This window comes from Bubalus bubalis, chromosome 15, assembly GCF_019923935.1.
Source record: "Bubalus bubalis isolate 160015118507 breed Murrah chromosome 15, NDDB_SH_1, whole genome shotgun sequence".
Taxonomy (NCBI): Eukaryota; Metazoa; Chordata; class Mammalia; order Artiodactyla; family Bovidae; genus Bubalus; species Bubalus bubalis.
This window is the reverse complement of record NC_059171.1, coordinates 46,436,399-46,573,497: the sequence shown is the minus strand read 5'-3', so window position 1 is coordinate 46,573,497 and position 137,099 is coordinate 46,436,399. Positions and strand designations below refer to the sequence as shown.

At 40.6% G+C, this 137,099-nt stretch overlaps 1 protein-coding gene and 1 pseudogene across 1 annotated transcript; one reads left to right on the top strand and one right to left on the bottom strand.

Moving 5' to 3' along the window:
- Positions 1–21,167: 21,167 nt before the first annotated feature.
- TRPA1 (transient receptor potential cation channel subfamily A member 1) lies at positions 21,168–77,712 on the bottom strand. The gene is made up of 27 exons (XM_006047233.4): positions 77,392–77,712; positions 71,840–71,999; positions 69,019–69,194; positions 57,603–57,710; positions 53,741–53,849; positions 53,407–53,552; positions 52,813–52,949; positions 50,078–50,126; positions 46,960–47,059; positions 46,221–46,321; positions 44,511–44,680; positions 44,260–44,424; positions 41,718–41,832; positions 40,274–40,440; positions 37,380–37,473; positions 35,400–35,459; positions 34,776–34,874; positions 33,020–33,090; positions 32,268–32,430; positions 31,024–31,113; positions 29,098–29,267; positions 28,412–28,541; positions 27,585–27,767; positions 25,359–25,427; positions 24,907–25,020; positions 22,868–22,968; positions 21,168–22,037 (listed from the first exon to the last, which is right to left on the bottom strand). Exons 1-27 carry the CDS (start codon positions 77,497–77,499, stop codon positions 21,833–21,835), a joined length of 3,360 nt encoding a protein of 1,119 aa, XP_006047295.2. The 5' UTR covers positions 77,500–77,712; the 3' UTR covers positions 21,168–21,832.
- LOC102396718 lies at positions 60,195–61,052 on the top strand (annotated as a pseudogene).
- Positions 77,713–137,099: the final 59,387 nt, after the last annotated feature.

Below are 137,099 nucleotides of genomic sequence, written 5' to 3'. Positions count from 1 at the left end.
AGGGCAAGTGCCGTGTCACTCACACCTGACGCTGATGGAACACGCGTTTGAATCTGAAAGCTCACAACTTGAAGGTTCGTATACAGGAGACTTGTTGTTTAGTTGTCAAGTCGTGTCTGACCCTTTGTGACCCCATGGGCTATAGCCTGCCAGGCTCCTCTGTCCATGGGATTCTCCAGGCAAGAATACTGGAGTGGGTTGCCATGCCCTCCTCCAGGGGATCTTCCAGACCCAGGAATCAAACCCACATCTCCTGCCTTGGCAGGCAGATTCTTTGCCACTGAGCCACCAAAGAAACCCTGTAATTAGAATGCATGTGTGCTCAGTCGTGTCTGACTTTTTTGAGGCCTCATGGACTGTAGCCTGCTAGGCTCCTTTGTCCATGGGATTGTCCCAGCAAGTATATTGGAGTGGGTTACTGTTTCCTCCTCCAGGGAATCTTTCTGACCTAGGGATCGAACCCAGGCCTCCTGCCTTGCAGGCAGAATCTTTACAGTCTGAGCTACCAGGGAACCCCAATAAGTGAGACTGTAGGCAAAGGAAGACAACCAAGATGTGGATTGGTCTAGATGGAATATTTCATTAAAAAATATTGGGGGAAGTGAGCTTGTTTATACAGAGAAGGGAAAGAATGGAAAAATAGAACCCATGCTATTAATTTTTCAGTTTATAAAATTACAAAGGAAAAGTTATATGCTCACCAAGAAGGCTAGCTAGGGCAGGGGATAGAGGAAGCAAGTATAAAGTAAAACATGGACCGTCTGAGATTTTGCCTGTGCTGGTGATTGATGGCAGGAAAACACTTGAAGAGATCTTGAATTGGATAAAGTAATTATTTTAAGGACTGCATGAAATCATCATTATTGCAGCCAATTCATTTAGCGGTGGTATTTGGGGTTCCAGTGGATACTGGGTCTGGTCTGGGGCTCCCTTGGGGGGTCCCTGTTTATTAAACCATCTTCACTGCCAGTTTCTTCTCTCTGGCTCTGAGGAAGGCTGAGTGTGTTTTGTCTTCAGACTAGCCCCTACCCCGTGACCCACCCTTGAGCTGCACAGGAAGGCAGGGCTGGACCTCAGAGTGTAGATGATGAATAACCTCTGCCTGCCCAGTGAGTCTGGAGAAGGCAATGGCACCCCACTCCAGTACTCTTGCCTGGAAAATCCCATGGACGGAGGAGCCTGGTGGGCTGTAGTCCATGGGGTTGCTAAGAGTCGGGCACGACTGAGCGACTTCACTTTCACTTTTCACTTTCATGCATTGGAGAAGGAAATGGCAACCCACTCCAGTGTTCTTGCCTGGAGAATCCCAGGGACAGTGGAGCCTGGTGGGCTGCCGTCTATGGGGTCACACAGAGTCGGACATGACTGAAGCGACTGAGCAGCAGCAGCAGCAGCAGCCCAGTGAGTCACTGGCAGATTCTGCCTTTCCTCTGTGCTATCAGATATGGGACAAGAAAAAAGTGGGCTTCTTTTCTTTTCCTAGCCTTACTGAAATATAATTGACACATTACATTGTACAGGTTTAAGGTATATAATGTTTTTATTTATTTATTTTTAATTGATTTTTTTAATATGAGTATAATTACTTTGCTGGAGAAGGAAATGGCAACCCACTCCAATATTCTTGCATGGAAAATTCCATGGACAGAGGAGCCTGGTGGGCTCTACAGTCTGTGAGGTCATAAAGAGTTGGTCATGACTGAACAACGGAGCACACACAGTTGCTTTACAATGCTGTGTTAGTTTCTGCTGTACAGCAAAATGAATCAGCCGTGCATATACATATATCCCCTCTTTTTTGGATTTCCTTCTCATTTGGGTTGATTTGATACATTTATAAAATGCCACATGATTATCACCACAGTATTAGCCACCACCTCCATCCTGTCCCATAGTTACCATGTTTTTTTGTGTTGAGAACATTTAAGATCTACTCTCTTACTTAGATTGATAGATGAGGGAAAGAGACAGAGGGAGAACTTTTCACTAGGTACATTTTTAGGTCTTTTGGTTTTTGAAACGTGAATGTATTAGCTATTCAAAAATTTAAATTAAATTAAATTTAAAATAAAACTGCCCAACGATACACACACACACACACACACACACACACACACAATCTAGTCTTTAGCAGCATTCAAATATATGATACAGGATTATGATCTATAATCACCACACAGCTCTTCTTTTTTCTTAATCTTTTTATCTTTTCCTTTTGGAAGTCTAGTCTCTCAAGCATGAACTTCAGATTCTACCCTCCTTCTGCTCTTAAGCAAACTCTTTCACATGACTGATGATATTATTCACCGTGTCCACATTCTGGGAGAAACAATGTCTTCAGGACCTCGGGTTGGCCCATCAGCAAGAGAAGTTCATCCTCTGTATCCACGTGTTGGCCTGTGTAATAGGCATTCAATAAATATCTGTTGAATGAATGAATAGTCAGTCAAGAAAGCTTAATTTTATTTTTATTTCTGGGGAAATTTTTGTCATATTCATAACAGTAATAGGATAATAAGATGAAGATGTGTTTTAAAGTCATATCTATCAGTTAAATAGAAGGATTTATGTGCTCATTAGAAGATAATTATCACAATAGTAAGTTGTGTTTGCATTCAGGCTCTGTAGAACTAAAGTCAGTTGAGGCATGAGTAGAAAAGACCAAAGTATTGAGTTAACCACAGAATTCCTTCGGGTTTTCCCATAAGATGGTATGGAAAACTTGAGTGAAAATTTGGGCCAGCCCAATAGTATGGCCACAGAACTGGCACAAGCTGAACAAAGAAAAACTCCATTAACATCCAATTACTATAGAAAATCAGTAGTTAGAACGGTGGCTGGCACTTGTGAAGTGCTCAGTAAAGGTCAGGATGCTGATGATGGCATCATGATAACAAGATGGTTAAATGGTATTTGGCTACGACATTAAATAGTGTCCAATCACACTGATAAAGTTATTTCCTTTTAATGTGATTTCAATTATACTGATGATCTCTAGAAATGTTGCCAAGTGGTACTAACATATCTTGTACACCTATTGAGGTTCACTCTGAGCTGAGCTCAAGTTCAGAGCTTAAATTTAATACCATTATTCTGTTTTCATTGCATTTATCTTTATGATCACTTTCTATTTATTACAAACAATATTGATTTTATTAATAGTGTTTGAAGTTTCCTTTAATATTTCTTTACAGAGATAAAGCAAAGTGAGTTTAAAGAAAATATGAAGTTAGGAATTGAACAGAAGGTAGGTAGATCAGGCAAAATCCTGATGGTGGAAGGCTTAGGTATGTCTAAAATTTGCAAAAGGGACTTTCCTGGTGGTCCAGTGGCTAGGACTCTGGTACTCCCAGTGCAGGGGACCCAGGTTCGATCCCTGATCAGAGAACTAGACCCCCACATGCTTCAGCTAAAGATCCCGCCTGCTGTGACTAAGACCTAGCACAGCCAAATAAATAATGTAAAAGAAAAACAAGCCCCCCAAAACTAAAAATAAGTTTGGGAGAGCACTTTGGGGCAGTAACTTGGACCCAATGAACCTCCATAATCCAAATGTTTCTACTCAAAACTGATGCTGTACCACCTGTGGGTGCCCCATCACCACTGCCTGGCCACCTTATTGACACAGGTGGCCCTGGAAATACTCCTCCCTGAGTTGGATTACTAATGGAAAGGAGGAAACACCACACACCAGTGGCGACAGCACCCTTGTCAAATACATTGGCCCCCTTTCCAGCTCTCCCTGCCCAGCTGGTAATTGGATACACTCACAGAATCCTGTTCAGCAGCAGGTAGGTATCCTCCCCAAGAGACATAACCCTTCTCTCCAATGATGTGCAGGTAAAGGTTAACAGCAGTGTGTCTCGGGGGAGGGCTGCCTTGCGACAGTTGCTGATCTCAGTGGTCTGAGTACTTCACCTTAGTAGATTGCAAGCATGGCTGACAGCCCTGTGATTAACACAGGGCTGACAAAATTCCTGAAGATTTGACAATTGCCTGCGGTGGGTATGGGAGCCAGTACCAGAGGTTTCAGCACACCAGTGTAAGCCATTGCCCTCGGAAGCATTCGATCATGGAACTGTTCCCCCCACCCCCACCGCCCCCCCCACAAGTCTGTCTTTTCTTCTAAACTTCTAAACTCCAGGAAAGAAGAAAACACGTATGTTTTATTCACCATCCTAGCCTCCACGCCTAGCACAGACCTGAGGACTAGCAGATGCCCTACAAATACTCATGGGCTAATGTTATTGGTGAAGGATGTGAGGGTAAAAGAAGTTCCCACAAAGGCCCCAGTTCCTTAAATACTGCAGATTTCTTTTTTTTATTTTAAACCATATTTAACTGTAGAGTTCGGTGGCACTAAATGCATTCACATTGTCGTACAGCTCTCACCATCATCTATCTCCCCAAGTTTTCACCCTCCTAAACTGAAACTCTGTCCCCATTAAGCACTAACTCCCCATTCTGCTCCTCCCCCATCTACCAATGTACCTTCTGACACTGTGATTTTGACTCTTCTAGGAATCTCATGTAAGTGGAATCAAACAGTATTTGTCTGCACTTACTGTATACTGGAAAAGTCTTGCAGATTGCTTAAGTTCAGAAAAGTTTTGTTTTTTAACATTTTTAAAAATTATTTTTCTTTGAGCAACAGAGCATTGTGGTTCCCAGTTTCAGAGAGGGAGTGTATCTTCTTGTAAGCCCAAGATGAACTGGGGCTGGAAGGAAATAATTGTGGAAGTAGAACAGGTCAGGTCTCTCTGGGTTCAAGGGCTCCCTAAGCCCAGTGCTCTCTCCCATAAGGGCAGTCGCCCTGCGACCCACAGGCCCTCTGGCTTAGAGTCCTACAACTCTGCTCCTATGAGCTGTCTCCTAGAATCAGGGGAGTCGGACTGGCGGTCCTGCCCCGCTGACAGTGGGGGCATTCCTGCCTGTGCCACCCTGGGGTGGGGGCAGCTGGGATGAGCCAGGTGCGGCAGGGCACCCATCCCCACCCTGAGGTAGCACGCCCAGTGGGACCGGAGGTGGCACACGACCAGGGCACAGCACTGGTGGGTGGAGGGCGTGGGCACAGGACACTTGTCCCCTCTGCGCTGTCTCCCAGGCCACCCAAGAGGCCACCTACGCAGCCATTGTTGCCCCTGGATGTGGGTGGCGACAGGCTGGGGTGTGTGAAGCTTCAAATTTCTCTTCTCCTTTAAGTTTAGGATGGGGGACACCTCTTTCCTCCCAGAAGCAGGGGCCTGCACTCAACCTTTGGAGATTGCTTCAGTGGCTTAAAGAAAAGTTGTCCTTGTATCCTACCCGTCTGCCCATTCTGCAGAGCCTGCGTGAGACTTGGTGCCATCTCCCTGGGCTTCAAAACCTCAGAAGCTGGCGGAAACTGGCTGAAACCAGAGGCAGGACATTTCCCCCAAACCCGGCCCCCAGCCTGGAGAGAACCTACTTTTCCCACTCAGCACCTCTGGCCTGGGAGCTTATAAAGGGCTAACGAAGAAGCTCTATAGGCCAACATACCTTGGTTCTGTTTCCAACGCCCTCGCTAAAGGGCTGCTTGGTGACCTCAGGCAAGTTACTTACCTACTGTGATCCTTAGTTGCTTCCTCTAAAAACGGATGGAATTGGACCAAGTGACTATTAATACTAAGGTCTTTTTCAGCTCTGATGGTCAAAGATGCTAATATTCTAGTTCCTGAGGATATAAAAATATAACACAATTTCGTCCCTTAGGGAAATTATATACTTAGAGGGAAGAAGACTAACAAGTAGAAAACATGCCTCAGGCTTGTTTCTCATATGGCAAAACAAAGCCTAATACAGAGTGTATTTAAGAGATGCAGTGCTTATTAAGAGTTCTCCAAGTGCAAGGCATTTAAAGCACTTGACTAGGAATGGATAACAATAGTCAAATAAAAGAATGAACAGTCCGCTGTTTCTAAAGACTTTATACATAAACACTCTTTTGAAAGAAAAAAGAGTATATTTACAGTAAGGGATATAAATGTAAAAGATTACAACACACGACAGCACCGAAATGAAGAATGGAGAAACTGAGTGTTGTAAAGAAGATTGAGACAGAACTATAGCTGCCATTGGAGAAGGAAAAAATAATGTCTTTCATACATCATTTGCATTATAGCTAGAACAGGAAACAAGGCGAGAGTGATCAAGTGATTTTTGTTGTTGTTATTGTTCTAGGTCAAGACTGAAGACAGTCCAAATGTGTTCATAGTGTCATTAATGACCCCCAAATCCTATTAAGTGCTATCATTCACTGCCATCTAGTGTTGAGCAGATGAATTTTTTTTAATACTATATTTCCTAAATTCCTTTCCCAGCCATAAGTATCAGGTTAAAGTGAGCATGCAAATTCTCTCTCCTGAACATCTAGTCTTGTGCTGTGATGTCTGTGTGTGAAAACTCCTGTGTTTTTCCCCTGCTCCCAGCCGGGCAAGCCCTGCTGCTCAGAGGCTCTGTTTATTTTCTGTTCATCTTCCCTGGACCTCCATCATTGGCTCCAGCCTCTGTCCATGGACTTTTCCTTCAGATGCCATAATCTCATAGGACCAGATGCATTAATTGCTGGGCAGAACATTCTTAGCAGAAAGAGAAAGTCTATAACTCACAAATAAATTGGAAAGATGCCTAAGAAAAGTGCTCCATTTTTGAAAAAAAACTCCAAATCAAGAGAAGCCTTTTAACTTTATGTTAAATACTTGAGTTACAAACGCTCTGAAATATTTTTTTTAACTGACTAAAAGTTACTTAAGTAAACATCAATTTGCTTTCACATTTGTCTTATGACCTTAGTAAACATGTATCTGGGCATAAACAGAAATGGCCTTTACTTCCAATATCTTCAGTTACATTTGTCAACTAAAGTCACAACCTGAAAGTGGAGAGTTGCTTTATTTGGTGGGACCGTTTCGGGTATGGAGACTGTATCTCACTAGCTCTGAGAAAACTGCTCCAAGGAGGCGGCGGTGGGGATGGGGCAGGGTTGGGTGCCGGGGTGGAGAGTCAGGCTGTATACAAGTTTGCAACAAAGGTAGCAGGCAGTCTGGACCTCAGAGGTAAGGTATCAAGGAATTTAGCTTTCTGTGTAGGAGGAAGATGCGAGCCTCTGGGCTCGCTGAATTCATTCCTTTCATACGCACCTCAGCTCTCTGGGGCCAAGCCCGTTTCCTTGTCCACCTTAAGAGTGGTAGATAAGGCAGCTTCTTGCATCTCCCAGCTCCCCACCCCCCACCCCCCACCCCAGCTCCTCAGTAATCACCGTGGGGATTGGTGGCATCTTCTGGATTGTACATTTGGGAGCCCTCATTCTCATTTGGAGGCCAGAAATGGCTGATGGCCATGACATTTCTTATTTATTGATATGGAGGAGATATTTTCATTTCACAGTTTGTTTGAATTCCCCCATTTTATTTCAAACTATCTCCAGTCGCTCAGTAAAATTCCTACTATAGTTGTTTTAGTGAAATCGTTTAAACAACAAAATCGACAAAATATAAAAATTTGATTAGTTAGAAATAGAGTAAAAAGAGAATAATTCACTCACAGTATACAAATTTAAATCATCTGTATTCATAAAACACTATCTTAAGAATCAGAATTCTATCAACCTTCCTTTTGAGTAATTTGTATAATCCCTAAATAGAAATCAAACTGAAGTAGATTCAAAATCACATTTTTAAGAGATAAAAATGATTGTTGTGTTCCTGAATCTTCAGAAGTAAGGTTATCTGAAGGTTGAATTAATTTCTGTGCTGAGGATATAGGGCTAGGAAGAGAAACAGTGTTAGTGGAAACATTTTATTAATATATTGTGAACAGAAGATGTGTTAGAACAGGAAAATCCCTTGTTCTAGTCACTTAGTTCATTCACTCTCTCCTTCCCCCTTTCCTTTTAGTAAAGCAGATTTATTATTTCTGAAGATGGAGATTTTCATCAGAAGCCTCTTTTTGTTGCTGTTCAGTCTCTAAGTCGTGTCTGACTTTTTGCGACCCCATGGACTGCAGCATGCCAGGCTTCCCCTTCACTATCTCCTGGAGTTTGCTCAGACTCATGTCCATTGAGTCAGTGATGTTATCTAACCATCTCATCCTCTGTCGCCCCTTCTCCTCCAGCCCTCAGTCTTTCCCAGCATCAGAGTCTTTTCCAATGAATTGGATCTTCACATCAGGTGGTCAAAGTATTAGAGCTTCAGCTTCAGCATTAGTCCTTCTAGTGAATATTCAGGGTTGATTTCCTTTAGGATTGACTGGTTTGATCTTCTTGCTGTTGAAGGGACTCTCAAGATTCTTCTCCAGCACCACAGTTGGAAAGCATCAATTCTTTGACGCTCAGCCTTCTTTGTCCAACTCTCACATCTGTAAATGACTACTGGAAAACGTCTTTTATGGCTCTGTTAAGCTAGTCTTCATTCTTCTGACATATTCAAAAGGCTGTTTTGGCTGTAGCCACTTGAGACTAACTGATTTTGATACAGCTTCTCAAATCCGGAGTAACTCTTTTCTGTAATGTCCATCCATTAGTTCAAGAGTTAGTAACTTATTGTGCTCACTGTGCTCAGTCACTAGTTGTGATTAGACCTTTCTATACCAGCATGAGAGACCAGGGTCAAATTTTCAGGAATTTTGTAAATCTCTCTCTCTCTCTTTTTTTCCCTTGCTGTTGATTCCTGAGCTTATGAGAGCAGGAAGACAGTTACTAACTAGTTCTTTTTTGGCTCATCATATTGGTGGCCATGGACCAGCAGGTACTGAACTTGGGAGATGAGCAGAGAATCGGTGGTCTAAGTCCTGCCACATTAGCTTAGAGGAGAAAAGGAGAGAGAGAACTCTGGGAGTGGATGCACTAGGCTGTAATTAACTCAGAGTGAGAAAAAGTAGCCTTTATTTGTGTTTTTCATTTTTTGGCCACAAAGCATGTGGGATCTTAATCCCCCAACCAGGGATTGAACCTATACCCTCTGCATTGGAAGCATAGAGTCTTAACCACTGGATTACCAGGGGGAGTCCCAAGCCTTCTTTATTAAAACATGCACTCCAAACTTCCCAAGTTCTTTCTAAAGAAAGTTCTACTGGTAGGAAAGGACGTGGTGATGGGCCACGCCATATCACACCTGCAGTCAGAAAAACTGCCGCTACCTTTACCATAGGGCAGGAGAAGGCAATGGCACCCCACTCCAGTACTTTTGCCTAGAAAATCCCATGGATGGAGGAGCCTGGTAGGCTGCAGTCCATGGGGTCACACAGAGTCGGACACAACTGAGCAACTTCCCTTTCACTTTTCACTTTCATGCATTGGAGAAAGAAATGGCAACCCACTCCTGTGTTCTTGCCTGGAGAATCCCAGGGACAGGAAGCCTGGTGGGCTGCCGTCTATGGGGTCACACAGAGTCGGACATGACTGAAGCGACGCAGCAGTTACCATAGGGCCCTAGGTAGGCTTCTCTCCATCATTTAGACAGTCTGACCTAATGTGAGCAAAATCCCTTGACTCAATAACTGGCTCACAGTTGAAACAGAAATAGAATGATTGAAAATAAACCATAGTAAATTCTTGAGTAAAAAGAGTAATAAACACATAGAATTTAAAGCTAAATAAATTTGGTTTCCAGAAAATTGTGCTGCTCACCATGGGCTTTCAGCTATTATCCCATTCCCCCATAGACATCCAGGAAGAAAAAGAAGGCCTTTCCTGGGATATGATATTAACTAGTTTCTAATGTATTTTCTCAAGACTGCTTTTCTGTTTAACATCTAATCTCTTGCACAGCGTTGTACCATTTCAAAAACCTGATTAGGCCAAGTTGTCTCTGCCTTTTAACTAAGACAGCCTCCCAGTGGCTCAGTGGTAAAGAATCCACCTGTAATGCAGGAGACAAGAATTTGATCTCTGGGTTGTGAAGATCCCCTGGAGAAGGAAATGGCAACCCACTCCTGTATTCTTGCCTGGAAAATCCCATGTACATAGTCCATGGGGTTACAAAAGAGTCAGTGACTAAACAACAATAGCCTCCTGGGGAATGTTCTGTTCTAACTTTCATATCTTCCCCAGGTGAGGTACCTAGCATTAGAAATGGCTCAACACTTTAAGGAGCTGCCTTCTTCAAACAGGTGTTAGGATTTTGTGATTTTCCTCTTCTAATTTGTGGTAGAGATTGCTGGTTGACTGCTGACATCCATTAATCCATTCTTTCAAAGAATAGCACACAGCTGCATGGAGTAAGAACTGTATTTCTCAACTTCTCTCAAAGCAAAATGTAGTCATTTTGCTAAATCCAAATATAATAGTATATATGTGGTATAATACATATAGATCCTAGCAATCTTCTTTAAGAGACCATTGCTGCAGTCCTTTTTCCTGTTCCTTCCTGCAATCCACAGTCTAGAACCTTACATGCCAACATTTTGGACCTTGAAGACAGGGCACATGCTTGGATGGTGTGCAAAGGAATCTATGGAGCAAGGTGGCTATATTAGCCCTGTACTCCTTACCTCTAGCCTTTATGATGACACAGAGAAATCAACCATTGGTTTATATCATTTTAACTTTAAACTTTTCATTTATAGGTATGTTATTTTGAGTTTTGCTTTTGTAAGCAGATCTGTTACGAGGTGAATTGTATCCCCTGTGAAATCCATATGTTGAAGTTCTAACCCCCCAGTGCCTCAGAATGTGACCTTATTTGGAAACAGAGTCATTCAGATGTAATTACGATGAGGTCATAATGTGGTCTTTAATCCAAAATGACTGATGTTCTTACAAAAAGGAGAAATTTGGACACAGACATGTACAGAGGGAGAATCCCATGTGAAAATGAAGACACAGATCTGGGTGATGCTTTTACAAGCCAAAGAATGCCAGTCATCAGAAACTAGGTGAAATGCATGGAGAAGATCCTCTCTCATAGCCCTGAGAGAACTAACTCTGCTGATACCTTGATCTTGGACTTCCAGTCTCCAGAATTGTTAGAGAATAATTTTCTCTTGTTGAACCACCAGTTTGTGGTACTTTGTTATGGCAGCCTTAGCAAACTAATACGCTATCCTAACCAAAGTCTGTATAAAATAACCAGGACAATAGCCTTACCATTCAGATAATAGGAACAACATGATCTGCATGCCCACTTGAACGTCTGTCATAATCTCTTAGCAGTTACCAAAGAACAGTTTTGGACAAATCTCAGATTATCTGGCATGCCAAACCAAAGGAATCTGGTGACTGTCTCATGATAGTGCACGTACTCTATCACCAGGAATGTGTTGCTGCTGCTGCTAAGCCGCTTCAGTTGTGTCTGACTCTTCACGACCCCATGGACTGCAGCGTACCAGGCTCCTCCGTCCATGGTATTTTGCAGGCAAGAGTACCGGAGTAGGGTGCCATCGCCTGTGTCAGCCACATCCACATGTTAGTTTATTTTAGTTCCCACATAGAATACTCTCATTTCAGTGGAGCAGCTATCAGCTATCAGCATTTCAGTCAAAGTGTTATATTTCCCATCATTGACTCCTCCTGGTAGAATGAATACATGAATGAATGAGATGGAGTTGACTAACACTAACTGAAGGAATTTTTATACATCAGAACTTTCCACTAAGCACTGGCTATATTGTCCAAAGGTAGGACTTCTAAAGTTATATGTCCCTGGATTCAAATCCCAGCTCTCTTTCACTTGTCACATGATCTTAGAAAACATTTTGTAATCATTCCATACCTCAATTTCCCCATCTGTAAAATGGGGGAAAGATAGTAGTTATTTTCTTCCCAAGTGGTTATGATTTATTTTATGTGAACTACTTAGAATGGTTCATGCCATGATGTGCTGTTTGTACTGGCTCACATCTTTTCTGAATCTACAAATCTTCCCATCCCCATATTCGGTGATGTCATATTAGTAGCTTGCAGTAATTGGCCTTGGGGAGAATATTTACACCATGGAAACTGGCAAATATTGTACATCAGAGGCTGGCTGGCCAGCATGACTTTGATTAAAAACTACCTATTAGTAAGTTCTATATAAATGCTCACATTATTATTATTACTAGCCAGTAGGTACTCCTATTCCCTGTGGGTTTGAGAACGCATTCTGCTAAGTAAATAAATAATTTTGAGTTAAACTAACACTTACAGGATTCCTTTAGAAGTTGATTACCTCAAGGGAATCATTATATATATTTGTGGTCTTTAGATCTTAATTCTTAATTCACTTGAAATTGATTTTTGGCTCCATGGAAGTAGGAACTGCGTCTGCTTCTCTCATTGCTATAGCCCCCACACCTACCAACAGAGAAAGCACTCATAAATATTCTCTAAATGAATAAATAAATGAATTAAATTTTCAAAGGGCTTTCACATCTATTTCATCTTTTTCTTAGCTTCAATAAATCAAGATTTAACCCCAATGCATGGGTAAGGAAACTGAAATCCAAAGAAGTGCCTGATTGCTGCTTTGCTTTCTTTCATCACATTATGTCCATTAGCTCAGCATTTCCCAAAATATGTCCCATAGATTGTGAATTTTGAAGGATATTAATAGTTACCATGTGGCAGGGGATCCATGGGTAGTAAATATCAAACTTATTATGTTATAAAAACAAAATATATTGGTTTGTTCACTACAGGTTTTATCAGAGCCTTTTCTAAGTCAGTATGCATTGTGAAACTGGAGTGGGGGTGGTTAAATATGAGCATTTCCCGTATTTGATTGTAGGTTTTTAAAATCATGTATGCAATAATAGTAGTGTGAAACAATCACCAGAGCAGTGCTTCTCTAGGCCAGAATACTAGAGTGGGTAGCCTTTCCCTTCTCCAGGGGATCTTCCCAACTCAGGGGTCGAACCAAGGTCTCCCGCATTGCAGGCAGATTCTTTACCAGCTGAGCCACAGGGAAGCCCAAGAATACTGGAGTGGGTAGCATATCCCTTCTCCAGCAGATCTTCCTGACCCAGGAATCAAACCGGGGTCTCCTGCATTGCAGGCGGCTTCTTTACCAACTGAGCTATCAGAGAAGCCCCTGAATCACCAGGGACCTTGTTAAAATGCAGATTCTGACTCAGTGGGTCTAGGTTGGGGCCTGAGACTCTGCATTTCTAACAAGCTCCCGGAGGATGCCCACGCTGCTGGTCCAACAGGCCATGCTTTTAACAGCAAGGCGGTAGAACGTTCCAGAATCAAGAGTTGTCTAGCATCTCAGTGAAAGAGTAGATGACACCCCTGGAACATATGCTATTCACCATGAGAACCAACTGTTGAAACAAGTATCCTGTTTGGGGTGGGCAGATGAGGGGATATGGGGGGTTCCCTGGTGGCTCAATTGATAAATAATCCACCTACAATGCAGGAGATGTGGGTTCGATCCCTGAGTTGGAGAAAGGCATGGCAATCCATTCCAGTATTTTTGCCTGGAAAATCCCGTGGACTGAGGAGCCTGACGGGCTACAGTCCGTAGGTTTGCAAGGAGTCGGACGTGACTGAAATGACTAAGCACGCATGCACCAGGGAACATGGGACAAACCCATAGGAAGAGCAAGATCTGGAGGGAGCAGAGGGCAAGACTAAATTTTAGTAGCATGAAAGGGCAGGTCTCATTCAACTAAAGTTTAGATAGCAGATTAATTGGGGAAGGGACACAAGGAGGAATCAGTATCTTCTCAGCTGGCACATGGATTAAAACAGCTTCATTTTTGTCAATAAAAATCAGGTAAGAGGAAGAAAGCCAGACCCAGTAATGGTTCAGATTTAGTTATTATTTTCTCTCTCTACTCACAAACTCAAATTCCAAGGGTTATAAACTCTACTATTTTAAACTTTTAAAACTCTGATTTATTAGGGAAAATGGGATTTTAATGTCAGAAATTGGAAGGGGGAAAAAGTGGGCTGGGATCAAAAGAGGTTAACCTTGGGTCAGATGAGGAAGTAATACTAAAAATATAATCAGGAGTCTAAAGGCTTCCTAAACCCTCCTGTCTCCAAAGACCCATCTTTCTGACCAGGTCCTCTTCTAGTCTGGGAACCCAATTTTGGCACCTGCGTTACCCCAGCAGCTGCTACTCTCTGCCACAGCCTAGCAGACTCTTCTCTGGTGGTTCCTCGGCAACTATGTTTTAATAACCTTTGTGGGTCACACAATTCATAAACGTAGAGCTGGGATTAGGCTAATGGAGGTGTGATAAGATTCTCCCGCAGTATTTCTATCAATGATTCATGACTACCAGGTATAGCTTGACACATTTTGATAACTTACTTGAAACAAAAAGGTTAGTAACTCATGACTTCCTAATAGATCAAAACTTTTATCAGTGTAAAGCAATATATTTTTCTAATTTTAAATTTTCCCATGGAATTCTTTGTGTTAAGTTCATTTTGTCACTCCTGTTGCTTACCTTTTCACATTTACCTTTGCTCATCTTTCTATAATGCTGGTTTAGATTATTCTCTAGTTAATTAAATTTCTTAACACAAATGGAGAGTATTTTTGCTTTTACTAATGTTTATATTTGTTGTCAGAATTGATAAGTTTTATTATTTTTCTGTTGTTTATGACTTTGGATTTTTGTGGGCCTCAATGTTTTCCTTTTTTTTTTTTAATGCTTTGGTTATATTGTTTGTTTTTGCTTATTTTCTTCTCTATTTTAGTGCATTGATATGTATTTATTCTGTTTAAATTATGTTTGTAGTTACTTAAAAATTTTTGAAAAATTATCTAACCTATATTTCTTTAGTTTCAAATGTGACACTTTAGTCACAAAAGACGCACTATCTTTAACTTTGAGTAGAATCAACTCTTTGCTAAAATAATGAGTGATTAGCTGTGAAATGCAAATGATTTGACCTTTTTATAGTTACCAGAGCTGACAGTGATCAATACAGAAGATATTGATATAATCTACAGTTATATTGCACTGGCTTGGTCTTTGAAATCTGTACAATGGAAATTTACAAAGAGGTTCGTCATTTTCCCATAAACATCTGTGTCCTGTGTTGTATGCATACATGTAATGTACATGTTACGCTGTTCTTGATCTCTTGAAACATTTGTTGATAAGTGCGAATTCATAAATGTCCCTTTTTCCAAAGTATGGAACACACTTAGGCACGATCAGTTAAAAATGAGTTTTAAAACATCATAAAACAACTATGTGTGCCCAATAGGACCTCAGAAAGCATTCTTTTCTTTGTGTTTTGACCCTGTGTTTTATTGTTCCTGTCTTATCTAGTGAAATTGTCATACACGTCAAATGTACTCCTCATTATGGTGAAAAATGAAACAAAAGGTGCTTTTTTTCCATTACCTTATATCCTGAAATAGCCAAAATATATACACACGGCACCAGAAGAACAGAAAGTTTGCCTTTTTCTGACTTGTTTTTAAAGCGCAGCAGACAGGCTGCTCCAGCTGGGGCTTCTGTGGGCCACAAGTGTGATTAGCTGTGCAGGCTTGAAGCCCTGTCTGGGGCTGACTCTACAATATTTACATGCTCAGGTTAAGCTGGAAGTGTATTTTTGTTTGTGTTGCCTTAAATCATTTTCTTTGAAGGGTATGATAGCTGCTAAATGACTAAGTAGTTATTTTGTTTTATCAGTGATACTTTCTTTGTTTAATTCAAAAGCATCTGATTCACATCTCAATAAAAAGTTTCAAGTTACACACATGGAATTCTGTATATGAGCACGGGAGCCCCAGTGTGTGGTCGTAGTTTGGTATCTACCCATTTGATCTGTATCATTTGAAATGTGCTGTTTAAATCTGATTTTACATTTCAGAAATTATCTTCAGTAGTAACTCAATATATTCACTTGCCAATAGTTGATAGAATGTCATTTTTCAAAATATGAAGATATGTATATATATCCATGTGAGCTTAAATTCTGCAGCCAATTACTTCTTCTGATACTCTGTGTATGTGTGCATGCCGTCACAATTCAGTTGCGTCTGATTCTTTGAGAATGGACTATAGCCTATGGACTGTAGCCCACCAGGCTCCTCTGTCCATGGGATTCTCCAAGCAAGAATACTGGAGTGGGTTGCCATGCTTTACTGTAGGGGATCTTTTCAACCTAGGGATCAAACCCACATTTCCTGCATTACAGGTGGATTCTTTACTGCCTGAGCCACCAGGGAAGTCTTACTCTGTGTATGTAATCTTTTTCTATGATAATAGTTTCCTTAAATATTTTTAAAAAAAGAAAATATTAACAATAACCAAAAACATTTAAAATTGTCCTTATTTTTGCTAATGCCACTTTTAAATGGATGATTTAATCAAAACACCCATATTGAGTTTCCTCATTCATCCTTTCCCTGCAGGTAAGGAACTGAATCTTAGGAAACATTTTACCCAAGCGGTAGGGCTGCACCCAACCACAGAGGCCTTCCCCGCATTGTTTGCTTTAGTTACTTGCTTTTCAAATTATAAACAACCTTAAAAGCTAAAAAATAATTTCTCAAACAACTTCACACTTTTTTGGCCCTGTTTTATTCTATTTCAAAGTGGATTTCGATAGTTGTGTACCAGTCTTGGGGAAAAACTTCAGCTTTTCACAGATAACTTCTCTTGCTGAATCTCCATGTGCAAAGAACAGCAATGAAGCCCTGGGTATTATATTCATAGCAAGGAACTTGCCACATTTTGATGTTTCTTATCGTAAACCTCTCTCTCTCTCTCTCTCGTGTGCCTCAGTCGTGTCCGATTCTTTGTGACCCCATGGACTGTAGCCTGCCAGGCTCCTCTGTCCATGGAATTTTCCAGGCAAGACTACTGAAGTGAGTTGCCATTTCCTTCTCCAGGGGATCTTCCCAACCCAGGGACCGAACCCTTGTCTCTTTCATTTACTGCTTTGGTAGGCAGATTCTTTACCACTGCACTACCTGGGAAACCCTAGGATTTAAAATGTTAGTATCAAACATACGTCAAAAATATTTTCACAGAATTTAGCTTTTTCTCTCACTGGCTTTTCTTCAGAGTTAAAAAAAAAAATACTGCCTTAAAAACTACTTAAATGGAAACTACTTTAAAAATGTAGCATTTTTTTTTTCAAGACAGTTCCATAGGAAGGAGGTAAATGGAATGTTTGTAATCTACTTTTTTTTTAAATTTTTTTTTATTTTTAAACTTTACATAATTGTATTAGTTTTGCCAAATATCAAAATGAATCCGCCACAGGTATACATGTGTTCCCCATCCTGAACCCTCCTCCCTCCTCCCTCCCTATACTATCCCTCTGGGTCATCCCAGTGCACCAGCCCCAAGCATCCAGTATCGTGCATCGAACCTGGACTGGCAACTCGTTTCATACATGATATTTTACATGTTTCAATGCCATTCTCCCAAATCTTCCCACCCTCTCCCTCTCCCACCGAGTCCATAAGACTGTTCTATACATCAGTGTCTCTTTTGCTGTCTCGTACACAGGGTTATTGTTACCATCTTTCTAAATTCCATATATATGCGTTAATATACTGTATTGGTGTTTTTCTTTCTGGCTTACTTCACTCTGTATAATAGGATTTTGAAAAATTAGACCGGTCACATAGGTGGTACACTTCTACACTTCATATTATGAAATTAACATAGTCCATGTTTCAAGGTTCTGTGGATTGTCCTTCATCAGTTTATGGAAACTTCCAAAATCCCTGATTTTCTCCCATTTTTTGGCAGTGTCCCTTATCAGCTTGGGTCAAATCCATTTCAAGGCAGCACAGCAATTGTAGGAAGGTAAAATGTGCAGACAGGGCTTGTGTGCTGAGTGGTAGGACTACAGTGATTTGAATGAAAAAGGGCCCCTTCATTCCTCAAGACTAAGAAGGAAGGACAGCATTGACCATTAGACTCAAGGCAGCCCTGTACCTGCTGCAGAGCTGGGGTTCCACTCCTCTGAGGAGAGGGACAATTTGGATTAATGCATTTCTCATCTTATTTAAATTTGGAAGATTACATACATTTTGCAGATTTATATTTGGTAAGGTTTTCCAAGTGACACTGCATGGTGGGAATTGCAGGTGTTTTTACAGGCAGTTCAGTGTTGTAGTTCTGGAGACCTCCCTCGTTTCTGTGACATACTCAGCATTTGAGGCAAAACCCTCCAGGCCATCAGGCTGTCTGATGACCGACTGTCTCTGCTGGGGTGGAAGAGACTTTTGAGTCCCTAGCTGAAGACTGCCGTTGGGCTTGCTGGTTTCCTTCCTTCCGAGGACCTAATCTGTATCTCAGTGGCTGAGGACACCACCCCGCATCACAGTAAACTTGGGACTTGCTGGTTTATCTGGTTGTGAACATAAGAGATGTGGGTTTGATCCCTGGGTCGTGAAGATCCCCTGGAGGAGAGCACAGCAACCCACTGCAGTGTTCTTGCCTGAAGAATCCCATGGACAGAGGAGCCTGGCGGGCTGTGGTCCATAAGGTTGCAGAAGAGTTGGACAGGACTGAAGCGACTGAGCACACAGCACAAAAGCTCTTGTGTCTGCCTGAGGTGTTCTGAAAGCAAAGATGTCTGCACTTTTCAACCCCACTTCGGGCTTGTCCCTATTATGGTTTCCTCAGACAACTTTGGCCTCTTCAGAATCAAAGCTTTGTGTCTGTACAGAATGTGGCTCTTGACTGAGCTGGACAGTGCTGGCCTTTACTGAGTCAATTTGTAGCTACTTGATTTGTCTCCCATATGTTCCTTTTTTTGTCGAAGTCCTTAATGGGGATTAAACTGAGGCTCATGCTTTGTCCCTGGATGATGTCTACAGAAGGTCCTGATGAAGAATTCGAGTTTGAGAACAACAGTCTGAGGCTATAACAGAGTTGGTTGTTATTCTCACAGATTCCTGAGCTTCACAATTAGATTCTTGCAGCTTGTATAGAAAGTGCCAGTGAGACCCTCCCTTCAGGTTTTGCTGGTACTGACACACTGTCCTTCCTTTTCAGGAGCCATAATCACCCCTCTCCTCCTTCCCTTCTCTACCAATTTCAAAAACAGCTGAACAACAACTGGAGTTGTAATTTTCTCTTCCTAGAGTTTTCTTCCTCAACATGTGTGCTTAGTCGCTCAGTCATGTCTAACTCCTTGTGACCCCATGGACTGTAGCCCACCAGGCTCCTCTGTCCATGGGGATTCTCCAGGCCAGAATACTGGAGTGGGTTGCCATGCCCTCCTCCAGGGGATCTTCCTAACCCAGGTATCCCACATTGCAGGTGGATTCTTTACCATCTGAGCCACCAGGGAAGCCCAAGAATACTGAAGTGGGTAGCCTATCCTTTCTTCAGGGGATCTCCCTGACCCAGGAATTGAACTGGGGTCTCCTGCATTGCAGGTGGATTCTTTACCAGCTGAGCTACCGGGGAAGTATTAATACAAGATTAATGCAGATTGACACAGTGAAAAAAAGGCAGAAAAGTGGTGTTTCAGTGTTTCTTCCACCAGTTGGAGGAAAATCATTCAACTTCTCTAGGACAAGAGTCAACAGAATAGGGGCACTAAACTGCTTTTCAGAGGCAGGCTGGACCAGTTTTCTTACAGTATCTCTCAGGCTTATAGTGTTTATTATTTTCCCTGATTTTTCATTGAGCATCTGTTATTATCCATTACTCAAGGCCCTGTGCCAGAAACTACACAGGATAAAAAGAAAAAAGAAACAGGATGGAATTCTTTAGATTGCTTGAGACTATTCATGATAGTCAATCACTGACCTCAAGAGTCTACCCCCTAGTGGTCAGTGCAACAGACAGAAGTGGCAAAGGAGACATCAAGTCTCCAGTTCAAAGGAAGCAGGGAGCACCATCTTGGGGCATTAGGAAAGACTTCTAGGTGGAGGAGCCATTTAAACTGAAGTGGAAAAAAGCTGGAGAGAGGAGGCAGAGGACGTTCTGGGTGGAAGAGCGATAGTAAGAGGTATGGAGATGGGAAACCATGAAGTGTTTTTTTTTGTTTGGTTGGTTTTTTTAATTGGAGAATAACTGCTTTACAATGTTATGTTGGTTTCTGGCGTACAACAATGTGAAGCAGTCATAAGTATACATATGTCCCCTCCCTCTTGAACCTCCCTCTCACCCCCCACCCCATCCCATCCCTCTAGGTTGTCACAGAGCACCAGCTTGAGCTCCCTGTATTATACAGCTTCTCCCCATTGTTGTCGTTGTTCAGTCGTATTCAACTCTTTATGACCACGTGGACTGCAGCACACCAGGCTTCCCTGTCCTTCACTATCTCCCTGAGTTTGCTCAAACTCATGTCCATTGAGTCAGTGATGCCATCCAACAATCACACTCTCTGTTGCCCCCTTATCTTCCTGCCCTCAATCTTCCCCATCATCAGGGTCTTTTCCAATGAGTCGGCACATTGCATCAGGTGGACAAAGTATTGGAGCTTTAGCATCAGTCCTTCCAATGAATATTCATGGTTGATTTCCTTTAGGATTGACTAGTTTGATCTCCTTGCTGTCCAAGGGACTCTCAAGAGTCTTCTCCAGCACCAGTTTGAAAGAATCAGTTCTTTGGTGCTCTTCCCATTAGCTATCTGTTTTACATATGGTAATGTATATGCTTCAATTCTACTCTCTCATTTCATCTCAACCTCTCCTTCCCCTGCTGTGTTCACAAGTCTGTTCTCTATGTCTGTTTTTTTCATAATATATATTGTCACTCAGCACTCGACCTGTGTGTATGACATGTCTGGGAATGTGTGTGATGGAGGAAGGGGGAGGACACCACTGTGTCCATCGCTGGAGCAGAGATGAGTCCTCTGCGGGGTGTACACCACGACAGTGAGCAGCTGTCAGGAGTTCTTGCAGGAGTTACGTCCTGCAGACATAATGTCCAATGGAAAGAAGTAAGCAAGAGAACAAGAAGTAAGTAAGAATAACAAGTAAGAAAGAGGGCATAGCAAATCACCTATGTAAGTAAAAACACACCCCAAACTTAACACTGTTCAACACAACACAAAAACGCATACCCGGTCAAAGATGTTCATTAAAGAGGGTGTTTCCTGGGCGGGGAGTACCATGAGACTTGAGGCGAAGAGGAAAATGAAACAAGAGAAGGACTTTGAAAGATCAATGATGAGGCATTGATCACACTTTGTACTGGACATCAAAAGGAAAATGACATAGATGATGGAGGTGTTTTTGCAAATCTCAAAAATAAATATTAATAATAGAAGGCTTACACAATAATCCCTGAGGTGACTATATAGATTTTACATTTATTATCATCAGCAGCAAACAAAATATACAGAAATAACAGATGCTACATATAGTAAAATTCATGTATAACAGAAGGTCTATTAATTGGGGCCTCATCTCAAAGTGACATCAGGTGTGTTAGAAACAGCCTGAAGGTGGGGAATTTATTCTCGTGGGAACACAGCACACAGGGGTCCATGCACAGAGTTTTTCAACACAGCGTTTTCATACCAAGTGGTAGGATCTAATTCAATACTTCATTGTCTAATGCATTTCCCTACTGTAAATTATTAAGTATGGATCCAGTATTGACATTTGTATTCTAGCTTAATAGTTATTACACATATTACTCCTTATCATTACAGTGTGTGTTCTAGTAAATGAGCTTTCTACCCACTCAGATAATTTGAGGTAAAGTCCAACCTGAACTTATTAGCAAGGATAATCCCTGTACATAGTGACTGGCAGGAAATATGAAGAGAAACAGAGAGCCTACCTTTTATATAGAATACAGGAACCATAATTTCACATATAGTGAAATCAGAATCACATTTCTGCTTTTTCTTCACTCTTGTCAAATTGGAATGTAGACCCAGTAGTCACATAACCCCCCATCTGACCATCAGGAACCCGTTCCACAGTTGGACAACTAATACTTAAGGGCTGTGTGTTTTTGCCTTTACTGCCCTCAATACACAATTCCATTTGCTATTCCTTTGTTCTAACTGCTGTTTCTTAAACCTGTCTTGAAAAGAACTGTGGTAATCTTCATCCTCTGTCTCAGAGATGATTTCCATCTTCTGAATGATGAGTTTAATAAGCTCATGCTGTTTTTCCAGAAGAGAACTGAGATCCTTCAGCCTGAAAGGAAACACATTTCATGGGTTAATTTTCAATTATCCTTTCAGTCCTTGAGTACAGAAAACCTTGGTACTGGGTTCTAGATCAGATTAACTGTACCAAGGGCTTTCCTGGTGGCTCAGATGGTTAAGAATCTGCCTGCACTGCAGGAGACCTGGGTTCAATCCCTGGGTTGGGAAGATCCCCTGGAGAAGGAAAATGCACTCCAGTCCAGTATTCTTGCCTGGAAAGAATATGGACAGAAATCCCATGGGAAGAGGAGCCTGGCAGGCTACAGTCCATAAGGTAGAAAAGAGTTGGACTCGACTCAGTGACTATCACTTCACTTTCAGTAGTCATGATCCTCTTAATGAATACATATTTTAAAAGTTTAAGTGGTTCTCCCAAGTTTAATTTTCGTCCCCATTTTAAAGATTAAAACACAGTTGCACAGGAAGGTTAAACGCCTTGCCTAGGGTCGTGCAGTTAGAAAACAGTTGAGTAGGTCTTTGAAAGCAGGTAAATTAGCCCTGAAGCCCTCAGGCTTCACCACTGAACACTGCATAGTTTCTCCAGGGATCCTCAAAGCTTCTAGAGTTTTGATGTAAGAATTCAGACAGCTGATGAAGAATGCAGTTTAGGATACTGTTGAGCAAAATGATCTGTCAGTAGCAACAAATCAGTTGTTGGGTCTAAAAACAAACAGTCTCAAAATTCTCAGTATACTAGCCACATCATCAATTAAAGCATGACAATGTAGATAAACACAATTAGACAACATAGACTTTTACTATTCATCATTATTAAGAGTGTTAAATTTTTCAAATATAGATAAAAGGAAAAATACATACCGGTACTTTTGTTTCATTATTTCTGTTTCTAAAGATGTATCAACATTTGGTATTTCTTGTCTTGTTTCATGGGGGCAAAAGATATAATGAAATACACCACGCTATGGGATAAGAGATTAACAGTTATTCAGGTAGAACTCCATTCAGGAACTAGTTCCTGAACAGGTGCCATCAGTCAGCTACAAGCCGGGCATGCCAACACAAATATTCAGAGACACAATCATGGCCCTCAAGGAGCTCACAGCCTCTTGATAGAAATAGACAAATATACACAGCCATAAAATGAAGTCACACATGTAACTGAGGGATGTATAAGATGTATAGTTAATATAGAAGGTGGAATAAACTGGAATAGGGGATTGTTTAGGAAAAGGTGTGACTGAACCATATTATATTTTCTCATTAAAAACATCCAACACAAATAGCAGAATTCCACACATGATTGGTTGTTATTCCTCTCAAACTGCTCTGCACCATTATCCAACACAACTTAATGTCACATGGGGAAATTTCTGGTTTTTTTTTTTAATTTAGTGTCTTTTTTCTTATTTATTTTTATTGAAATGTAGTTGATTTACAATGTTGTTAATTCCTGCTGTACAGCAAAGTGATTTGATTATACTTACATATACATTTTTTAATATTCTTTTCCATAATGGTTTATCATAGGATTTTTTGCTTTTTATAAATATTTTTTAAATTTATGTATTTTTAATTGGAGGATAATTGCTTTACAATATTGTGTTAGCTTTTTAATGTCTTGTAAACCATCAGTGCACTGCAAAGGGTCAAGGGCAGGTGTGAAATGACCAGGAATGAGGTAACTGTAGCCGTCCAGGCAAGGGGAGATGGCCACTTGCACAGGCCGCATGGGAAGTCAGGTGGACCAAATGTGGGATTGATTGGGTGTGAAGGTGAGAAAGGGAAAGGAGATGGACGACATCTCTCACAGGCAAATGAATGGTGCTGACATCCAATGAAACATGAAGGTCTGGGAAAAGATGGGATGGTTTCACCCTCTGCTGGGAGGAGGTGAAACAAGAGGAGTAGAGATCATAAGTGTGCTTTGCATGAGTTTGTTCTGAACAGCAGTATTTGAGGTACCTTGGAGATACACCAGAGAAGATGTCATATAGACAGTTGGCTACAGGAGCTTGGAACTCAATGAGCTCCAGGCCAGAGAATTAGCTGCTGAGCTTTCTGTGTTTCAGTGGTGATGGCAACCACAGTTATGAGAGAAATCAAACAAAAATAATGTAGTGCAGAATAAAGCCTAAGCCCATACTGAGATTGACCTTATCATTTATAACTACATAATGGAAACTCAACCTATGAAGAACTCAGAAAGAATTAGAATCCAGTACTTCTGACTGTTAGTATAAGTTCCTTTCCCATTATAATGCAATAGCCTTGTTCAGTCTTTGATACTTTGTATATTTTCCGCAATGTACACTCTCCCTGCGGAGAAGGCAATGGCACCCCACTCGAGTACTCTTGCCTGGAAAATCCCATGGATGGAGGAGCCTGGAAGGCTGCAGTCCGTGGGGTCACTAGGAGTCGGACACGACTGAGCGACTTCACTTTCACTTTTCACTTTCATGCATTGGAGAAGGAAATGGCAGCCCACTCCAGTGTTCTTGCCTGGAGAATCCCAGGGACGGAGGAGCCTGGTGGGCTGCCGTCTGTGGGGTCACACAGAGTCGGACACGACTGAAGTGACTTAGCAATAGCAATAGCACACTCTCCCTGTGTGTGTAAGTAGCCGTGTATATATACACATGTATTCTATATATGTACACACATATCTGCACACATATGTAAGTCACATGTGACTAGGAAGAAGAAATGAAGTATACCTACACTGATCCACCCACCCTCTGCTCTCACTGGGGGGATGTGGTACGTATTTAACACGGAGGCTATGGATGAGCCACTTAGAAGGCGGGAACTTTGCCCATAAACGGGCACCCTTAGGGATAACACAATGAATGAATGTCAATATCATGTGATTGATGACAGTATTTGTCACATGTACTTACTAATATCCCTCTGCTGTATCTGGGTCTGTTGGGATACACGATGATGGATTTCTGATCAACTTTGTGTAGGAACCAGAGCGGCAGCTTCTTCTCCAAGCTGGTGTGAAGTTCCACCTAAAGTACGTTTGGGATTTATTGACAAGAATCACTGATGTTCTTGGTCCAGCCTCTAACTACCTGGCTGGCCAAATGCCAACGTAGAAAGAGGCTCGGGCAATTACCCAGTTTCTCTGCTGAGGTTGTTGGGGGAAATCTTTTTCATGATTACTGACTCTCAGACCAGAGCAGGAATGCTCCACTGACACAAAGAACCGGCAGGGTGGGGTGCCTCTCAGGGCTCAGACAAGGCCCGTATTAAATAACTGTGTTCTCAGAAATCAGCAGTGTTTATCCACGAATAATTGGGAAGTCATTAGTGAGTTCAGTAAGTCATAATGAAATAGAACACTTACCTGCATGGCAATTCTCTTCAACAGTGCATGTTTCTGGACCTCAGCAATGTCACCAACTGCCAAACCAATCTGAAGGGCAACAGGGCAGCGAATCACTATTGGTTTAATGACTCATCTAAAAGTGTGTGTGTTGTCACTTTGACTACAGTCAGAGTGGCTTGAAATTTACTAGCAGGGCCTCAAGCACTGTGCTTACACGCCGTACATAAGCCTGCAAAAGCCTGTAGACCTCGGCAGCAGTGGTGGGTCACATCAGTGGGTCTAGTAGTCATACGTGTTCTCATGAAAAGTGAGGGCATACAGATTAACCTGCACTTCATCTTAACTTAAAATGAAAATAAGTTACTTTTGGACAAGACAGGGGTGAAGTGAAAGTCGCTCAGCTGTGTCTGACTCTTTGAGACCCCATGGACTACATATGGTCCATGGAATTCTCCAGGCCAGAATACTGGAGTGGGTAGCCTTTCCCTTCTCCGGGGGATCTTCCCAACCCAGGGATCAAAGCCAGGTTTCTGCATTGCAGGCAGGTTCTTTACCAGCTGAGCCACAAGGGAAGCCTGGGGTTGGTGTAGCCATGCAAAATGGTTGCAAACTCCAGGAGTTGAGCGCTTGAGGGAAACAAGAGTGACCTGACAACATGGAAAAGCTAAAACATTAAACTGAGGGAATGGAAGGAATTTATATCTTCCATATATTTTGAGAGGAAAAGGTACACTTTAAAGGTGAGTGAGGCTCTGATAAAATCTCCCTCTAGAAATCCACAGCTAGGTAGAATTAAGTGAGGTAAGCTGTCAGCTCAGTTCTGCTGCTGCTGCTAAGTCACTTCAGTTGTGTCCAACTCTGTGCGACCCCATAGACGGCAGCCCACCGGGCTCCCCTGTCCCTGGGATTCTCCAGGCAAGAACACTGGAGTGGGTTGCCATTTCCTTCTCCAATGCATGAAAGTGAAAAGTGAAAGTGAAGTCGCTCAGTCGTATCCAACTCCTAGCAACCCCATGGACTGCAGCCCACCAGGCTCCTCCATCCATGGGATTTTCCAGGCAAGAGTACTGGAGTGGGGTGCCATTGCCTTCTACTGAACCTGAATTAAATCAGCTACATTCACTCACTCTCTTATCACTTGTTAGGAACTTCATACCTGTCTATGCCAAATCAGCCTTCTACAGGCAGTAGCCAGAGAGAAAAAACCAGTCCGTGCTCTCAAGGAGCTCAGAGTCAAGTGAACTCCATGAGAGAAGGACTCTGTCTGCCCAGGACACCACCGTATGCCCAGTGCTTAGAACAGTCCATGGGACTGCAAGAGTCAGACACGACTTAGTGACTCAACAACAGAATGAATCAAAACATTAAGTAGTCTGTATTATTATTATTTTTTCCACCAACACAGCCTAGCACAGTCTCTGCTATATAGTCAGATTCAGACAAAATGTACTGAATGTGTGCTTGTCCATTTAATTTATTTATCTATAAATATTTATTTATATGGACAGCCACACATTCAGTAACAATTTTGCCAGTGAAGACTCCCCATGGACCTGGAATTGGGATGTATTTCTGTCTGCATCAACCAAGATGCCCGTGGCTGGAGCAGACTCTCTGTGGAAGGGAACACCTGTGTCTGCTGAGGGCATCCAGGCTCTGACTGGCTCAGACGTGGCAGCTGAATGCTGCCGATGCCCTCTGCATGAGCAACTCTTCCCCGCTTGAATCTCTAGAGGGTCAATGAGAAATTCTAGGGCAGAGATGAGGTCTTAATCTTCCACTCCATGAAGGTCTCTGCCTAACCTCTGACCCTCAGCCCAACTGCAAAGCAGCACTCACCATTCATCATTACTTTATTACTCTGTCGATACTTTGTACTTCTTCATGGCATTTAGGGGTGATGTCAGGCTACATATTTATTTGTTTAGTACTCATCTTCATGACAAGTTTATAATCATGTCAGGGCTGGGTATTGGTCTGTTTTGTTCACCACTGTTGGGCCTGGATCAGTGTCTGGTATTTTGGTAGATTCTTGGTAAATATTTGCCAAATAGATGCATCTTAGCATCCCCTAACCTCACACTGCCTGGCTCACCCCAGGTACTAATGAATGTTGAATGAATGAATTTTATAGTAGTTCCTTTTCTCCCTTTGTGAAAGGAGACAAAAGAGGCTACAAAGCATTATCATTCTTAAATGTTCCAAGTGATCTACTGACAGCAAACAATAGGATAAATTACTTACAAGTAAATTCATGAGGACAATTGGGACGAACATGGTGAATATGATAAGGTGTACAAAGGAGAGAAGTGGATACTCCAATTCATTCTTCAAATATGGCTCTAGGAAGGCATCATGATAATTGATGTCTCCTAGCATCATGCTAAAGGTCTGGATTATAGAAAGGAACGGAGAGCTGAAAGCATCCTGGGAAAAGATAGGGGAAAATGAAATTCAAAATGCATATAATGAAAAAAATGTTCCCTAGAGAGTAAAATGATAGAAATCACATTTAAAATACTTTTTTTAAAAAAAAGTCATAAGAATATGCTACTGAAACACAGTGATAAGAACTATTAATACTAACAAACTGGTGGTAAAGTCATCAAAAGGGCTTCCTTGGTGGCTCAGTGGTAAAGAATCTGCCTGCCAAGCAGGAGACACAGCTTCATTCCCTGGGTTGGGAAGATCCCCTGGAGGAGGAAATGGCAACCCACCCCAGTAATCTTGCCTGGGAAATCCCACAGACAGAGGAGCCTGGTGGGCTACAGTTCATATTGTCACGAAAGAGTCGGATGTGACTAAACAACGACAGCAACAACAAAAGTCATCAGAAAGATCTCTTCTGCACATATAACAAATCATCATGCACTACACATAAACTTTCTGACAATGGAAAAGTCATTTACTTTTCCCTGTGATAAAAATCATGTGAATGCTATTATATCAGATAAAAAATATTCAAATATTGTGAGGTTATTATGAATTTTGTACACCATTAAGATTTAAGTATAAATATGTATTCCCAGTATTCACAGCAACAAAATCAACGACTCATGCAAATATCTCACCTGGATATTCAGGAGCACGTAAAAGCAGAGTCCAAAAGCCACAAGAAGGAAGACAAACACAATTGTCGATTTCAACAGAGTTTTCATGATCACCTCCAACATCACGATAAAAATTCCACACTTTTCAAATCTAGGGACGTTTTGAAAATTACAACATTTATTCACTTTTCTGCTGAAACTGAATTTCATTCAGTGTCAATAGTTATGAGGCACCAGGTACTAAGTTTCATAGATGAGATCATTGAGGCCATCTACTTTCAGAGAGGGACACGAAAATTTGTGAAGAGTCAAGCCTTTTATTTTCAAACTGTCAAACTGCTCTGTTTCTTTTGTTTTCACTTCTTCCTAACGTTTATCTTGAATTGTTTTACCACTTGGCCACTGAAAATTATTCACAGCTTCCCAGTATCAATGCTACCAATTGCTTACGGGCTTCCCAGGTGGTGAAGTGGTAAAGAATTCGCCTGCTAATGCAGGAGATGCAAGAGACGTGGGGTCTATCCCTGAGTCGGGAAGATGCCCTGGAGAAGGAAATGACAGCCCACTCAGTATTCTCGCCTGGGAACTCCTGTGGACAGAGGAGCCTGGTAGGCTACAGGTCATGGGGTTGCAAAGAGTCGGACATGATTTAGTGACTACACACCAACAACAACAAAGGATGTAGAAGTCATTCAAGCTGGTTTTACCTCTGAAGATACAATAAGAAGTTCATCCAATAGAGGAAAATAGCAACTGCTCCACACTGCCACTGCACATATGCTGGTATCCTGATGAACAAGGGTGACACAAATATGATGCTGGTTGTGTAGATGATCCATTCAGCTGCGTTGTCCTTATCCAAAAAGTAATTCCTTTTCTGGGGTTGAAAAGAATAAAGAATTACCACATGTAGAGCCTGAGACCTGGCAACTTACAGATGGTTATATACATGTAACCAGTAACAACATTTTTCTGGCATTACAGCTGGTGAGAAGTTTATGACCAAGGGGCCACCAGCTCTTGCCATCCTGGACTTAACTCAGAGTCTTGGGTAGAGATCAGTATTAGAGGTGCCCCAGCCTCTCCTGCTGACCTGGCGTTTTGGGAGCCTAAGCAATTCTATAAGTTTCGAGGCATTACTCATAAAGTTCACTCCATCTTAAGGAAACTCCTGGGGGGCTGCAAGTTGTTTTAGTAATTCCTTTCTGTCTATATAAGGACATGCATGTGGATTTCTCAGGATAATGAACTAAAGCTGCTTCTAAGGAGGTTTGGAGCCTGTGCTAAGACTTAATTACCATAATGATTTGGTGTCATCTCCTATTCTTAAATATTTCATGTTTTGAGCATCAGATTTCCTATAGGGTAGACAATTTACATATCAATAAGGAACTGTGGAGACCAAAACTATCAGAGAAATCATACAACTTTACAGTTCAATATAAACTATCATTTGTAATTCTCGTCTTTAAAAAATAAAAATAATGACAAGAGATATTAAATAATATGCCCTAAATCATTGAAGGAACAGTGGAACAACACAGTCTTAACTCTCAGAATTGTGACAGTTTAGTGGAAATATGTGTGTGTGTGTGTGTGTACTTGGGATGTATAATATCAAATGCAAAAGCACTGTTATTACTACTAACATTCTTTAATGCAAATATCCTTGTGCGTATATCATGTAACATAGTAAATTCTTTCAGAAAAGGAGGCGTTGTATAAAAGCTATATGACTTATAAAAAACACAAAATCATACCAAAAAATGAATAATGAAAGACTTAAAGCCTCCACCCTGAGAGATAAATGATTGATGTCATTTATCAACTGCATCAAAGACCTACACATAATTTATATAAACCTTGGGTCTGATCTGAATGTGTGTTCACTTATTTAAAAAGACAGCGTTGTTATTGTTGTCCAGTTGCTAAGTCATGTCTGACTCTTTGTGACCCCACAGACTGTAGCAGGTCAGGCTCCTCTGTCCATGGGATTTCTCAGGTAAGGATACTGGAGTGGGTTGCCATTTCCTTCTCCAGGGGATCTTCCCTACCCAGGGATCAAACCTGAGTCTCCTGGATTGGCAGGCGGATTCTTTACCACTGAGACACCTGTAAAAATTATGCAATAAAAAGTTTCCCCAATTTCATTGTAACTTGAAATTTTATCTAATAAAAAGCATTCCTATTAGGAAAGGAATTCAAAGATTCATTTGAAATGGAGTCTTAAGCCAAATAAACAGTTACACCTAAAATTATCTCTGTAAACAGTGACACTTAAAATTATCAAATTGAAAAAATCTGTGTGTTAGCAAAATATGAAATATATCTCAGAGAAAACAGAAAAGTCTTCCAAAAGTTCATCAGAGCTGGGTAGACACATACATACTAATAAAACTGGAACCACTTGCTTCAGATAAATCAAATAGGCACCATCCAATGCAGGAGCCTTATCTGAAATCATGTAATTTCTACATTTTGAAGAGTTTATACTTGGTATTTCTGATTTATACATTCATCCAGCTATGTGATTTTATTCTGACACAAATTGTTTCAATAATAGTTTAGCAATTAATCTATATTTTGCATATTAAAATATTTGCAACTGTAAAGATATAAAACATATCATGTACCTGTTGGAAAATTTGGGCCACTTCTTTGCAGTATCCTAATATACTTGATAGCAAAACTAAAATCATACAGAAATTTATAGCATAGGAATTCTGAAACAAAAAAGACAAACAGTTATAAAGGCTATCAAAGAAAACAACACTTTTCTTCATCATTTTCACTATTAAACATTTGTTTTTATCTGCTTTTATTTCTAGGTACTGTCCATTTTTGCTTTAAACAGAAAACTCCTGTGATGCCAATATAAAGACAACACAGTCATTTCATAATGTCTTTATTAATAGAGGTTGCCAATTGAATTCTAAAGGAAAACAAATCTATAGATCTATATAATATTCTTTAACTGTGGCAAAATACATATAACATAAAATTTACATTTCAAAAATGTTACATTTTACATATAGAGTTACCTTTTAAAACATACAATTCTGTGGCATGAAGTACATTCACAATGTCATACAGCTATTACCTAGTTCCATGCCTGTTTCATCACCTCTAAATGGAAATCCTGTCCCTGCTAAGCATCGCTTCCCCCTCCCCAGTATCCTTAGCAGCTAGAAATCTGCTTCCTTGTATATGCTTAGTTGTTCAGTCATGTCCGACTCTGCGACCCCATGGACTGTACCCTGCCAGGCTCCTCTGTCCATGGGGATTCTCCAAGCCAGAATACTGGAGTGGGTTGCCATGCCCTCCTCCAGGGGATCTTCCCAATCCAGGGATCAAACCCAGGTCTCCCGCATTGAAGGCAGATTCTTTACCATCTGATCCTCCAGGGAAGCCCTTGAATACTGAGGTGGGTAGCCTATCCCTTCTCCAGGAGATTGTCCAAACCCAGAAATCTAACTGGGGTCTCCTGCATTGCAGGCAGATTCTTTACCAGCTGAGCTACCAGGGAAGCCCACTTCCTTGTATATTCTATTTTAAATTTTTATACCTCAGCACCCATCTAAGCTAGGTACATGTCAATGTACTTTATACATGTGAGATGCATTGGCTCTCATACATATCAATTCCTTTTGTTAGTTGATAAGCTCATTTATTGATCTATTTATTTATATTCCCTCTCATTCTACAAAGGGTTTTAGAAGTTGCTACATATATGAATTCTATAAACTCTTTGTATTAAACAAAGTCTTGATAGTTCAGATTTATTATGAGGTTAAAGTATTTTCTAAAGAAAAAATGCCCACAGTTCTGAAAATCCCTTGTTTTAAAAAGTTGGAATATAAAAACCAGTTGAAGATACCTTGGTGTCTAAAATTTCTGAATGGTCACTAGTTTCATTGATGATTCCAGTTGAGTTGAAAGCCATACCTGGTCTGATACTGACAATAAGAAAGGTCATGGGAAACAGACCAAGACAGTAAGATCCTAGGTTCAAAACATGGGCTCTAAACCCATAAGCCAACCTACAAAACATAAGCAAACCACAACTGAGTAGTTTCAACCACAAATATTCAGTTAAGATACCTGCAGAAAGAGGAGTTATAGTCTCTTCTGGAAATGTATTTGATAAGTTCATTGAACTTGAAAGATTTTGGAATTCGCCTTTTTCATTTCCAGAAAAGGAATCACAATTTCCTAGGAAATTATGACTTACTTAAAATCTCTCACCAGTTAATGGAAGGAACTTTAGCTCTGACTCCAAGTTGAATGCTCTTCCCAGGAATACTCTTGTTACTTCATTGTCTGCTAAACTGCAGAACCCAGGAATGCTTCTTTGTGTTTTATATAATGATCCCCCAAATATTTCATTTAATGCCAAAGATAAATTAATATCAACATTTTAAATACCAAAATTTGCCTTTGATGTATTTCTTTTTTAAAGTATAAAACATTAAAAGTAATAAAATATAAAGTATTCTGATACCATTAAAAATTATTTAGAAGGTTTTTTTTATAATCAAATATTACTGGGTCAGTTTATTTTTTGTTTTGCAAGATTTTAAATAAATTTAATGAAAGCAACATTCAAAAGAAACACTACTTAATACCCACCATTTCATAAGTAAGTATTCTTTACACACAGGGTGGTTGAGAAGCTCTATGCGGTTATGTTGCACCATTGCCTGAGAAATAAGGAAAGATCAATAAAAATGCAATCACATTAAACTCTTGAGTATAAACTCAGCTTTTTGTTTGCTGGCTTTATAACTTTATTTTGATTTTATCAAAACAACACTTGCTTATTTTAGAAACTTTGAAAAATCAAAAATTATATCAAGAATATATGTCTTTTAAAAAAAAACACAAGCTAGAGAGAACCATTTTATACAGATGCTAAAATTATTTGCATAGAACAGATGTGAAAGTCAGTTGTCATCACCAGTCTTACGGGCATAAAATCCACATGTCTCTTCTTCCTTCACACTCCAAGTCCTCAGTAAGCCTTTTAAAGATTTTTTTTCTGATGTGGACAATTTTTGAAATCTTTATTGAATTTGTTACAATATTGTTTATTTTTTACTTTTTGCTTTTTTTGGCCATGAGGCATGTGGGATCTTAGCTCCCTGACCAGGGATTGAACCGGTGAACCGGCAACTCCCTGCCTTGGAAGGGGGAGTCTTAACCACTGGACAGCCAGGAATTCCCATCAGCCAGCCTTTTAGATTTCACATTAGGTGATGGCTGGTACCATGGTCTGTATCAAAGCCTTCCACGTAGGGAAATGAACTCATTTAAGGTAAATGAAAGTTCTTAATTGATCTAGAACAGTGCTGTCCAATGGAACTTTCTGCAGTGAAGAAAATTTCTATATCTATGCTGTTGAGCAAAAGAACTACAAACCACATAGGCTTCTGAGGGCTTGAAACATGGCTACTGCAAATGAAGTAATGAATTTTTAACTTGATTTTAATTTTCATTAATTTTCATTTAAGCAGTCACATGTGGCTCAGTTACTATATTAGACAGAACAGGTCTGGATCCTACACCACCATTTGCCATCCAGCCTTCAAATGTTTTCTTTCACATGCACAAAGCTTTTGTGTTGCCAATATTTACACCACAAGTCTGCTGCTCCATGTGGCTAAAATCTGTTGAAACTAGTAGCTGCTGTCCTTTTAGACCAGAAACCCACTCATCTGATACCTGTTTTCCTCTGCAGTTATTTGAGTTTGAAACTCCTGGTTTACCCTGAAGCAGATTGTCTGCATGGCTTTCATGACCTCACTTACAAGAAATGTAAAAGCACTCTTTGGAATAAGAACTGGTTTGGATCCAGTCTCTTGGGAAATTTGGGCCCAAACTGTGTGATTAGCGCCTGCTTTCAGATTGGGTTCACTCTTCCAGAAGGATACAAGAGCTGCTGAGAGGTTTGTGTTTACCCTGGAGGCCAGTGGTTAGCTGAATTTGGAATCAATGACTGTAAACTGTCACCCCCTGCATTTTCCTGGGGTTTTACACTGTTGGAAACTCTTATATATGTATGTCTGCATTGAAGTGGATGAAGGTAGGAGCAGATGCTGATGGTCAGCCTGTTCTGCTTATGGTTTATTGGATTCTGGGTTGGGCAGGTCTAGCATGACCATTAGGACTAAGGTGATCAACAGTGTGGAACTTTAAGGGCACGAATTACAAATCATTTTGTATGATTGCTTTCTTTACTAACAAATAAAGAGTTAGGCTGCATGGCATACACAGAGATCAAACTATAAATCTGGAATTCTCTCCAGACTCCTTCCTGGAACTATCATACCAAAACATTACAGAATTCATGTAGAAACTACCTGAATAAGGAAAATAGTGGACTTACATTGAGAGTTAAAAGAGGCTCATATACGATGTCCTGTACAGGTGTTCCTTTTTTGGTGAATTCTAATGGACACTGAAGATATGTGAAATTATACTCGATCTGTAGAAGATAACAATTTTTTTAAAAATTGCAGTCTAGCATAGGCCCCCAAAGTCCTTCTTAACACATCAAATATGCAACCCTATCATTCTGCTGAAAATTAAGTGATTCAAATAAAGTTGAGCCATTTAACCTGAAGAAAAGTAAATAAGTTATTCTGTATTCATTTCAAAAAATAAATGTCCCAACAGGGTATTTGATTACTTTCTAACTCTCTAGTTGTGGGAAAAAATGTCTTCTAGAAAGACCACTTAGATCTTTTAGAATTTCATTCTTCAGGCAATATTACACAAGAAAATATAAAGATATAAATAATAAGGCTAAATAAAACTATTAGAAACAATTAAATCATGAGAGAAAACTGAAGATCCAAGGGAAAAATTATCTCATAAGTAGATAATATAATAATATGAGAAATGAAGACAATTACCATCTTTTGAGATTCTGGAGTTCTAGTAACATTATTTTTACTATTCCTTAAAGAGTTATAATGCATTTCAAGTTATTATGATAAAATAAACTTACATGGTAGTCTTGGGAGGACTTGTCTTCTGTGGAAGGCATCACACAAAAATCTAAAAGTACCTTTGAGAGAAAAAGATTGGCAAAGCTATTGGACAGGAGACTAGATCCAAGACGGAATTTGGTCCCATTTCTAAAATAATATCCACGATATTACCTTCCCCTTCCTTTGCTTCTTGTACCTCAACGTCTTGTACACTATGATCTAAGTCATTCAGGAACAAAGTCTAAAACATGAAGTATTAACACGTACCACTGCACGCCTCAGCAACACCAAGTGATATAGAAAAATACACACCTGAGAATGAAACTGCATTTACTAAATTTTAGGTAAGAAATATTCCATTTGCTTTGCCTAAAACTTGATGTCTTTCTGGGTTACTAGAAAATATGTGGATGATTGAGGATTCCTTTGCTTAGCATCTTCTAGTGATAATTTAATTGTCTCTAACCGAGACCTTCCAGCTGAGTCCTGAGTTCTTCCCACAGTCTAGGTTGCTTCTTCTGTATCTGATCCTGTACCTGATCCTGGAATATTGTGTTTGCTTCTGTACCTGGCTTACTGAGCAACACTGACAAAGTTCACATCCAAAGTGGTGTGGACAGGATGTTAGGCCACGGATATTATAATGACAAACAGTTGGAGGCCCTCGAGATGCTCAGTTAAGGGAGAAATCACTTAAGAGTTAAGCGTTAGATCCTCCCCTGGGAAGTGTAGGGACAGATATTTTGTGGGGGTTCCTGTCTACTACGTAAACAATTTGAGTAACCTCAAATCTGTGTGCTGGGACCTTTCTGGTTTCTGGTGGCCCCAAATCATGATCCTGAGAAAGAAATTCTGCCCAGTCAGTCTGCCCTCCTGAAACCAGATGTGGACACAAGGCCCCAGGTGACCCCATCAGTGGGTCCCTTGGAGCTCCTGGGACATCTGGTCGACCCCACCGGCAGGACACAATGGTAGAGGGTTAGACAGCACCCTGAAGGGGAGACACAGGAACTCAGGCCCCACTGGGAGGGCATGCCTGTCCTGGCTGGTCTCAAGCACCAAGGCAACTTAAAAATTTTGAGGCAGTCTCTGTTGATCATGACCCAGCAGCAGTACTAGGAGTCATAACAGACATCATGAAAGAGAAAGACAAGTCCAGTCAATTGTGCTGTGCAAGGAAGAACCAGACACAGGCCTGGCTATTACAGTTTGAAAACTTTGTAATAACCAGCACAGGCAAACTGAAGGCTGGGCTACCAGAGGAAGGTCATGGGGGAAGGATTGTGTTTGTTATACAAATATGTGATGTGAGGCTAAACTAAAACACTTTTAATTCCCCCTAGTTAAAAAAAAAATTCATAATATGAAAATAATACCAAGTCATTATAGAAAATGAACTAGAAAATATATAGTAACATGAAGAAGAAAAGAAAAACCAAATCATAATCACAACCATAATTCCTATTAGCATTTTGGAATAATTTCTATGTTTTCCATATGTGAATATTTATAACTTTTTATTATTCATAATGCTGCAGGAAGCATCATTGCACATAAATCTTTCTATACATCTGATTATTCATTAGGACAGATCCAAACAACTGGAATTACTGAGTGACAAAATCTGAAATCATGTTTGCAACTAATAGATGCAAATTTGAAACAATCACATGCATGCCCCCAAACCCCCACATCTAGAGGCTTTATTCAGCTGGCAACCTCCACTAGTGCTCTCTGCTCTAGACTTGGATTGTTTGAATAAAAAAAATATGTTTAACATATTTTCCTACATTGCACATAACCACTAACAGGATTTTTTAATCCAAGGAGGTCCTTCTCAAATTTGTTGGCTCGATTCCCTTGTAGCCTATATAAAACTAGATGCTTAACTGTAAAGATGGAAATTGCTATGTTTAGGTTGTAATTACAACAATAAATCTTCACATTTTATTACATGCCAAGCATATACCCAAAGGATTTTTGTTTTTAGAACTTACTTTCATGCATTCAGGGAGGTATTCTACCAGTTCTATAACTGGACATCTATTGGTAGGAGAACAATGATTAAAAACCTTGAAACATTCTCCCCATCTGTAAAAAAATAATAAACACAATTCTTAAACTTTCTGTTGTGTGCAACAACAGAACTACCAGTTGAAATTCAAGATTATTATGTTTAGGAGAAACTGATTGGTTTCAATGGAATCAATATGTGAACTGAAATCAATCCAATAGAATCCTTGTTCATTCATGCAAATTAGAAATGTTGGCAAATTCAAGGATGGCTGTTATAATCACTGTTCTGACTCTTTATCTAAATGCCTTTTCAAGAAGGTAGGTTTTGACCTTGATTTCCCCCTGAAGTCATGAAGGGGTATTACTTTCAAAGCTGGTCATGCTGTATGGAGATATCCACATTCACAAACATGCAGCAGCAACATAGTACTGGGAGCATAACACTTTACCTTTAACCCAGGTATACAGCATGTATTGAATTAAACTACAAAGTAACATGTGTCAGGGCTTCCCAGGTGGCTCAGTGGTAAAGAATCTGCCTGCCAAGCAGGAGACAGTGGGTTCGGTCCCTGTGTGGGGAAGATCCCCTGGAGAAGGGAATGGCAATCCATTCCAGTGTTGTTGCCTGGGAAATCATGTGGACAGAGGAGCCTGGTGGGCTACAGTTCATGGGGTTGCAAAAGAGCAGGACATGACTGCGCAACTAAACAAGAACAACATGTATTAAGTACATTAATAACCACGGGCTCTGTGAGAACATCGCAGATTTGCATCTTTCTTTACTGCCATCTGGTTGGACAGGATAAGGAGATGTTTATGATACCAAGAATGAAAGAAATCTATAACAGGAAGTAAAAAAGAGCCCATTTATCTCCAAGATCCTATCTTTGTAATAGGAGGCTAGTTCTAAAAGCTACCCAGACATATTTTCTGTTAACCCTATCAGTAAAGTCCATCTAGGATATCTGTACCATCAATAGAAAACTCCAGGTTGCACTGATGAGTGCTTCTAAGGAAATGGGCCAGGGGACCTGGAGACTTCCCATGCTCCAAAACACAGGCTTGGTCTGCTATGAATATGAGATTGCTCATCTCTGAGTCCACTACTGGGGGACACTGGGCCTTGGTGAGAATTGATCTGTGATGACTAATACATAGAATAGATTATGTTTGAGACATGGGACAAATTACCCTCCAACTTCATCATTAAAACTCCTTAGAGTACGGTTTAAAAAAATCCACAGCCACACAAGATCATGGGCTAAAGGAAATTTCATTTCCTGGCACTGGTAACAATAGGGATTTACCTTGGAGAATATTTTCACCAACATCCAGTTTGGGGGTTTCCATTGGGCAGGAGAGCTTCAGGCAAGTTCAGGTGAGTCAGGGCAGAGTTAGCCTGAGAACGACCATGGTGCCACAGACTACAGACACCTGACCCCTGGGAGCCTCACAAGAGTGCTGTGAAGTAGGTCTGTGCTCCCGTCACTTAGAAATGGAAACTGAAGGCCAGAGAGTTTAAGCAACTCTTTGGGTGTCTGTGGTCACTCAAAGAGTTCATTAAAAACTTTAGGGGAACAACTGGCATTTTAAAATGTTGACTTTTTGCATCTGTCTCTAAAGCAAGGGAAATAAAAGCAAAAATAAACAAATAGGACCTAATGAAACTTAAAAGTTTTTGCACAGCAAAGGACATCATCGACAAAAAGACAACCTACTGAATGGAAGAAAATATTTTCAAATGATATGATGCAGCTCATACAATTCAACGTCAAAAAACAAACAAACTGATTTTAAAAAATGGACAGAAGACCTCTATAGACATTTTCCCAAAGAAGACAAATAGATAGCCAATGGGCACATGGAAAGATGCTGCTAATCATCAGAGAAATGCAAATTCAAACCACAATGAGATATCAGCTCACACCTGTCAGAATGGCTATTGTCAACAAGAACACATATAACAAATAATGGCGAGGATGTGGAGAAGAGGGAACCCTCATACATTGATGGTAGGAATGTTAATTGGTATAGTCACTATGGGGGTGCCTCAGAAAGCTGAAACTAGAACTACCATATGATGAAGTAAGTCCACTCCTGGGTATATAGGTATACAGGATATATAATCCTAAGGAAAAATAAAAACACTAACTCAAAAAGATACATGTACCACAGTGTTCAAAGCAGCATTATTTACAGTTGCCAAGGTATGGAAGCAACCTGTGTCCATCAACAGATGAATGGATAAAGATGTGGTATATATATGTGTGTGTGTGTGTATATATATATACATATAGATGGACAGATAGATACAATGGAATATTACTCAGCTGTAAGAAAGAATGAAATGTTGCCATTTATAACAACACATATGGACTTGGGAGGGTATTATGGTAAGAGAAATAAGTCAAAAAGACAAATGCTTTATGGTATTGCTTACATGTGGACTAAAAATAAAACAAATTAGTGAATATTTAAAAAAAGAGAGACTTGTGGATATAGAGAATAAACCAGTGGTTACCAGGAGGGAGAAGGAAGAGGGGAAGGGCAAAATAAGAGTAGGGGATTGGAGGTACAAACTACTATGTATCAAACAAATAAGCTACAAGGATATAATGTACAACATGGAATATAGGCAATATTTTAGAAAACTATAAATGGAATATAACCTTTAAAAATTGTGAGTCACTGTGTTATACACCTGGAACTTACATAATATATTGCACATCAACTAAATCTCAATTAAAAAAAGGAAAAATAAATAAAAATGTTGATCGACAGCTGAAACTTTGATTCTTTTTCTCTTCCTGCTTCCTCTCGGATTATCCCCAGTGCCGGAGGACACTAGACACTTGTGGGCAGGACGGCAGCGTACCTTTTGTTCCTGATGGTCGTGAGGACCACCTCCTTTCTCTTATTGTGGATTGCAACGTGCAGGAAGGAGGCCTGCTGCTTGTTCAGGACCACATCGGCATCATAGCTCAGGAGCAGGGAGACGGCTTTGGCATGGCCCTCCCTCGCCGCAAAGTGAAGCGCGGTGTTCTTTCAGAGAAAACAGAACCCGGACAATCCAGTGACAAAGGCTACTCATCCTTTGGCTATTTTACAGCTTTGTTTCACTGTTGAATTGCTTAAGATATTATTAACAAAACTATTTAATGACAAAGAGTTAAAATTTGGGGCTCCCCCAGTGGCTCAGCGGTAAAGAATCTACCTGCCAATGCAGGAGACCTGGGTTTGATGCCTGATAGGGGAAAATCCCACGTGCCGTGGAGCAACAAAGCTCCTGCATCGTAACTCCTGAGCCTGTGCCACCGCTACGGAAACCACGCACCCTAGAGCCTGTGCTCCACAACAAGAGAAGCCACCACAATGAGAAGAAACCTGTGTACCACAACTGCAGAGTAGCCCCTGCTTGCCGCAGCTAGAGGAAAAAAATCCATGCTCTTTCAAAGATCTAGCACAGCCAAAAATAAAATAAATTTTTAAAAAATCACAGGTTGATAAAAGGTTGCCAGTCTCTAGTTTTGCCACAAAAAGGCATTTTAAAAAGCAATGATAGTCCTCTAAGCTCTGTCATTTCATGAAAGAATGTACATTTCAATACTCATTCTCCAAAAAAGAATGAAGGACATTATAGTGGACTGAAAGACAGTCTTTCAAATCAAATATGCTTAGTTTTAGGGAAAACTTACCCCTGTCCTCTTCATTTCCCTTGGGTGAAAATTTTATCATCAATTCACGTGGGCCTGTAACAGGCCTCTGAGAGACTCACCAGCTGTCCTCAACATACACCCACCCCTTGGGGCTGTCTCCTTATTCTATTCCCCTTTGACTCTTTCTTCACTAACAGTCTGCATAATAAGGGATAGTTAGGGAGTCTGGGATGGACATGTATACACTGCTATCTTTAAAATGGATAACTAACAAGGACCTAACAAGGACCTACCAGGGAACTCTGCTCAGTGTTAAGTGACAGCCTGGATGGCAGGGGAGTTTGGGAGAGAATGAATACATGGATATGTATGGCTGAGTCCCTTTGCTCTCCACTTGAAGCTCTCACAACATTGTTCATCAGCTGTACTCCAAAAAAAAAGTACAGCTGTTCATCAGCTGTACTCCAAGTTCATCACTGTACTTGGAGTACAGTGTATACACGTCCATCCCAGACTCCTTAACTATCCCTTATTATGCAGACTGTTAGTGAGGAACCCAATATAGGGTAAGAAGGGAAAAGGGTAGCTAAGAAGGTTTCTGGCAATGTTGGAAGGTTCCTCTATGCCAAGATTTGGGGTAGGTATGAGGAACACAGTACATACCCCTTCTTCATCTAGCCGATCTGTGCATTTCAAGTTAGTGTCAAGAATAACCTTCATGGTCTGAGTATACCCGCCCAAGGAAGCATGATGCAAAGCAGTCCAGCCATTGTGGTCACTGTTAACGAAGAGAAAACGTGTGCATTTACCTTACAGATGAAAAGGGGAAGGACACCTCCCAATTGAAAGTGGGTCTGATGATCAGAGAAAACAAACCATACCTGAGATATTTGAGTTCTAGCAAGTAATTATGTATTGTTGTTGCTGTGTTGCTAAGTTGTGTCAGACTCTGCAACCCCATGGACTGGAGCCCACCAGGCTCTTCTGTCCACGGTATTTTTCAGGCAAGAATACTGGAGTGAATTGCCATTTCCTTCTCCAGGGGATCTTCCTGACTCAAGGATCAAACCCACATCTCCTGCACTGGCAGGTGGATTCTTTAGCATCTGAGCCACCTGGGAAGCCCAAATATGTATTGCCTGGTTAATTAAACATAAGTTAATTTCAAGCTTAATTGGATGAGGGCCTCCCTGGTGGCTCAGATGATAAAGAATCTGCCGGCAATTCAGGAGACCCGGGTTTAATCCCTGGGTTGGAAAGATCCTTTGGAGAAGGTAATGGCTACACACTCCAGTATTCTTGCCTGGAGATTTCCATGGACAGTGGAGCCTGGTGGGCTGCAATCCATGGGTAAAAGTTGCAAACTCTCAGTTATAAGATAAATACTAGGGATGTGGTGTATGACATGAATAAATATAATTAAAACTGCTGTATGTTATAAATGAACATTAACAGAGTAAACCCTAAGAGTTCTGATCACAAAAACTTTTTTCTTTTTTTTTCTTTTTCCATTTTTTGGTATCTCTATGAGATTAAGGGTGTCCGCTGAACTTACTGTGGGAACCCTTTCATGATACATGTGTTTTACCCCTTAAGCTTACACAGTGTCAATTATAATCTCAATAAAATTGTAAAAGAAAATAAATAAAGTCTATAAACACATTATCAAACACTTTGGGTGAGTGAAACTGGAGTTAGCATGTCTGTGTCATACATATTTTCTTTAAGGCTGTAATGTACTTACACACACTATTTTCAATATTGCTTTATTCTTTCACTGAATATTGTATCAAAAATTTTCCATGATGGTGTTATTAGTCCTTGTGGTTACCATTCATGGCTAATAATAATAATGATGATCATTATAATAATAGTATCATTATACAAAACATGGATAGAAGATGCTTAGCTTAGTGCCACTTATTTTTTTCTAAAAGTTCAGGTCTAAAGAGATTGTTCCTCTCATACTCTCAAAAATTCTTACTTGATCCTTTAGGAAAATGTCTGTCTTTTCTCTCAGAAATTCAAGATATGAATACAGTGAACACTTGCCTTTTTTCCAAATTAGACATAGAAAAAAACGTGTAAGATACTGAAACAATTTAATTTCAGGGCCAGTGAGTAGCCGTATTAGGTGCAAGAGACACCTCGCTACTACAGTTATGACATAGTTACGCAAGAGCTCTTGTCTTCTGGGCTCACCTGGGGCCCCTTGCAAGTCTGTTGCCTGGTGTTCATTTGGAAGCAGGAAGGAGCTAAGCAGAACATTCATTTCACGGCTGCATCACTGCTGTGCTGGGGTTGGTACTCTGATAAAGAGATGTGTTTTTTAACATTAGCCTAATAAACTCTCTGCTACCATGTTGGTGCAGTTAGAAATTAGCCCATCATACATATATGAAATGCTTCTGGGTTTTCCTTTTATTTTTACAAAGATGTCATTTAATGATGCCACTTTTTATTGTACTTAATTATTTTAACTTGGGCTTCCAGTGGCTCAGACAGTAAAGAGTCCACCTGCAATGCAAGAGACCTGGGTTCAATCCCTGGGTTGGGATGATCCCCTGGAGGAGGGCATGGCAACCCACGCCAGTACTCTTGCCTGGAGAATCCCCATGGACAGAGGAGCCTGGCGGTCTACAGCCCATGGGGTCACAAGGAGTCAGACATAACTAAGCAACTAAGCACAGCACATTTTAACTTGGTTTTGTTTCATGTGTTAGATTTCTTTTGTAGTGAAATTCAGGAAATTTTTATGTCTCATGTTGCAGCTTAAAGGAAGTTCTTCATGTCTATCAGTCATCATACTGAATGAGATGTAGAGTCTTTGATTTGTATAGCATGTGTGTGTGTGTCTGTAAAAACACACTGCCTTGTATCTGCCAAAACAGCTGATAGCATGATGAAGGTATATAGGAGAAGGGATAGCTCAAAGATTCTGGAAACTACACAAAGCCACTTATTCTGTGACTCTGAACAAGGCCTTCAGCTCTATGAACCTCAGTGTTTTCAGTTGGAAATAATACTGACTTCCCTTTCAATATTTAATAAAGCATGTTATGTTTTGAGGATTAAGTGAAATGGGTAAAAGTACTTAGTGCAATTGAAAGGGAGATATCATAATCAAAAATAAAATATAAAAAAAGCCTGACAATGTCTAGCCAGTTATAAAGAAGATGTAAATATTGCAATCTTATATCCTCACCTGAGAAATAATGCGCCCTTTTTCAGAAGCAGCTGAACAACTTTATCATGCCCGTTCTTTGCAGCCAGGTGGAGAGGAGTCATTCCGTGCAGATCACCTTCATTCAAAAGCCTCGTGTCACTTATGTCTTGCAGGAGCCTCTGACAGGTATTGATACGCCCATAACTTGAAAGAAAAAAAGTTTGATATTTTCAAAGCAAACATTTAACAGAAAGAGGACATGCTTGTATGTCGCTTAAAGTGACCCTTACCTGGCTGCAAAATGCAGGGGTGATTTCTTATCTTTGCTTTTGGAATGAATGGACACATTAAAGTTGAGGAGGTTGTTTACAGAGACAGGGACCCCCTGTCGACATGCATAGTGCAGAGGGGTGCACCCATCATTGTCTTCGTCCATCACCAGCTCTTTTATATGTTGCATCTATGGGAAAGATGGATATTCTAAATATAACTCCGTGATGATGCTAACAGAGTTTTTCAACCTATTTTGTAGGATAGTATTTTCTAACAAGGACCAATATATACACCTGAGTGGAAAGTATAAATAACCTTAAAGGTTATATACTAGGGACTTCCCAGGTGATGCTAGGGGTAAAGAACCTGCCTGCCAATGCAGGAGATGCAAGATATGCGAGTTCGATCCCTGGGTCGGGAAGATCCCCTGGAGAAGGAAATGGCAACCCACTCCAGTATTCTTGCCTGGGAAATCCCATGGACAGAGGAGTCTGGCAGGCTACAGTCCATGGGGTCGCAAAGAGTCGGACACAACTGAACAACTAAAAACACACACACAAGGATACTAGAGTAAAATAAATGTGGATGAAGATGTGTGCTCTGTCTCCCTATAATGTATATTACCGTATTAAAGGCGCTGAGAAATCCTAAGAATAGGAAATGTATTTAATATTTTAAACCCAGCATTTTCCAAATTGTATTTGACCACAAACCAACCTTCTCATCTCTCCCTTCATTTCACCCCCCATGCCCGGCCCAATAATACTTAACAGCTTAATATTGATGTGCTCTGTTAGTCAAAATTAGCAAAACTGTTAAATTAGTGTCACTTTAAAAAAATGAATACAATTAAATGAAATTAACATCACTTTATCTTTTAAATAAAAATCAAATGGCAAATGAGCAGCTTAAATCAATCCATAAACATTTTATATTTTAGATATTCAAATATACTTGACTCTTTAAGACACAGACTATATTAAAATCTATTTATTAAAAAACTATGATGCACTTCAAATGTACCTAATAGTCACTCAGTAAGTATTAGTTGGTGAATATAAATATAGAGATAATGTTTTCAATTTGTCAACAAGCATGCTGAGTAGTTTTTCTTCATTGATTAGGAAGTGCTGCTAATTCACTCATGTACTTGACCTCTCAATTGATACACAATTCGTAATGGTCCAAGAGTGAAGGAAAGGCATTCTATTATAGATAAGGATATATGGAAACTCTCCATAACTTAGAAAATAGTCCCAATGTAATTTATTATTATCATTATCATAATCATCACTGCTGCTGCTGCTGCTGCTAAGTCGCTTCAGTTGTGTCCGACTTTGTGCGACCCCATAGATGGCAGCCCACCAGCCTCCACCGTCCCTGGGATTCTCCAGGCAAGAACACTGGAGTGGGTTGCCATTTCCTTCTCCAATGAGTGAAAGTGAAAAGTGAAAGCGAAGTCGCTCAGTCGCCCCCGACTCTTAGCGACTCCATGGACTGCAGCCTACCAGGCTCCTCCGTCCATGGGATTTTCCAGGCAAGAGTACTGGAGTGGGCTGCCATTGCCTTCTACTATGTTGTAAATATTCAAATACGACATCTTTCTTTAAAAATAAAATTTAAATTCCAGACTCAGCCCTCAAAGAAATAAAAATCATAATAAATGAAATCACTTTACCCTCTATTGAACCCAACTCATTTAATGGAAATCCACATATATGTATTACCTGCAAAAACCCAGGATGCAAATTTTTTAATCCATAAGGCTGTTGAACAGTCAAATGCAAAAAATTACGTCCAAGATTATCTTTTATGTCCACACGGGCACCTAAAAAGCACAATATAAATATAACTCCTACTCATTTATTTAAAGCATAGCCTATGGTGGATTTTCAATGTAAGAAAATAAAAGACTGACTTAAAACTTTGCCAGTGTTTAAGTTAGAGAACTTTATTTAGGTAAGAAAACTAAACATGGTTTAAAATGTGTTTATCTTGCAGTGTGCATGTGTGTGTACAAGGGGTAGAGAATGTGTGATTTATTACATTATTTAATATATGAGGTCTCATCTTTTAAAACATAAAATAGAATTATAGAGAGATTAGAGATCAAGAGAGAAGAGGTGAAGGTATCTCTTTTCTTCATTATCAGACTGGGTTAGTATCTAAAATGGGAACAGTTATAGCACCTACATCAGGTGGATTGGTTCACTGAGAGGATGCCGATAAAGTGTTTAGTGAAATGCCTGGGATGTAGTCATCCCCTTACAAAGGTTATCAATTCTTGTTCTGAAGTTATCTTTCCAAGTATTATGCCCTACTGGGCTGAGAATTATTCTAGATACGGGAAGTATCCCATCTGTGTTCATAGCACCTGGCCCACAGCCTGGCACACAGTAAATGGACACTGAGTGTTTAACCAACCAAGTAGCAGTTCTAAAGGCCTGGCTCAGTCCCTCTTAGTACCTTTAGAGAGGAGCAAATTTACAGTATTCCAGGATGCAGAAGCAGTTGCTAATAGAAGTGGAGACCGTCCTTCAGAATCGGTGATATCAATATCTGCTCCCTAAAATAAAACAAGTCATTCAACAAAGAGCCTATGAACAGACAAAACAGCTCACACTACAGTCTGTAACTTAGTGTTCATTCATTGGGACAGAATGTCCAAAATATAGCTAGCACTCACGCACATGACTGCTTGACATTTCCCTGTAATTCATGTTGCATGAATCATAGAGAAAATCAAGGCATTATTCTCTAACTTCAACAACTGAAGTCTTTCTCACATGTTAATCTTTTGACTGACATCTGGCAGTAGATCTATCTTCCTGCCGAAATCAGAAAATGTTGACCTATATCACTAGTTTAGTTCCCACTGTAAGAGAATATTGTTAAATATCTGTGGTTAAAAAAATCTAAGTTTATTGCATTTGTCATTTTAAAAGCATTCACAAGAAATCATTCACTTCTATCGCCAAGATAGTGGATCCTGGGAGCTCTCATCATAAGGAAAAAAAATTTTTGTAACTTTCATGGTGACAGATGGTAGCTGGACTTGCTGTGGTGGTCACTTTTCATTGTATACAAATACTGAATCATGCTCTACACCTGAAATTCACATAATAGTATGTGTTAATTATAACTCATGAAAAAAAAAACTGTTCTCTTTTTAAAAACTCTACTTCATCTGAAACAGATGAACTGAAATAACTGAATTGAAATCATTCAAATCCTAAAGTAAAATTTTAGTCAAATGTTGAAAAATGTTTGCATTTAAGAAATCACATCTCATATGTATATATTTCAAGGGAATAAGCTGGTATTTACCATTACATATTATGGTTATAATATTTGATATGACAAGAAACAAAAACTTTTTAAAAGTTCATGGAAAGAATTCTATCTTTTGCACAGGGTAATAAAAATAGCTTAAACTCCGACTGGGGCTAGGATCCTGTTCTTTTGGGACCCACTGAATACAGATGACAAGGGCAGCCTGATAGTGATCAGAGAGGTCCTGCCATCCTCTTACAGGTGAAGAGAGGGCTATATTTGCAGGAAACTGTGAATAACAAAACTCTGGGCTATAATGAGTCTTCCAGGGATTCTCCTATGTAAATACCACAATTTCAATAGTTGCTACTGACAACAAGCACATGTTAAATACTCCAGGCCAGACTCCATTCATTACTGATATGATGGGGCTTAAATAAACACATCATAGACTCATCTGTAGAAAGGGCTTACCCAAAAGCTGACTGATTGCATTTCTTAGAGTGAAAAAGGTCTTGTACTTTCACTTGTAACAAACCTTGGACAGTATTTTTAGTTCTTCATGTTTTCATTGTTTGAAAGCTGGCACGGAGGCAGCGGGGGTAGAAGATTATAATGGAAGGTGAAGGGCACACTTGCTTTCTGTCCCGCCTGCACCTGCAAGCCACTTGTACTGAAGGGGGGTTGACAGAGTCAACAAGCCTGACCCTTTCCCAGGACTGGGTCACAGGAGAGCATTCCTTGCCATGAACCTATCAACTCCCCACAAAAAATATGCATTGATATGGGCATCAAAAGTACACTCTGGTACTTCTAGCTTCCTGGCAATGAGGTTTGGCCATTATGCATTCATATACAATATACCCTATTTGTGAATGTATCAAGTATCTTTTTTTTTTCTTCTAGTTTTATTGAAATATAATTGACATGTTGTTGTTCAGTTGCTAAGTCATGGCCAACTCTTGGTGACCCCATGGACTGCAGGACTCCAGGCTACTCTGTTCTCCACTATTTCCCAGAGCTTGCTCAAATTGATGTCCATCGAATCAATGATGCTATCTAACCATTTCATCCTCCACCACCCTCTTCTCCTTTTGCCTTCAATCTTTCCCAGCATCAGGGTCTTTTCCAATGAGTTGGCTCTTTACATAAGGTGGCCAAGTATTGGAGCTTCAGCTTTAGCATCAGTTCTTCCAAGGTGGTTCAGACAGTAAAGAATTTTCCTGCAATGCCAGAGGCCCAGGTTTGACCCCTGGATCAGGAATATCCCCTGGAAAAGAGAATGGCAACCCACTCCAGTATTCTTGCCTGGAAAATTCCATGGACAGAGGAGACTGGTGGGCTTATGGGGTCACAGAGAGTTGGACACGACTGAGTGACTAAAACCTTCGCTTTCATAACTGACATATAGCACTGAATAAGTTTAAGGTGTGTGGCATAATAATTGGACTTACAGATATCATGTAGTGATTATCACAGTAAGCTTAGTGTACATCCCTCATCTCAGAGATACAAAATTAAAGACATAGAAAAAATTTTCAAAATGTTTTGCAAATGTATCAATCATCTTTTTGTAAACTCTTTTGCTTGTAGGCAAGAAATCAAAGAGAAAAACAACTATTGTATATTAATGCATATGTGTAGATTATAGAGCAATGGTACAGATGAACCTATTTGCAGGCAGGAATGAAGATGTAGAGAACAGATGTGTGGACACAGGGGTAGGAAAGGGTGGATGAACTGGGAGAATGGTATAGACATATATACTGCTGCTGCTGCTGCTAAGTCGCTTCAGTCGTGTCCAACTCTGTGCGACCCCATAAACAGAAGCCCACCAGGCTCCCCCGTCCCTGGGATTCTCCAGGCAAGAAGACTGGAGTGGGTTGCCATTTCCTTCTCCAGTGCATGAAAGTGAAAAGTGAAAGTGAAGTCGCTCAGTCGTGTCCGACTCTTAGCGACCCCACGGACTGCAGCCTACCAGGCTCCTCTGTCCCTGGGATTTTCCAGGCAAGAACACTGGAGTGGGTTGCCACTGCCTTCTCCATGTGTAAAACAGCACAGGAACCTCAGCTTGGTGCTCTGTGGTGACCTAGATGGATGGGATGGGGGAGTGGGATCCAAGAGGAGGAGGATGTGTGTATACTCATAGCTGATTCACTTAATTGTACAGCAGAAACTAACACAATATTGTGAAGCAAGTATAACCCAATTTGAAAAATTTGATTGAATTTTGAAGATTCATGGTATGTAATTATATGATTTTTCAACCATAAATAGTAGTAAAAAATAAATCTGTCAAAGAAATAGTTACCACTGAAATTAAGTAGTCAGCTAGTTCATGGTGATCAAATAATGAGGCTCTGCAAAAAAAGAATTATAAGCATATTAAGGAACTATTGATATAAATATACACAATAAAGCTACTATTCAATATATTCAGAAAGTGAATTTAAAGGATCATTGAATAACATGATAAAAGGCTAGGGAGTTAATAACCTTTCAAAATCTACAATTGGATTCTGATGAGGGTAACTTTTCAAGTAGGAGTAATAGAGAAAGATCAAATACATCACAAGATTTTCTTCCTCATCTTTCTGCAAACCTATTTTCTCCTTGTAAAAAAACCATCATGGACATGTTCTGAAGTGAAGAGTAAAATCTGTCCTAAAAGTTTAAAATAAAAGGCCAAAAAACTGGCTATTACCACTGTGACCATGAGAAATAGCAACAATTGCGTACAAGGTACAGCTAAGATTTACCTGCAGGGTTCACAATGCCCCTTTGTTGGCAAAAGTTAACAAGGCAGTGTTAGAATTCCTAAAGTTTTAGGAAGCCAAAAAAACCCGATGGATATAATTGAAGTCACTTGGTATCATCTCACAAACAGCCATAAGGATAATGTTAATTAATACAGCAAATAGAGATTTTTAATCCATATTAAAGCATGACCATAACAAATGTTAATACCAATGATTTAAAAGTCTGTTTCCTAATGCAAATCTTATTTCTTTGTTCCTACTCAAGATTATCTCCTCTATTCTTAACGTTCTGTGTATAAGTCTTAGTATCAGCTTGCCAATTTTCATTCAAAATTCACAAGAGGTTACATTCTAAATGTTATTAGATATATTGAGTAATTTTAAGAGTCAAATAACGTTAACTTAAGGCCCCATTCGATTTGTTCTGTATCTTCTCAGTCTAGAGCTCTGGTGCTCCAAGTGTGGCCCGCACACCACTGAGATCTTTGCACTACAGTAGCAAAAGAAGCTGTAGACCAAGGAACAAACTTTCCCTTGAAGCTCAAGATGAACTCCAATGTCACTGGCTATTAAAAGGACATTCCAGGATCATAGATCAGCATTAGGTTCATCAGAATTGGACTGAACTAGTCCAAGAAATCTTCAGCCAACTCAAGTTGAAAGTGTCCAGCTAGTCCCCAGGCTAAGTATATTTTTTGATCAGGTAGGTGGATCTGTTATCCTAAAATAACTCCTTGTGCATATTTGTATATTAAAGCTCTAGGGTAAATGCACACATTTTAACTACACTCAGATCACTAGGTTTCTGAATTGGCTAAACATTGGCATCACAAAGAGTTCTTAAAAATTCCTGAGAGTCATCAGCAATTCTGATGTAATCTGAGTATGAATTAACGTTGGGATTTTATAAATTCCTCACAGGATTCTAACGTGTAGTAGCTTGAAAAATATCTGGCCTAGAGGTTAATCTGTCTACTGAGTTTTTGTTTTATTTCAATATTTGTTTTTTTTTTCCTGTCTAGGGTTTCCAACTGCATCTTTTACACATCACCAATCTTTGATTCATAAATGCCAATTTGTTTTCCATAATGCCTTCTCTTAATACATTTACTTTACATAACTGACCATTCCTTCTTTTAAATTTCTGAAAGTTTTAAATACCTTTATTATGAAATTATTTATAAATTGCCCTGTTATTTCTATTCCTTTGGAAGTAAATTAGCCTTTTGTCAATTTGATTGTCATAATCTTATGAATTTCCTTTATGCTACCAAATTTTAGTTTGCAAACTCATCCTGCATGGAAGTTCCTTGGAGTTCCTTCTGTTCATGCGTAGCCTATTATGGCTAGTGGTTTTGCTAATGTGTACACTCACGCCTCCATCTCCCCAGTTTAGAACCAGATCTTATATTGGTAGCTAGAGTTTCTTTTTCACTGTGGGATAGTGTAGATTTCTTGGTTCAGTTACTTATTGAGACTATCTCAGTTCTTCTGCCATTCCAAGCTTCTAGCTCTGCCTCCATGAGTGTTGTGTGTGTGTGTGAGAGAGAGACAGACAGACAGATAGAGACAGAGAGAGATGGTGAGAGATAGAGACAGAGAGACAGCAAAGCCCCTTCTCAGCCATTTCTTTCACTCACATAGGGAACAGCCAGTTTTTGTCTTCTCAAGGAATTGAACACTCAGTCTACACTGCCTGTTTCCTGTCTTAGCAGCTAGTAAGCCTATAATTTCAGATGCTTTTATCTGATGTGTATTTCTGTTAAACTCAACAGAAGTATTTATCTTCTTTGGAGCTTGGCTATCATTCCTTAAGACTAAGTACATATATGTTTTGAGAACTTTTACATGTAATTGTGGGACTACATGGAAACGGAAATCAGGTGGGAAAAGTGGACCACTCATATGTATCTGTTCCATTATCCCCCCTGAGAATGAAGATAACACATATGTGAGGACCTGAAACAGGTTAGAAAGGTTTTGAAAAGCCATGTATGTTGACCTCCTGAGCATATAAGAAGTGAATCGAGCCTATAGCCACTGGACAAAGAACTGATCCAGAATATTCCACTGGAGAGTTTATCCTATGAAAATCTGTTCAACTTTGTATTTTTGATTCCAGAGGAACATAGAGATTGCAGTTGAACCACAGGATCTTTGTTATCTCTGCTCTTTTCTTTTGAACTATGGAGTCTCTGCTACCATAAGCAGTAACTTTGTCTTGTCTTCTTAATTAAATACATGAAGACGAAAAATCTGTACTCAGAATGATAGGAGGGAAACTTGCCTGTGAAGCAGTGTCTCGTGATTTCCATCCACCTCATTAACAATATCGCTGTTGCCAGAATAGGAAGATACCATCAGCTTAACAATCTCAGTGGCTCCCTGGGTGGCAGCAAAATGAAGGGCTGTGCACTTCCCTTTCTGTAAAGAGTTTTGATATCAGCATCAATCAATATTCCGTCCCAATTTAAGGATCAAACCTAAATTCAGTTGTTTTTTTCTTCCCCGTCCAACAAAACCAAGGAGTATGGAATTTAAGATGGCAAAGGGTAATCAGTTTCACCTATTGAGAAGCCTCAATATTAAAGTCATAGCTAGCAACTTTATTTCCTTGCAAGGTGACAGTTCTTGACAGCTCTGACTGTACTTAGCTTCTATCATCAGTGTCTTTATCTCTACTGTATCTGTATCTGTGTTTGCAATTGTCTTTGGTAGCTTTCAAAATTCTTTAGATAGACTAAAATTTGAGAGAATCTCTTGTTCTGCTTTTGCATGAATAGCAGGAAGTAACATCTATCCAAATTAACTGTGAAAGAGCTGTAGGGCACTTTGGCAAATAGAACATGAACAATTCTACAGGAGGAATCTGAACAGTTACCTCTAGCAGGTCCAGCTGTGCACCATTGTCCAGGCACATTTTAATCATGTCCAAGTCCCCACTTTGAACTGCCATGTGGAGAGGACTGGCTTTCCCACTGTTCACAAAGTTAATGTGAGACAGTCTGCTATACCCATGTTCCTCACCTTTAGGAGAAAATAAAATTCAAGAGAATAAATACTATAAATAAATAAAAGGTATTTTTTTTTAGAAAGAAGAAAGGACTTTTAGACTTGCATAAAAGCCCAGGTATAAATCATATTAAATATTTCTCAATAGCATCCACCAAAATAGGCTTCCTTATAGTACATAATGGAGGAAAGCTTCTACTCACCAAACTTTAATATTATTTCCATGCATTTTTTGGCACCTGAAAATGCTGCCTGGTGAATAGGGAAGCACCCCCATTTATTTGATTTACATGGCTTAGCCCCTTTATTTAACTGGAACAAAAGAAAGAACAAAAGAAATAAATGACAAAGATTAAACCCATCACAAGGATGGACAAGAATTTATATGCCTCTCCCATAACTTTTCGCTACTCTGTGCCCATGTAAAATTATTTACATAGAAAAGCTTTGTATGGTATGAAATCTGGACAAAAAGGTAATTTTGGAACTAGGCTAACATTCTGAACTAGAGACACTTTAAATTTTCTAATGATAAAGTAACAACATAGACACAAAAATTTCAACTTGATCTTCCACCAAAGTCAACACATTTTTTAGTGAAATTAAAGAGATTTTAAAAAGCATTATCATGACTGCTCCTATACCCATTCTCATTTCCTTATACAAATAAAGTGATAATATTTCCCAGATCATTTTCCTGTCATTTGTGCAATTAACAAATGATTAGACCAGCACTTGTATTAAATCATGAAAATCAGACCTTTTCACTAATGAATGTTCTCTACTAAAAAGTTGTTAAAATGGACAGAATGGTATATTACCTTCACCTCTGAGTTAACCATTCTCAATCACCATTTTCTATAGAACACTGGAGTTCAGTTTTAAGTACCTCTTACCACAAAATGAGAGATTTTGAAAAAGCAAAAAAGTGTGAAGAAGCAAATACATGTATCATCTTGCTTTCTAGGGACAGCGTTGTTTTATATTTTAGAAGACAATATTTTCTGTCTTCTTTGCATAAGTAATATTTACATGTATACTATGTGATCACATTATTTTTAAAAGTATTTTATTTAATATTCTTAAATTATGTGATTTTATTAAATACATATTCCATTTGGGGGTACACAAAACTTCATACAATGAATCCCTATTACTGAATTTCAACTTTTTCTCAGTTTTCTCTGCTATATATAACACTGGTGTTAATATCAGTGATATCTTTAATTATCTCCTTGAGATGTATTCCAAGAATTGGGATTGATGAGTCAAAATACATTTGTGCCAACAGTGACTGAAATTCCCCAACTCATTACATTTTCTAACACTCATTACATTTTCTAACACTCATTACATTTTCAATCAATAAGGAATTTTTGTCCTTTCAATTTAAGAGATTAAAAAAAAACTCATTGTTTTAATATCTTTCTCTTTGATTATTAGAGAAATTAAATAAACTTTATGTGCCCCTTGCCAGTTTTCTATGGAGTACTGTCTTTTTCTTATAAATCTGTGAAAATACAGATAATTTTATATCCATTTAAAGATAAACAGATCAATATAATTATATGCTTTGTTAGCTCAGGTCAATCAAGGGATTATAATCTAATCTAATACTGAACTCTCCATTCAGTCCCTGGATAAGGCCAATGTGGTATTACATGGTACTTTTCATTATTTTGATGAATTAATTGCTAGTATTTTTAAGACTGCATCTATGTGAAATTGATCTATGTTTTTCTTTGGGGGGAGCTCTCAGGTTTTGGAGTTATTATGTCTACTTCATAAAACTAATCTGCACAATGTCACTCTTTTCTTGTGCTACAGGAAGATTACCTGAAACAGAAACTTCTTTGCAAGTTTGAAAGAAACTATAAAATCTATAAAAGCATATATTAGCTGGTTCCAGAGCTTTAACAAATATTAGCAATGCTTTTTTTTCCTAAATACTTCCCTTACAGATATTTAATTTTGTAGTCAATTTTAACACTTTAATTACAGTCAGTTATTTATCCATTGGGCTTCCCTGGTGGCTCAGATGGTAAAGAGTATAACTGCCTGCAATGCAGGAGACCTGGTTCAATCTGTGGGTTGGGAAGATCCCCTGGAGTAGAAAATGGTACTCTTGCCTGGAGAATCCCATGGACTGGGAAGCCTGGCTGGCTATGTATAGTCCATGGGGTCGCAAAGAGTCGGACACAACTGAGCAACTAAGCACAGCACATTTATCCATTAAAAATCATTTTCAAATTTTTAGGATAGGATTGCATACTGATCTTTTGCCATTTACAAATTCTATTTCATATTCAATTAAATCCTTTTGCTATTTCTAATTTTGTTGATTTTTGCTTGAGGTTTTTCCATTGTGGTTGGCTGGTTGTTGGTTTAGTTGCTAAGTTGTGTCCGACTCTTGTGACCCCATGGACTAGCCCACCAGGCTTCTCTCTCCATGGAATTTCCCAGTATAAGCTGTCATGATTGGACCAAAAAAAGTTAAATCTTTTTAAATTCTTTTTTTGGTCCAATCATGACAGCTTATAAGAATATATATTTTCATCCAAGTATATTTAGTAAATATGTTAGAAGGTATTTGTAATTTGAAATATCCCACAGATAGTCTGAAATTATTTTATTTCATTTTATTTACTCCCTGGAGGTAGTGGAGAGGGAAAATCAAGTGCTAAAAATAGAAAATCTGGCCTGAATAATGTACAAGTGATTGAGGAATATTTAAAAGAAAGCTCTTTGATGAAATTCTAATACCACACTCAGAAGGGGCACTCCGTGGAGCAGGACTCAGCCATGGTGATAGATACCTGAAGAGTCGGACTGGATCATCCCGAGAAATCTCACTGGAGAGAAGGCTGGCTCTTCTTGTCAGGCTATGGCTGAGGAGCTCAGTCAATATATCATGCCAGGGTCCCTTTCTGAGAACCCACTGCAGCTGTTTCTTCTCATCTTGGAAACAGATATGGGGCTGTTTCTCCTGGCTTTTATTGCAGGGCCCAACAATAATTTTGCAAATAACAATCTTCATCTTTCCTTTGATGATTCAGAAGTTCAGAGTCCCAAGTATGATTCACCATTATGCACATACAAGCCATTATGCTTTGTCTTTTGTATTCTGGGCTTCCCTGATAGCTCAGCTGGTAGAGAATCTGCCTGCAATGCAGGAGACCCCGGTTTGATTCCTGGGTCAGGAAGTACTCCTGGACAAGGGACAGGCTACTCACTCCAGTATTCTTGGGCTCCCCTGGTGGCTCAGCTGGTAAACAATCCACCCACAATGCAGGAGACCTGGGTTTGATCCCTGGGTTGGGAAGATCCCCTGGAGAAGGGAAAGGCTACCCACCCCAGTAGTCCATGGGATCACAGAGAGTCAGATATGATTGAATGACTTGCACATTCACTTTCATTCTAGGTCTGACCACCAGTTTCACATTAATTTTTCTTGTCGATATTTTCTTTTCACTTCAGTCATCTCACGTTTTCTGTAATGCTTTCCTATTTGTCTTCCAGAAGAAATTTCAGACTCTTAAGATTTAAGAGGTGTGCTCATTTGCTTCAGTTGTGTCCGACTCTTTGTGACCCCATGGACTACAGTCCACCAGGCTCCTCTGTCCATGGGATTCTCCAGGCAAGAATATCAGAGTGGCTTGCGTTGCCCTCCTCCAGGGAACCTTCCTGACCCAGGGATTGAACCCTAGTGACCTGCATTGCAGCCAGATTCTTTACCTGCTGAGCCATCAAGGAAGCCCTAAGGGGTGTGAACATGTACTCAAACTCATAGAACTATTTTTTTCTGACACACTTTCTACATTTTATATTTTGCTAAAAGAGAAACTGAAAATAGTTTTGTTTATTTTTTATTTTTTGGCCACACCACATGGCACGTGGGACCTTAGTTCCCTGGCCAGGGATCGAACCTGTGTCCCCTGCATTGGAAACATGGGGTCTTAACCACTGAACCACCGGGGAAGTCCCTGAAAGCTGTTTTAAAGAACAAAAATTCATGTTGTACTAAAGGATAAAGAAAACAGGAAAAAATATAAATAAAATACAAACCAAAAGCTGCATGGCTTCACTGTTATCTGTGAAACATGTGATTATCAGAGCTGTGTTTCCATTTTCTCCTTCCAGATTAACATCAGTACTGCTGTGCTCAATCAAGACCTACATTTAAAAGAGGGAATAGTCAGTCAAAAGTTAACCTGCAGGTTTTCAAATAGGGTATTTGTCTTCCACTGGATGTTAAGCTTTCAGTACCAGGAACCATGTCCTTATTCATCTTTTCCATCACTCTCCCATGGAATCTGACATAAAACCTTGTACCTAGTGGGTACTACAAAAATTTCTCATGTAGATGAAATAATGGCAATTTCTATAGCTCATAAGTTAAGCCAACATGGAGTTGTAGAATTGAAAATAGACTAAAAATCGTAAATGCTAAGTCACTTCACTCGTGTCCGACTCTGTGCAATCCCTTAGACGGCAGCCCACCGGGCTCCCCTGTCCCTGGGATTCTCCTGGCAAGAACACTGGAGTGGGTTGCCATTTCCTTCTCCAATGCATGAAAGTGAAAAGTGAAAGTGAAGTTGCTCAGTCGTGTCCGACTCTTAGTGACCCCATGGATTGCAGCCTACCAGGCTCCTCCATCTATAGGATTTTCCAGGCAAGAGTATTGGAGTGGGGTGCCATTGCCTTCTCCGAAAAAAATCGTAAATACTAGTTAACATTGCTCACTAAATATTTTTCACTTGTATTAAGTAAGCTATATATATATATATATATATGTATATAATTTTTACTGGAGTATAGTTGCTTTATAACATTCTGTTAGTTTCTGCTGTACAGCAAAGTGAATCAGGTATACACATATATCCCCTCTCCCTCGGCTTTCCTTCCCATTTAGGTGTCCACAGAGCAGTAAGTAGAGTTCCCTGTGCTATACAGCAGGCTCTCATTAGTTATCTATTTTATACATAATAGTGTATATATGTCAATCCCAGTTTTCCAATTTATCTTACCCTCTTCCCCCCGTTGGACTTCCCTGGTGGCTCAGACGGTAAAGCGTCCACCTGCAATGCAGGAGACCCGGGTTCAATCCCTGGGTCAGGAAGATCTCCTGCAGAAGGAAATGGCAACCCACTCCAGTATTCTTGCCTGGAAAATGCCATGGACTAAGGAGCCTGGTAGCCTACAGTCCATGGCGTCACAGAGTCGGACACAACTGAGCGACTTCACTTTCACTTTTCACTTCCCCCTTTGGTATCCATACCTTTGTTCTCTCCATCTGCATCTCTATTTCTGCTTTGCAAATAGTATCATCTGTACCATTTTTCTAGATTCCAGATATGTGATTTTAATATATGAGATTAACTAATATCTACCAAAAATAAATTGATGGAGCCAAAAAATAAATTGAGAATGTGTGGGTGGTGATAAGGGAGGAATGTAAGAAAGGAGAAGGAGAGAGAGAAGAGAGGGAGGGAGGGGGAAGCAAACATGGGAGGAAACTGTTTCCTTTTCCCATCTGGACATTTTTCTTTGACCCAGATTGCAAGTATTCTGGGAAATGTCCATTAAAACCCCGTTCCTTCCAGGAAAGAAGAGAGTCTCATGTAACAGAGATATAGCTTAACTCAATCGGTTCAAACTTAGTCTGGAACCAGAAACTCTTTCTCTGACGTAAGAAATGAGAATTCCTGCTAAAATGGTTAAGCAATTTTTCTAATGGGATTTAATTGAAGACCTGTTACCCCTTCATCTGGCTGACTCACAGCTGATTACTGACTAAGAATCTATTGATCTTGAACTAGTTTTCTTCTAACGAAATTTTTCTTACATAAATGTCTCTCTCAAAAGAGAAATCTCTGAATTAGCCTGCTAAAGGCCTTTTCTTTTGCAGCAAGACTCTGATAAAATTATATCAGGTGCTCACAACTAAGAAAGAATTTATTAAACAAGCTGTTTCCTAAAAACTCTGACTTACAAAAGAAGGCACACAGAGCTGCTAGTTAATAGAATATGTCCTGATGTGTCAGCAGATGAATCAGGCTTACTAATCAGCTCTTCTCATAAAGGAAAATTACACTGGAATTTTAGGCCATAAGAACACACAGGAAGATTATGGATGAAGGAAAATAAGAACACACAGTTCAGTCAATGGACCGGAGGCATCGCCTTCTATTCTTAACAAAGTCTGGATTGATTCGCATGTGAAGTAATCTACCCAAGCCCACAAGGAGAGGTTTTTTGTTTTTTGTTTTTTATCTCTGCCCTCTTAGAATCACAGCTCCTAGATTTGGAGCCTCTGTTAGGGTGTTTCTTCTCACTGCCACTAGCACAGTCTTTCCTAAAGCTGTGTTCAAGTGTAGGTGGCAGGGGGCCCAGAGAGAGCAACTAAACTGTGTGGGGAAGCGCCGGAAGCGCAGGGGGATGGGGCGGCGGGGACGCGAATCTGCCCGCGTTGGGGGGGCCGGGCCGCTGCCGTAGTCGCCGCGGCTGCCTCGTGACGTGGCACAGCCGAAGATTTAACGCCGGAGCCGGAGCTGCCCCGCCAGTCGCGGAGCAGGCCCTCACTCCGCTGGCCGGGAGCTTCTTCGGCCACGCCGGCTAGCGAACCGTCCCCGCAGCCGTCTTTCTTCCTCAGCAGCTCTTTTCCTCGCTGAGTTTTCTGGGACCGTAAAAGGAGAAGGTCCGGGGACGCCCCAAACCCCTTTTGCTCCTGCCCATTGCAAGTGCCACTACCCCCATGGCCCTCACCATCTCCTCCCCCTTCTCCCGCCTCTTCGGCAAGAAGCAGATGCGCATTTTGATGGTTGGATTGGATGCTGCTGGCAAGACGACCATTCTGCATAAACTGAAGTTAGGGGAGATAGTCACCACCATTCCTACCATTCGTTTTAATGTGGAAACAGTAGAATATAAGAACATTTGTTTCAAAGTATGGGATGTTGGTGGTCAAGATAAAATTAGGCCTCTCTGGAGACATTACTTTCAAAATACCCAGGGTCTTATTTTTGTGGTAGATAGCAATGATCGTGAAAGAATTCAGGAAGGAACAGAAGAGCTGCAGAAAATGCTTCAGGAAGATGAGTTGCGAGATGCAGTGTGGCTGCTTTTTGCGAACAAACAGGACTTGCCGAATGCTATGGCCATTAGTGAAATGACAGATAAATTAGTCTTCAGTCCCTTCGTAACAGAACATGGTATGTTCAAGCCACTTGGGCTACACAAGGAACCGGTCTGTATAAGGGACTTGACTGGCTGTCAAATGAGCTTTCAAAACGTTAAATGAAGCTGGATATCTAACCAAGGCCATGTTTGATTGAATTGGTCTAGGCTTGTTACAACAAAATTAGTTTGCATCTTGGTTATTAAACAGTATCTGGGACTGGTTCGGGCAGAATATTATTGCGTTTAAACTTATTTTGTTGCCAATTATTGTTTACCAAGTATAATGTTGCCATTTAGCAATATGCTTGGTTTTAAAGAGATTCTCCTTAACTTGGGGAAAAAGAAGTGTCCTCTTTTAATTTTACTTCCCTTAAGCCTAAATGCCTGGAGGTAGCTAATGTGACACCTTTTAAATAAATCCATTTTGAATTTTTTTTTTTTTTTGAGCCCACAAGGAATAATGTTTTAAAGTTACCCCCTGCTACTTTAATGATATCTTTATCATTCCTGGGACAGTCTGCTGATTTTAAAAAATGTAGCATTCCATTTGTATTTATTTTTCCCCCTTGCCAAAAAGATTTTTTAATACTGCTTGTACCAGCCAGGGAAATGCTCCAAAACACTATTCAGACCTTGCACTGAGGAACTTCTATTTCTCCCCCCATTTTTATTGACTCCTGGCTTCCATCAGCCAAGCTTACCTTGGTGTGGTTTGGATTTGATAATTAGTCCTGTGCTAGATGCAAAGAGTGCATATGGAGGTGATTTTTAATCTTCAGCAGACTGTCTTCCTTTATATTGTATCTTTTTTATGTTGCATGTTGCTTTTGGTGTCAGCCTCTTTGCCCAGTATATGATAGTTCTGCTGATGTTTTATTGTTTATTGGTGAACATATCTTCATTAAGAGTTTTTGGAAAACTCATCAAACTAAATGAATAAGTTTTCTTCATAACCCATTTGGAATTATTCCTAATAAAATGATAAAAACATTAAAAAAAAAACAACAACAATAAACTGTGTGTCTAGTTCAAGCTCAGTCATGACCAGACAAGTCTGGAGGGTGGCAGATGAGACCTCCAGAGATCCCTGTGATAAGAATCCAGGAAGCCTCATGGGAGGTCCAACTGTATCCTTTGGGGTTAAGCCAAGAACTAAGACCTGCAGTGCTACGGAGAAGCAAGGCCAGCCCCCAACCCCGGTCCAGTGTGCCCCAGGAAACACTATGCACACCAGTGGTATCTGTGTAAGAACTTGAGGTCACACAAGGTCACACATGGGTAACAGTTTTTTACTTTACAACCACAAGGCAGCCGTGGAAGGTTTGGGGGAAGGCTGGATAATGGAGATTGAAATTGGCAAAAGCTGGTGTTATAAATAGGGCTTCCCTGTGTCTCACAAGGTAAAGAATCTGCCTGCAATTGCAGGGTACAATCCCTGGGTCAGAAAGATCCCCTGGAGAAGGAAATGACATCGTACTCCAGTGTTCTTGCCTGGAGAATTCCATGGACAGAGGGAACCTGGCGGACTGTAGGTGGTATAAATGGGAGAGGCAGGCCCTGAGGATACAAGCGCACAGAGCTGCTGCTACTAAGTTGCTTCAGTCATGTCCGACTCTGTGTGACCCCATAGACGGCAGCCCACCAGGCTCCCCCATCCCTGGGATTCTCTAGGCAAGAATACTGGAGTGGGTTGCCATTTCCTTCTCCAATGCATGAAAGTGAAAAGTCAAAGTGAAGTCACTCAGTTGTGTCCGACTCTTAGCGACCCCATGGACTGCAGCCTACCAGGCTCCTCCGTCCATGGGATTTTCCAGGCAAGAGTACTGGAGTGGGGTGCCATTGCCTTGAGAGATCCTCCTAAATTCCTTCTCCTTCTTCTCTGGTGAAGCAAAAGGGCTTGAAAACATCTTTTGATGAAGTGATGGTTGGTAAGACTAAGCAAAGGAGAGACAACTAATTTCAGTTCCCTTACAACCCTATTTTTTTGTTGTTGTTGTTCTGGTGTCACAAAGGAAAATCTGTTATACCCACCATCTAGATTGTAAATCAATTATGGGTTTATTTCTAGACTTTCTTCTATTTCAGTGTGATACCTATCCTTCTGTATTTGTTAGCCTGAAGATTTGATTTCTAGTTAACAGTAGCTTTCAACTGTTACCTGCCTTTGAGTTCCCAAATCACACTTTCAGAGGTGAGATTAATTAAGTCAATGGGCATTTGTTCTTGAAAAGAGCCTTCAGAGGAAGCACAAGAGTTCATTGGGGAAACGTGGCATCTCTTGGGGGGAGGGGTCTGCACTCACTGGTGGCCCAGCATGGATGATACAGAAGTAGCATCAGGCTCATGAATAACGCAGACATCGACAGAAACTGACAGCCTATTGCCAAAGGCCTCTCCAATAACCTCTGCAAGGGGCTGTTCTGACTTGTCTTCTTAGGCACAGACACTTAAACTCTCCCCTTCCCCTTCAGCCAGAACGCCTTGTTACTAATTTATTCATTCAAGAGCCATCATTTAGCAGCAATGCTGAGGACTGGAGATGTTCCATTAGTCACACACAGTGTCTTCTTCCAGTATAAGCAGTCAGAGTGGGAGATGAGTATGTGAACATTTGATTGCTGTACCTTGTGCTAAGGATTATGGCAAAGCTACATACAGGGCACAAGAGGAGAGTGGAAAGAGGGCTCCTCTCACACCCTCTCTGCCTGGCTTACAGGAGCCAAGGACTCAGGGGGCTGAGAGGAAGGGGTCTGAACTAAGGAAGCATGGAATTCATGGACACCCCTGAGGTATTGTTGGTATATTATAGGCTGAGTAGGTTTGGATGTGGTGTGATAAACTGAATGTTTTTGTCCCTCAAAATTCATATATCAAAATCCTAATCCCCAGTGTGGTATTAAGAGGAGGGGCATTTGGGAAGTGCTTAGGTCTATAATGGAGAAGGCAATGGCACCCCACTCCAGTACTCTTGCCTGGAAAATCCCATGGACGGAGGAGCCTGGTAGGCTGCAGTCCATGGGGTCGCTAAGAGTCAGACATGACTGAGCAACTTCCCTTTCACTTTTCACTTTCATGCATCGGAGAAGGAAATGGCAGCCCACTCCAGTGTTCTTGCGTGGAGAATCCCAGGGACAGGGGAGCCTGGCGGGCTTCCGTCTATGGGGTCGCAGAGAGTCGGACACAACTGAAGCGACTTAGCAGTAGGTCTACAAGATGGAGTAGAAGGACGTGCACTCATCTTCTCCTGTAAGAACTCCAAAATTACAACTCACTGCTGAACAACCATTGACAGGAGAATGTTGGATCCCACCAAAAAAAGATACCACACGTCCAAGGGCAAAGGAGAAGCCTCAGCAAGATGGTAGGAGGGGTGAAATTCTGTTTAGAATCAAACCCCATACCTACCAGAGACACTCAGAGGGCTCAAACAAAACCTTGTGTACACCAGGAGACCCCACAGAGACTGAGCCATACTTGCCTCTGTCTGAGTGTCTTCTGCAGAGGTACAGGTCAGCAGTGCCTTGCCCCCAGAGGAGGGGCTCTGGGTGCAAGAGACCTGGGAATTGCATAAGTCCTCTTGGAAGAGGTTGCCATTAACCCTACCATAGAGCCGCCACAGCTTACACAGGACTGGGGAAACAGACTCTTGGAGGGCACAGACAAAACCTTCTGCACACCAGGACCCAGGAGAAAGGAGCAGTGACCTCACAAGAGACTGACCCAGACTTGCCTCTGAGTGGCCAGGAGTCTCTGGCAGAGGTGTGGGTTGGTGGTGGCCTGCTGCAGGGATGGGCGCACTGAGTGTGGCAGAGCATGCACGGGACCTTTGGAAGGAGGTCGCCATTGTCTTCATTACCTGCACCATAGTATGCTCTCAGGTCAAACAACAGGGAGGGAACACAGCCCCGCCCATCAACAGAAAATTGGATTAAAGATTTACTGAGCATGGCCCCACCCATCAAAACAAGACCCAGTTTCCCCCATAGTCAGTCTCTCCCATCAGGAAGCTTCCATAAGCCTCTTGTCCTTATCCCTCAGAGGGCAGACAGAATGAAAACCACAACCACAGAAAATGTATCCAACTGATCACATGGACCACAGCCTTGTCTAATTCAATGAAACTATGAACCATGCCGTAGGGCAACCCAAGACAGACAGGTCGTGGTGGAGAGTTCTGACAAAATGTGGTCCACTGGAGAAGGGAATGGCAAACCACTTCAGTATTCTTGCCTTGAGAACCCCATGAACAGTATGAAAAGGCAAAATGATAGGATACTGAAAGAGAAACTCCCCAGGTCAGTAGGTGCCCAATATGCTACTGGAGATCAGTGGAGAAATAACTCCAGAAAAGAATAAAGGGATGGAGCGAAAGCAAAAACAATACCCAGCTGTGGATATGACTGGTGACAGAAGCAAGGTCCAATGCTATAAAAAAAAACATTGCATAGGAACCTGGAATGTTAGGTCCATGAATCAAGGCAAATTGGAAATGGTCAAAGAGGAGATGGTAAGAATGAACATCGACATTTTAGTAATCAGTGAACTAAAATGGACTGAAATGGGTGAATTTAACTCAGATGACCATTATATCTAGTACTGTTGGCAAGAATCCCTTAGAAGAAATGGAGTAGCCTCATAAGTCAAGAGAAGAATCCAAAACGTAGTTTTTGGGTGCAGTCTTAAAAATGACAGACTGATCTCTGTTCCTTTCCAAGGCAAACCATTCAATATCACAGTAATCCAAGTCTATACCCCAACCAGTAATGCTGAAGAAGCTGAGGTTGAATGGTTCTATGAAAACCTATAAGACCTCCTAGAACTAACACCAAAAGAGATGACCTTTTCATTATAGGGGGCTGGAATGCAAAAGTATGAAGTCAAGGGATACCTGGAGTAACAGGCAAATTAGGCCTTGGAGTACAAAATGAAGCAGGGCAAAGGCTAACAGAGTTTTGCCAAGAAAATGTACTGGTCATAGCAAACACCCTCTTCCAACAACATGAGACAAGACTCTACACGTGGACATCACCAGATGGTCAACACCAAAATCAGATTGATTATATTCTTTGTAGCCAAAGATGGAGAAGCTCTATACAATCAGCAAAAACAAGACTGGGAGCTGACTGTGACTCAGATCATGAACTCTTTATTGCAAAATTCAGACTTAAATTGAAGAAAGTAGGGGAAACCACTAGACCATTCAGGTATGACCTAAATCAAATCCCTTACAATTATATAGTAGAAGTGACACATAGATTCAACAGATTAGATATGATAGACAGAGTGCCTGAAGAACTATGCATGGAGTTTCGTGACATTGTACAGTAGCCAGTGATCAAGACCATCCCAAAGAAAAAGAAATGCAAAAGGCAAAATAGCTGTCTGAGGAGGCCTTACAAATAGCTGAGAAAAGAACAGAAGCAAAAAGCAAAGGAGAAAAGGAAAGATATACCCATCTGAATGTAGAGTTCCAAAGATTAGCAAGGAGAGATAAGAAAGCCTTCCTCAGTGATCAATGCAAAGAAATAGAGGAAAACAACAGAATGGGAAAGACTAGAGATCTCTTCAAGAAAATTAGAGATACTAAGGGAACATTTCATGCAAAGATGGGCACAATAAAGGACCAAAATGGTATGGACCTAAAAGAAGCAGAAGATATTAAGAAGAGGTGGCAAGAATACACAGAAGGACAATACAAAAAAGATCTTCCTGACCCAGATAACCACAATGGTGTGATCACCCACCTAGGGCCGGACATCCTGGAAAGCAAAGTCATATGGGCCTTAGGAAGCATCACTAAGAACAAAGCTAGTGGAGATGATGGAATTCCAGCTGAGCTCTTTCAAATCCTAAAAGATGTTGCTGTGAAAGTGCTGCACTCAATATGCCAGCAAATTTGGAAAACTCAGCAGTGGCCATAGGACCAGAAAAAGTCAGTTTTCATTCCAATCCCAAAGAAAGGCAATGCCAAAGAATGCTCAAACTACCACACAATTGCACTCATCTCACATGCTAGCAAAGTAATGCTCAAAATTCTCCAAGCCAGGCTTCAACAGTATGTGAACCGTGAACTTCCAGATGTTCAAGCTGGATTTAAAAAAGGCAGAGGAACCAGAGATCAAGTTGCCAACATCTGTTGGATCACTGAAAAAGCAAGAGAGTTCCAGAAAAACACCTACTTCCACTTTATTGACTATGCCAAAGCTTTGACTGTGTAGATCACAACAAACCATGGAAAATTCTTAAAGAGATGGGAATACCAGACCAGCTGACCTGCCTTCTGAGAAATCTGTATGCAGATCAGGAAGCAACAGTTATAACCGGACATGGAACAACAGATTGGCTCCAAATAGGGAAAGGAGTAAGTCAAGGCTGTATATTGTAACCCAGCTTATGTAACTTATATGCAAAGTCCGTCATGCAAAATGCTGGGCTGGATGAAACACAAGCTGGAATTAAGATTGCTGGGAGAAATATCAATAACCTCAAATATGCAGATGACCCCACCCTTATGGCAGAAAGCAAAGAAGAACTAAAGAGCCTCTTGATGAAAGTGAAAGAGGAGAGTGAAAAAGCTGGCTTAAAACTCAACATTCAGAAAACTAAGATCATGGCATCTGGTCCCATCACTTTATGGCAAATAGATGGGGAAAGAGTGAGAGACTTTATTTTTTGGGGCTCCAAAATTACTGCAGATGGTGACTACAGCCATGAAATTAAAAGATGCATACTCCTTGGAAGAAAAGCTATGACCAACCTAGACAGCATATTAAAAAGCAGAGACATTACTTTGCCAACAAGTCCGTTTAGTCAAAGCTATGGTTTTTCCAGTAGTCAGGTATGGATATGAGAGTTGTACTATAAAGAAAGCTGAGTGCCAAAGAATTGATGCTTTTGAACTGTGGTCTTGGAGAACACTCTTGAAAGTCCCTTGGACTGCAGGGAGATCCATCCAGTCCATCCTAAAGAAAATCAGTTCTGAAAATTCATTGAAAGGACTGATGCTGAAGCTGAAACTTCAATACTTTGGCCAGCTGATGGAAGAACTGACTCCTTTGAAAAGCCCCTGATGCTGGGAAAGACTGAAGGCAGGAAGAGAAGGGGCCGACAGAGGATGCGATGGTTGGATGCCATCACCAACTCACTGGATATGAGTTTGAGCAAGCTCCAGGAGTTGGTGAAGGACAGGGAAGCCTGGCGTGCTGCAGTCCATTGTGCTGCAAAGAGTCAGACACGACTAAGCAACTGAACTGAACTAGGTCATGAAGGCAGAACCCTCACGAGTGGGATTAGCACTCTTATAAACAAAAGCCCAGAAAGCTCTCATTCCTTCCTCAACATGAAGACACAGAGAGACAAAGGCCGCCTATGAACCAGGAATCAGGCCCTTACCAGATACCAAATCCGCCACTGCCTCAATCTCGGACAACCCAGCCGCCACAGCTGTGAGAGACAGCTGTTGTTCACGCCACTGGGTCTTCGGTTTTCTGTGACGGCAGCCGGAACTGTGACACAACAGCCATGTCATCCTTCGCAACGTTTTTCCTACCGGAAAATTTACTGCAAGGTCCAAATTACCTACCTCAGAAATGAATTTCTAGAATATAATTCATTTGTAAACTGCATTTCTCAAGGCTTCCTCTATTTGACCCAATTCACTCTCTTAAAAAAATACTAAGAAATTTCCCCGTATTATGATTATGTCTTCTGCTAAGACATGCCATCCACTAAGGCCTGTCACTGACTCTCACAAAAACAATAAATCCTAATTATATTTCCTCTCTTCACCGAGGCACTGGTCACCCCCTTTTTTTGAAGCATTAGATCGGCCAGGTAAAAGCAGTAAAACCCTGACTTGAGAAACATAAAAATGAAGACAAATTTCCTAACTCTTGCTTTCTCCTCCTAACTCTTACGCACTAACTAAGCACGTTATTTAATTCACTCTCTTCCTCAGTTTCCTCAGCTATGAAATGGGGATAATAATGGTCTTACTTTATAGATTTTTTAAAATGGGGATTTAAAAACCAAAAACACAGAAGGCTCCTAAACACAGAAAAAGGCTGGTAGCTGATACATAAGAACTAATCAAGAAAATAAGATGGTGCTTATTATTTTTCACGTCATCATCATCACGATCACTATGGAGATGGTTTTGGTCAGAAGAAAAGCCAACTTTAAAATCATCACATGTTGTTGGCCCTGGCAGCCGAGGTTGGCCTTTTGGACGAAGCAGACATAGCTGGACCTGAGGCCCGGCCCACGCTACATTGCTCGGCCTGGGAACCACCAGCAAGCTCACCTTCATCACGTCGTTGTACCCGCCCTGCACAGCCACATGCAGTGGGGCCATCATGCTGCAGTTTCGGAGGTTTGGGTTGGCTCCTTTGCGAAGAAGAAACTTAACACTTTCCACCTGGTTTTTTCCTGCGGCCCAGTGCAGCGGGGTATTTCCATAATCATCCATCACATTCAGTACTAGAAAAAGACAGCAAAATACAGGTGAGACGTTGCTTGGATTGTACTCGGCACCTACTGCGTGCCTATTTACTGCAAAGCTCAGTGCCAAGTGTCATGCCAGAGGCTTCACCTTCTTTAGGAGAAATAAAAGGATAGCTTCAGTTCTCAAAACCATCTAACAGACACCTTTGGGGCTGCATATCAGTGATGGCACTGACTTTGTTAAATGAGTTAGCTGTCAATCTGTAGGATCCATAGCAAATAGGTCTTCTTATTGCTACATGCTTTTATCTGTGCTATGAATTTGGGGATTTGTTGCAAAGCATTGAGCTTATATAAAAGTAACAACTCTACACCAGGCAACTCTAAGTTCCACGCAACCATTATATCATCCAACCCTCTAATAGCTCACAAGAGGCCATGACCATTTTTCAGAAAGATGAAGACTAGAGAGGTTCAAAATCTTGCCAACATTATGCAGCCAGTAAGAGCTCTGTAAGCTGACTTAGCTCTTTGAATCTCAGTTTTCTCATATTCAAATTTGGTGGAAGGAAGGAAAGAGGGGAGGGAGGAAGAGAAAAGAGTGTAACAGATAGGTACACCTTGCAATATTCTTAGGAGAAGAATATCAAATCATGTTCTTAAAGATCTTAATGGGGTGTTTGGCCTTTAGCAATGGTTCAAAAAAATGTTAGTGAGAAAAAAGATGCACCACTAACAAACACAAGACTGGAATTACAGCTTGTGCACCTTGATGCCATACATGGTTTCCACATATTTCTACAATATATCGTTGTATTATTTACCCCGTGATTAGCATGCCCTTTGACACTGCAGGATTTACTTTATATCTGCTCTAAAATAGGACCGTCTGCTTTATCAACCATTTTAATTGGTGGTAGTATATTTTTATGTCTGAAGAGAAGGGAAAAGAGCTCATTCATAAATGTGACTTAAGGACCACCTACAATGCCTGGAATCATGCTGCAGCCACATTTCTCATTTCTCTCCTTTTTAACATTTATCTCCCCACTATCTTCTCTCAGTCACTCCAGTGCCTCATTCTCAACCACACACACACACACACACATACTCTCTCTCACATACTCACACACATCCCTTGACCATTCTGTCTGATCAAGACAAAGTACCACATCAGCATTTCATTTAGCACCAAACCTCATGAAACTGTGGCCAAAACTTACAAACTCCCACTCATCAATTAAAGAACTTGAATTTGGCTTTTACCACCATTGCTTTTCATAAATCACTTTTACAGAGGTCAGGAGGCCTTCTAATGTCAAGGTTATTGTGTCTCCTTTCTATGTGATCTCTTTGTGGTACCTGATCCTTCTAACTAATCTCTCCCTTGGCTCATGTGCCATCAATCTCATGCATCACTGTCTTCACCATCGTTTTTCTGGCTTTTCCTCTGCCCTCTGACCCTGAACATTGGTGTTTTACCCTTAGCCACCTTCAATGGCAATTCTATGGTCTTCTAAAGGATTTTCATGCATTTACACAATTTGAGCTACTTCCTATGCAATACTGGCCCTGGTGTGACCCTTTCCTTCTATATTTTTGGTCTACTAGATACAAGGTATTAGGCTATAAGTCTACTAGAAATTTTCAAGTGGATGTTCCCTGGGCCTTTTAAACTCTGTATGATCATATTTAAATTATCTCCTCACACTCACTTTTCTTCTGTTTTCTTTTAAACCTTCTTTTCCAGATGGCTAGACTATTAATCTAATTCCTAAATTAAGAATGTCAACATCAGTCCACCTTTTCATCACTTACTCCTTGCATTCAATCTTTATCAAGCACTTTCCACTCTACATGTGAAATAGCCCCTGAATCTCTCCCTTTCTCCTTATTCCAATCTCAAAACCCTAGTGGATGCTCAACTTCTCTTTACTACTAAAATAGCTTTTTAACTGACCTTCATCTTACCTTAAATAATAATGGTCTTATTACACCACCTCACTGCTTAAATCTCTGTGTCATCCTGCTTCCTTATCAACTACAGCTGAGTTTCTCAGAGAAGGCTGGGGGCACAAGGCTGGGGAGGATGTGACATCTTCTAGGGGTGTCAATTTTATTGACATGATAAGGGTGGCACTAGAAGTAAAGAACCCACCTGCCAATGCAGGAGACATAAGAGATGTGCGTTCGATCCCTGAATTGGGAAAATCCCCTGGAGAAGGAAATGGCTGTCCATTCTACTATTCTTGCCTGGAGAATCCCATGGACAGAGGAACCTGGTGGGCTACAGTCCATAGGGTCCCAAAGAGACAGACACAACTGAAGTGACTTAGCATGAGCACACAGCAAGCAAGCAATTTAAGTATGTGATGACCTCAGTGGAGACAGTATATAAGAATACATGAAATACACATGAATTTGTATGATCTATCATGCAATTGCAAAGAAAATCTGCACCAGTAGTGGGCTGTCCCAGATCCCTGCACCGTCCTCTGCAGTATTTCAGTGGAAAAGATTGAAGGGCACTGGCTGGAGGGAAGACCACATTCCTGAGTGAGACATTCAGGCCCTTTATAATCTGGAACTAATCGACGCTCCAGAATCACTTCATTCCACTCTTTCCAAATGAGTCTAATGAGATGATGAAATACATAGCACTAGCTGTAAAGTTCTGTTACCTTCACAGGAGGATTCATTGACAATCATCTCCATCAGCTCCACTTGACCTTCTTCTGCAGCATGGTGCAAAGGCGAGGCATTCACATCATCATATTTTTTAAATCTCTTTTGTTTCTTCACAAAGTTTTGTAAACCGCATTTGTTTCCCTCGAACACCACCTAGAAGTATATACAAAATTGTCACCTTAAATAAGCATATATAAAACTTATTAGTATAATAAGTTCATTGTCAAAGGATTATCATCCAAACTAGTTCTTGTGCTTACGATAAAGTAAATAACTTTTTTTCTGAAGAACACAAAATGTTTAGACATATAGAGCATGCCCCAGAGCATACATGCTCAGTTGTGTTTGACTCGTTGTGACCCCACGGACTGTAGATGGCCAGGCTCCTCTGTCCATGGGTTTTTCCTGGCAAGAATACTGGAGTGGGTAGCCATTTCCTACTCCAGGAGATCTTCTGAACCTAGGAATCGAAGCTGTGTCTCCTTAATTGCCTAGCCGATTCTTAGACATATAGAAAGAAAGTGAAAGTGTTAGTCACTCAGTCATGTGTGACTCTTTGAGGCCCCCTGGACTGTAGTCCGCTGACCCCCTCTACCCATGGAATTCTCCAGGCACGAACACTGGAGTGGGTAGCCATTCCCTTCTCCAGGAGATCTTCCTGACCCAAGGATTAAACCCAGGTCTGCAAATGCTTTCACATCGATAAGCACATTAAATAAATAATTTGATTTTTTGATCCCAAACCTGTATATGCTGTAGAAATAAAGGCCTTGAGAAGAGTTTGGAAGTAAATGTAATAGATGCGAGCTGAGAAGAAAATAAGTAGAGTGAAAACATAGAGGCATTGTCTCTTCCAGCTGAAAAATGTACTGAAACCACAGCATAAGGGATTCTGGTTGATGAAAAAAGATTTTCGTGAATGCAAGGAGTAAGAGTAGAAGCTAAATTACTGTCCTTTCTTTGGCCTTCCTGCTGATAGTCAATTCCCATCCAATGTGTTCCTAGGTAATGGAGATAGAATCATACTGAAGGATGGTGATGTAAGTCTCTTGGTCAGTTATCTAGAACAGCTGCCCACTCTCCTCTGGGAATGAACTATCCCCCCTCTTTTGATGACTGGGATTCTGATCCAGGCCAAGTCAGGTGCAGTGCCTCATGGTTCTCTGCAGGCAAAAGGGCTAGCATTTAGTTTAGTTCAGTTCAGTTCAGTTGCTCAACCATGTCCGACTCTTTGCGACCCCATGGACTGCAGCATGCCAGGCTTCCCTGTCCTTCACCAACTCCTGGAGCTTGCTCAAACTCATGTCCAGTGAGTCGGTGATGACATCCAACCATCGCATCCTCTGTCGGCCCCTTCTCTTCCTGCCTTCAGTCTTTCTCAGCATCAGGGGCTTTTCAAAGGAGTCAGTTCTTCCATCAGATGGCCAAAGTATTGAAGTTTCAGCTTCAGCATCAGTCCTTTCAATGAATTTTCAGGACTGATTTTCTTTAGGATGGACTGGCTGGATCTCCCTGCAGTCCAAGGGACTCTAAAGAGTGTTCTCCAACACCACAGTTCAAAATCATCAATTCTTTGGCACTCAGCTTTCTTTATAGTCCAACTCTCACATCCATACATGACTACTGGAAAAACCATAGCTTTGACTAGACGGACCTTTGTTGGCAAAGTAATATCTCTGCTTTTTAATATGCTGTCTAGGTTTGTTGTGGCTTTTCTTCCAAGGAGCAAGTGTCTTTTAATTTTATGGCTGCAGTCACTGTCTGCAGGGATTTTGGAGCCCCCCCAAAATTAAAGTCTCTCACTGTTTCCACTGTCTGTGTACTTACTTACCACCAGAGATCAAGACACTGAGAGGTTACATTGTTTACCCAAAGGCACACAGTAAGGAACGAAGTTAGAATTTGAATGGAAGGTACATGGAATACAGATTTTGTCTGACTGATGAATGCCAAAAATCCAACATACAGTGGAGACTGAAGTTGTGATAGAGAAACTGTGTGACAAAGTTTCCAGATCATAAAAACAAACTTTTCAGGACAAGTTCCATAAGTTTTGGGCATAGTTGGCAGTTGTCACTGGCCTGGAAAAGTATGATTCCAAACACACATTAATGTCCACTGATGTCAGGGGAGGAGCAAGAACTTTCTAGAATATCTAAATTTTCTTTAAGATTTGTTTTCTTCATGCTGTTTATATTCTTTATTATAACTGCACTAAAGATGACTTATCATGGATGACAGTATATCTCTTCCTTGTGAAATTTCGAGGTGTTGATATTCTGCTTTTGATTCATTTTCACAAGGTATGAAATTTCCAAATTTATATATATTCAGTAATAGATTTAAAATTAGCTCTTCACAGAAGTAGGCTCTTTTTCAATGTCTCACTGCATCAAAGGAAGTGTTTACCTGACCTCATTAGGAAGTATTATAGCACTTGAAATGGATATGTTCTTCCAGTAATAATAAAGGAATTCTATCGTCTACCCCACAGTGTCAAAAAGAGCAATTTACAGGTCTACTCAGTGATGTGCAGTCAACACAAACCCAATTACACACTCTTTGACAGCCAGGCCTGAGTTCAGAGGCTCATGAGGTACTGCTGCGTTCACACTGATAACAAAGCATCTAAATATTTTATACAAGCTCATCAGATGTGCTGTCTGAATTTAGTTCATGGCATGTTACCTAGGCTTCGAAGAGATTTCTTTAAAGAAAGTACTGAAAGTCAAGGATGTCATCTAGACAAGTTATTACATATTCAGTCAATAGAGTTTTCTGCTGTCACAGGTCACTTCACATTCTTTCTGGTTCTGAACTCTATGACTAGATACAGGATGTAACAGACTAGACCACGTTTGTTGTTGTCGTTCAGTCGCTAAGTTGTGTCTGACTCTTTGCGACCCCATGGCCTGCAGCACGCCAGGCTTCCCTGTCCTTCACCGTCTCTCAGAGTTTGCTCAAATTCATGTCCGTTGAGTAGGTGACACTCTCTTAACCATCTTATCCTCTGCCTCCCCCTTCTTCTCCTGCCCTCAATCTTTCCCAGCATCAGGATCTTTTCCAATGAGTTGGCTCTTCACATCAGGTGGCCAGAGTAATGGAGCTTCAGCTTCAGCATCAATGATTATTCAATATTCCAATGAATATTCAGGGTTGATTTCCTTTAGGATTGATTGGTTAGTTCTATTACATTTAAAGAAGCTAATTCTGAGTCCTTTAAACTGGAGGTATCAAATACACCTGTTTTAGGTGGTTTTAATGAAATACATATAAGCAGTATGGGGCAAAAAGGAAGGAAATTATTACAATGAGAGATTTTAACAAATGGGAGATTATAACTATGAGAATTAAGTAAGTAAGGTAAGTGTTAGTCACTCAGTCATGCCCAACTCTATGCAATTCCTCCATGAGCTGTAGCCTGCCAGGCTTCTCTGTCCATGGAATTCTCCAGGCGAGAATACTGAGTAGTTAGCCATTTCCTCCTCCAGGGGATCTTCCCGACTCAAGGATTGAACCCAGGTTTCCTGCATTGCAGATGGATTCATTACTGTCTGAGCCATCAGGGAAGCCCATAACAATGAGAAATTAAGGCCCAATGCTAAAGTATTAACTCCCTTGAAAGAAAGTCATTGGAAAAGATTAAAAGCATCAGTCAGGTGATTCATATTCCACATTTCTAATCTCGTAAGTTTTCTGCCATACTTCGATTTTGTCAGGATTCCTGAGATGTGTGTGCATGCTGGAGAAAATATTGCACACCATGTCTTCTTAATGAGGAAATCCTTAGAGTTCAGAACTCTCCAGAGTGCTACATGTATTCGTTTGTAATTAGTCTCACTGCTGAGATTTCTACAGGATGATTTAAAGTCAGGTAACAAAATAAAATGTATAAATCCCTCAATTTACAAGCTTGACTGTGGTTTTCAAAAGCCTTAGATAACATAAATGCTTCTGCTGGATTTAGGCAAGAAAACTAAACAAAGACAAACAAAAACACAAAGAAAGTAAGTTTGAGACACTGTATTGCAGAATTCCTTCACTGATTATCTCCAGAAAACAGAGACCACATTGATAAGTAAAGAAAGTACATTTGGAGTGATTTTCAAAATTAAAATTTTTTTCCAGTCCCTTAATGTTAATTCCAAAGATGCTATCCTAGTGTTTGACATTCACTTATAACTTCAGTTCTTTGTATTAAGCTAAAATACGATAGTTATTATACTAATATTAAGGAGGAGGAAAAGTATTTAATCTCGATTTAATCTGGATGCACTATGGGAGGCCTGGTTTGTGGTTTTATGTAATTTTGTATGCATGCCTGACTCACATGCAGGATTAAAAACACTGTCTATTCACCTAACCTATTTAGAAGGCAACTTGGCGATTTCTACCAAAATTAAGCCCATAGGTGACTTTTGATCCTACTAGGCCTTTAACATACTCATTAAGGTACTGTAGACAGAGGAAGTCATATCTACACCCACAGACACTCAATCACGTGTGTAATAGCAAAACAAAACAAACACACACGTGCTGGTCTGGTAAAGCATGACACATTCATACAAGGGAATATTATAAAGCTGCTAAGAAGAATGAGATACATCTCCAGCGGCTGATTTTGAAAGTATTCCAAAATATATTCCATGAGCAAATCCAAGTGTAAATGGTTTCACCATGCAAAGAGATTTGTGGTGGCGTTGGAGAGAGCTTTTAATTCTTTTAATGTTTGAAAAGAGATGCTTCCTCCTACTGACAACATGAGGCATCCAGCGATGAGTTTTCTGAGCATCGGACAGCCTCCGCCCTCAGTTAGCGCCATCAGCGAGCAGCAACCTGAGCTGGTGCAGCCTTTTGGTCAGAGCGACTTTGGAATCCGCAAAAGAAACAGAAGCTCCATCCTAGCCCTTGGGACCTCCGGAAGACCACCTACCTAGCTTCGAAGGGTCTCCTCCACCAAAGTCCCTTCCGACTGACTGCCCCAGCCCCTGGAGGAGTCTGCCCACCCGTCCTCCAATCCCTGCAACACCTCACTGTTAGGTTCTGCTTCCATTTCCCTCCGCAAGACAAGCATGCTTCTAGAACCCCAAACTCTTATTGAGTAGCTAGCTCTCCGGCAGCCAGATTCAGCCATCTAGCTGTTTGGTTCTAAATAAAATCTATAAAAAGGAGAACAGCACGCACTCCAAAACTGGTTCCGATTTTGGCACCAGGCAGTTGCGGCCAAATGCTAGCGGTACTTTGAGGGTAGGTCTCCCCACGCTGCAGCTGCCCACCACAAGCAAGAACAGGGTGAACATGTAAACAAGCAAACAGGAAGGACAAAGCCGGCACCTGCCGGCGGGCGCCTTTTAAGAACGCGGCTCCCCGAGCTCCCCATTTCCCGAGGTCCATCCTGGACCGCACGCACACCCCAAGCAGACAGCCCTCACCTGCCCTGGTCCTCCCATCCCTGGGCTGCCCGCTAGGAAACTTCGAGTCGAGGAGGATAAAGTTAGGAAGAGCCGACCTGCGCCCGGACTTGCCAGCGCGCCCGCCCGGGTACCTTGAAGTCATTGCTGTTGTCCTTGTGGTCCTCCACGCCCAGGCAGACGAAGTCCCGGGGCTCCTTCTTCTCCCCGGGGCGCAGCATCTTCCTCAGGCTTCGCCTCATTGACCACGCCCCGGGCGCCACCTGGGGCAGCTGCTCCCCGCGGGCGCGGGCACCTAGGGCGAGACAGTCGCCGTGAGCCGGCGCCGGGCGCGGCCTGGGCGCTAGCGGCGCTGGCGCCGCTGGAGTCCGCGCCGGAGCTCCGAGCTCTTCCGCACACGGCGGTCCCCGGGAGAAAGGAGGTTTGCTCTGCGTGAGGCCGGGAGGACTTCTGACCAGAGTTGCCCGGCTCGGGCTACTTGTAGGGCAGGAAGCAGGAGGGGCGCGTGGAGGCGTGGGGACGCGCCATCGTGTTCACGCGCGGCCAGGGCGGCCAGGGGGAGGCCGCGCCACGTGTGTCCCCGGGCGGTAAGCGCAACCGGCTGCAGCAGCGCACCCTTGAGTCTAGGTGTCAGATCAGAGTGTCTCCACCGAATCTAGACTCATAATAAAAACCCTGAGAGCCCCAGTCCTGTCCTGCAATCAGAGAGAAAGGAAGGGGCGAGCAGGGGGACGGACGGGGGAGAGAATGACAAGAGAGTCGCTGGGTACACTGGGAAGATGTTTATTTTTCTATTATTTAAGTATTTTTTAATTTATATATTTATTTAAAAAAGAAGATCACAATACTCAGACCATTCTTAAAGTGGGACAATCAACTCTTGTAAAATGGGTGTAAATCAAAAGAATACCCTAGAATTTGAGGCATTGTGTTCTAAGGCTTCCAATTTTGAGATCAGTCCTGGCTTCTTGCAAACTAAAGCAGAAAGTTGTTACATTTTTTAATGAAAGGCTTTTAATGGAGTTTTATTTCTATACAATGCAGAATTGACAGACCTCTGTATTCTCTCTCTTCCTGGCACGTAGTATTACATACAGTTTTGAAGTAATGATGATGTTTACAGCAGGTTTGGGGGGAAGGTTTCGTTTATCTCTTAAATTATAAACACCACAAAATGTCAAGATTGTGAGATCTGACACAACTTTGCCTTCAAGAGTACTAGACTGTGAAACTTGTCATATTATGTTTAAGGAAGACTTGGAGTGTTCATTGATGTTTAAGATTTTAATATTTCTAAAGGCCATTACAGTGACCTGGATATGTGCTGAAAGCCAAACTTAACATTTTGTTTTGTTTTGTTTTAACAAAAAACTGTTTCAAATAAATCCTATTTCAACACAGTGAAAAAAAAGTTTGTTGTGAGACTTCCCTGTCAGTCCAGTGGTTAAGACTCCAGGCTTCCAATGCAAGGGCCTTGTGTTTGATCACTGGTGGGGGTACTAAGATCTCATATACATTTGGCAAACCCAAATTTCAAAAATAAATGAATAGGTTTATTTGTTTTCCCAGCTAAAAGTGACCAGGCTTCAGCTTCCTGTGCTGCATCATTGTAGAAGGCTCTTTGAGCTGGAGAGGTTTTTAGAAAAACTTATCTTTCCAAAAGAAAAGAAAGTGAAAGTTGGTGGCACAGTTGTGTCCGATTCTTTGTGATCCCACAGACTGTAGCCTGCCAGGCTCCTCTGTCCATGGAATTCTCCAGGCTAGAGTACTGGAGTGGGTGGCCATTTCCTTCTCTAGGGGATCTTTCCAACCCAGGCATCGAACCCGGTCTCCTGCATTGCAGGCAGATTTTTTTTACCAGCTGAGCTACTAGGGAAGAAAAGAGGAGTGATTAAATCCTAGCAGTGGGTTGAGGGATTAGAAGTCACTTTGAACCTCTGGCCCCATTTCCTGTGCATAACAATACTAATCCCCTCAGGGACTGGTGTTTCAGCCGGGCTAATAAAATGACTGTTAGATTATCCAAGAAATCATGATGACTAGTGTCCACTTGTTTACCCTCTGCACTGTTTGAACAGGCTTATCTTCATGGGCCAGTGCTGAGTTTATTAATCAACAGAGCTGGTGTAATTGTGGAGTGGAAGGTGTCTACTCTCTGTGAGAGAGGCTAGTTTTACATCTACCTACAAATAACATAGCCACTGAAAGTATGTTTGCCACATGTTGCCACTATGTTTCTGGCACAAGTTTAGAAAGAAAAAACTTCCTTCCAAAGCTAATTACTCCCCACAGTCTTGAATTTAACTGACACTCTTTGGGCAGTTGGGGAGCTTCTTAGGTGGCACAGTGGTAAAGAATCTGCCTGCCAGTACAGGAGACACAAGAGACAGGAGTTCAAACCCTGGGTTCAGAAGATCCCCCAGAATAGGGGATGGCAACCTGCTCCAGTATTCTTGCCTGGAAAATTCCATGGACAGAGGAGCCTGGCAGGCATAGGGTCCCAAAAAGTCAGACATGACTGAGCACTCGTGCTCTTTTAAACACTCTGGATTGTCATAGTCATATAATCTCCAGAGCTAACATAAGAGCCCTGTGGACCCAAGACCTGACAGAGAGCAGGCACTGAATAAAGGTTTGTTGACTGCTTACCCTGCAGGCTACATTGGAGAGCATTTAAGGATAGGTAGTTGCTGCTAAGTCACTTCAGTCGTGTCCGACTCTGCGCGACCCCATAGACGGCAGCCCACCAGGCTCCCCCGTCCCTGGGATTCTCCAGGCAAGAACACTGGAGTGGGTTGCCATTTCCTTCTCCAATGCAGGAAAGTGAAAAGTGAAAGTGAAGTCACTCAGTCGTGTCCGACTCTTAGCGACCCCAAGGACTGCAGCCTACCAGGCTCCTCCATCCATGGGGTTTTCCAGGCAAGAGTACTGGAGTGGGGTACCATCGCCTTCTAGGCAATGCCAAAGAATGCTCCAACTACCGCACAACTGCACTCATCTCACATACCAGCAAAGTAACGCTCAAAATTCTCCAAGCCAGGCTTCAACAGTATGTGAACTGTGAACTTCCAGATGTTCAAGCTGAATTTAGAAACAGCAGAGGAACAAGAGATCAAATTGCCAACATCTGTTGGAACATCAAAAAAGCGAGAGTTCCAGAAAAACATCTGCTTTATTGACTAGGCCAAAGCCTTTGACTATGTGGATCACAACAAACTGTGGAAAATTCTAAGAGATGGGAATACCAGACCACCTTACCGGCCTCCTGAGAAATCTGTATGCAGATCAAGAAGCAACAATTAGAACTGGACATGGAACAACAGACTGGTTCCAAATTGGGAAAGGAGTACATCAAGGCTGTATACTGTCACCCTGCTTATTTAACTTATATGCAGAGTACATCATGAGAAATGCTAGACTGGATGAAGCACAAGCTGGAATCAAGATTTCCAGGAGAAATATCAATAACCTCAGATATGCAGATGACACCACCTTTATGGCAGAAAGTGAAGAACTAAAGAGCCTCTTGATGAAAGTGAAAGAGGAGAGTGAAAAAGTTGGCTTAAAGCATAACATTCAGAAAACTAAGATCATGGCATATGGTCCCATCAGTTCAATTCAGTTCAGTCACTCAGTCATGTCCAACTCTTTAGGACCTTATGGGCTGCAGCACACCAGGCCTCCCTGTACATCACCACCTCCCAGAGTTTACTCAAACTCATATCCATTGAATCGGTGATGCCATCCAACCATCTCATCCTCTGTCGGCTTCTTCTCCTCCTGCCTTCAATCTTTCCCAGCATCAGGGTCTTTTCAAATGAATCAGTTCTGCGCATCATCAGGTGGCCAAAGTATTGGAGTTGCAGCTTCACTATCAGTCCTTCCAATGAATATTCAGCACTGATTTCCTTTAGGATAGACTGGTTGGATCTCCTTGCAGTCCAAGGGACTCTCAAGAGTCTGCTCCATGTATACCGATGGCTGATTCATGTTGAAGTTTGACAGAAAACAGCAAAATTCTGTAACGCAATTATCCTTCATAAAAAATAAATAAATTAAAAAAAAAAAGAGTCCTCTCCAATACCACAGTTCAAAAGCATCAATTCTTCAGCACTCAGCTTTCTTTATAGTCCAACTTTCACATTCATACATGACTACTGGAAAAACCATAGTTTTAACTAGACGGACCTTTGTTGGCAAAGTACTATCTCTGCTTTTTAATATGCTGTCTAGGTTGGTCATAGCGTTTCTTCCAAGGAGCAAGCGTCTTTTAATTTCATGGCGGCAGTCACCATCCACAGTGATTTTGGAGCCCCCCCAAATAAAGTCTGTCACTGTTTCTATTGTTTCACCATCTATTTGCCATGAAGTGATGGGGCCAGATGCCATGATATTAGTTTCCTGAATGTTGAGCTTTAAGTCAACATTTTCACTCTCCTCTTTCACTTTCATCAAGAGGCTCTTTGGTTCTTCTTCACTTTCTACCATAAAGGTGGTGTCATCTGCACATCTAAGGTTATTGATATTTCTCCCAGCAATCTTGATTCCAGCTTGTGCTTCATCCGGCCCAGCATTTCACATGACGTACTCTACATGTAAGTTCAATAAGCAGGGTGACAATATATAGCCTTGATATACTCCTTTCCCAATTTGGAACCAGTCTGTTGTTCCATGTCCAGTTCCAACTGGCCCCATCACTTCATGGCAAATAGATGGGTAAACAATGGAAACAGTGACAGATTTTATTTTGGGGGGCTCCAGAATCACTGTGGATGGTAACTGTCACCATGAAATTAAAAGATGCTTTCTCCTTGGAAGAAAAGCTATTACCAAGCTAGACAGCATATTAAAAAGCAGAGACATTACCAGATGAAGGTCTGTCTAGCCAAAGCTATGGTTTTTCCAGTAGTCATGTATGGATGTAAGAGTTGGACTATAAAGAAAGCTGAGCACTGAGGAATTGATGCTTTTGAACTGTGATGTTGGAGAACACTCTTGAGAGTCCCTTGGAATGCAAGGAGATCAAACCAGTCAATCTTAAAGGAAATCAGTCTTGAATATTCATTGGAAGGACTGATGCTGAAGCTGAAACTCCAATACTTTGGTCACCTGATGCGAAGAACTGACTCCTTAGAAAAGACCCTGGTGCTGGGAAAGATTGAAGGTGGGAGGAGAAGGGGACAACAGAGGATGAGGTGGTTGGATGGCATCACCGACTCAATGGACATGAGTTTGAGTAAACTCCGGGAGTTGGTGATGAACAGGGAGGCCTGGCGTGCTGTGATTCATGGGGTCACAGAGTTGGACACGACTGAGCGACTGAACTGAACTGAACTGAATATAAGCATCTAAAGCTACAAGATATTTTCTAAGCAGTGTTTTAGTTGCATCCAATAAATCTCATGATTTGTTGTGTTTCCATTTGTGGCTTCTTCTTTAATTCACAAGTTATTTTTTGGAAATGTGTGTTTAATTTCCAAGTATTTGGGGTTTTCCCAGATTTCTTTCTGTTGTTTTGACAATCTGGTTGTGGTCAGAGAAATACTTTGTATGATTTCAGTGCATCTAAATTCAAATGTGAAGTCACTGAGACTTGTTTTGTGGATGTCTTGTGGTCTCTCCTATAAATTGTTTCATGTATACTTCAAAAGAATGCGTTTTCTCTTTCTCTTGGTAACGTTTTTGCATGTTTTAAAGTCCATTTGGTTTATAGCAGTGTTCATGTCTTCCATATTCTTAGTGACTTTTTGTCTATTCTTCTATCAGTTGCTGAGAGAAGAGTAATAAAATCTCCAGTTATAACTGTGTGTGTGCCTGCGTGCTCAGTGATGTCCGAGTCTTTGCAACCCTATGGGCTGTAGCCCACCAGTCTCCTCTGTCCATGGAATTTTCCAGGCAAGAATACTGGAGTGGGTTCCCATTTACTCCTCCAGGGGATCTTCCCAACCCAGGGATTGAACCCACATCTCCTGCATTGGCAAGCAGATCCTTTACCACTGCACCACCTAGGAAGCCCTCAGTTATAACTGTTAATTGTTGATTTATTCTTTCAGTTTTGTTCAGGATTTACTTCTTTTTGGGTAGCTGTGTGTTCTTAAATGTATGCATATTTGTAATTATTGCTATTCTGTTACATTTCCCCTTTTATTATTATGAAATTTCTTTCTTTGTCTTTAGTAATATTTTTTGTGTTAAATTCTATTTGTCTGAGATAGCTATTCCGGATCACCTATATTTATTGTTTACATGGTAGACCTTTTTGTATCCTTTATGTATCTTTAAAGTGTTTCTAATGCATTGTGTCAAGTTAAATCTTGCTCTTTTATCCAATTCCAGTCTCTGTCTTTTAATTACAATATTTAACCCTTGAAATTAACTGTAATTGTTTCTGTGGTACTGCTGTTTTGATATTTGTTTTCTATGTCTCATATCTTTCTCTTCTACCCTATTCCTCTTTTACTGACTTCTTTTGTGTTCAACAATTCTTTCAGCAAACTATTCTTATTCTTTGGTAGATTTTTTAATAAGTTGTTTTCTTTGTGTAGTGATTACAATGTTCAGCTTATCACTATCTACTTCAGGTTAGTACTTATTTAATTCCAGTAAACTATATCAACTTTGTTCCAATACACCTCCATTTCCTCTCCCATCTTTATACTATTATTGTTATTTGTAATGCATTTATGGATATATACTATATCTATGTATGTTATATAATTCAAAATAAAAGTGTTATAATATTTACCATATTCAGTGCTCTTCATTTCTTCCAGTAGATTTGCACAATAATCTGGTATCATTTCCTTTCAATCTGAAGAACTTCCTTTAGAATTTCTTGTAAGGCTGTTCTGCTTGAAAAAAAATTATTAATGGATAATTTTGCTAGATGTATAACTTTTACTCAAAAGATTTTTTAAGCACTTTAAATGTTATTACATTGCCCTCCATTATCTCTGATGGGAAATAATCAAAATATTTTGTTGTTGTTCCTCACTTAAGATTTTTGTCAATCTCAAAAGTTAATGCTTGTCTATATCTTCCCATTTACAATACAACAGCTTACATTTCCCTCTTGCTGACTATCCCCATAACCCATATTAATATATCCAGGGTTTTAGTTTCAGATGTAAAAATTAAGCTTTATAAAAGTATTTAGATAATTGTAAATTGTATCATTATTTTTATATTACTGTTTCTCACAATCCTTATCATTCCTTTTCTTAGAGTCATATGAATTTTTCCTGGATTCTGTATATAAGTGATTCTTCTAAAGAAGAAACATTTGTTGAAGAGAAATTGGTGGTTAGAAATTCTAGGCCCTACATGTCTAAAACTTTCCTTATTTTGGCTTCCTATTGGATGATAAGTCCAATACTTTGGCCACCTGATGCAGAGAGCTGACTCATTTGAAAAGACCCTGATGCTGGGAAAGATTGAGAGCAGGAGGAGGCAGGAGGAGAAGGGGATGACAGAGGATGAGATGGCTGGATGGCATCACTGACTCGATGGACGTGAGTCTGGGTGAACTCCAGGAGTTGGTGATGGACAGGGAGGCCTGGCATGCTGTGGTTCATGGGGTCACAAAGATTCAGACATGACGGAGTGACTGAACTGAACTGATTGGATGATAGTTTTAATAGATATAAAACTATTTCAAAGTCATTTTCTCTGAGAAATTTGAAGAGTTTGTTTTTCTCTTTCATCATTCATTTTTACAGGTAAAGTATCTTATATCAATCTGTTTATCATTCATTTCTTGGTAATTTATTTTATTTTTCTCTCTGGAATGTTTTAGGATTTTCCTCTTATTCTAAGTGTTATGAAATTTCACCAATATGTAACTCAGTGAAGCATTTCTATTTTGCCTTGTACTGAACTCTGTGGTACTTCTAATCTAATGATCTTCTTTGCTCTGAGAAACTGTCTTCCATTTTATTCATTCTCTTCTTTTGTATCTACGACATTAGGTATCTTTTCATGGCAGATAATAGAAAAACACAACCACAACTGGCTTAACCATTAGTAGAACTGACTGGCTCATAGGATAAAAAGTCTGTGTTAATGTAGTGTACTAGTGTAAGACAGATTGATCTGGGACTGAATGTCATCAAAGCTGTTTCTCTCTCCTCTTCTATCTCTTTTTTCATCAAGAAAGAGAAATTTCTCTACCGTTTGAAAGCTACCACTCTTCCAAGTTTATGACCGTCGGTATGATCACTGAGTTTTCTATTAGCTCTATAAAGTTTCATGATGTAGTTTTGACCTCCCACCTTTCCAGAATCCTTTAACATCTCTAAACTATTGGTTGCATGCATTTTTTTTTTTTTTTTGGCTTTCATTTGGATTTTCTCTTTATTAAAAAAGAATTATTATTTCACATTTTCAGATGAGAAAGAAAGTAGATGTGTCTCAGACAACTATCTTAATTCAATCACTTTCTCTTATTTTCTCTGTAATTTAAAAAATTTTATCCTGTGTCTGCCAACTTGTGTGGAAATGTCCTTTTTTTTTTTTTTTGTATAGTGCATCTTGAAATGAATAAGTTACATTAGAAAAGGGTTGAGTTTGGGAGGAAGGGGAGAAACTAATATTTAATAAATTCTACTTCTCACTAGGCCATGTCATTAGTTTGGTGACAGCAAAGTCCCAGATGGAAAATTCTGCTTAACACAGATATATAGATGTTATACACATATGTGTGTGTGTTAGTCGCTCAGTCGTGTCTCAGTCTTTGCGACCCCATGGACTACAGCTCGCCAGGCTCATCTATCCGTAGAATTCTCCAGGCAAGAATACTGGAGTAGGTTGCTATTCCTTTCTCCAGGGGACCTTCCCTACCCAGGGATCAAACCCAGGCCTCCCGCATTGTGGGCAGATTGTTTACTGTCTGAGCCACACGTACATGCCCCAGCCCAGAGACACACAGACATGCACACACCATACGCGTACTGCTGGGGACACCTGTGAGATACTCTTTTCTGCCAGGAATCAGAGACTGTCCATGAGCTTTGATACAGAGAAGCCTGAAGCAGATTCTTCCCTCTCTACCTCCCAGAAGACCAACTGATAGACACAGATTATCCAAACCAGCCCCATTCCAGGGCCCTTGGCAACTGTGGTCTAGAGAGATTATTAGTGCAATTAATAAAAATGCAAATCTGATAAGGTTACTTCAAAGGTGAGATATTTTAAAAAAGCTAATTAAGTTGGCCCCCAGACCAAGAAAACCTTGCTAAGAGTCAATTGTGTCATGGCAAACAGTAATTCAAATTTTAGAATAAAGTAAGATATATAAATTTATTTTACTTGTATTCTATTCCTGTAAATTGTATTCTATAAAGCTTAATCAGATGGTGGGTTAATCTTCATGTTCTGAATTTTTATTTCTAACTATTTAACCTGAAGCAACAGTCAAAATTTAAAATACGTTTCCATGATGTCTGCCCATGAAGGAGATAATGGTACATTTCTCATATTAGCAGTGTTACTCTATAGGATTTGAAAGTACACTTGAAGCTTCCTGATGATTATGAAAAGCCTCTGTGGTACAACTTTACCTGCTATACACTTAATTCATTTATACCAAGGTCATTGTTGACTGGGGCAGTAAAAGTACAATAGAAAGCACCTCTGCTATTTACCTTAATAACTTTATTATATATGGAACCTTTTAAGCACAAGGATATTTTAAACTAATATATGAAAATGTCTTATTCAATTTATCTTAAGCTGTTAACACAAATAATATCTGTAGTTCAATGTATTTTCAGTATATAGAAATATTATTGTTTTATTGTTTTAAGAATACATTCAATTTCCCAGTCTGTAAAGAGAAAAACTTTTTAGATTTCCAAGTCTTAATTAAGCTTCTCAGTAATTCCTGACAACCATAGCTCAAACAATTTGAATAAAATTGTATGTAAAAATGAAGTTTTTATTTCATCCAATTCATGATGGGAACTAGGCCAGATGCTGTCTATGGGGTCGCACAGAGTCGGACACGACTGAAGTGACTTAGCAGCAGCAACATCAAATATAAAATGAGAACTTACATTCCTTAGAGTTGAAACACAAACTAGCCTTTGAAGTATATAATTAGTATTATCATTATGTTAATTTCTTATATCAGAAAACTTGACTCACCTAACATCTGAAATGTTAGGACATTTAAAAATCTTAAAGTTACAAGATAGTGAATAAAAATCATGCTTACCTTTTTTCATGGAAATTGACATCTTGTACCTGACGTTACCCAGGTAAAGAGCTGTTCCTTTTCTCACAGAGTCCGTAGGTTGCACCCACTTTTATAGTCTTATATAATTACACAAGGGGTGGTTCATTCTAGGAGTCAATATTGTGTCTTTTTATTAGACTACCTTATATAAATGATGAGTGAACACAAAGTTTTCATACTTTGAGCTTTGAAATTTGATTACTGGCTACTGAAAAGGAGTCACCTGATTTATTATTGTTTAAAGTTTATCTCACTTACTCTTATAATGTAATATCACAAATCAAACTAGTTAAAAGTGGTACCCTCAGGAGAGTTGTTTAGCTTCTGTGGGAAACTAATCACCATCCTTCTACTGAATAAAAGATGGATCACCAAGAAAAGTATATAAAAGTTTGCAGCATTGTCATTCACGTATAAAATGTGCTATATACCAGTAAAATGGGGACAAGACTGAGTTGTTCAAGAGAAAATTATCCAAAATAGAATATGACAAATGCCTCATGCCATAAGCATATATTTGAGTCTGCCATTATTTTAAGAAAAATAAATTTCTTAAGAAAGTAATTAACAAGATGCTTTGTGAAAGCTGTAATATCTTTTAAGTTACACTAGCTTTGTACATCAAATATGACAACTTGATTGGAGATGGTCCATCTGATATATCCTTTGTTTTCTGTTTCTAATGCATTTTCATTGTCAGTCAATTACTAACTTAGAAACATTTTTTTGAGCAGAAATTGTATACTAGGTAGTATATTAAGATATCCTAAGGAGCTGAGATCTCCTCAAGAAAATTGGAGATATCAAGGGAACATTTCATGCAAGGATGGGCACAATAAAGGACAGAAACAGTAAGGACCTAACAGAGACTAAGAAGAGATGACAAGAATACACAGAAGAAATATTTTTTAAAAAGGTCTTAATGACCAGGATAATCATGATGGTGTGGTCACTTACCTAGAGCCAGACTCCTGGAATCTGAAGTCAGGTGGGCCTTTGGAAGCATTACTATGAACAAAGCTAGTAGAAGTGATGGAATTCCAAATGAGCTAAAAATTGTAAGATGATGCTTTTAAAGTGCTGCATTAATATGTCAGCACATCTGGAAAACTCAGCAGTGGCCACAGGACTGGAAAATGTCAGTTATCATTCCAATCCCAAACAAGGGCAATGCCAAAGAATGTTCAAACTACCACACAATTGCACTTCTTTCACAGGTTAGCAAGGTTATGCTCAAAATCCTTCAAACTTTGCTTCAGCACTACATGAACCAAGAACTTCCAGATGTTCAAGCTGGATTTAGAAAAGGCAGAGGAACCAGAGATCAAATTGCCACATCTGTTGGATCATAGAGGAGCAAGGAAATTCCAGAAATATATCTACTTCTGTTTCACTGACTATGCTAAAGCCTTTGACTGTGTGGATCATAACAAACTATAAAACGTTCTTAAAGAGATGGGAATACCAGACCGCCTTACTTGTCTCCTGAGAAACCTGTATACAGGTCAAGAAGCAACAGGTAGAACCAGACATGGAACAACAATGGTTCCAATCTGAGAAAAGAGTAAGACAAGTCTGTGTGTATATTGTCACCCTGTTTATTTAACTTATATGCAGAGTACATCATATGAAATCCTGGCCTGGATAAATCATAAGCTGGAATCAAAATTGCCTGGAGAAATATCAACAACCTCAGATATGCAGATGATACCACTTTGATAGCAGAAAGCAAAGAGAAACTAAAGAGCCTTTTGATGAGAGTGAAAGAAGAGAGTGAGAAAAGTTGGCTTAAAACTCAACATTCAGAAAACTAAGATTGTTGCTTCCAGTCCCATCATTTCATGGCAAATAGTAGGAGGAAAAGTGGCAGTGACAAATTTTATTTTCTTGAGCTCCAAAATCACTGCAGGTGATAATTGTAGCTATGAAATTAAGATGCTTGCTCCTTGGAATAAAAGGTATCATAAACCCTGAGAGCATATCTGTGTAGTTAATGCTATGGTTTTTCCAGTAGTCGTGTATGGATGTGGAGAAGGCAATGGCACCCCACTCCAGTACTCTTGCCTGGAAAATCCCATGGACAGAGGAGCCTGGTAGGCTGCAGTCCATGGGGTCGCTAAGAGTTGGACACAACTGAGTGACTTCACTTTCACTTTTCACTTTTATCCATTGGAGAAGGAAATAGCAACCCACCCCATGGGGTCGCGAAGAGTTGGACATGACTGAGCGACTTCACTGTCACTTTTCATTTTCATTCATTGGAGAAGGAAATGGCAACCCACTCCAGTGTTATTGACTGGAGAATCCCAGGGATGGCAGAGCCTGGTGGGCTGCCGTCTATGGGGTCGCACAGAGTCGGACATGACTGAAGTGACTTAGCGGCAGCTGCAACAGCAGCATGTATGGATGTGAGAGTTGGACCATAAGGAAGTTTGAGCAATGAAAAATTGATGCTTTCAAATTGTGGTGTTGGAGAAGACTCTTGAGAGTCCCTTGGACTGCAAGAAGATCAAGCCAATCAATCCTAAAGGAAATCAATCCTGAATGTTCACTGAAAAGACTGATGCTGAAGTTTAAACTCCAATACTTTGGCCACCTGATGCGAGACATCCACTCATCAGAAAAGACCCTGATGCTGGGAAAGATTGATGGCAAAAGGAGAAGAGGATGACAGAGAATGAGATGGTTAGAAGGCATCACTGACTCAATGGACATGAATTTGAGCAAACTGTGGGAGATAGTTAAGGACAAAGAAGCTTGGTATGCTGCAGTCCATGGGGTCGCAAAGTCAGACATGACTTAGAGATTGAACAACAATTACAGAGGGGAAGAAAAGAAGTAACTGTTTTTCACATTTAGTTGTTTTGGTGTTGTTTTTCTGTGGACTTTCCAGGGATGAAATGAATATAGTAATTTCATTTTAGAAATTATAACTATAGACCAATATAGTTGTTGTTCAGTCACTAAGTCATGTCTGACTCTTTGAGACCATATACAGAACACTACAAATGTTGGTCTATGGCCCCAGTAGGAAATAAGCAAACTCATGGCCAAAATGCCATCCACCCATAGAAGATCCCCCACATGCTCTATTAATCCAGGCTATTCCAGGCCAGGAGATCAAAGGTCATGCAATGACATGGAAGTTGAAGTAAGAAAACCAAAGTCTGAGTCCCAGCATGCCATCTGGCAATTCCGTAATCCTCGGTTGGTAATTTCTCTGGTTTTCTGACTTCTTATGAACAGAAGTAAAGCCAGCCCCACTAGCATTCTGTTGAAAGCAAATTAGACAGTGTATGAGAAAATATTCTCAAACTACACAATTCTGTGCAGCCTAATCTGCGTTTTATGAGCAGCATTACAAAAATGCTTATTTATTATGCTGATGATCCTTTTAGTAATAGGAGAAATCATTAGGAGTTCAATACAAGGCAGACCATTATGAACCTTTCAGATGGAGAAACATTTAATCTTGAACTCCTCTGGATTCTTCTAAAGTCAAAGGTGCTTTATTGAGGTTCTTGGGAATAAGATAAACCATTGAGGGAAATGACTATAATATTTTTAATTGAATCACTCTAACAAAAGGGAAGCAATACCTTATGCTTTTTATTCCAGAGTCACAAGTTATTTATCACAATTACCAGATGGTCTACACTAGATGGATGGCTAACATTTATTAATGATCACAATGAGCCAGATTTCATACTTATTATCTCATTTCAGTACTTTATATTTATTATGTCATTGAATTCTCATGACTGCTTATGAAAGTAGGTTCTTAATTTTTTCCCATTTTACAAATGAGAAAGCTTAGGCATAGAACGGGAGACTGCCTTTCCCAAAGTCCATAAGATGTTATGGAAAAAAACAAACTTTCTGGCCAATCCAATATATGACTTTTAAGGACTGTTATGGATAGAGATGGGCTTCCCAGGTGGCGCTAGTGGTAAAGAACCTGCCTCTTAAAGGAGGAGATGTAAGGGACACAGGTGCTATCCCTGGGTAGGGAAGATCCCCAGGAGGAGGGCATGGCAACCCACTCCAGTATTCTTGTCTGGAGAATCCCATGGACAGAGGAGACTGGCGGGAGAGGAGTCCATATGGTCTCAAATAATGAGATACAGCTGAAGCAACTTAGCATGCATGCAGGCAGGGATAGATATTCCTTGGCATCCTTATGCCAACTCCAACATTTAATAATCTCCACGCATCAACAAGTTGCCTCACCTACTCCTTTCATCCTGCTAATCATGCAATTGTTATTTTCAGCTGTAAACACTGAAATTTTGTAGTCTGATTCATCTTGACTCAGCTCAATAAAAACTTCCCAGACAAATTGCTTGCCCAAGAGCCAATCCTTCCAGATATAAATTTCCTGTGTTGTGGTTTAAGAAAATGAAACAAAGTAAAATTACGTTCTTGCTTGGGAAGGCACAGAATCAATCCAAGTTACGGTTAATGTTGGACAAATTGTGTACCGTCCTCGCTGGGAGATTTCAAGCACAGACCCAAGGGAGATAACCAGTTAATCTCTAATAAAGATCAAAATGAGAGTCAAGGTGAACATCATTACCCTCTTTCCTTATAAATCACTTCATAGATGAACAACAAGGTCCTACTGTATACAGCAGAGGGCTTCCTTGGTGGCTCAGGCAGTAAAGAATCTGCCTGCAATGCAGTAGACCACCTGCAGTGCAGGAGACCTGGGTTCGATCCCTGGGTCAGAAGATCCCTTGAAGAAGGAAATGGCAATCCAATCCAGTGTTCTTGCCTGGAGAATCCCAAGGACAAAGGAACCTGGTGGGCTACAGTCCATAGATTTGCAAAAAGTCAGACACAACTGAAGCAACTGACTATGCATGCATGCAACAGGCAGGGGATCATGAGTCTGATTGGGGGCAGTAGAACCGCAAATGGCGGCCCTGTTCATCTCTTCTTATCCCCCAACTGCTTCCCAGTACTATCTTCCTTTCACTTTCTCTCCTGCACCCTGCGTTTCTAGATTTATGTGGTGTTTTTTTTTTTTTTCTTTCCTCTTGAGAGAGCATTGTTTAATGTGAATTTCAGTCACCTTCATGGGAATCATCTGATCCAGTTCCATCCATCTGTTCCAACAAGCAAAACTCTGCTCCCCTATGGACTGCAGTCCCACAAAATGCTGGCCAATCTGGCACCAAGGATGTGCTACATACCTCCGACTTTGATGCTCCCTGTTTGAACTACTAATTTTCTTTCTGTGCAGATGTTAATCTTCCATTAGGATTAATAGAGCAGGTGTTTATATTACCAAATGTTGCCTGCTTATCTGTAAAGTTGCCTCATCACTATTTCACAGGCTTGCTGCCTAGCCACAAGGGTATCGAGACACATGAAAAAATTTTAAACATCAGAAAAGCTATCTTAGCAAAGGAAATACATATCTGGGGAGAAGATAAGCTCAGATGTGTTTGTTCCAGAATAGTAACCAAGATAAAATCTCCAACTCCACTTGTTGATTTTTCCTTCTTTCAGTGGATTTTTGGGCTATCTTTTGAGTTCTTTGATACATTTTTACAGTGTTGTTTTGATTTCCAGAAAACTTCTTGGTGACTTGATGTCTAAAGATGAAATATCATCAGAGGTAAATATTTTAATTATTTTTTATGGTAGTAATGAAATTGCGTTCATCTGTTAGTACTCCTTCCTATCGATTCTTTGTAGTGCTGTAGGATTGAAAATGTCTGCTCAAATATTATCTACCTCTCAACTCATGCTTGACCTAGAACAAGTTTACTAGAGTGACATGGCTCATAAACCTTCCATAAAATAGATAGACAAATAAAGTACACTGCTGTGTCTGTGCATGAAAAGTTTTAATGAAAAAGTTGTTTTTGGTTTTCTTTCTTTTCATGTTGATTTCTGGTGTTCTACATCTGGTGTATAACATATGTTGACACATGCAAGGTTGGAAACCTCGTGTGAGGACTTTGTTCAAAATAGTGCATGGAAGAAAACCATGATGCAACCCAGGACATTCCATTCCATCTTTTTCTTTGATAATACTGAGTTTTATTTGATAAGCCTCAGAGACTGAACCCTAGTAGGTCTAATTGTGACTTTTCTTTGGAAAGATTGATGCTGAAGCTGAAGCTTTAATACTCTGGCCACCTTGATACAAAGAACTGACTCATTAGAAAATCCCCTGATGCTGGGAAAGATTGAAGGCAGGAGGACAAGGGGACAACAGAGGATGAGATGGCTGGATGGCATCACCAACTCGATGGACATGAGTTTGAGCAAGCTCTGGGAGTTGGTGACGGACAGGGAAACTTGACATGCTGCAGTCCATGGGGTCACAAAGAGTCGGACATGACTGAGTGACTGAACTGAACTGAACTGCACAGATAATCCTGTTCTACTTTGCCAGTGATTGGTTTGGGCATGAAAAACTAGAACTTGAGACATGAGAATGTTGGCTAGGGGTGGTAGGCTTCTGAGAATAACTTTACTCCTTGTTTGAAGAAGGACTATATGAAAGGCCCTTTTCTTTCTGCCTACCTCCTTTTGTTAGCTGGGGCATGAATAGTACCAAAGGATGAACAGAATCTGTGTCTGTGACATGATCATTGAGCTACTGAAGCAACTTTGAAATTGGTCTACTCTGTACTTTTTGTTAGTATAACAATAAAGACCTTTTTCCTTGCAGTTAAAAACAGTACTTCTCTTTAGATTCTTGGATCCAGTATCAATGTTTGGCAGAAGAGGTTTCTGCACACTAACAAACAGTTCTCCAGACACCATCAGGGTGCCCTACAAGTCAGTCTACTGGAAGTAGCATCAGACTCCACAGGCTAGGCGCTCAATCCCACACTACTCCTCCACCCCCATTTCAGATGCCAGTAGCAAGCCCGGGTTGTCACTGGTGCTTCTGACCCACCGGCTACAGATTGGAGGTCCCAATGACCCTCTTGTTGGACTTCAGATGACAGTTACAAGTCCAGGTTGTTACCTGTCCTTCCATCTGGCTATAAATCAGAGGTTCCTACTACCTCCTCCTTGGGTTCATTTAATTTGTTAGAGTGGCTCACAGAACTCAGAGAAAAAATTTACTTACTAGATGACCAGTTTATTATCAAAGGCTATAAGTCAGGAACATCTGGATGAAGACAGGTAAAGCCAAGTTTATGGGGAAAGGGCATGAAGCTTCTATGCCCTCTCTAGATTCTCCACAGATCTTCATGTGTACACCAGTATGGAAGTACTCCAAACCCTCTCCTTTGGGGTTTTAATGGAAACTCCATCACATAAGTATGATTGATGAAATCACTGGCTACTGGTCATTGAACTTGACCTCCCCTCCTCTTCCTAAGGGTCAGTGGGTGGAACTGAAAGTTTTAACCCTCTAATAATGTGGTTGTCTCCAATGAACACCATCCCCCATCCTTAAGTTACCTATGCACTTCCCCAAAATCACATTAACAATACAAAAGATACCTCTGTGGGTCTCAGCATGTAGGGAATTCCAATGGTTTTAGGAGCTCTCTGCCAGAAAAGGGGACAAAGACCAAATATACATATATAATATACATATATATATATATATAATAAATCATAGTATCACATCTCCTAATACATAGCCTCTCCCAATTTCTCACTAAAGACACAGGAAGAATACTAGTAACTCATTATAAAAACAAAAGAACAACATCAAAAAGCCCTTATCATTATCATCCCCCCTGTATTAAAAATGACACAAATTTAGAAGATGCCTCTTGGGTGCTGGAAGAAGAAGAAACCAATTAAAATTTAAAAAGAGATTAGCTCCCAAATTTTGGCTTCATTTTTTATTCGAGACAGGAGAACTCACCCATATTGTCAAGAATAAAATCAACCTGCTGGAGTTTCTTCATGCCCTACTTATTTTTTGCCGGGGCCAATTACAATGAGGGAAGAGTCAGTATCGACAACTCTGCCAAAGCACTCTTCTGCTTTTGGCACCACAAAAGTTTACTCATGGAAACATTATCTAGCAAAGCATCACTATATTTCCAGGGCTTAGACCAGCTTCCTTAATGATGACTCAGAGCTCCCAATATCAAGACCTGTGGAGTGATTACAGGTCATGGTAATATAAATACCTTTTGCCATCATTAAGGAGAGTATATTTGGTGTAAACATCCTGTACTCAAGAACCACCATAATTCCTTTATACAAATGTCCAAACCACAGCAATAAACATGTCCCATGTATTATTATATGTCACTTGAATCCACAAAGTTAACTTGCAGGCAGATTCTTTACCATCTGAGCCACCAAGGAAGCCCTATAATTTTCTACAGAAAGCAAAATTTTCACTTTCTGCCTTGATTATCTTCTGAACCCTCTTATAACTGCAAGTTCAAATATTGATTTTTAAAAAGCAATTTCTTCTAATTTATTTGCTCACATGCATCATTCTGAAAAACAGAATATTGTAAAAGATAGTTAACAAAACTAGAAAATTCTATCTTAGAGACCCATAGGAAAGGGGGATATTTTTAACATAGAGTTTGAATATGTGTATCTATGTGTGTGTGTTTGTGTATCTAATGTGTAGGAAACATTGTCATTTATTCATCAAACAAACCATTAGTAACTAACTAAGCTTGCTTTTCGGAGAAGGCACCCCACTCTAGTACTCTTGCCTGGAAAATCCCATGGATGGAGGAGCCTGGTGGGCTGCAGTCCATGGGGTCGCTAAGAGTCGGACACGACTGAAGCGACTTAGCAGCAGCATCAGCAGCAGCAGCAAGCTTGCTTTTAGGTATATAGATGATGGTGCGTGTATGCTAAGTCACTTCAGTCATGTCTGACTCTTTGTGACCCTGTGGACTCTAGCCTACCAGGCTCCTCTGTCCATGGGATTCTCCAGGCAAGAATATTGGAGTGGATTGCATTCTCTTCTCCAGGGGATCTTCTTGGCCCAGGGATCAAACCCGTGTCTTTTACGCCTCCTGCATTGGCAGGCAAGTTCTTTACCACTAGCACCACCTGGGAAGCCCCATAGATGATGGTAGGGTTGAACTAATAGATGGAAAAAAAAAATCAGGAAAACAATGTGAGAATCAGATCCCATTTGAAATGGACTTCATTCAAGAAGAGTGAATTTCAAGTAGGATGAACTTCTCTAGCTATAAAACGAATTGTGTATATGCCCTGTTTGAAAACTTGAATGCTGATTTTTTTTATAATATCAAGGAATTATTGCCAATTTTTCAGTATGATAATGTTACCATAGCTCTGTTTTTAAAGGAGTCATTGTGATTTAGAGATACTAACTAAAATATTTACAGATGAAATGAATGATATAATGTCTGGAATTAGCTTCAAAGCAATATGGGAAGTGGGAAGTAGGAGTATCTTTGAAACAAAATTAATCATAAACTGATCATTGTAGCTGAGTATGATTACATGGATACATGATGGTTCATTATACTGTTTGGTCTGCTCTTAAAAAACTTGGTAAGCGAAATCTCATTTTCCTTGACTTGAACACACTTGAGAAACTGGCATCCAAAGGGAAAAACACATTACCAGAATCTCAGGAGACCCCACTTGGGTCCCTTTTTACTATTGGAACACCTCTCCCCATGCCCACTCTCCCAAGGGTGATCACCATCCTGGCTTCTCACATCGTATCTTTGCTAATTTATGTAATTTATATAAATGGAACATTTATATATACCTTGGTTTTTAATTCAATATTAGGAGGATTTTTCAATATTTGGGAATTAATTTGGAATTTTTTAGGTAGTTGTAAATCACTCATTCTCATGGCTGTACAAATACATTCCAATGTGTGAGCATACCAACATTTACTAATCCATTCTACTATCGAGTGACATTTGAAATTTTCAGGTTTTTTACTGTTACAAACTAGTTCCACTGTGATAGTTCTATGCCAAGTCCTCTGAGGAATGTATATTCATATTTTTGTTGTTGATTATGTTTGTTGTTGTTGAGAAGGATTGGGCTATAGGATGTGTATCATTCATTAATAACAGATAGCACTAGATGGCCTACCAAAGGGATTATACCAACTGATATTCACACCTGCATTGTCTAAGTATTCCACTTTATCCACATCTTTGCCAGCACTTGATATTTTCTGTCTTTCTTCACTTTTTATTTCTGACGGGAATATTGTGATATATTGTAGTTGAATTTGCAATTCCTTAAAAACAATGCAGTTGAGGGTCTTACTATATGTTTATTGCTTATTTGGATATCCTCTTTTTGTGATGTATATGTTAAAATATTTTATAAGTATTTTTATATGTCTATGTTTTTCTTATTGATTGATAAGAGCTCTTTGTATGTTCTGGTATAAAGTTTTTTTCCAGGTATATATCTTCCCCCACTCTGTGGGTTGTTTTTACACTCTTTTGGAGGTGTTGTTTGGGATTCCCAGGTGGCTCAGTGGTAAAGAATCCACCTGCTAGTGCAGGAGACGCCAGAGACACAGGTTCAACCCCTGGGTTGGGAAGATCTCCTGGAGGAAAGCATAGCAGCCCACTCCAGTATTCTTTCTGGGAAAGTCCTATGGGCAGAGGAGTCCGGCAGGCTACAGTCCATGGGGTCACAAAGAAGTTGGAGACAACTTAGCTACTAAACAACAACAGCAGGATTAGAAGGCACTCTAGGAGTCAAGAGATGTTCTCTTGGGATGGGTTTAAAAAAGCAGGAAGCTGGAGGCCAGGTCTGCACCTGTGACCCTATCGTCATATCCAGAGACTCTCAGTGCTTGGCTTGTTCAGACTACAAAGGTCATTTGGATAAGGATGTCTTCATCTTACATGATTACAGAATCCTTCTGGGAATGCTTCTTATGAAAGTTAATATTCTTTCTCCTAAAGCATTGGAACAGGATTGAATATATCAAGAAGGGACTTCTGCTTCTAGTGTCTTAGGAGTTTGGGTTTGCCTCAAACGACACAATTACCAATAGTGGCTCACAGTGACCTCCCTTAGTCGGGATTTGTCGAATAACTTCTGAGGAACTTGGGCAATCTCCTCTCCTTTATCAATGATGTTGAACTCTGTTAGGAGAACCCTTTACATTTTGCTGCTGTTGTTTACTTGCTAAGTTGTATTCAACTCTTTTGTGATCCCATGAACTGTACCCCCCAGGCTCATCTGTCTATGGGATTCTCCAGGCAAGAATACTGGAGTGGTTTGCCATTCCCTTCACTGCTGCATCAGTTTCCAATTACTGAAGCTCTTCGCCTACTGCTCCCCACCACCCTCAAGTATCTACATTATTACAGTTCAACAGGTCAACAGGGTTGAGGTTTTCCTCAGCACTTCTCTGAACAAGAAACTTCAATTCACTATAAGAAGGTTAATAATATTAAAACTGTGCTCTCAGAGAGCACTATTCATTTTCCAGAGGCTTAATGCTGCCCATCAGGGTTCTCACTAGATGGAGATGAGGCTTTTAAAACTCATTAGCTTTCCAACAGCATCCCCTGCTTTCTTGGGTTCAGATTATTTGCACACTTTTCCTCTGGGAGTGGCACCCGTTACAAGGGAATCGGCTATCAGCTGAGTTCCTGAAATAAAGCCCATTAGAAAAAAATGTTCTCTCAGTCCACTTTGATCTCAGGTCCAACTCTTTACAGAAATCGCCATTTAAACTTTTCTCAGATAAAATTTCTATCAATTTTTAGCTAGAAAGGCACCTCATCGAGATGTTCAGTCACACAAATTAGGTTATATTGGAGAGCAATGAGAATAAAAGGGTTTGGGGGGCAGAAGTTAATAATATATTTTTAGGATCCAGAATTTATGACTGTCTTAATGGAAGAGATAAGTTTATATTTGAGGTTTCTCTGGGGCTCAGATGGTAAAGAATAAAAGATCTGCCTGCAAAGCCGGAGACCTAGGTTTGATCCCTGGGTTGGGAAGATCCTCTGAGAAGGAAATGGCAACCCACTCCAGTATTCTTGCCTGGAGAAGTCCATGGACAGAGGGGCCTTGTGGGCTACAATCCATAAGGTCACATAGAGATGGACACGACTGAGTGACTAACACACAAATTTATATTTTAAACAGCATAACTAAGGATCTTTATAAAATCTGAATTAAATGTTTTGTTTTTACTTCCAGTTATCATTCATCTTCATATATCATGCCATTTCTTGAATAGAGAAGTCATTTCATCATGCTGAATAACTGAGGAATAACATATATCAAGAGCTTCCCCCGTGGCTTGATCCAGACACATTCATATAAGGGGCTCTCATTACTTTGAAAACATTCTATGCAAACCCATTTAATAACAAAACAGTGGATTCTAATGAACAGATTCAGATTGAATAATCTTTCCATCAAAATCTTAATAATTTTTGCTCTCTACTTCTATAATTGCATTTGACATCTCTTTGCATTAATAAAGCAAATTATTTCCTGCCGTAGTTTCATTAGCATTTAAGTCCAGAAGCCCCTTCTAATTGGAGTTAAATGATGCTGTTGAAATAAAGGGCTGTTTTGGAGCATAAAAAGAAGCCCTTTTATCTGGCAAGATCAAATATCACATATGGGAAGTTTTTATCACCCGGGTGCCTCTTGAACCCAGAAGAGTAGCTATGACTTCTAAAGTGTTTCATAAAACATCTTCCAGAAAGTCACTGAAAAAAATAGAAGAAAACAAGTAGGAAAATGACTATTTCATAATAAAATTATCCCTAAATAAATGAATAAATATTCTTCCATATATATATGGAGGTAAGTTCCCAGGTGGCTCAGTGGTTGAAGAATCCACCTGCCAATGCAGGAGACACAGGAGATGCAGGTTTGATACCTGGGTTGGGAAGATACCCTGGCCCTTCATCAATGGAAGAGGTATACGTAAATGAGTTGTTTTAATTGTACAATAATAAATTAGCTTTATTATCATTATGTTTCCAGGGGATAGGGCTTCACTGGGCAGGAAGTAGGGACCCCAGAGAATGGACCTCTATATGGGGAGGAAGAGGACAGAAGTGCTATAGTTGGGTTTGCCAAAACCTGGAGGTATAAAACCCATCATACATTCAAAGGAGGCAGCCCATGACTTGGTTCTGTGATTCAGGGTCTTTTTTTCCATTCAGCATATTATTAAAGAAAAGCTTCAAATATGATATATGTGTCCCCTTAATGTCCAGCTCAGTACTTAATTATTAATATATGTATTGTCCCCAAATGCCTCACAGTGAGCCCTGTACATAATAGTTGCTCAAGAGACAGTTGTTTAATTTCCTGGATCTGATTCATGGCACCCCCAGCGGGAATGTAGTTAAAGTGTTTCTCCATGAGACACATCATTTAATTGATCAACCCCCTGGCCAACAGAATCTTGAAAATGAATATCTCTAATAGTGCTTAGAACATACTACAGCAACAGCAAGAAGCATTGAGAGTGACTGACCCCATTCATGGAACAAGATTGATGGGCAGTTTTCTATGCAGTTATCTGCATTATGGAAGGAGATTAGGTAGACAGGTAGGCATACGTGTGTAGAAATAAAACAATTAAAATTAATGAAAGCCTAATTACTTACTCCTTTTCCTTCTCTCCACCTATCCTGTTCTAGGAATACAATCATTGTAAGTTCAATACAGCAGTGTTCCAGTGTTAGTCACTCAGTTGTGTCCGACTCTTTGTGACCCAATGGACTTGAGCCCACCAGCTCCTCATCCATGGGATTCTCCAGGCAAAAACACTGGAATAGATTGTTATTCCCTTTTCCAGGGGCTCTTCCCGACCCAGGGATTGAATCCAGATCTCCCACATTGCAGGCAGATTCTTTACTGTCTGAACCACCAGGGAAGCCTGGTAATGAGTTTTAATTCTTCTAAGGAACTGGCTCAATGGTTCTAGTAGTTTGCTAGGGCTACCATAGCAAAGTACCACAAACCATGTGACTTAAACAGCAGAAATGTATTGCCTCACAGTTCTGGAGGTTAGTAGTCCAAGATGAAGTGTTCAGCAGGGTTGGTTCCCTCTGAAGGTTGTGATGGAGAATCTGCCTCAGGTCTCTGTCATGGTTCCTGGTGGTTTGCCTGCAATCTTTGGTGTTCCTTGGCTGATAGAAGCCTTGTCCCCATCTCTGCTTCCCTTGTCACATGGTGTTCTCCCTGAATGCATCTGTCTTTGGGTCCCAACTTCCCCTTTTGATAAGGACACCAGTCATTGAATTAGGGACCCATCCTACTCATGGTAACTACGTAATTATTGGGTTGGCCAAAATGTTCGTTTGGGTTTTTCTGTAAGATGTTATGATATCTCTTATAAAGTGAAAAGAAAGTGAAGTCACTCAGTCGTGTCCGACTCTTTGCGACCCCATGGACTGTAGCCTATCAGGCTCCTTCGTCCATGGGATTTTCCAGACAAGAGTGCTGGAGTGGATTGCCATTTCCTTCTCCAGGGGATCTTCCCGACCCAGGAATCGAACCCAGGTCTCCCGCATTGCAGGCAGATGCTTTACCGTCTGAGCCATCTCTTATAAGTAGAATTGAAAAAGAAATGATATAAATGAACTTATTTACAAAACAGAAACAGACAAACAGACTTAGAGAATTAACTTAGGGTTACCAGAAGGGAAGGGTGGGGGAAAAGGGATAGTTATGGAGTTTGGAATGAACATATACACACTGCTATATTTAAAATGGAAAACCAGCAAGGACCTGCTCTATAGCTTATGAACTCTGCTCAATGTATGTGGCAGCCTAGATGGAAGGGGAGTTTGGGGGAGAATGGATACATGTATATGTATGGCTGAGTTGCTCTGCTGTGCACTTGAAACCGTCACAAAATTGTTGATCAGCTATACTCCAAAAAACAAAAAAAAAAGTTTAAAAAGGTTATTTATCAATAAATAACCTTTGGATATAATTTTTTCCTGACTAAAGTCTGTATTTAGCAACTTACTTTAAAAGCTATTTGTCTTTAACTTCTGTTGAAAATATGTTCATCTGTATGAAAAAAACTCTTGTTCTGATTTTGTTATTGCCATTACCATAGACTCTGTCAAAAAATATGATGGCTTGTCCTTACACTAAAAAGTCACTAAAATTGCCCCAAATTGTTCTTTTGGAATCTCACATGAGAGTCTGGTTTTTTAAACAATCTTTATTGGAATATAGCTGATTTACAATGTCGTGTTAGTTTCAGGTATACAGCTAAGTGAATCAGTTACACATATACGTATTTGTTGTTATTGTTTTTAGTCACTTAGTCATATCCGACTCTTTGTAGCCCCATGGACTATAGCCCACCTGGCTCCTCTGTCCATGAAATTCTCTAGGCAAGAATACTGGAATGGGTTGCCTTTTCCCTCTCTAGGGATCTTCTTGACCCAGGGATCCAACCAGTGTCTCCTACATTGGCAGGTGGATTGGATTGTTTACCACTAAACTACCTGGGAAGCCAACATATATGTACAGCCAGTCTTTTTTTCCCCCCTATCCTTTTTTCATATAGGCCACTACAGAGTACTGAGCAGAGTTCCCTGGGCTATACAGCAGGTTCTTACTGTTTATCTATTTTATATCTAGTAGTGTGTATATGTAAATCCCAATCTCCCAATTTATCCCTCCCCCTGCTTATTCCCTGGTAACCACAACTTTGTTTTCCACATCTGTGACTACTTCTGTTTTATAAATAAATTCACTTGTACCCTTTTTTAAGCTTCTGCATATAAGTAATACTATATGATATTCATCTTTCTCTGATTTACTTCATTCAGTATGACAATTTCTAGTTGCATCCATGTTGCTGCAAATAGCATTATTTTGTTCTTTTTAATGGCTGAGTAATATTCCATTGTACATATGTACCACATCTTCTTTATCCACTCCTCTGTTGATGAACATGTAGGTTTCTTCCATAACCTAAATGTAAGGCCAGACACTATAAAATGCTTAGAGGAAAACATAGGCAGAACACTGTTTGACATAAATCACAGAAGGACCCTTTTTGAGCCACCTCCTGCTGCTGCTGCTGTTAAGTCACTTCAGTTGTGTCCGACTCTGTGTGACCCCATAGACAGCAGCCCACCAGGCTCCCCTGTCCCTGGGATTCTCCAGGCAAGAACACTGGAGTGGGTTGCCATTTCCTTCTCCAATGCATGCAAGTGAAAAGTGAAAGTGAAGATGCTCAGTCGTATCCGACCCTCAGCAACCCCATGGACTGCATCCTTCCAGGCTCCTCCATCCATGGGACTTTCCAGGCTAGAGTACTGGAGTGGGGTGCCATTGCCTTCTCTGAGCCACCTCCTAGAGCAATGAAAATAAAACCAAAGGAAACAACAACAACAACAACAACAATGGGATCTAATTAAACTTAAAAACTTTTGCACAGCAAAGGAAACTATAAGCCAAACAAAAAGACAACCCTCAGAATGGGAGAAAATATTTACAAATGAATCAACCGACATGGGATTAATCTCCAAAATACACAAACAGCTCATGCTGCTCAAGATCAAAACGCAAATCATCCAATTAAAAAACGGGCAGAAGATCTAACAGATATTTATCCAAAGACATACAGATGGCTAAAAAGCACATGAAAAGATGCTCAATGTCATAATTCTTTAGAGAAAGTAAAATCAAAACTATAATGAGGTATCACCTCACACCAGTCAGAATGGCCATCATCAAAAAGTAATCTACAAACAATAAATGCTGGAGAGAGTGTGGAGAAAAGGGAACCCTCCTATACTGTTGGTGTGAATGTAAATTGGTACAGCCACTATGGAGGACAGTATGGAGGTTCCTTAAAAAACTAAAAACAGAACTACCATATGACCCAGCAATCCCACTCCTGGGCATAAACCCAGAGAAACCCATAATTCCAAAAGATGCATATACCCTAGCGTTCATTGCAGCACTATTTGCAATGGCCAGGACATGGAAGAATCTCATTTTTTTCTGCCTTTTCCCTAGGTGTTGTATCTTTGCATATATCCTTACTAACCTATTCTTGCTTTGTACATACTTTAACTATTTTGCTTCTTTTAATCTCCTGTAGAAACCAGGCACTCACACTTCTTTGATTCCTCTGCAAATAAGCAGAAAAGGGACTAAACACCACAGGTGAAATATTCATGAGTACTGGTGTTTGGATGCTGTAACACTTATTTGGGTTTCTTAGCTTCTCTCAGTACTTTTTCTCAGCTTGTTTTGTGTCTGTTAGTTGTGTCCCCAGAAATTTGAGGTTTCCAAACATCTCAGTTGTCGATAGGCAAGGCACCATCCTATGAATCAACAATAACAAGTGTACTTTAACTTACATGATCACTTTTTCTCTGAACCCAGCTCTTACATCAGGCTTTCCTAAGAATACTGTCTCCAATTCCAAACAGTTCAGTCTTGTTGAACTACATAAGGCACCCTAATGAAAAATACTGAGAACATTTAAAAGAAGTAGACATATCAAGACCTTAATATAATGTTTCAGTTGAGTTCAGTCGCTCAGTCGTGTCCGACTCTTTGCGACCCCATGAATCGCAGCACGCCAGGCCTCCCTGTCCATCACCAACTCACGTAGTTCATTCAAACTCATATCCATCAAGTCGGTGATGCCATCCAGCCATCTCATCCTCTGTCATCCCCTTCTCCTCCTGCCCCCAATCCCTCCCAGCATCAGAGTCTTTTCCAATGAGTCAACTCTTCGCATGAGGTGGCCAAAGTTCTGGAGTTTCAGCTTTAGCATCAGTCCTTCCAATGAACACCCAGGATTGATCTCCTTTAGAATGGACTGGTTGGATCTCCTTGCAGTCCAAGGGACTCTCAAGAGTCTTCTCCAACACCACAGTTCAAAAGCATCAATTCTTCGGCGCTCAGCTTTCTTCACAGTCCAACTCTCACATCCATACATGACCACTGGAAAAACCATAGCCTTGACTAGATGGACTTTCATTGGCAAAGTAATATCTCTGCTTTTGAATATGCTATCTAGCTTGGTCATAACTTTCCTTCCAAGGAATAAGCGTCTTTTAATTTCATGGCTGCAGTCACCATCTTCAGTGATTTTGGAGCCCAAAAAATGTTTACAGGGTATTAAATAGAGTGGCACATGGGTGAAATGAACCAGGAAAGAAGTACCTGTCCCCAGGGAACTGAAGAGAAAGCAAGATGAGAGCCCTCTCTGGGGAGCAGGGAATCAGATGAAATTATGTAAATGAAAAGAGCTCTTGGTAGTGGGCCAGGAGGAATGAAAGCAGAGAGCCTAAGACTGAGTCCTAAGAAATGCACCTTGGTAAAGGTTGGGGAGAATATTAGGGGAGGAACCACAGCGCCTGAAGTATAATACTGTATCATTAATTGCCTCTCAATAGTCTATGGAAACTTCCCTGGCAGTCCAGTGGTTAAGACTTCGCTTTCCAATGCAGGGTGTGCAGGTTCGATCCCTGGTCAGGGAGCCAAGATCCCAAGTGGCTCATGGCCAAAAAACCAGAACACAAACATCAGAAGCAATATTATAACAAATTCAGTGAAGAGTTTTAAAATGGCCCACATTAAAAAAATGTTTTAATTTTAAAAACGTGTATTTTGTAACAGATATGTATACCATTATATAATTGATAAATAGCAAGGACCTACTGGGTAGCACAGAGAACTATATTCACTATCCTGTAATAACCTATAATGGAAAAGAATCTGAAAAAAAGATATATAGATATAAATACATAACTGAATCAATTTGCCATATACCTGAAGTTAACACCTTGTATAAATCAACTAGAGTTCAATTTAAAAAAAAAAGAATCTCTCTGTTTATATTCATTCTCCTAGTAGAGGGTTCAAGTGTGTTTTTTCCCAAACATAGCAGAGTTTCAGTTACACTTTCTTCCCCTCCCCATCATGCTTAGCAGGGGCTACAGCTAATTCTAGTGCTGCTGCTGCTGCTGCTAAGTCGCTTCAGTCGTGTCCGACTCTGTGCAACCCCATAGACCGCAGCCCACTAGGCTCCCCCGTCACTGGGATTCTCCAGGCAAGAATGGAGAATTCTTGGAGTGGGTTGCCATTTCCTTCTCCAATGCATGAAAGTGAAAAGTGAAAGTGAAGTCGCTCAGTCGTGTCCGACTCTTAGTGACCCCATGGACCGCAGCCCACCAGGCTCCTCTGTCCATGGGATTTTCCAGGCAAGAGTACTGGAGTGGGGTGCCATTGCCTTCTAGTGCAAGTGGATGCAAATCAGGCAGTGCCCTAAGCCGCCCTGTGTACTCACTCTCAGCTTCATCTCTCTTCTCACCCCTCCATTCCCACTATCATGGCCTTTAGTTTCTCTGGAGGTTCCCGTGTGATCAGGGTTCTTCTCCTCTAACCTACAAGTCCAGCTTAACACTTTTCAGTTTGTTACTAAGGATACTTCATCACTAAGAATGATGATATTTCTGCATCCTTGGTGCCCATGTACCACATTTGGGTAGAACTAGCACTTGTATTTCCCTAGTGGTTCAGACAGTAAAGCGTCTGCCTACAATGTGAGAGACCCAGGTTCAATCCCTGGGTCAGGAAGATCTCCTGGAGAAGGAAATGGCAACCCACTCCAGTATTCTTGCATGGACAATTCCAAGACTGAGAAGCCTGGTAGGCTACAGTCCATGGGGTTGCAAAGAGTTGGACACAACTGAGCGACTTCACTTTCTTTCCTTCATCTTTCCTGGTGGCTCAAATGGTAAAGCATCTGCCTACAAAGTGGGAGACCTGGGTTCAATCCTTGGGTTGGGAAGATCCTCCTGAGAAGGAAATGGCAATGCACTCCAGTACTCTTGCCTGGAAAATCCCATGGATGGAGGAGCGTGGTAGGCTACAGTCCATGGGGTTGCAAAGAGTCGGACACAACTGAGTGACTTTGCTTTCACTTTCAGCACTTGATACCCACTAGCAGAAAGCAGAACTATCTGACCCATCCATATCAACTTTGCAATATTCAATCCACTTAGACCTATAATATCTCTCATAAAGTTCACTTTCATATTTTTATCCCTACTCCCTGTGAAAGAAACTACTGTATACTGCTCTGTTGGGCCTCTGGTTTGTGGTTCTGTAGACATACTCATGGAGAAGGCAATGGCATCCCACTCCAGTACTCTTGCCTGGAAAATCCCATGGACGGAGGAGCCTGGTAGGCTGCAGTCCACGGGGTCGCTAAGAGTTGGACACAACTGAGTGACTTCCCTTTCACTTTTCACTTTCATGCATTGGAGAAGGAAATGGCAACCCACTCCAGTGTTCTTGCCTGGAGAATCCCAGGGGCGGGGGAGCCTGGTGGGCTGCCATCTGTGGGGTCGCACAGAGTCGGACACGACTGACGCGACTTAGCAGCAGTAGACATACTCATCCAAGAAAGAGTTCATGGGGTGATACTATTACACATTTCAATTTCTTTCTAACCTTATTCCAAGTTTATCAGATTTTATTTACCCTTGGAAAAAATGCTTGTTCTTTCTCAACAGATGTATTTTCCTTTTTGCCTCTAACAACCGTGTTTAGTGCTGCAGCAGTGAGAGCATTAAGATTTACAAAATTAAGAAAGCCATTGGCTACATGATCACATTTCATCAGCTGTGTGCTTAACAGATCTTTTGCCAAAATTTCCTTTGAGGATACAATATTTCAACATGAATTATGAAAAATTCTTTCCTACTTTGGAAATCAACAAGTTACAGCTCTTACTTAATGGAGATTTACAAATAGGATTAATGAAATCCATGTTGCACCTACATCTGTTTCCTTTCAAGCAGATCGCCTCTTTTAAATGTGAAAATGTTGAAATACATTTCTCTTAGACATCATCCAAGGAACGAATTTCAAAAAGTTCAAGTCAGAATTTTTGAATTGAAAATGAGATGAGAAGCTAGCTATTCCAACTTTTGGATTTTTTTAGAAAATGAAACAGACAAGTAAATTTAGAAACTTGCACAAAGTACATCACTAGTTGGTAGAAGAACAGGGGTTGTTGTCCAGATTTCTTAAATCCAAGTCATACTTATTGCTGGGTTTACTGAGCAAAAGACCTAGTCATGGAAAAACAAGAATGATCAGCACTTAGAGTGCTTAGGGATCATTAAAGCCACTGACTTGCACACCAGTCAGATACCACATAGAGAAATGAAAGCCTCCTATGTTCTCTTTCCTTTTCCAGAATTAATGGGAGTTGATATTTACTGAAAAGTCTGAGTTCATCTGCTGCCAACTGAAGCTGTTATTTAATTAGTGACCTGGAATGGCAAGTAAACAAAGGTGGCTCATAGTGGTAGGTGGCAGAAGCAACTAGATTGTAGTCAAGGATATTGAAATTTGGTGTCCCAGGTGGGATTCCTGTGGGAGCAAGAATGTTGTGTTTGCAGAGGAGTAAAACAAATGGCACTCCCTTGTCAGGAATGGCATTGTTCAGCCACCCAAGCAGAGAATTGCAATGTGTACTTTGACTGAACGGAAGGGGGCAACATCTGGAAAAAGTGTTCCTTGCTTGCCTCTTTAGAGGCTCAGAGATTCCTGGAGTTCACTGGATTTTGAGTGCACACCAGCTTAGTCCCAGGCTGTCTGCTGAGTGTGAGTGTGTCCAATCTAAATAAGAATATGAAGCTCTAAGTCACTATGGAGCTAGGAAGAACTTGGGGATTTCAGCATATTAACCTCTAGGATTCTTCTCTTTCCATCCATAGGGTGGTTAGTTAGAACTGGTTTCCTAGGATTGGGTAGAACCTGAATTTAACCCTATAGGAGCCTGGACTGGCTCATGTTCAAGGGTTTGATCTTGATCTGGCATATACAGTTGAAATGCATAGTGATCCTAAAAAGGGACACTTGTTTCTAAGTATAAAGAGAGAAGCTGCCATACTTATGTGGGTCTGATTGCTTTTCCATTACTGAAATATAAACTGTTGTTTCACTTTCTCTTCCTCTTGGACTTGAGAAACTGGCACAAATATCATGTGAATAAAATGTTTGTGTGTGTGTGCTCACTCATCATGTCCGACGCTTTGCAACCCCATGGACTGCAGCATGCCAGGCTCCCCTGTTCATGGAATTTTGGTTTTACAAAGAGCTTGATTGACAACTTGTAACTATCATGTAACTATATGCTATTCAGTTCAGTTCAGTTCAGTCGCTCAGTCGTGTCCGACTCTTTGCAACCCCATGAATCGCAGCACGCCAGGACTCCCTGTCCATCACCAACTCCCAGAGATCACTCAAACTCACGTCCATCGAGTCGGTGATGCCATCCATCCTCTGTCGTCCCCTTCTTCTCCTGCCCCCGATCCCTCCCAGCATCAGAGTCTTTTCCAATGAGTCAACTCTTCGCATGAGGTGGCCAAAGTACTGGAGTTTCAGCTTTAGCATCATTCCTTCCAAAGAACACCCAGGGTTGATCTCCTGGTTGAATCTCCTTGCAGTCCAAGGGACTCTCAAGAGTCTTCTCCAGCACCACAGTTCAAAAGCATCAATTCTTCAGCGCTCAGCTTTCTTCACAGTCCAATTCTCACATCCATACATGACCACTGGAAAAACCATAGCCTTGACTAGACGGACCTTTATTGGCACTTAAAACAAGGTAAAAGTAAAAACTTAATTTAAAAAGATTTGAGGGACTTGCCCTCTGGTCCAGTGGTTAAGAATCCACCTGTCAATGCAGGGAACATGAGTTCGAACCCTGGTCTGGAAAGATCCCACGTGCCTACGGAGCCACTAAGCGCCTGTGCCACAACTACCGAGCCTATGTGCCCTGGAGCCTTGCTCTGCAACAAGAGGAGTCACTCCAATGAGAAGTCCACACACTGCAACAACGAGTAGCTCCCACTTGCCACAACTAGAGAAAGCCTGCGCAGGGCCATCAAGATCTAGAACAGCCAAAAATTAGCAGATAAATAAATAAATTAGAGAATTTGATCAAAAACTTTTCAGCGGAGGAAATTAGGTGCTATTATTTTTTCACATAAAGCAAGCTGAGCACTGAAGAATTGATGCTTTTGAAAAGTGGTGTTGGAGAAGACTCTTGAGAGTCCTTTGGACAGCAAGGAGGTCCAACCAGTCCATCCTAAAGGAAATCAGTCCTGTGAATATTCACTGGAAGGACTGATGCTGAAGCTGAAACTCCAATACTTTGGCCACCTGATACAAAGAACTAACTCATTTGAAAAGACCCTGATGCTAGGAAAGATTGAAGGTGGGAGGAGAAGGGGCCGACAGAGGATGAGATGGTTGGATGGCATCACTGACTCAATGGACATGAGTTTGAGTAAACTCTGGGAGTTGGTGATGGACAAGGAAGCATGACGTGCTGCAGTCCATGGGGTTGCAAAGAGTTGGACACGATAGAGTGACTAACTGAACTGAAATGATTCTTTTCCATGTTGCTTGATCAACATGACAAATTCTGCTTGTTGCTTCCCAAACACATTCACCCCTTCGTGCTTTGTAATAAGGCTCCAGTATTAACTGGGCACAGATAAATAACCTTCCTGACTTCCTAGCAACAGGGACAGTCATGTTACTGTTTTGGCAAAGAAATCAAATACAAAAGCATCGTTTGGTCATGTGTCATTCTGAGAAAATTTCCTGAATAAGAGAACATACTCTTCTTCACTTCTCTTCTTTCTTTCTTCCTTCCATATTCAATGTGGATTTGATATAATGGCCAGAGCTCTAGAATCCTTCTTGTGCCATGAGGAAGTGGATTGGTAGAGCAAAGAGCAGAAAGAAGGCTGGACCTTGGATGATTATGTAGCTGCTAAAGTAATTGTGCTACCGGTGTCTGATGTCTTTTAATAAAAGGAACATTGGCTTCCTTCTTGTTTAAGCCATAGTTGTTTAACCTTATAAATTAAATGTAATCTTAAAACATGAAATAATTTAATGATCAATGGTGTCTTCTCTAAGACCTTACTGAAAATATACTTGGTAGAAGCAACCGTTCTCTACACATTGGGAACTTACACCTTTTCTCTAGTGTTTAACAGTGTACCTCACTCACTCTTTCACTTGGAAAGAGAATAGCTGATCTCACTGGTGAGCTTAGGGAAAAAAGACAGCAGGGACAGGTCTCTTTTAGGCGAGGCAGTTCCAGCTCTTCCTGAGGTCTGTTTACCATGGTTGGCTTTGCCCACAGCAGGAGAGCAATACAGTCACTGAGGGAAAGTCAGTCTCAGCAAGGAAATTATTTGGCAGCCTCCCCTGGTCTCGCATCTCCCATCTAGCTTTATCAATATGTAAACTGATGTTTTTCACCTCCAGTAGTTTGTTTTAGGGCTTCCTGTGGCTCAGCGGTTAAAGCATCTGCCTGGAAAGCGGGAGACCCAGGTTCAATCCCTCGGTCGGGAAGATCCCCTGGAGAAGGAAATGGCAACCCACTCCAGTACTCTTGCCTAGAGAATCCCATGGAGGGAGGAGTTTGTTTTATTTCTTAGTCAGCTTTAATTTGGGGCAACGGGGCTGACTCACGTCTAGGAATGCTTACTTACCACCCTCAAACTCTAAGAACAAAGGTCAATAAGAGGCTGAGGGGTGGCCCATCACGTTTTGTTAAGATATTTTAGCAGTTCATGTTTATTAACAGCATCATGCTGCAAAGATAACATAACTACATAACTACTATTGGATTACTCCTGACAAAGAGAAAATTCATATTTCTAATTCTTTAAATCATTTTTAAACAAACTGTTCCATCAGTATTTCATATAATTTCTTTTTATGGTATGGAAAATATTCACCAAATTTTTAAGGATACTTTATAGACGTATTGCTTAGTTCCAAAATTATATAGACATAACTTCCAGGGAAAGAATCACAAAGTTTGAAATCATCTAGACCTATTGTAGAAGAACTGCAACCTGGCATAAAAATTGTCTGCATAAATATCCTGTGAGCTGTAACACGGGGTCGTTCACCAAATAATTGTAGACAACTTGGATTTCAAAACATTTTACCACATTCTCTTTTCAAGATACAAAGTTGAAACCATTGGATCTTTCATTAAAAATGAAAAAATGATAAATTTATCAAAATCCACACTTGAAGTTCTTTATTATATTTAAGGACCATTATTCAACACCGAAATCAGATTGATTATATTCTTTGCAGCCAACGATGGAGAAGCTCTATACAGTCAGCAAAAACAAGACCAGGAGCTGACTGTGGCTCAGACCATGAACTCCTTATTGCCAAATTCAGACTGAAATTGAAGAAAGTAGGGAAAACCACTAGACCATTCAGGTATGACCTAAATCAAATCCCTTATGATAATACAGTGGAAGTGAGAAATAGATTTAAGGGCCTAGATCTGATAGATGGAGTGCCTGATGAACTATGGAATGAGGTTTGTGACATTGTACAGGAGACAGGGATCAAGACTATTCCCATAGAAAAGAAATGCAAAAAAGCAAAATGGCTGTCTGGGGAGGCCTTACAAATAGCTGTGAAAAGAAGAGAAGCGAAAAGCAAAGGAGAAAAGGGAAGATATAAGCATCTGAATGCAGAGTTCCAAAGAATAGCAAGAAGAGATAAGAAAGCCTTCTTCAGCGATCAATGCAAAGAAATAGAGGAAAACAACAGAATGGGAAAGACTAGGGATCTCTTCAAGAAAATCAGAGATACCAAAGGAACATTTCATGCAAAGATGAGCTCGATAAAGGACAGAAATGGTATGGACCTAACAGAAGCAGAAGATATTAAGAAGAGATGGCAAGAATACACAGAAGAACTGTACAAAAAAGATCTTCACGACCCAGATAATCACGAGGGCGTGATCACTGACCTAGAGCCAGACATCCTGGAATGTGAAGTCAAGTGGGCCTTAGAAAGCATCACTATGAACAAAGCTAGAGGAGGTGATGGAATTCCACTTGAGCTATTCCAAATCCTGAAAGATGATGCTGTGAAAGTGCTGCACTCAATATGCCAGCAAATTTGGAAAGCTCAGCAGTGGCCACAGGACTGGAAAAGGTCAGTTTTCATTCCAGTCCCAAAGAAAGGCAATGCCAAAGAATGCTCAAACTACCACACAATTGCACTCACCTCACACGCTAGTAAAGTAATGCTCAAAATTCTCCAAGCCAGGCTTCAGCAATATGTGAACCGTGAACTTCCTGATGTTCAAGCTGGTTTTAGAAAAGGCAGAGAAACCAGAGATCCAATTGCCAACATCCGCTGGATCATAGAAAAAGCAAAAGAGTTCCAGAAAAACATCTATTTCTGTTTTATTGACTATGCCAAAGCCTTCGACTGTGTGGATCACAAGAAACTGTGGAAAATTCTGAAAGAGATGGGAATCCCAGACCACCTGATCTGCCTCTTGAGAAATTTGTATGCAGGTCAGGAAGCAACAGTTAGAACTGGACATGAAACAACAGACTGGTTCCAAATAGGAAAAGGAGTTCGTCAAGGCTGTATATTGTCACCCTGTTTATTTAACTTATATGCAGAGTACATCATGAGAAACGCTGGACTGGAAGAAACACAAACTGGAATCAAGATTGCCGGGAGAAATATCAATAACCTCAGATATGCAGATGACACCACCCTTATGGCAGAAAGTGAAGAGGAACTAAAAAGCCTCTTGATGAAGGTGAAAGTGGAGAGTGAAAAAGTGGGCTTAAAGCTCAACATTCAGAAAACGAAGATCATGGCATCCGGTCCCACCACTTCATGGGAAATAGATGGGGAAACAGTGGAAACAGTGTCAGACTTTATTTTTCTGGGCTCCAAAATCACTGCAGATGGTGACTGCAGGCATGAAATTAAAAGACGCTTACTCCTTGGAAGGAAAGTTATGACCAACCTAGATAGCATATTCAAAAGCAGAGACATTACTTTGCCAACAAAGGTTCGTCTAGTCTAAGGCTATGGTTTTTCCTGTGGCGATGTATGGATGTGAGAGTTGGACTGTGAAGAAGGCTGAGAGCCGAAGAATTGATGCTTTTGAACTGTGATGTTGGAGAAGACTCTTGAGAGTCCCTTGGACTGCAAGGAGATCCAATCAGTCCCTTCTGAAGGAGATCAGCCCTGGGCTTTCTTTGGAAGGAATGATGCTAAAGCTGAAACTCCAGTACTTTGGCCACCTCATGCGAAGAGTTGCCTCATTGGAAAAGACTCTGATGCTGGGAGGGATTGGGGGCAGGAGGAGAAGAGGACAACAGAGAATGAGATGGCTGGATGGCATCACTGACTCGATGGACGTGAGTCTGAGTGAACTCCTGGAGTTGGTGATGGACAGGGAGGCCTGGCGTGCTGCAATTCATGGGGTCACAAAGAGTCGGACACGACTGAGTAATTGATCTGATCTGATCTGATTCTATTAAAAGAAAATTTCTTATAAATGGTCATCTAATTTAATTAAATATCCTTATGATAAAGTTTAAAATTTTGTATAATTTTTTCTTCAAGTTTGAGATACTGAATACTAATGACTTTCCAGATAATGAATCTTCCCTGTTTTGTTTGAGGGCTAAGGATTGGGTTTTGATATAAGTGTTATGTTTGCTTTGTTAGGCTGAATTGTGAATTTTACCACTTCATATGTTCTGAAACAATTTAATGGCACATAAATTTTCTAGGAAATATTTAAATAATTCACTTGTAAAAACTGAAAGTATTTTATGTAGGCAATTTGATGAATGTTTAAATTTGGTCCATTCATATTAAATACTTCATACTGAAGCAATTTGGTAGTTTTCCAGAAAATATTTATTTTACTGTATTTCCAAATTTTTTAGCATACCAATGGGCACGATATTTTGTAATAGTAGTAACCATAGTAGTGACCTTATTTACATATTTGTCATGCTGTCTTTGTTTTTTTCCATCTTTTCACCATTAGATTTTCCAAAGTTTGCCTGCTTTTTCTCCCCCCAAACCATATTCCATTACTTTCTAAATAATTGGCTCCTCGATTAAGTAATTCCATGATTCTTCCACTACAGTAATTTTTTGGAAATAACCATAAATTTCTGTATTTACATAGGTAGCAATGGCACCCCACTCCAGTACTCTTGCCTGGAAAATCCCATGGACGAAGGAGCCTGGTGGGCTGCAGTCCATGGGGCCGCTAAGAGTCGGCCCGACTGAGCAACTTCACTTTCACTTTTCACCTTCATGCATTGGAGAAGGAAATGGCCACCTACTCCAGTGTTCTTGCCTGGAGAATCCCAGGGACGGGGGAGTCTGGTGGGCTGCCGTCTATGGGGTCGCACAGAGTTGGACAAGACTGAAGCAACTTAGCAGCAGCAGCAGCAGCAGATGTTTTAAAAAAGTTTTCAATAATGTGTACAAGGCAAAGTATTTTACTGTAATATTGTTTTTGTTTGGAGTCTTCAGTGAATCATTAAACTCCCAAACCTCCTCTTTAAAGCAATTCTCAGTCTGAAAGGGAAGATAGACATATAAGCAAAACACTATAATACAGACACAGATAATTAACATATTCACTAATAAATATATTCCCAGATAGATACAGAGGGGATTATAAGAAATTTGGATCTGAGTTCAGTTATTCATGTAGGACTGGGGGAATTAGGGAAATTCCTCCAGTTAGGGAAATTTCCTCCAAGAATTTGAGCTTGGTGTTAATAATGTGTAGGAAAATTCAGACAAATCTGGGAAAGGAGAATGTTAAGGCATTCCAGGGAGAGAAGAGAGTATGAACAAAAGCACAGAAATGAGAAAAGGCATGGTGTGTGCTGTGAACTGATGCAGTTGGGTACTGCTAGTGAGAGAGAAGGTCAGCGAGGGAGGCAACCCTAATTCTCTGCTTAGGAGTTGGACTCGATCCTAAGTGACTAGAGGTTTAACCACAAGGAGATTTTAAGTTGGGCAAATTTCCCTTTGGGCTCCATGGAGGATTATTTGAAAGACACAAGGGTGGGAAACAGATTATAGGGAGCTGAAGAGTGAATGAGAGATGAGAAAGTGTTGATCATGGTTTCAAGAAGTTTGGGGATTATAAAGAGAGGAGTAAATTGGATGGTGGCTGGTGGGAACAAAGGTTGGGCAGATTTTGTATTTTAGAATGGAAATGTATTTCTCTTCTGACATGCTGAGGAGATGGAACGGACAGTAAAGGGGAGTTTGAAAAGAAAAGAGTTGTTCTTCCCAGATGGCTTCTCCTAGAGTGGAAAGTGGTCCATCGTCTTATCATTGTTTGGACTGTGCTTATTCTAGCCTCGCCCCCCACATTCGTTCAAGACTTTGAAGCCCGTGCTGTATGTAAGCTTTCTGTAAGTTATGTTTAAAATCAGTCATTCCCAGGATGAAAGTAGATTTATCCTGAAGATATCGATATTTAGATTGTGCTTCTTGCTTCGTGTCAGAAAGAGAAATGGTTAATGAAGGTTGATCATAAACCAGCCTGTTTCAATTGGGGTCAGGGAAAGCATGCTTGTAGCTGCAGCACTGATGCCCCCTGCTGGACACCTTCAGAACAAAGCTTTTCCTTTTGCTTTTGTTTTCCTTCTGTCCTTCCTGAGCAATAAGATTCAAAATTTAATGTCAAACGCACACACTCACAAAAACACAATTAGACTTTTAGAGTCCCTTGTTTGTTAATCAGGCAGTAACTATTTACCACACAGCCTCATGATTCGATCATCCGGACTGGCCAGCATCTTCTACTTGGCCAGCATCTCCTGGGTAATGGTTTGATTATTAAAAATAGTATCAATATAATAGCAAATAAGCTATTTAGTGAACTCTTACCTTTTCCTCTAATCCATTACCATAATAAATATAAATTTCCTTATAATACTTTGGTTGTTACTGTTTGCTTCTCAGTAGAAGCTAGCATTACTGCTCTCCAATACAAGGGATGATTTATAAAAAAGCACAAATTTAAGAACATATTTAAAATGTTTGAACTACTTCCCCCCCCCCACAGTGGAACAGTATTTGGGGGCTCTCTTGACCTCTCATTTTATATTTTGAAATTTTAAACAGTTTAGATCATTGTTTGAATTAGAGATTGTGATTTTTTTTTTTTTCCTAAAAGCAAAGTAGCCTTGATACACAATAGGCATCTACTGTTTTATTTGGCAATTTTTGAGAAAGTAAATGCAAAATTTCAAATTTTAGACTTAGTTCATTTTTCCTAAGCCCCAGATGACGGCAGTGCATCCAGATTTTATTGTACTGGAGCCCATGAGGGAGAAGGATTCACCTCCACTGATTCAGTATGGCTAAATACTGCATTTAGTTCCATGTAATTCCAATCTTAAAGGTTTCTAATCCTAATACTGTATTGCTTTGTATTTTGAGCAAAGGACTACATGATCACTGTAACCACATCTACAGTTTTTCTACTAGTGAATGGCCTTTTGCTTAGCACCTGGCTCCTTCCTTGGGCAGTAACAGGCCAAGGAGTCATTTCTAGGTAAGTACCATCCAATGGAACTTTCAACCATGGTGGTAATATTATACCTTGCAGGATCATTCCCTAAGTCATGTCTGATTCTTTGTAGCCCCATGGATTATTCTTACCCCTGGCAAGAATACTGGAGTGGGTTGCTATTTCCTCCTACAGGGGATCTTTCTGACCCAGATCTCAAACCCACGTCTCCTGTGTCTCCTGCATTGGCAAGCTGGCTCTTTACCACTGAGCCACCTGGGAACCTACTCTGTCCAAAACATGTGGCCTTTGAGCACTTTAAATGCATTGATGCTGTTCATACTACTAGTGGGTAGCACTCCTGCTAAGTGTGTGATGCTGCTGAGGGACTCAATTTTTAATTTGACTTACTATGAATTAATTTTTATGGTGGTAGCTACCCTCCTGGAGAATACAGTTCTAGATGGCACAAGTGAGTTGGTCAAATGATCAAAACTTTTCTCCTGACATCAAACTGACCAATGTTACTTTGAGGTTTAAAGCTTGCTCATGGCAGTCCATCCAGTATTCTTGCCCAGAGAATCCCATAAACAGAAGAGCCTGGTGGGCTACAGTCCATGGGGTCACAAAAAGCTGGACATGACTGAAGCGACTTAGCAGCAGCAGCAACTATCTTCAGTTCAATTAGTCAGAAAAGACTGCCTCAGAGTTAAACTTTTTTACAATATTGTTTTTTTTTAATTGAAGTATAGTTGATTTACAATGTTGTGTTAGTTTCAGGTATGTAGTACATTGATACAGTTATATATAGATATATAGTCTTTTTCAAATTCTTTTCCTTTATAGGTTATTACAAAATTTTGAGTATAGTCCCCTGTGATATACAGTAGGCCCTTGTTGGTTATCTAGTCAGTATATAGTAGTGTGTATATATTAAGCCCAAATTCTTAATTTATTCTCCCCACTCTTCTTTGGTAACCTTAGTTTTTTTCAGATATCTGTGGATCTATTTCTTTTTTTTAAATAATTAATTTGTGTCATTTCTTTTAGATTCCACATATAAGTGATATTATTTGGTATTTGTCTTTCTCCTGACTTACTTAGACATTCTCTAGGTCCATCCCTGTTGCTGCGTATGGCATTATTTCATTCTCTTTTATGGCTGAGTAATATTTCATTGTATAAATATACCACATTCTTTATCTGGGCTTCCCAGCTGGCACTAGTGGTAAAGAACCCTCCCTGCCAATTCAGGAGACGTAAGTTCAATCCCTGGGTCGGGAAGATCCCCTGGAGGAGGGCATGGCGACTCACTCCAGTATTCTGGCCTGCGGAATCTCATGGACAGAGAAGCCTGTGGCAGGTTCTAGTCCATTGGGTTGCAGAGTTGTATGCAACTGAGGTGACTGGGCATGCCTGCATGTGGATATTTAGGTTACTTCTATATCCTGGCTGTTGTAAATAGTGTTGCAGTGAACACTAGGGTGCATGTGTCTTTTCAAATTAGAGTTTTCTCTAGATATATTCCCAGGATTCCCTCTTTCTAAAGCTCACCACCATCATCCCCCAATCCCTGCCTTCCTATTTGTCTATACTGATGGATTTTCTCTGTTGTTGTTATTGCTGTTTGGTCATTCCATCCATTTGCTGCTTCTGATCATTGACCTCTGTGTTCTACACATTCTCCCTGGGCTTTAATTCCCATTTCTCTGCTATTGATTTCTTAATCCCTAGCAGCATCCCTGACCTGGCTATGCCACTCAGCACAAATCTGATTGCCTAGTGCTGTAGTCTCCAGCCTTTTTGGCACCAGGGACTGGTTTCACAGAAGACAGTTTTTCCACAGACCAGTGGTGGGAGGGGGTATGGTTTCAGAATGATTCAAGCACATTAGGGTGTGGCTGTAAATACAGATGAAGTTTCCCTCTCTGGCCTGCTGCTCACCTCCTGCTCTAGGGCTTGGTTCCTAACAATCGGTCCATGGCCCGGTGATTAGGGACCCCTGGCTAGTGGATATCTCCACTTGGGGAGCTCTGATAAAATACTCAAAGCTAAATTTGTATTCCACTAAGTGGGCTCTTCAAATAGACTGTATTACAGCCAACCAGTTACCACAGCAGGTACTGGGCTCCTTCACTCTGTTCCATGATGTAATCGATCCCCACGTTCTACTAATTTTAGCTCCTGATAATTTTCAAACCCAACTCCCTTCTCTCCATCTTTGTAATTACTGTCCTGTTCAATATTTCATCATCTGTCTCCCACAGCAGCAACCTTCTCAATGGTTTCGTTATTTTGTTCACTTGCAGTGCTTCCTCCACATAACCATGTCTTTTAAAAGACAGCTCTCCATTTTATACCCTCCAGTGTCTCCTGAGTTGCCTAAGGATCAACGCTAAGCCTCTTGCATTGCTCCGTGACCCACTCCACTAACTATCCAGCCCTGACTCCTCTCCTTCTGGCCTCACGCTTTGTCCTGCCATGATTGCAATGCTTGTTCCTCCCTGAACACCTTACTGCATTTCCTTTCTTTCCTTTCAAACCTCTGAGGATTTATTCATAATGTTCCCACTCTTAGGACCTTGGTCTGCCACCCCTACCCCAAACACACACCCCACTTCCTGACTATTTCCTCCTTATTCAGGCACAACTCAGGCACCCTTTCCTCTAAGACACTTCTTTTTTTAATTCCCGGGTTAGAACACATCACCCTACTCAGGCTCTTTATATATCTTTGTCTTTGCAATTACAATTGTTGGTTTGCTCACTCAGTTGCTTAAAAGCAAGGATTTATCTTATTCAATGACTGTACCCAGTAGATGCTCAAAAGTTTTATGAAATTAAAAAAATACATTTATTTATTTGGCTGCACTGGGTCCTAGTCAAGGCACACAGGATCCTCGATTTTTGCTGCGTCATGGGAAATCTTTAGTTGTGGCACATGATCCCTTAGTTGCGGATGTGGGATCCAGTTTCCAGATCAGGGATTGAACCCAGTCAGTTAGTTCAGTCGTTCAGTCGTGTCCTACTCTTTGCGACCCCATGGACTGCAGCACGCCAGGTTTCCCTGTCCATCACCAACTCCTGGAGCTTGCTCAAACTCATGTCCATTGAGTCAGTGATGCCATCCAACCATCTCATCCTCTGTCGGCCCCTTTTCCTCCTGCCTTTAATCTTTCCCAGCATCAGGGTCTTTTACAATGAGTCAGTTCTTTGCATCAGGTGGCCAAAGTGTTGGAGTTTCAACTTCAGCGTCAGTCCTTCCAATGAATATTCAGGACTGATTTCCTTTAGGATTGACTGGTTGGATCTCCTTGCAGTCCAAGGGACTCTCAGGAGTCTTCTCCAACACCACAGTTCAAAAACTTCAATTCCTTGGTGCTCAGATTGAACCTAGACCCCCTGTATTGCAAGTGTTAAGTCCCAGCCACTGGACCACAAGGGAAGTCCCTTTATAAAACTTTTGAATGAAACTCATGATCAAATTGTAAGAACTGGTTCTCTCATCATAGCATGTAGAAAATAGAGGGTAAGCTTATATGGAAGAAAATTATATGGCAGCTCTGGATAAGACTTTCCTATATTCAGATTGTCCCAACCTCTCTGCCCAACTGCCCAGTCATGACAGATTTCTTTACAAAATCATCCCAAGTGACCTGTAGCTCATCTCAAATGTCTGCTATGACAATCAATAGTAAAATCAGTTCTGCCAGATAGTGATGGTGAGGGGGCATCACAGACACTCCCTAGGAAAGAGGAATTGCCAATGCACGAGACCCAAGAGACCTGGGCTCAATCCCTGGGTCGGGAAATCACCTGAAGGAGGGCATGTCAACCCACTCCAGTGTTCTTGCCTAGAGAATCCCATGGACAAAGGAGCTTCTCGGGCTACTGCCTGTGGGGTCACAAAGAGTCGGATACGGCTGAGCAAATGAGCTCACATGCCGGGAGCCGGCATATTGCATATTGAGTGCAGCACTTTCCACAGCATCATCTTTCAGGATCTGGAATAGCTCAACTGGAATTCTATCACTGCCGGGAGCCAGCGTGAGGAACTCCGCCCATGACAAAGGTCATGAGGAAGGAGGCTCGGCATACGCAAAGGCGGGATCAAGCCTCAGGAGTCCCCCTGGAAATTCTCGAGCATCTACCCCCAAAACCAGAGTCTGCCTACTTTCTGCTTTGTGCTTTCACCTACACCTCTGACTTTACGGGGGGCTGTCCCCCACTACCTCTCTCTGAAAAAAGAGTTAGCTTACAGCTCCAGTTAATAATTCCTGGGTGTGACAGTGTTTCAACCTACAAACTCCTTTGGAAGTCCTCTAGCCTGCCTGAATAGGTTGTTCTGGCCACATGTGATTGTTCAGAGCCTCCCAGCTGTGAGAGGCAGGAGATGTTCTAAACTGTCTAAACACAGATTCCTTTGAGTAGTTAAAAGATTGATTATAAATTGTATTGGTGAAGGGTTTTTCACTTATTGGGCCAATGTTTGCTGCTAAGTCTCCATACTCCTTACCTACTGTGTCCTTGGTAGTGTATTGATTGATATAATGGGTGTATAGAAATGTAAGTAGTAGCCTCAATGTTTGTAACCTTGGACCCTTGAGTTAATTCTTTTCTTGATTGAGCCCACCTCACCTTTGCCCTATAGGAATGCAGCTTTGGCCAATGCTTTTTTGGAGGCTGGTGCCTGACTTTGGAATAATCACCTTTAGAGAAAAATAAGTTTCTTAAAATGTTAACAGGCCTCCTGGCCAGAAGATGATGTCAATCACCTGAACTTTTGCATATGATAAGTTTGAAAGCCTGGCTTCGATTAGAACATGACTCCACCCCTTCCCCCATTATCCTCTATTCATAACTTAAGGTATAAAAACTACTTTGGAAAATAAAGTGCGGGCCTTGTTCACCGAAACTTGGTCTCCCCATGTCGCTCTCTCTTTCAAATTCTGGCTGAGTCTCCATCTGCAGCGCGGAACCCGCCATGCTTGCTAATTATGCCTGGGCTTCTAAGATCCGACTGGGGAGGCCTCAGTGTCTCCTCTCCTTCGGGAGAACGGAAGGACGACTGCAGCCTACGTAAGTGGTGCAAACTTCTTGTCTTGAAGTTTTATTGGTCTCCTGCGTAAACCAAGCTACTCAGCCTCTTTTCTCCACTGAATTTTCCTACTGAGCTATCCTCATTCTATTACTCTTTATATCTCTGAATAAATAAATAAATAAATAGGTCGCCTATGCCGTCTCTCCTTCAAATACCCTGGATCAGCCAGGGCTGGTCCCTGGCACTCACACTCATGGCTGCATCTGTAGAGACAGTTCAGTGGTACTCTTGCTATAGATGCCCCCTTTAAGTGATTTGTACAGGGTGGCAAGACAAGGGTTGACATAGCACAATAAGGGTTTATCATGTACAACAAAAAATAAATAAAAGTGTGAGTCCCAGGCCAATCCTTCTCACATGCAAGAATAATCAAAGAAAAAGAAAAAAAAATTATCTTGTTTAAATGAGGGCTGCTTTCTAAATCACAGCAGATGGTAAACCAAGGGGAAGATGTGACTCATTGTATCTATTTAGAGAAAACCAGTGAACAGAGTGTTACCCATCTACTTATGACTTTGTTTGCCTGTGAACTAGCCTCAGATATTTACCAAATTTATCAAACTGTCCCATTGTAAAAATGGCTTAGTAAAGAAAAAGGGCAGGAAATGACTGTTGACCAGTCATTATATTACAGAAAAACATGAACCCCCACCCCGCAAACCAAGACCCCTAAAGGAACATATCCACAGATGGGTTCTTTTGCATATTACAAGATGCCCAAGTGCAGATGGACCTCAGTTGTCTACAGTGCCCTCATCCACAAAGCCTTATGATTTCCACACTGTGTCAGTCAGGGAATTACACCTCTTCATTAGTTTTTACCACCGCTCCAAGTACCCTAAGCATATATGAGATTTATGAATCACACTCAAGAGCCTGTTGCCCTAAAATTCCTCTTGGACCACTCCCTTTCCAATCCCCTACTTCTTACACTGTGATGCATCCTGCATCTCAGCTCACCTCCCCATCCGGTGGATGCCAGCAGACCTTGCATTTTGTTTCCTCCTCACAATTCTCAGGCAGGTATAATGCAGAGCAATTCATCTGTCCCAAGCTCTACTTCAAACTTATGTTCCATCACCCACCAAAGCTTTTAGCATTCTAGTTAGAATATCCACCCTTTTGGGGAATGATTCAATTATTAAACATATTTTGTGTGTCACTGACATACATTGACATACACAGAGGATTTCTTCATAATGTTTAGTGAGAAACACTGTTAAAACACACATCATTGAAATCTGTTTCAAAAAGGTCAGTTTACATTTTTAATCCTACATGGGCTTCCCAGGTGGCTCATCTGGTAAAGAACCCATCTGCCAATGCAGGAGATGCAAGAGACGTGGGTTCAATCCTCAGGTCAGGAAGATCCTCTAGAGAAGGAAATGGCAACCCACTCCAGTATTCTTGCTGGAGAATTCCATAGACAGAGGAGCCTGGAAGGCTACAGTTCAGGGAGTTGCAAAGAGTTGGACATGACTGAGTATGCAGGCTCACACACACACATAGGTAGAAACTAAGATTTCAAATATATACTATTAATCAAAAAATCTTCAAACCTAAAATTGTGTTCTTTTTATACATCACAATGGGACGGATACATACGTGGAGACGAAGATAAGATAAAATTGGAAGAAAATTATATCCTTTTAGGTAACAGAACCTAGAGATGAATGAAAAATAAGGCAGGCAAATAGTCTGGAGATTAATCTGATTAAAACAAATATAATTTGGTTTACATAAAGCTTTGTACATAAGTCAGATCTGCTTTGTATATAAGACAAAATATAATAAGCCTTGCACCCAGATAGTTCCCTGGAATACCAACCCCCATCATGTTTTCTGCTCATTTGAAAACAATACAGAAGTTGCCAAATTCTTTAGCGCCTCAAAACCTGCAAACAAAGCTACACATGAAAAGTTCACACATTTTATACAGTCACCATGCCTCTTTAGATGATATTCTTTGATCTGCAATGGTTCCAATCTTTCTCTGACTTGATAATTTTGTAGAATACCTCCTCCATATGAGCTTTAGCTGATGTTTCCTCATCATTTGATTCAGATATACATATTTGCCAGGAAAGTTCAGAAGAGAGTTTTACTGTTTTCAGGGCATTTTAACAAGAGACTCATAATGTGTGACATTACAGGGAAGGTTATCTTTGATTTCTCAGTTACGGTGGCATCTGTACTTTTGACATGTGCCCATCATTCGATCCCTGGGTTGGGAAGATCCCCTGGAGAAGGGCATAGCAACCCACTCCAGTATTCTTGCCTGGAGAATCCCCATGAACAAAGGAGCCTTGTGGGCTACAGTTCATGGGGTCGCAAAGAGTCAGACATGATTGAAGTGGCTTAGTATGCACGCACATCATTCTTTAAGATCTTCCTTAATTTCAGGTACAGTGAGAAATTCCAAGTTCCTCTTGTCCCTTCTCTGCTTCAGTCCCTTAATCAACGACTTTTCTAATAGTGTTTTATAGTGACAAATGGTTTTAAGTTGCCAAGATTTGAGCTTTATGTTCACTCATTGCTACTGGAACCACTCAACCTCTCAATCTCTCTTGAATCATTGCTTCAAGAACTCAGAAGAAAGAGCTAGAAATAAATTATGCATATAAACATACATTTCTATGTCTCTGTCCATAACCACCAGTTTATACTGGTACCTCTAAATTCCAACCCAATTCCACAAAGTTCCTTCTAGCTACCTCCCTTTCTGTATTTTTTAAAAATTTGTTTATTTTTTATTGAAGGATAATTGCTTTACAGAATTTTGCTGCTTTCTGTCAAACCTCAATGTGAATCAGCCATAGGTATACATATATCCCCTCCCTTTGAACCTCCCTCCCATCTCCCTCCCCATCCCATCCCTCTAGGTTGATACAGAGCCCCTGTTTGAGCTTCCTGAGCCATACAGCAAATTCCTGTTGGCTATCTCTTACATATGGTAATGTAAGTTTCCACGTTACTCTTTCCATACATCTCACCCTCTCCTCCCCTCTCTCCATGTCTGTAAGTCTGTTTCTCCACTGTTGTTCTGTGAATAAATTCTTCACTATCATTTTTCTAGATTCCAAATATATGCATTAGAATATGGTATTTATCTTTCTCTTTCTGACTCACTTCACTCTGTACAATAGGTTCTAGGTCATCCACCTCATTAGAACTGATTCCAATGTGTTCCTTTTTATGGCTGAGCAATATTCCATGTATATATACCACAACTTCTTTATCCATTCATCTGTTGATGGACATCCAGGTTGCTTCCATGTTCTAGCTATTGTTAATAGTGCTGCAGTGAACAATGGGATACATGTTTCTCTTTCAATTTTGGTTTCCTCAGGGTATATATACGTAGGAGTAGGATTGCAGCGTCATATGGTGGTTTTATTCCTAGTTCCTAGTATTCCTAATTCCTAGTATTCAAGGAATCTCCATACCATCTTCCATAGTGGCTGTATCAATTTACATTCCCACCAACAGTGCAAGAGCGTTGCCTTTTCTCCACACCCTCTCCAGCATTTATTGTTTGTAGACATTTTGATGAGGGCCATTCTGACCAGTGTGAGGTGATATCTCATTGTAGTTTTGATTTGCATTTCTCTAATAATGAGTGATGTTGAGCATCTTTTCATGTGTTTGTTAGCCATCTGTATGTCTTCTTTGGAGAAATGTCTGTTTATGTCTTTTTCCCATTTTTGATTGGGTTGTTTGTCTGGCATTGGTATGAGCTGCTTGTATATTTTGGAAATCAATCCTTTGTCAGTTGTCTCATTTGCTATTATTTTCTCCCAGTTTGAGGGTTGTCTTTTCACCTTGCTTGTAGTTTCCTTTACAGTGCAAAAGCTTTTAAGTTTAATCAGGTCCCACTTTTTTACTTTTGTTTTTATTTCTGTTACTCTAGGAGGTGGGTCATAGATAATCTTGCTTTGATTTATGTCAGCAAGTGTTCTGCCTATGTTTTCCTCTAAGAGTTTTATAGTTTCTGGTATTACATTTAGGTCTATCCATTTTGAGTTTATCTTTGTGTATGGTGTTAGGAAGTGTTCTAATTTCATTCTTTTACATGTAGCTGTCCAGTTTTCTCAGCAACATTTATTGAAGAGGCTGTCTTTGCCCCATTGTATATTCTTGCCTCCTTTGTCAAAAATAAGGTACCCATAGTTGCATGGGTTTATTTCTGGGCTTTCTATCTTGTTCCATTGGCCTGTATTTCTGTTTTTGTGCCAGTACCATACTGTCATGATGACTGTAGCTTTGTAGTATAATCTGAAGTCAGGAAGGTTGATTCCTCCAACTCCATTCTTCTTTCTCAAGACTGCTTTGGATATTCAGGAATTGTGAAATTTTTTGTTCTTGTTCTGTGAAAACTGCCATTGGTAATTTGATTGGGATTGCATTAAATCTGTAGGTTGCATTTGGTAGTATAGTCATTTTCACAATATTGATTCTTTCTACCCAGGAACATGGAATATCTCTCCATCTGTTTATGTTATCTTTGATTTCTTTCATTAGTGTCTTATAATTTTCTGTGTATAGATCTTTTGTCTCCTTAGGTAAGTTTATTCCTAGATATTTAATTATTTTTGTTGCAATGGTGAATGGGATTGATTCCTTAATTTCCCTTTCTGATTTTTCATTGTTAGTATATAGAAAAGCAAGTGATTTCTGTGTATTGATTTTGTACACTACACTTTGCTAAATTCACTGATTAGCTCTAGTAATTTTCTGATACTATCTTTAGGGTTTTCTATGTACAGGAAGGGAGGCAGTGAGGAGATACCCCTCGTCCAAGGTAAGGAGCAGCAGCTGCGCTTTGCTGGATTAGCCGTGAAGAGATACCCCACGCCCAAGGTAAGAGAAACCCAAGTAAGGCAGTAGGTGTTGCAAGAGGGCATCAGAGGGCAGACACACTGAAACCATACTCACAGAAAACTAGTCAATCTAATCACACTAGGACCACAGCCTTGTCTAACTCAAAGAAACTAAGCCATGCCCATGGGGCAACCCAAGATGGGCAGGTCATGGTGGAGAGATCTGACAGAATGTGGTCCACTGGAGAAGGAAATGGCAAACCACTTCAGTATTCTTGCCTTGAGAACCCCATGGACAGTATGAAAAGGCAAAATGATAGGATACTGAAAGAGGAACTCCCCAGGTCAGTAGGTGCCCAATATGCTACTGGACATCAGTGGAGAAATAACTCCAGAAATAATGAAGGGATGGAGCCAAAGCAAAAACAATACCCAGCTGTGGATGTGACTGGTGATAGAAGCAAGGTCCGATGCTTTAAAGAGCAATATTGCATAGGAACCTGGAATGTCAGGTCCATGAATCAAGGCAAATTGGAAGTGGTCAAACAAGAGATGGCAAGAGTGAATTTCGACATTCTAGGAATCAGTGAACTAAAATGGACTGGAAGGGGTGAATTTAACTCAGATGACCATTATATCTACTACTGTGGGCAGGAATCCCTTAGAAGAAATTGAGTAGCCATCATGGTCAACAAAAGAGTCCGAAATGCAGTACTTGGATGCAATCTCAAAAATGACAGAATGATCTCTGTTCATTTCCAAGGCAAACCATTCAATATCACAGTAATCCAAGTCTATGCCCCAACCAGTAATGCTGAAGAAGCTGAAGTTGAACGGTTCTATGAAGACCTACAAGCCCTTTTAGAACTAACACCCAAAAAAGATGTCCTTTTCATTATAGAGGAATGGAATGCAAAAGTAGGAAGTCAAGAAACTCCTGGAGTAACAGGCAAATTTGGCCTTGGAATATGGAATGACGCAGGGCAAAGACTAATAGAGTTTTGCCAAGAAAATGCACTGGTCATAACAAACACCCTCTTCCAACAACACAAGAGAAGACTCTACACATGGACATCACCAGATGGTCAACACCGAAATCATATTGATTATATTCTTTGCAGCCAATGATGGAGAAGCTCTATACAGTCAGCAAAAACAAGACCAGGAGCTGACTGTGGCTCAGACCATGAACTCCTTATTGCCAAATTCAGACTGAAATTGAAGAAAGTAGGGAAAACCACTAGACCATTCAGGTATGACCTAAATCAAATCCCTTATGATTATACAGTGGAAGTGAGAAATAGATTTAAGGGCCTAGATCTGATAGATAGAGTGCCTGATGAACTATGGAATGAGGTTCGTGACATTGTACAGGAGACAGGGATCAAGACCATCTCCATGGAAAAGAAATGCAAAAAAAGCAAAATGGCTGTCTGGGGAGGCCTTACAAATAGCTGTGAAAAGAAAAGAAGCAAAAAGCAAAGGAGAAAAGGAAAGATATAAACATCTGAATGCAGAATTCCAAAGAATAGCAAGGAGAGATAAGAAAGCCTTCCTCAGCCATCAGTGCAAAGAAATAGAGGAAAACAACAGAATGGGAAAGACTAGAGATCTCTTCAAGAAAATTAGAGATACCAAAGGAACATTTCATGCAAAGATGGGCTTGATAAAGGACAGAAATGGGATGGACCTAACAGAAGCAGAAGATATTAAGAAGAGGTGGCAAGAATACACAGAAGAACTGTACAAAAAAGATCTTCAAGACCCAGATAATCATGATGGTGTGATCACTGACCTAGAGCCAGACATCCTGGTATGTGAAGTCAAGTAGGCCTTAGAAAGCATCACTGGGAACAAAGCTAGTGTAGATGATGGAATTCCACTTGAGCTATTCCAAATCCTGAAATATGATGCTGTGAAAGTGCCGCACTCAATATGCCAGCACATTTGGAAAGCTCAGCAGTGGCCACAGGACTGGAAAAGGTCAGTTTTCATTCCAATCCCAAAGAAAGGCAATGCCAAAGAATGCTCAAACTACCACACAATTGCACTCATCTCACACGCTAGTAAAGTAATGCTCAAAATTCTCCAAGCCAGGCTTCAGCAATATGTGAACCGTGAACTTCTTGATGTTCAAGCTGGTTTTAGAAAAGGCAGAGGAACCAGAGATCAAATTGCCAACATCTGCTGGATCATGGAAAAATCAAGTGAGTTTCAGAAAAACATCTATTTCTGCTTTATTGATTATGCCAAAGCCTTTGACTGTGTAGATCACAATAAACTGTGGAAAGTTCTTCAAGAGATGGGAATCCAGACCACCTGATCTGCCTCTTGAGCAATTTGTATGCAGGTCAGGAAGCAACAGTTAGAACTGGACATGGAACAACAGACTGGTTCCAAATAGAAAAAGGAGTACATCAAGGCTGTATATTGTCACCCTGTTTATTTAACTTATATGCAGAGTACATCATGAGAAACGCTGGACTGGAAGAAACACAAGCTGGAATCAAGATTTCTGGGAGAAATATCAATAACCTCAGATATGCAGATGACACCACCCTTATGGCAGAAAGTGAAGAGGAACTAAAAAGTCTCTTGATGAAAGTGAAAGTGGAGAGTGAAAAAGTTGGCTTAAAGCTCAACATTCAGAAAACGAAGATCATGGCATCTGGTCCCATCACTTCATGGGATATAGATGGGGAAACAGTGGAAACAGTGACAGACTTTATTTTTTTGGGCTCCAAAATCACTGCAGATGGTGACTGCAGCCATGAAATTAAAAGACACTTACTCCTTGTAAGGAAAGTTATGACCAACCTAGATAGCATATTCAAAAGCAGAGACATTACTTTGCCAACAAAGGTTCATCTAGTCAAGGCTGTGGTTTTTCCTGTCGTCATGTATGGATGTGAAAGTTGGACTGTGAAGAAGGCTGAGCGCTGAAGAATTGATGCTTTTGAACTGTGGTGTTGGAGAAGACTCTTGAGAGTCCCTTGGCCTGCAAGGAGATCCAACCAGTCTATTCTGAAGGAGATCAGCCCTGGGATTTCTTTGGAAGGAATGATGCTAAAGCTGAAACTCCAGTACTTTGGCCACCTCATGTGAAGAGTTGACCCATTGGAAGACTCTGATGCTGGGAGGGATTGGAGGCAGGAGGAGAAGGGAATGACACAGGATGAGATGGCTGGATGGCATCACTGACTTGATGGACATGAGTGTGAGTGAACTCCAGGAGTTGGTGATGGAAGGGAGGCCTGGCGTGCTGTGATTCATGGGGTCGCAAAGAGTCGGACACGACTGAGCGATTGAACTGAACTGAACTGATGTACAGTATCATATCATCTGCAAACAGGGACAGCTTTACTTCTTCTTTTCCAATCTGGATTCCTTTTATTTCTTTTTCTTCTCTGATTGCTATAGCTAGGACTTCCAGAACTATGTTGAATAATAGTGGTGAAAGTGAAGACACTCTTGTCTTGTTCCTGCTCTTAGAGGGAATGCTTTCCATTTTTCAGCATTGAGAATAATGTTTGCTGTAGGCTTATCATATATGGCCTTTGCTACATTAAGATAGGTTCCTTCTATGCACATTCTTTGAAGAGTTTTAATCATAAATCGGTGCTGAATTTTGTCAAAGGCTTTTTCTGCATCTATTGAGATTATCATATGGTTTTTATCTTTCAGTTTGTTAATATGGTGTATCGCATTGATTGATTGGCATATATTGAAGAATCCTTGCATCCCTGGAATATACCCAACTTGATCATAGTGTATGAGCTTTTTGATATGTTGCTGAATTCCCTTTCTGTATTTTAACCCCCTTTTCCAACAATGAGAATTCTGGTGTCCATTTTTATCAGCACATTTACTTATTTGCTCAATCACAGAAAAGAGTAAAAGCAGTTTCAATACCACTAATGCACACCATAGGGAAAACAAACCTACCAGATTAATATTGTTTTAATAACCATAATAGCTCTTGTCTTTAAGGATCTATAGACAAAACTGTTTTCTGTTCAAAATTGCATTTTCCTCCTTCTGGGCAGCTATGTTATTCATCTGAAATAAAATTAGATACATTAGTTTTTGTTTATATTACACTTTCATTCTCTCCTTCATCTTTGCTGCTTTTCTTTTGTTATTTTTAGTCTGAAAAACATTAATATGGCTTCAAAAGTCAAACTACACAAAAAGGTCATTACTTCTACATCAAGTCCATCCCATGAACACCTCCCCTGTAGGTAACAAGTCTCATTACATTTTATTCTTCCTGTTTCCTTTTGCTAATGTAAATACATGCAAGTATTTCTTGTTTCCTTTCACAAAGGATAGCATTTACATGATCCTAGGAGTAGATACCTCCTGGAGTTTTGTGCGCTAGATGTCTCACTTGACTTATCACAGTCCCCATCTTGCCTACTAAGGAAGAAAAAAAAACAACAAACCAACTCATGCCTGGTTTACAGATGAATGTGTGAAGCATCCAGTAGCCACCAGAAGTGGATACCATAGCCTTGTAACACCACTCAGATGAAGGCCTGAAAGATGGGGCCTAAAAAATACAAGTTTTGACTTAAACAGTTCGTATTAGTTACTGGGCTTCCCATGTGGTGCAGTGGTAAAGAATCTGCCTACAATGCAGAAGATGCAAGAGAGACTGGTTCGATCCCTGAGTCAGGAATTTCCCCTGGAGGAAGAAATGGCAACCCACTCCAGTATTCTTGCCTGAAAAATCCCATGGAGAGAGGCGCCTGGTGGACTACAGCCCAAAGGGTCACAGAGTCGGACACGACTGACTGACTGAGTAGTACGGGTCAAAGACAGAGAAAATGCAGAAGCTGGACAACAGGGGTCCTCCGCTCTAGAGCTGATCTGAATGCCGCATCACTGGCTGCCCAGCTTGCTGGTAGCAGAAACAACCACCACCGTCACTGGAGGCTGATTACTATTCCCCTCCTACCTTCCAGGGAACAGCTGCATGCCCTCACTAGATGCTCATTCTGGATAGAGGTTTGCGTTTTTGCCCACTGTACTTCTCCTAACATCTTCTTGTGTGGTGCCATGCTTACTGTCCTGTTTTTCCATACAGCATGGCTTCAGAACAAAGAAATTCATTTTATGGAAAGAGAAGAGACGCAATGATGCCACAGTCAAATTCTTTATTGCTTTTACCATTCTAGATGAAAGTGAAAGTGAAAGTTTCTCAGTGGTGTCTGACTCCTTGTGACCCCATGGATTATATAGTCCATGAAATTCGCCAGGCCAGAATACTGGAGTAGGTAGCCTTTTCCTTCTTTAGGGGATCTTCCCAACCCAGGAATCGAACATAGGTCTTCCACATTGCAGGTGGATTCTTTACCAGCTGAGCCACAAGGGAAACCCAAGAATACTCACGTGGGTAGCCTATCCCTTCTCCAGCAGATCTTCCTGACCCAGGAATTGAACCAGGATCTCCTGCATTGTAGGCAGATTCTTTACCAACTGAGCTCTCAGAGATAGAATTGGCCTACTGAAACCTTAGCTACAGAGCTAATTTTCTGCAGTTTCTCCACAGTGTCCAATAGGTTGTGGTGTGTACATAAAATGGGCAACAACCATTTGATTCTGTTTCCTCCCACAGTAAGACCAAGCATGAAAACAGGAAGGGTTTATCTAATATACCTAATAACTTAGTCACAAAATTTTTACTTCCCACCTTCATAGCTTTGAACTCTGATACATCCCCAGAGGATGTAACAATTATTTCCCAGTTGGAAACTGGGACGGCCACTTAGTCATTTGTGTATTATCATTCTGTAGAACAAGCAAACAAAGCAAAAAGGAACTTCCCTGGTGGTCCAGTGCCTAAGACTCTGTGTTTCCAATGCAGGGGGCCAAGGTTCCACCCTGGTCTGGAAACTAATCCACATGTCACAACTGAGAGTTTGCATGCCACAACAAAGATTAAAGACCCTGCTTGCTTTAACTGAGATCCCACACTGCCAGATAAGTAAAAGAAAAAAAAAATTCAATAAAAACAAACAAAAAACACCACACATAGACTTAGAAAGGAGATCGCTGTGGTAGCTAATGTTATAGATCCCAAATAGCACGATGAAATTTGTTTGTTGCTGTATAAGGACAGAAAGTGAGGGGTGTGTCTGAAATCTAGAGGATTCTATGGGATACCCTCTGATATATCCATGACAAGTAAAGAAGACAGTGGCAATTCAATTAATAAAATTATTGAGAACTTAGATCCTTTCCTAGTGGCTCAGATGGTAAAGAATTTGCCTCCAGTGCAGGAGACCTGGGTTCCATCCCTGGGCCGGGAAGATCCTCTGGAGAAGGAAATGGCAACCCACTCCAGCATTTTTGCCTGGAGAATCCCATGAACAGAGAAGCCTGGCGGGCTACAGTTCACAGGGTTGCAAAAAGTCGGACACAACTGAGTGACTAACACTTTCACTTTCACTTAGATCCTTTAAGAATGAAAGTTTGGGGTATTTAGGTAATCCTAACCAGCTGAAGTGTTAACTGGATGCAAATATAACCCAATTAGTAAGGAAAAGGAAGTTATAAACATAAAGCTGAAGTTATAGACGTGATTTTTTAGAATTTGCTCATCCACCCTGTCTTAGGGTACCTACCCAGAGGCTTCCCTGGTGGTTCAGATGGTAAAGGAGGATCCCCCGGAGAAGGGAATAGCTACCCACTCCAGTATTCTTGCCTGGAGAATTCCATGGACAGAGGAGCGGGGAGTTACAGTCCATGAGGCCACAGATTTGGACACGACTGAGAGATTAACATATTATCCTTCAGTCACTGGTAAGCTTTACTTTTCCTCCCAGCCCTTAGCTCTCTCTGAAATAATATTGTCTATATACTCTAATTTTTTACCATCTTTCTGTCACTGGGTATAAACTCCATGAGGCCAAGAGATCTGTCTTTGTTCACTGCCCTCTGTCTTATACCAAGAATAGTGAGTGCTTGGCACTTAGTGATAACCTCAGATATGCAGAGGACACCACCCTTATGGCAGAAAGTGAAGAGGAACTAAAAAGTCTCTTGATGAAAGTGAAAGTGGAGAGTGAAAAAGTTGGCTTAAAGCCCAACATTCAGAAAACGAAAATCATGGCATCTGGTCCCATCACTTCATGGGAAATAGATGGGGAAACAGTGGAAACAGTGTCAGACTTTATTTATTTGGGCTCCAAAATCACTGCAGATGGTGACTGCAGCCATGAAATTAAAAGATGCTTACTCCTTGGAAGGAAAGTTATGACCAATCTAGATAGCATATTCAAAAGCAAAGACATTACTTTGCCAACAAAGGTCCGTCTAGTCAAGGCTATGGTTTTTCCTGTGGTCATGTATGGATGTGAAAGTTGGACTGTGAAGAAAGCTGAGCGCTGAAGAATTGATGCTTTTGAACTGTGGTGTTGGAGAAGACTCTTGAGAGTCCCTTAGACTGCAAAGAGATCCAACCAGTCCATTCTGGAGGAGATCAGTCCTGGGTGTTCACTGGATGGACTGATGCTAAAGCTGAAACTCCAGTACTTTGGCCCCCTCATGCGAAGAGTTGACTCATTGGAAAAGACCCTGATTCTGGGAGGGATTGGGGGCAGGAGGAGAAGGGGACGACAGAGGATGAGATGGCTGGATGACATCACCGACTCGATAAATATGAGTTTGAGTGAACTCCGGGAGTTGGTGATGGACAGGGAGGCCTGGCATGCTGTGATTCATGGGGTCACAAAGAGTCGGACACGACTGAGCGACTGAACTGAACTGGCACTTAGTGAGTCTCAGGAAACATTTATTAAATCAATGTGTTGGTTCATATCTTTCCTTATCATGTCTTCCGTATTTTTATCTCTGCAATTTTTAGGTTTAATGCAAAACAAAAAGGCTGACTCTCTCCTAGACAACAGGAGTTCTTCCTGCCTGATTGCTGATTGTCTTTCAGCTGAGACACTGTTTTTTTTTTTTTTTTTCCCCTGCATTCGAACTTGAACTTAAACATCAGCTCTTTGTTGGTCTTGAGCCTGCTGGCCTTTGACTGGAACTTCACTTTTGACTCACCTGGGACATCAACATGCTGACTACAGTTCCGTGATCATCATGTGAGGCTATTTTTATAACATATATATATATTATGAAAAAAAGTATAATGTATATATATGAAAACAAACACATCTTATTGATCTTAAACGTATCTTAAACACATCTTAAAACCACTAGACCATTCAGGTATGACCTGCATCAAATCCCTTATGATTATACAGTGGGGGTGACAAACAGATTAAGGGGGTTAGATCTGATAGAGGGTCCCTGAAGGTCTGTGGATGGAGGCTCATAACATTATACAGGAGGCGGTGACCAAAACCATGCCAAGGAAAAAGAAACGCAAGAAGGCAAATGGTTGCCTGCGAAGGCCTTCCAAGTAGCTGAGAAAAGAAGACTCATACCCAGAGGCTCACAATTCTTTTCTGTAAATGACACGGAGATAAACACTATGCACGTCAACAGACTATCTCATAAGTGAGTGGGTGGTCAATATCCGCAGAGGATGATCACAGATGTTTTTATTCTAGTTACTCCTGCTGTTAAGACATGTACCTCAAGGATCCTATGAATCTTGGCTCACTACACCCATTCACATGTGTAAACAAAGGTCAATACACTCAAGTTAAACTGAATAGCATTTCAATAGTACGTTGCAAACCAAGTACCTTCTGTCACGCATCCCCATTTGATAGACTCTCAGTGTAAACGCCGTCAGCCCCAAGGGTACCTTTCTTTACACATGTTGCCATTGCAATTACAGTGCGTATCATTCCATCTTGGAACTGTATTTTCTAGAAATGAGTTGGTTTTGCTTTGATGAGTTAGTTTCAATAAAGAATAAATTTCTCTCTCATGTTTGAATTACTTAAGTCATTTTTCCCCACTAAAAATTTCTAGATAGTGTGCATGTTTAACATTTCAAAACAGTTTTGATGATGTTTAAAGGAGTTTCAGTTGTAGAATATTGAGAAATTGACACAAGAAACAATTTTGTGGGATTTTTTTTTTGTTTTCTTATACCTAAGAGGATTCTAAAATATTAATACCTATTCTTTTCTCTGTACTAACTAGATGTTTATTGGAAGATGAGAGAATAAATTATAACTCGGTTTCTTCCAGCTGCCTTGTATTTTATTTATACAGTTTTATTGATTGTAAGTCTGAATTTCAAAGAGAGAGAAAAGCCCGACAAAGTTAATGTCAATTAAAAGTTCTTTCTGTTCTACCTTTGCCACTCTCCTTTGGCATCACTCTTTATATCTATTTTCTTCTGATAATAGAGACTAATCTCAGCCTTTTTCACATCTCAGTGT

What these genes read in the sequence shown, in the direction of transcription:
- TRPA1 (XM_006047233.4), bottom strand. Translation starts at nt 77,499, where the DNA reads ATGAGGCGAAGCCTGAGGAAGATGCTGCGCCCCGGGGAGAAGAAGGAG. An exon ending in TGCATCCTGGGTTTTTGCAG is followed by an intron (nt 44,681 to 46,220) that starts GTAATACATATA and finishes TCTTTCCCATAG; the next exon opens with ATGCAACATATAAAAGAGCT. An exon ending in CAGAAATTTTAGACACCAAG is followed by an intron (nt 31,114 to 32,267) that starts GTATCTTCAACT and finishes TTTTTGTTTCAG; the next exon opens with AATTCCTATGCTATAAATTT.